Source organism: Ixodes scapularis, unplaced genomic scaffold (assembly GCF_016920785.2).
Source record: "Ixodes scapularis isolate PalLabHiFi unplaced genomic scaffold, ASM1692078v2 PGA_scaffold10__122_contigs__length_95168666, whole genome shotgun sequence".
Lineage (NCBI taxonomy): Eukaryota > Metazoa > Arthropoda > Arachnida > Ixodida > Ixodidae > Ixodes > Ixodes scapularis.
Genome location: NW_024609836.1, coordinates 47,893,645 through 48,037,823, shown reverse-complemented (window position 1 = coordinate 48,037,823; position 144,179 = coordinate 47,893,645). Strand labels below are relative to the sequence as shown.

At 46.4% G+C, this 144,179-nt stretch overlaps 1 protein-coding gene and 1 non-coding gene across 2 annotated transcripts; both read right to left on the bottom strand.

Moving 5' to 3' along the window:
- Positions 1-7,056: 7,056 nt before the first annotated feature.
- Trnas-aga lies at positions 7,057-7,138 on the bottom strand. Its single transcript has one exon. It is a non-coding gene; the product is annotated as a tRNA-Ser (tRNA).
- A 64,613-nt stretch (positions 7,139-71,751) lies between these two features.
- On the bottom strand, positions 71,752-136,195 carry LOC120843111 (carboxypeptidase M-like). The gene is made up of 9 exons (XM_040214344.1): positions 135,973-136,195; positions 131,130-131,227; positions 114,731-114,903; positions 111,400-111,587; positions 100,024-100,182; positions 99,810-99,962; positions 81,491-81,633; positions 72,040-72,208; positions 71,752-71,849 (listed from the first exon to the last, which is right to left on the bottom strand). The coding sequence occupies exons 1-9, from the start codon at positions 136,187-136,189 to the stop codon at positions 71,752-71,754; spliced, it is 1,398 nt and encodes a 465-aa protein (XP_040070278.1). The 5' UTR covers positions 136,190-136,195.
- Between the last annotated feature and the right edge of the window lie 7,984 nt (positions 136,196-144,179).

The window sequence follows — 144,179 nt, the reverse complement described above, 5'->3', positions numbered from 1 at the left end:
AAGATTTGCTCTATAGTTAATATCTCGCATTCCTGAAATGAATGACGTGTGTGCTTGTATTTCCGGATGTGTCCAAGGAATCGAACTGCTTCTTGACAGGATAAATAACTTTTTTTTTATTACTTAGAGTAGTAGTTCCCCATACCAATATACAATACCGAAGACGAGAGTAAATAATTTAATAAATATTTGTAACTTTAACCGCATTGATAATCATTTTCTGGGATTATTTATTAAGCTTTCCGCTCTTTATAAGTAGCATTTAAAAAATTGGGTTTGTGTATGTTTATACAGCCTAGAACTTGTTAATCAGTCAGAGTTTGGAAAGTAAGGAAATCAAAGGAAGTGTTTCTGAGCCGTAGGCTCAATATGTCACCTTTAACTAGAACTTGGTCTGCCTCAACGGGCGACGAGTCTCCCAGCTGTAGTTGAGAAATTTAGCCGGCGCAGTACGACCGCTTGCCTGGGGTTTCTAACGTGCACCACGCAGTAGTCATACACGACCTCAAGCCGGTACGATGCCCATCCAGATCGAAACAGGTAGGGGTGGGGTGAAACCCAGGATCCCTGGGTTGTGCAGCGCGAGCTTTCGCTCCACGTGCTCCGAGCTGGTGTGCACCAGCCCACTCGGCCACCGATCCCTTTTTGGTCTTTAGAACAGATTTATACACCAACGGCATGTTCAGGCAATGTATACATTTTCTTAGCAAATATCGATTAAGTACGTTTGGAGTTTCCAGATAGGTCTTCACGTTTCTTTAACTACGGAGGCAGGTCATCTTGATCCGTGTTAGTACAGCGTATTTCTGTTACAAATTCCACGAAGTATGATTCAACTGGCCGTGGATTAAGGTCTGCGTTTCTAAATGCCATCCTTGAGCACCAAATACTGTATAAACCAACTAGCATTATGAGGTCGTACGGCCCAAGATCATAAGAAGTAATTGCAAGAAAACGAATCGACTGTGACAATATTTCTAGGTTCCTTTTTAGTGTCCTCTGTGACACGTCGTCCCAAAACAAAAGGGCGCTCCAACAAAACAAATACATGCACTATGATCTCAGGTTTTTGTCACATTAGGCAGTTGGTGGTCCAAGGAAAAAAAATGCCTTTCTCGTATAGCCATGCTTTCACTGGGAGGGTCGAGGTGGCAAGTTTAGAGAAGAAACTTTTTGCACGCGGTTTGATCGTCATTTTCTTAACACGACAAAGAACATCCTTGACAGGGCGTTGTATGTGCACTGCGCGATACAAGGGCTCTTGGAAAGGAGTGTCATACAGAAAATTGGACAGGACAGGCCCTTCTTATTTACAGTCTCTGGAAAAGCGAATTGACAAAAACTTTTACTTATAGATAACCTCCTGAGAAAATTTCCTATTTTGGATGGTTGCTTCCCGCAGCTAGAGACCAGAAAAGTAGGCAAGTGCCACGCCAATTTTGCTGGAATGACTGTGTGCATAAATGATTGTTCAATGTTATGCAGAAAAAGGATTCGTGACACGAGTTTTCGTACAAACAGGTGTGCCATGCCCAGTCCCCCCAGAGGGATGCGATGGAAAAGGTTATCTCTTCTCATCGGTTCCCAGCTTGATTTCCAGATAAACATAGCACAAATTAAAAAAAAAAAACATTTTGCATACTACTTTGAGTACATTGCAATACTTGAAGTTCATACATGAGCTTGGCGACAAGGAAGAGGCCGTTGCCCTCGCAAGAATTGATAAGTCGCGGTTCGGCCAGCCTGATACTTTCCGCTTCAGGTCGGCTGTTGCTTCGGACCAGTAAACACCAGGAGTGTGCATATGATGAAGTAGTATACCAAGGTATTTTGTGGGCGTCAAGCCCCATTTGATTCTTTCAAACTCCAATGGCTTTGTAACCCGTAAGCCGTAACAAAATCCATAGCATTTTTAGAGATTTACAGCCGTACCACTATCGTCACAAAAGTGTTTAACCAATGCGATAGCGTTGGTCACACTTTTATCGGTGCAGAAAAGTGCAACATCATCGGCTTGCGCCAGTACCTTGACTTTGAGCGCGTTGAACAGAAAACCATGAATATTCGGATTATTCGCAACACTCAAACATAGAGGTTCCAAATAAACGGGGGCAACCCTGTCGCACTGCGGACAGTACAATAACTCTCTCAGTTACGTTGCGGTTTACTGTCAGTCGTGTGGAACAGTTCTGATATGCCATTCGCACTCCGCCATATAAAACGTGTCCAATGTTAACATGTCGCAAAATGGCCCAGAGGAAGTTATGGCGCACACGGTCGAATGCCTTCTCGAGGTCAATTTGTAGCATGGCAATCTGATCTTTATATCAGTACAACAGTCTAGAATGCTTCTGATTACGTGAATACTTGCTTGTATTGTTCTACCCTTTATGCCACATGTTTGATGATCGTCTAACAATTGGCATATTACATGCCGCAGCCTACTATTGAGAATTTTTGCAAATATTTTATAATCTATATTGCAGAGACTTAGGGACATATATAGACCTCTACACGACGCAACTCCGCGATATCCTCGTATTTTGGAATTAAAACCGTGTGAGTTTTCATGAAAGACAGCGGCGATATTTTTTTCTTGTAAGATTCTGCGATGACAGCGAGCATAATGGGACAGAGCCGACTTTTGATTTTTTTGTAAAAAGTTGAACAAAGTCCGTCAGGACCTAGTGTTTTACCCCCTGGCAGGTCGCTTATTATTCTTTCTACTTCTTCGATGCTGTACGGTTTCTCCAGCCACTCCCGCGTGTTGTCGTCTAGCCTCGGCATAAGAGACAGAAGGTCTTTCATTTCACCATCCTGCCGTCCCGAAGTGAGTGAAAATATTCCTCGGTAATTTCCTACAGACGCTTCCTTGATATTTGTGCTACCCGCGGTGAGGGTGCCTTTCCTCTCGATTTCGGTTATTTCTTCGGAAATTGCATATCATTTTTCAACTATAAAAGCTTGCTTGGTAGGTTGTTCGCCACAAAGAAGCCTTTGCGTTCTTGTGCGGACCACAGCAACTTCATATCGCGCTTTCTGAATGTGTTCGAGTTGTGCTTTGATATTTTCTGTCTTTTACTCATTGGCCAGAGTTAGCACATTCTAATTTACACAAGCTGTGTAAATTCTGCTGCAGTTTTCGCACTTCTGCCCGGGCGTAAAACTTGAACGTGCTGAATCTTTCAATTGCTTATCATTTTATCTTCCTCTTTAAACCACTCCCACCGTTCTAAAGGGCACATCCCGCTTCGCTCAACCATTCTATAACGGAGATCATCCACTGCAGCTTCAAATGTCTTGTCTTTAATTAGGCCTGTGTTCAACTTCCACAATGTATAGTTAAACTTTAAACTAGGGGCTTGGTTTTTTTTCAATTGTAACATTTCCGAGAAAGTGGTCACTAAAGAACACTGGTTTTACGTGATAAAATCCAATGTTATTTACAATTTCAAAAATATAAATGCGGTCAAGGCGTGCGTGAGGAGATTTCTGAAAATGGGGTGTGAACTGAATATTTTTTTTTGTACTTTTTGAAATGTAAATAACATCTTCCAAATTATTCTCAGCGATTATTTCACTCAGCAGATTTGCACTAGAGTCACTTACGCGCGTGAATGTAGTTCTCTCGCTTGCTTCACAAATGAAATTAAAGTCGCCTAGAAGTATAATGATCCGATCAGAATTGATATAATGCGAAAACCCTCGGAAGAATGCCTCCCGTTCACTAACTTTACACGGGGCATAGATAGAAATCATTCTCCACTGCTCTTCCATCAAATTAAAGTCACAAAATATAACGCCCATGGTCATCGGAAATGACACTCAGGTCTGAAAGAGGAACAGACATTTTCAGGAACAAAAAACAACCACCTGCAGTGCCAAATACATGCGTTACGCAGACCTCGTACAAAGTAAGAAAAGACTGTAACGCCCTCGTCACCTGCTCTTCCTTCGCCATTTTGTTTCTTGTTTGGCCAAAAAGTATAATTGCTCCTCGTGAAGCAAACGTAACAGATGGTACTGCTTTCCACTAGAGTTTAGACCTCTAATGTTGAGGGTTCCAAATGCTAAGCCTTTAGTGAAAGGGACAGTTTTATTAGTCGGAAGCATTGTTGGGATTGTTGGAGGAGCCATGCATTGGAAAACGACGTATAAACGACCTCACATGAAAGTTACATAATGCAGAACTTTGCAACTGGTACTAGTAAAGAGAAAGTAGAGCTAAAAAAATCTAAAAATGACATGACCTAAAGCATTCGCAGTTTGAATGTAACCAGAAAGTAACCACCTTCTACGAGGTTCGCTCTCGTTTATTGCCTAGGGGAGGGCGGGGATTGCACCGTTTCTTCCTCCCGTGAGCTGGGTCCAGTCGGGCCCCCCTCTACGAGGTCCAAAGGCCTCTTTGAGGGGTCAGCGCCGTCATCCATTTCCAGGTCGTCTTCGGACGTGGTGTCCGAATGGTGATCGCTCATGCAAGTTGGCTTCGTTAACTGGCCCTTCGAAGGGCCCGAGGCAGCACCGTTGACGTCCGGACTGATGCTCCCAGCCGCAGGGTTGTCAGCTCCCAGGCAACTTGGCAAGATGGTGTCGCTCTCCCGTGCTAGGTCTCCCTTTCGACCGGCCAGAGGACTAGATGAGATGGTGTCGTTCTTCTGGGATAGGTCTCTTTCACAACCGGCTTGGCAATTAGACGCCAAAGTGTCGTCCTCTCGTGCAGGGTGTCTCTCAGGACTAGTTGGACAACTTGAGAAGGTGGTGTCATTCTTCCGCTCTAGGTGTTCCTGTCGTCCATCTGAACCTTTAGGTCAGCGGTAGTGACAGGATGTCGAATGTCGTCTTCGCCTTTCTCAGCTTCTTCTTCATCGATGAAGAACTCCCGAGTTGTCTTCCCCGGGAGCAGGCAGCATCACGGTGGCATAAGTTCGAATGCAGTCCTCTTGCACGTGGCCATAACGATTGCAGAACAGACTAACATGTACCAAAAGCGGAAGGGATATTATAAAAAAAACTAGGACTAACAGCTAAACATGGATCAATGCGAGAAAGAGACGCTACAAAATTATGTGTCCTCCAATTGGCGTCACACCGTAAACATTTTTTTTATTTCTTTTTTTATTACGCAGGTATATTGCATTTTTTCGGAGCAAGATGACGCGTTTTCTCTCACTTGTTCCTAGATCAACAGTATAAAAAAATACAAGCTGCAAATTCTTTTAGCGTTAAAATTGTTGCGCTGTTTCCTTAAGGTATATATTAATCTTCAGCGCGAATTTCACATTTTGCATTAGTTAAACTAAAGTTTACTGCCTATTCTTTTATCTAAATCGTAGGTGAGTCTTCATATAACAAAAAAGAATAAAGGATATTTTTGTGGTGGGTCCCTAATTAAAAGCAACATTGTGCTGACTGCCGCACATTGTATGAGAGGGTAAGTCCAGTTGCTTGTAATTCGAGCAATATGTTTGGTAATAGGGAACATTTCACGTTTCAGATTCGAGAGAGGGTACGTTGCAGCTGGATATTTGGATCAAAAAAAGCGGGGATGTCACTACCAGCGAAGGAATGTAAGAATGATCATTGCTCTACTAAGTTTCGATCTCGAGATAAGATCGCGAGGCGTTGCTTGTGCGGCGAGCAAATTCGTCTGCTTTTTACGCAGCGGATACCATGCCGTCAGAGATTCAAGCTCTAATTGGCAAGATATTGACTAGACACAAACGAATGACAGTTGCCTTTGCCTCTATCGATAGATAGAGGCAAAGGTACGAACATACGGACGAGACAGATACGAACATACGGACGAGCAAAACCTCGCAACGCAATTGGCGGATCGGTCTCCGTTGCGGTTAAACCGCTCTTCAAATCTTAGAAGTCAAGTCAAGGTCGTTATAGACCGTCATTGTACTGAAAGCGATCCTCGCTAACATGAATACCTTTGGCACTGTGTATGCTATCGAGTAATCAAAAATTCGTCTTTCCACGGATCTCTTCTAATTATAGTGTTATTATTGCGCATTTCAAGAGAGGGAAATTATTTCTCAATGCCGCCAAGCACCGACACCGCATGGGGCCGCAGTTGGAAAGATGTGACCTTCTTTCGCCGATGTGTGGATAACAAAGCATGGGTATACGAGTAATGTCTTTATAAAGCAACCAGTCACCGGGAGTGTGGATTGGCTCACCAAGAACGGAGAGGTGAAGAAGAAACCGCTCATTCCATGAACCAAAAAAATCATGAGTCATTCCACTCTGTGAACGTGGATGGCCAGCTAAGCAATTTAGCACACGACATAGACGTGACACAGATCTCTGAACAAAGGTACGAACTATATCCACCCCGAGTAGCCGAAGGAAAGTAGACACGCGCCATGGGACCGCCACCCGGCGGAAAGGCTGCACGATCGACGGGACTGCCACCCGGAAGAGCGGAAGGGAGGGAAAGTAGGCACGCAGGCGCTTGGAACGACGCCAAAGGGCTCTGCGAGCATAGACATGGCCGACGCGGGTCGCACGTTCAGCGGCAAACCTTTGAGAAACCTTTATTATCTACCTGAGACAATAGTGATCTTAAGAATGGTGTCTATTGGAAACTATTCTACTGAAAACGCATATCCGAGTGACGAGACGTATACGTTTTTGCATAGAATGAAGCTATTTTGCATCAAATTCGAGACCCGTGTTTTTGTTGACGGACAGGAAAAATCTACGTAACCCTAGCCATAAACAGCTTAGCTGTAAAAGGGCACCCGCGTGTAAGGGAGCATGGCGCTGCTTTTCCGGGGCTTTCCATTCCAATCAGAGCGAACAATATATGTGTAGCCCGCTCCTCCCGCAGAAGGAGCGGTGTGGCGTTGGCGTCTATAGCATTAGGCCGCCATAGATCGCCGGTGTCGTCTGGAACTTCGAGCAACCGGCTGTCGTGCCTCTTTAACGGCTTTCGTTAAGTCCACCATATTTTAGGGGCGAAGCTCCTAAGGGTCTAGCCTTGTCCGTCCGTCCGTCCGGCCGGCCGGCCGGCGTCCGTGCTCACATAAAAATTAAAAAAAATGTTTGCGCAGTCGACAGGATTCGAACCTGTGCGGGGAGACCCCAATGGATTTCTAGTCCATCGCCTTAACCACTCGGCCACGACTGCGGAACGAGAAGGGGGCTCTGAGATGTGGTAGTAACTCAAGAGCTGGGGATGTCATGGATGACACGTTGCATGTAGCCGCTCAACGTATTTACAGGAGAGGGTGCGGCGGTCAATTGCGTTAAACTTTGCATGCATTGGCTCAACGTTTATAGACGAGAGGGCGCTGTGTTCAGATGTTCAAAGGCGTATATAACCACGTTCCATACCAGACATTCTCTTTCTGACATGGACCGTTGACTTAAGCGGCGGAGATGCGTTCCCACGGCTTCTAGCGGATCCAAGCTGATCCGCTACAAGAACCACTGGCTCTGCATTTCATCGACCATAAAGCAGTAATAATGTTGTCAAAGGGCAACCCGGAACTCAGCACTACCTATGCGCAATAAAAAAAAATCAGCACCATCAGCACTACCTACGAACAATAAAATCAGTATCATCAGCACCACCAGAGCTAGGGTGCCTTCGTGTCGGCTTTGCCGGCTTTGCTTAGTGCGATAACGTTTAACAATTTTGTTTCAAACGCGCTTTTTTTAATCCGATGCGCTTGATTATAGCCTTCTATATACTCGCAAAGCCTGGCAGTTCGACGACGGAGCCATAGAGTGCCCGGTCGTAGATTTGGAGCGCAAGGATCTGGTAGGAGGGATCACTTCTCGGGGAAGCTAGGGGAAGCTGCGGCGAAGACCCGAAACATAATTTTCAAACCCGACGATAATAGAAGTGAGCGCGAGAAATATATGCGGACATTCCATCGCTCGGGAGACTTGTGTTTCGGCGTCCCAAAGCAGCGAGGCGCCCGTTACTTGTGATTCTCCTCTCAACTGTTCTGCTTTCAACCGTTGTCTGCCGCTGTACCCCCCCATTCACACTGGAAGCGGATCCGCGTTCGCGAAGCGGTTGCGAACGCGGTTGTATAAAGATCCAGTGCAATTGCACGCGCACTGGATGTCATCAAATGCGCGTGCAATTGTACTGAATTCTTATACAACCGCGTTCGCAACCGCTTTGCGAACGCGGATCCGCTTCCAGTGTGAATGAGCCCTACCTTTTCACTTTCGGCGGCCGCGTCTCGTGGCGATCTGGCAGGCTTTGTCAGTATTGAGGAAGCAACGGCTTGAAAGAGCCTGTCCCTGCACGCGCGCGTGGCGCTGACCCTGCTACAACGGCCTTTTGTTCTCTACGATTTCTGTGTATTTTATTTCTGAGCGCGGGTGCTGCCGGCATCGGTTAATAAAAAAACAACCGCACCTCCACGTGGTGCATGATGTTGAATGGGGCGAAGCTCTGGTGGGTGCTTGTCTGCGTAGACGCTGAGCCGTAGCTTGCCGAGCCTTTCGTTGGTTTTCATCCATGTCACGCCGCGGTCAAATGCTCAAATGCGTATATAACCACGTTCCATACTGCACATTCTCTTTCTGACATGGATGAAAACGAACGAAAGGCTCGGCATGCTGCGGCTCACCGTCTACGCAGACACGCACCACTAAAGCTTCGCCCCAATCAACATCGTTCACCACGTGGAGATGCGGTTGTTTTTTTTTTTCTTCGCCCTACATGAGCACGAGAGCAGGTGCTCACGTGCTCGTGAGCACCTGAGCGCGTGAGCTCACCAGCAGGAGCACGTGCACCCGACGGCGGACGGACATACGGACATGGCTAGCCCCTAAGCAGCCTCGCCCCTAAAATAATGGCATCACACTAAACAAAAGGACATTGACGCACCCTACGCGATCCTTGACACAATAGCACACAAGGGTTCACGCCAAGCATAGTTTCCAGAAAATAACAATCAATCATTAAGGGCATTCATTTTCGTCACCAATAATATCCACAGAATGATGTAGGGTTTGGTTTTTAGGTTGTTAATTTTCGTATCCAGCATATTTTTTGTTTTAATGAGAAAGCATTAACTATCCTATGGAGCAAGTCGACGTCATCAGCCGTGCCAAACGGCAGATAAATTCGGGAAGCCGCGATCTGAGGCATCCCAGCTTTAAAGCCGCGCAAAAAGCCGCGCAAAGCGGCAAGTAAATGAAGCCGAAGGAGGCCGCCACGCATCAGTTTCAATTAGCGCCATCCTATGGCGCTGCGTGTCCGCGCCGCCAGCGCGCCGGCAACAAGAATCGTTTGGAGCGATGCAGGCGCCCGGGCGCGCCAGGCAATTTCTGCAGCCGATTCCGTGCAGGCGACTGAGCGACGGCACGACCGATGTCGGCGAGGCGCCGCAACTTCACGAGGACGCGCGCAAGAGCGTCCTTCATGCTTTCGTGGTGTTTAGCCAACACCTCCAGAATAATCGAAACCTCTGAACCGCCCCCTTCACATCAATGCGGAGCGCAAGTTTGTCTGCTTCTTGCACAGGGGTTGCCATGATGTCAGAACGCCGAGCTCTGAGTGGGTAGACCTCAACGCTGGATGCATTAAGGTCTACCCACTATCTCCTCAATCAAAGCCAATCAGAGCTCGGCGTCGTTCTGACGTCACCGCAATTCTTGCTCAAGAAGCAGACGACTTGCTCTCCGCATGCACGGTTTACTAGCAAGACCGCGTTTGCATTCACAGAAGGTTTGGGCGCTGCTGGCACGCAGAAGCAGGCCACCGGTATAACGACGCTTCTGCGCATGCGCTGTGCCGACAGCAGCGCCACCGCAGTGGCAATGACGTCAGACAGTTGAGTTGCCAAGGTAACGTCATCACACTCGGATAGTTTCAAATCCAACAATTGTACCCGAGCCCGACACGGGGCTCCGGGCCGAACGCTGGCACAGCACTCGCGTCCAATCAGTTCTACAGGGAAATCTCGAAAAAGAGAACCGTGTCTTTCAGCTCGGGTAAATTAACTATGCACCGCTGAATGCTCCAACATCGTGAGAATTTGATGCATGGCTGCTGGGATAGAACCGAAAAGTTTTGGGAACATTCCGTTACTTGGATCAAAAGATAATTGTGAGAAACCATATTTTTCTATGAGCCGAGTATCACCTCAGCCTAGTATAGTAAAAACAAGAAATGAAAAAGTCAAATTTGGGGGTTTTACGTACCAGACCTACGACGGGCATCTGGCACGCCCCAGCGGAGAACTGAGGATTAATTTGGACCACCTGGGGATCTTTTGACGTGCAATTGAAAGCTCAGTTACACGACACCTTCTCCGCAATAAGCCTCGCAGATTGCGGGCACCTCGACCGTGATTCTAATCTGCCACATGGAGATCCGTGGCCAGCGCTCTCGCCTCGGAGCCACCGAGGTGGCTAACAAGAAATGGCACTGTGTGGCGACCGTAGCGTCTATTTCAGTAAAAAAAAAAAAAAAAAAATAACAACAAAACCTTGTCAGCAACAAAGAAAGAGGATATTGTTTGTTTTGTTTGTTCTTATTTTTTGCTGACAATTTTTTGTTTTGTTTATTAAAATAGAGGTTCCTGGGCGCCCACGATCTCATTTCTTTTGTTTCGACGATATATATTCGATGTCGGCTCATAAAGAAATTTCGCTTTTTTTCTCAAACTTCCGCGTTTTAGCCCAACCACTACAGCTTCACATTCCCAAGAAGATTGAGCTTTCTTCGATGCATAGTTGATTTACACGGGCATAAAAACACAGCTCTTTTTTCTCGCGAACTCCCATACTCGTATTCATCTCAAGAGCCTAGAGGTCGTCCCTGAGGTCGTCCTAGACATCCTTCTCGACGCCGTCCTCTAGGACATCCTAAACACAGTCTTTGACGTCGTTCATGGCCTCCGTAACAAAAGGAGGTGAAAATAAGGAATGCTATCGGACATTCATAAAGAAACAACAATAGTAGCTTCTTCAGCCAATTTTTTGTGCACTGGGTGGTGTAGGTGTTGCCCCCATATGTCCCCATATACTAAACCTGACGACACCTTTTGAATGCTGAGCCTCAGACGAAACTTGAAACCTAAAAAAATACGCCACAAAAAGAGCATTTTCGCTTGCAATTTGTATCATTTGTTCAGATGTGTCTATTCGTGTGTTTAACCAATTTTGAGGCTATTTTAAGGAACTGTTTGAGTGGGGCTTTGTTTAACATATTCTTCTCATCTGCAGATTGAAACGTTTGTGTGTCGGGAGGACGGTTGCGGAAGCCGTCGCGACATCGCTCTCATCAAGTTGGCGTCCCCCTTCGATATTACGAAAAGCAAAGGACGCATTGGGACCGTGTGCCTTCCCCAGAAGAACCGCAGACTCGGGAGGGAAGTTACAATCACAGGATGGGGACTCACTTCTCCGAGTAAGAGAGGCTACATAACTTGCAGTTTTGGTAATCTGAAAGAATGTTCTTTTAAATATTATGAACCCTATAAAACCTCTGGTCCTAGAAAAAAGAAAAAACAGAAACCAAATTCGGCATTGGCATTTAGCAGCGTAAGGTCGGTCCGTCTTTGAGGTGCGACGGCAATGCAGGTTTTTGTTGTGTATGACAGACTTAGGCAGTGCAGCACCACTGCTAGCCTGGGGCCATTAACGTGCATCACGCAGATGCACGACCGCACGTTGCGATGCGATGATCGCCCAGATCGAAACTGGCAAGTGTGTGCATTGAACCCAGAATTCCTCAATTCTGCAGCGCCAGTTTTCGCTCCGCGTGCTCCAAGCTGCTGTGCGCTAACATACCCAGTCCCCCCCCCTACTTATCCAAGTGCTCCTATTCGAAGAGTCACCCATAGCCTCCGAGATTTTTCGCGCGCCCTGCTTTGGCTTATCCAAACGCTCGGCTACCCAGCAGTAAAAGCGAGCCGAACCAGTTGTCTAGAACTCCGCATGCGGCGCTTATATCCAAACCTGAAGCGGAAACAAAACCGCCTCAAAGCACGCTTTCAAGTGTGAACCTGTGGTATGAAGCTTGCATTTTCAGTGCTCACTTCGTCAGAATAGAGACAGGTGAGTCGATCTCTGTTGATTCAAACCTTTAAATTTCGATAAACTTCTTCCTTGCCGAAAGGTCTCTGTTGAGGCGAGAGGCGGGGAGCACACTTCACGCTGCTCCTAAGTTCCGTACACCCACGTTATTGGTGATGATGATTAATCGCAGCAATTTCTTTCTGTTCTTTAGTTTAAAGCCCCTTCATGTTTCAAAAGTAGCGCAAGGCTCCACTATGCACGAGGCACGTGCAACGGGCAGCGCTTGGGACGATCATGGCGGCATAGCCCAGCACTGAGCTAGACTTCAGACGCCAAGGGGGATCGGTGGCCGAGTGGTCGGTGGCCGCTAACCTGGGGTCATTAACGTGCACCACGCAGTAGTGATACACGATGCTCATCCTGATCGAAACGGGCAGGGGTAGGGCTCGAACCCAGGATCCCTGGGTTCTGCAGCGCGAGCTTTCGCTCCACGTGCTCCGAGCTGGTGTGCGCTGTGCGCTAGCCCATTTAAAGGGATACTGAACCAAAGAATTTAGTGTCCATAATGAGTGGCGCACGTTCCTTCCACGAGTGAGCAGCCGCCGGTGTGCGCGAGCACACGCAACGAAAATGACGTCAAAGACCTCAATTCGCGCTTAAGAGAACAGTGAAATGCATGAGTTTCGGGCAACTTTACTAAACCACTCAGTTGGTAAACTGCCATAGAGACTGCTCTGAACAAGTGTCCCTGATCTTTCCTCGAGCACCGAGGTAATGACGAACACAACGCCGCCATTTCTCCCGCAGCGGCCACTCGAGGAACCGCACGTTATTTCTATTTTGGCTTTGACCGGTCACTTTGATGCCGAAACAGATACAATGGAAAAGGTTACAGGGGGGGGGGGGGGGGGGGGAAGGGGAGGGGGGGGGGGGGGCCGCGCCCGTCTCCCCAGCGGACGCGCCGCGTCATACTACGGAAGTTAATATGCACCTAGGTGGGGACGCGCCACCTGAAAACACCGCTGAGGCATAGTTATATAAAAACAATATTAATTGTGCCGCAAAACCTTGAAAACTAAAGATTTTAAAAACATCACGCGCCCTTAATTTTGTACTGAACTCCAATAAATTTCACACAAAAAGAGTATTTTCCGCTAATTTTTACGGAAAAGCATGCTTTTTAAAAGCTCAAGGTGACCACAGTACAGACAAATGATAAAGAGTGGCGCTGTTGTCGTATCTAGCTCGGTCTCGGTGGACGCCTGCGGCCCAGGTTTCGACGGCGAGTTTCCCAACTTAGTGTTTTAGTAACGTTGGCTTCGGTCCAAAGGAGAATAAAGACAGGCTTTTCATCTCTACAAGTGAAAGCTACGTGCTTGTTAGACCAATTAATCGCTTACCTTCTACACCAGACACCACTGTGTAGATGAAAAACTCGCCTTTATTGTCCCTCGGCCCGAAGCCCATGCATTTCACTGTCATCTTAACCGCTAATGGAGGCCTTTGACGTCATTTTCGTTGCGTGTGCTCGCGCACACCAGCGGCTGCTGGCTCGTGGAAAGAATGTGCGCCACTTATTATGGACACTAAATTCCTTGGTTCAGTATCTCGGCTTTAAGCCCACTCGGCCACCGGTCCCCCCTACCGGCAAATGAAATCGCCTCAGGAGATCAGCTGCCGCGCGAAAAAATCTCGGAGGTCAGTGACCACCACAAGAGATATAATTACTTTGGTTGTTTCTAACTAAAATTTACCATCTCCCAACCCGAACGAAATGACCGTCCACCCGAGGTTGTAAGAACGGTGGAATAATATACATTGCTAAATTAATCTTTCTCGCTTGATTAAAAAGAGTCGGATAGTCTTTTAGTCGTGTTTAGGTTTAGTAATTGCCCTGTGTCATAAAAACGTGGTAACCACAACGTCCAAAAGTTGTGAGATAATTTTATTATGGAACTTTCGCCATCGTTTATATGAATTGTTTCTTCGGCAACTTAATCAAAAGTTAATATGTACTGGAGTTATAACGAAAGTATAAAAAGTAAGTTTAGATATTAACTATGGTCGGTGACAAGTTAAAAACCCAAAAGAAGCTTCGCCTCCATCACGCGTTTGTTGCCCTCCGCCGGGCCTTTGCTGCGGGTGCGACGAAACGACTCAAAGGCAGAAAGCCCTTCACGTCGTTTTGTCGCCGTAGCGCCCACGTCTAATGATATGCCTTCTTGCATGTATGAAGGACTTACAAGCTTTAGCAACCGCTTGTTGGCTATCACCGTTCCTGTGAGAGATTACAATTTCTGCAAGGGATTCTATCCGAGGTTCAACCCCAAAATAATGTTCTGTGCTGGGATACACGGAAGGAGGACGGGAAAGGTACGTCTAGTTTTCGCGGTATAATACACAATTAAGGGCACCGTTTTAAATGTCTTATCATTTATTGCCCTGGTGCGTGCAGCCGTCTTTTTTTTTTTTTTAGGAAGGTCCTGGTTTGGTTTTTGACTTGTTTGGACTGGACTGGACTCGATTGGACTGGTTTCCTGGAGCCGCCGTGCTCTTTCGCTCCCTTCGTTTGCTCGTTTTGTCCCCTTTCCCTCTTACGAGAGGGATTCTTGTCACACGCTTCCAATGGCGCGTCGCGGGAGCGGGAGAGGAGGGGATTGAGCGGCCGTGGCGGTGGTACAACGTTCACGACATCGTAAAATCGAGGCGCAGCGACGCCACAGTTTGCGTGAAACCACCGAACACGCGAGGAGGGATTGGCTCTTCGTAGACAACGGTATGGGGATCGTATTCAGTGATCGACGAAAGCTATGGTGACCGCATTCAAATCCGTCGACGCCCGGGAGAAGACTGACTCTCCAAACACAACAATATCCGGACTGTCGCGAGGCTAGAGTTATCATCCTTTGCTGAGTCGGAACCCCTTCCATAATTGCTGACGCATATCGTCAAGAATCAGCGTGGCGACAGAAGCAATTTTTGACATTGTTTTTAATTGATCATTACTAAAATAATAAAAAACATATGAATCTCTTTAACCATAACCTAATAATCGCAAAGAAACTTGGTAGTTTTGGGCGTGAACCTTAGGCCCATTTCTGGATTATGGCGTGAGTGAGCCTTGGGCGTTTGGGACCATTTTTGGAGTATAATACATACATACCCTTTCAGATTCGCGTGCCATTCGTCAGAAGTTGTTCCAACCTCGTTTCGTAGCCTCAAACATTGCGACCCGCGTTTGAGGCTACGGGCAGAGCGCTGCTACTGTCTAAAGTGATGCCGCATTACTGGTGTGCCTCGCTGTGCAACCAACAAGGATATGGAGAGTCCCTGAGCAGTTTATGGGAAGTGTTTGATTTGCTGGGCTTCGATTAAAATTTTTAACCCAATTAATCGCCACCCTTTAATCGATTAATTCGTAGCGTTGTTTTTTATGAATAATATATTAAAAGCAATGCAACAACTCGTCTTGCCTTTGAAGACTTATTTTACTCTCTGTTACACTGCGGAAAGGACATTTATAATTGAGGATACATATAGTTCAACGATTCAAGGACTCGCATATTTTTGCTCCAGCTCCGAAGACAAAGAAGTGTGTACACATTCTCCGACAGGAAGACAAGAAGTCGAAGTTTGGGCGATGCTTTCTTCTTTTTTCACAGAAAGGAACCTCAATGAGAAGGCGTTGATTGTTGTCTGCGTTTTGGCGGATGGTTTTTGGATTGGATTGGATTAGATTTGGGGCTAACCCCTTTGTATCGGGGGATCTCAGCAGCGCTGGATCTAGCCTGGCTAGTAGCTACACTAGCCAAAAAAGTAGTTGTGTTCTTTTGCTCTCCTCCACCAACACTCCAGTCTCCTCTTTGTCACCTCCACTGGCTGCGAGCTATCGGCGTCGTACTAGCCATGCGTGCGTCCAGTCCTTGCTGCAGCTACATGGGTGATTCGCTCGTATTCGATACTGAAGTGAACTTACGCTTGCACTGTACGAAAACGGCTTTTTGCACATGATGCAGTGGACTTCCTTCGAGTTAAAAACTTTACCACTGGAGTTTACTTTAAACCCAAACTTTCCAGAGAGATTGCCTTTCATACTCGTGAACTCGTCCATTTTTACGGGCCTAATACTGGAACAAATAACCATGTCGTTGTTAGCTTCCCAGCTTGTTTTTTCTGCTTGTTTTTCTTGCCTCCAGGCAGGATGTGTAATAGATCCTCAACACGTAAAGTTTTGCGGTCGCGCGGAGATAAATTGCGGGCCCGGCTTGTTCGTCTGTCTTCGGAAGAACTGCAATGTATATCCTCGCACACGTGACGCATCGCGAGCGCGAGAATTGAACCTTGCTCAGAACGACCGGGTACACGCCACGCAGTGTTTTCCTTAAGGCAGGGGGGGGGGGGGGGGGAGGGGGGGGGGGGGGAGGGGGGGGGGTGTCACCTCTAGTCACCCCTAGTTCGGTCAGGTCGTCCAGGATACAGCCATGCGTGCGTCCAGTTGACTTTTTTTTGAGTACCGATTAAAAACCGATTAACCGGTTAAAAGATTGGATCGCGATTAAAGCCTTAATCGATTAATCGGAAGGTTAATCAATCAATTTCCCAGCCCTTATTGATTTGTTTACTCTTTTTCTCCGTAAGGTAAATAGACAAACATTTTCAAACGGTTCAAATTATCAAGGTTACCATTGCCGGGATTCACTTATGACAGTTCAAGAAAGGTTAGGGCGTCGCCCATTCTGTTAACATTTCTCACTTCGTGATCGGTTCGTTGGCGTTCTTGTCGGCATATGCCTCCATCTGATTGGCCGGGGACAGCTTTACTGCGTTTCAGCTAGAGTCCACACGCAGCCGACACTACGAGCTGATGGCACCAATGCGGAGAGCTAGTCGGCTGCTTCTTGCGCAGGAGTTGCGGTGACGTCAGAGCAACGCCGAGTTCTGATTGGCTCTGATTGAAAGGATAGTGGGTAGACCTCGAAGCAAGCTGCCTTGAGGTCTACCCACCAAAACTCGTGCAAAAAAGCAGACGAACTTGCACTCCGCATCGCTGAACCAATCACAAACAAAAAAGCCCCAGTGACTTGCAGTTTTGACGCTGCTCAATTGGTCCCATTACTAGCGAATTGTAATATGTCTTATTACATGAATTTTAGGGTGATTCTGGCGGTCCTGGCGTGGAGAGGATTGGACGCAAGTCAGTGCAAGTCGGGATCGAGTCTTTCGGAGACCGAAAGGCAGTACGTGTTCCCGGGTTTCAAACCAAAGTGAGCGCTTACTTAGATTGGATCAATGATACACTGAAAATGCTTGAGTAAACGTTTGTGTTTTTTAACACAAAATGACCCATAAATGTGGGTGTGTGTCTACGTTTTGTTATGTGGTTAGAAGGACGTTACCAGACGAATAGGCAGTGTCAAGTTAAGAGTTACGGAGACCCGCTTCAAGGAAATGAAAAGAGGGGTGGGGGGGGGGGGGGGGGCTTCTATTTTGTAACTTTTAAATTTTTTGCTCTAATTTCAACAAAATATGCCAATAGCTCCGTCGTATCGAATTTCCACATATATTCCAGCTTTCATAATCTGGTGTCAACATAGACATTTTTGCAAGACTTATCTACTTTTCCTATGCCAATCTACCGTAATAATTATACCGATTTGTTACTTCTCGCATTGAACACCAGATATAACAGTTTTCTGATCGCTGATATGAGGAGAAAATAGGCTTTATATTAAAGTCGCCGGAACATAAATCTGACTTTTTTCAGCGTTTTCTTTAGAGAAAATAAACGTATTTACATTTGTCGCTAAATGTTGTTCTTGTTACAACTAGTCTGGTACCGGTAATCTTTTTTTCTTTTTTTTAATATCTAAGCGTGAAAATCGGCACAAGCGTTTTACTAACTTTGTTAGTAAAAATAAAAACTTTCAGACGTTTCATTTTTGTTTGACTCCGTGTATAGCAAGCAAATGCTTTGGCTTCTCAGGGGAATCAGAAAATTAGGCGACGCAGGCTACTCTAAATGTTTCAAAGCGTCCAATTAAACATCCTACATACGATTCTGCAAGGAGCCATTAGTCTCTGAATACAACTATTTCCAACAAAAATTTGGACCCTACAAACAAACTTCACCTTTTTATGTCTAGTTTTTCTCGAACTGCCTGAAAGACGTTCTGGAGCAATTCAACCTCATCGTAGGCCATGGCCCTAGAGAATATAAAGGCATACTCAATATTTTATTGCTACGCCACTCCGAGGTACAAAATAAAACTTAGTAGTTTATCGATTAGTATTTCAAAATGTTTATCAAAATCTGGTTGATGATAAAACCGTGTGTTTATAAAACAACATGGTGCGTAATAATGTTTGATTCAAAACGTCTATTATTGCATGGAAAATTAAAGGAAAAAATAATCACATCCGCTTATTTGAGGCCGAAACGAATGGACGTGTGAAATATAACGTGAAGCGCCGATGCAACTCACAAAACATGTCTTCTTTCCTGTATAGGTTGTGATAAATAAATGCGGGACTCTAGGTTCTCCAGCTCTTAATAGTAATCCGTGGTGTACAGACATCTAACGTCATTTCAGTTCTTACATAGCGGACCGAGCTAACAATAGTCGATAACAGGATAAGAATTTAGGGGAAGCTCAGCCTCCAGCACGCGCTTATTGCCTTTCACCGGGCTTCGGCTGCGCGTGAGACTAAATTTTACCAAAGGTAGAAAGCTCGAGATGGAGGGGGAAGGGGAGCCCGCTCTTACTTTTTAGCCCGTCACCGACTATAGCCTGCGTCTAACGGCCATGTAAAACCGCTTGATCAAATAGTTGCCTAAGATCTGAAATTCAATATTTACCGCGACGACCAACAAAAAGGAAAAAGCGCCTATTTATCATAGGTGTTTGGGGCTACACAGATTGAACAGCCCACCAGCAGAGATTCCGCTTAAGCCCTCCACTAGCCCCGTCCGTCCGTTTCAGCGGTCGTCCGTGTCGACGGCTCCCAGAGGAAGCGCAGTGCACCAGAAGAGCAGATCTCACGTCTCGCTTATTCTCTCTCACTCCAGCGACTGCTTTGTCGCTGGCCTGCCACCCCTTGGGTGTGGCGTTGGCGTAGTTATGGGCGCCACGTAGCGGATCCACCCACACCGCCCCTCCCTTCAGTGGGAAGCTGGACTACGGGGAAAATGACCAACATCACCGGTACCAGCTAGGGGTACGTGCTCTTGGCTGACTGTATTACACTTGGTGGTTGGCCACCTCGTGAACTGTTGTCTTCTCACATACCCCACAGTGCGTATGCGTCACCACTTGCGTACGTACGTACCTGACCACTTGCTTTGTTTGCGAAGCATCCAGGATCACGACTATCGAGGCTATTTTTCAATTCGGAGAAATCATTTTCAAGGTAACGCTGAAGTCCCTCTTTCGCGGATGTGACGTCATATCACAGTTTTCGGAATCTCCGCTCTCGCGCCTCTTTAGCGCCCATCAAAGCTATGCACGTGCACTCCTGCTATTTTCAAAAAGTAAAAAGGTCACAAAGAAACGTCACGACTGGTGTCAGTGCGGGCGCTGCCCACACGAGCTACACGCACTTGGCGGCCGAAATATATGGGTATGACGTAACGATTGGTCGGAATCGGAAACTCTTCATGTTCTCTCGCGCTTGGGGGAAAACGAGCGTGCTATTCAAATTGACAAGAAAACAATACGCCAGAAATTACCTCTAACTCTTTTTTTAATACTTTCTTTGGCTTCTTTTTAAAGATCTCTGTACAACCTCGGTTTTCTGCAGGGAAGATAATCCTCTTAGCGCTCCCCTCTCCTTAGCTGCGACGATCCAAGTTGGGCAAAGTAAAAAGTGGAGAGGATAAAAAAATGACGAGGCGGGCAAAAGCAGAAAGCGCGAAGTGTACGTCTGCCTTTAAGAGGTTCCGTTATCTCGAAACAACGCGGAATGGAATCTATGAAACTGATGGGCTCACATTTTTCCTGTTATAAAAACACAATCACTCCTTTAAGAAGCGCAAATAGTATGGTCCAAACTGGAAACCAATAGAGGGGCTGTTGTCGTGACCCAGAGGTGCAATGACCCGTTGTTCCGCACAAACTTTGACGGAATACCCCCCTTCGCCTATTGCATGAGATGAGAAACTGGAGTATACCGTGCCCTGATAAAGCTTAGTCCTTTTTGTTTTGTATGCCATCGCAACCATAAATTTATTTTTCGGTTAAATTCGTAGTGACAAAAACTTTGCCGCCTAGTGTTTTTCGGATTTCTTCGCATTTATCCGAAAACGCAGAATCATATGGCATAGATGTCACCATTTCCTTTTATATCTAAATTCTGCCCATGTTTGGCATTTTGAAAAATGTCCGGGTTTACACCCGAAATATTTGGTCGCATGCATTCAGCTTCACTACCTGTGTGCAACTTTGGAGCCCAAACTAACCGCTAATGGCGAGGACAATTACCGGGTGCATAATTAACTTGTTAGAATCTAATTGCAGACAAACACCTCTAAATAACGTAATCAATAAAGTGATACCTTAACCCACAATAAGGAATGAACGCGTCGAGCCTAAACAAGAGTATAATAAATGATTTTTAAAAATTGTGCACCGTGACGATAATCCCTATCACTCCAGTCTGTTGCACCGTAAGAAGGAAAGCACCTCCGACGAATCCCTTTTTTGATCACTTTAATAGAGTGAACACTGGATAGGCGGCCGAGTTCTTCCTTGCCTACTCTCCTGAATTTGCTTTTCTAAAGTGGAGAGCGAACGACCTTGCGTTAGCTTGGCTTTCTAAACCTGCAACCAACTATAATGAACACTAATAAAGGCGTTTTATGTTGCGTATTGCTGCGTGACTTTGACTCCAATTACTGCAAAACAATTTTTACAAGTTTTAAAATATAATTATATATCAGGGGTGACCAAGCTGACCCGGCCTGAGAGCCGCAAACAAGACCATGAAACTTCTAAAATCCGCGGGGGGGGGGGGGGGGGGGGCACACTTTTGTCCAGAGCAATAAACGAATCTCGAACTACTTTCCATCTGTCCTAGTCAAAAGCAGTCCAACTGTACGTAAGCTAGCCGTAGCACACGACTACCTAACCGTAACCTGTCTTTCGATTGTGGTGCCTGGAACGCGTCTCCGACTGGTGTGTTTACCGCCTCCAAAAAAGTGGTCCCTCGATTTCCGCCTGATGACGTCATAAAAGTGTCATGCTGTCGCCGATCGCGATACTGGCGGCGTCTCAATAGTTGTGGTGTATATGGCAGACGCCTCTTCTGCTGTAGGTCGCTCTCCACTGTGACAGTCCACGGAAGTTAAAGCATCCGGAAGTTGGGACGCCTGGGACGTCGTGACGACAGCGACACTCGCGTTCGCTCGTGCTTTTCGCCAGCATTTCTACGGCCAACCGCCAGGATCGCGACAGGAAACAGCATGACACTCCGGCTTCTGTGACGTCATTTGTTGCCACATTGGGACCACTTTTGATGTACGGGCGGGATAGGACGCTAAACCCACCAGTCGAAGACGCGCTCCAGGCACCATACTTTCGATTTAAAACGCGTTCCATTTCTCTTTTTGGGGAAGTGCTCGTGTGATCGGGAGTGAGGCGGGGGAGAGCCGCACTTTACACGCGAAGAGCCGCATGCGGCTCGCGGGCCGCAGCTTGGCCACCCGTGTTATATATTATACTTATAAAAAGCAATACTGTCCATTCCCTGTTATCCCTCATGAAGAAGGGACCGCATGCTGGAAGTGTCCATCACTGGAGCGAAAATCTCGTATCATCTGCCCTTGTAGCACAAAAAGGCAAATATATTGGTAAAATCGCAACGGATTTTAAATCAGATTATAACTTAAGATATGCACGGCTCGCATGCCGCGAAATTTTCCCCCTCTCAAAGCCCTGGTCATCTTAAATGTTTGCCAATTTTCCAGCCCCTTAATAAAAAAAGCTAGTTTTGTGTTGTTCGGACTGCAGTGTGAAAGAAAGCCAAAATTACCAATATATGCTGTCTATGAAGGCTTTATCATTTTTATTTGAAAGTATTGTATCCAACTGAGCTATAGGAAGCTGCTGATATAACACCCTTTTGTCATACTGTAAAGTTTGTTATAGTTAGGTTTTGATTTGATTATTTTCCTGTTCGAACTGCCAATCACTGGGCCCCTTTGCCACCAGACTTTAATGTGCACGAATTGTCATTTTCATCAAGTTTTGTGGTCAACTACAAGCTAGGATACTTCGTAAACATTGAAAAATAACAATGGGCGTCATTCCTCGTACCACATCCACAGTCCACAAATTCTGGTGAAGAGAGCTAAGAGGCACAACTCCGACCCTCTGGCTAGTGCATAATAAAACAAAAAAAAGCAGTTGCATAAATGGTATAGACAGTGATAGTTCAAAAGGAGAAGGTGTCATTTAACAACACAATTACAAAGTTGCCAGTGCTGAGGAGTAAGAGGGGGCTATTGTCACTATCGCAGCAGAAACCACAACTGCTGCAATGTTTACGTTCACTCGGCAGTCAATTTTCTAGCAACGAAACTGCTTTAGTGAGATCACAGGATGGCAAGATAGATACTTTAAAAGGATCTGCCGTGCCAGTCGCGCATTTATTACAGGTGAGATCTGCAACGGCTGAAAAAAAATATAACACTGGAAGCATGAACTGTCAATTTTTATTTCCGAGAAAGAGCGAGGCTGAAGTCTGATTACATATTTGTCATCTGCAGATATAGCTCAAGACAAACGAAATAAAGGTAAAAAACACAACAAATCTATGCTTAGAAATTATTACAAAATGCAAAAATAAACAGATTGACCGACCATTAAAAGAACTCGGTAATCCCAGCAGACTCATGGCTGAATATGTACACAAATATATGCTAAAATAAAATAAGAATCGTGCTGAATATATATTCCTTGAGACTTAGCAGCTCTGGCCCATCTTATTCTGTCAAAATCACCGAAAAATCCTTAATATTAGGACAGCATAGAAATCACCGATTATCCATCATAATACAAAACAACGTGCAAAAAGACATAGCCGGATGTAGAATGACATTCATATCTTAAAATTCAGATGCAGAGGGCCAGGCAACCCAGAAATATACCATGTATAACACCTTTCGTCAGTGCAGCTTCTAAAGGAATTTCACATCATTAAAAGCGGTGAAGCGTAATTCAAAGCAAAATCTTCAAAGATGAGAATTCAACTAAGAATGGCCGAATCTTGTGCACAAAAAGCTGTTGATGCATAAACTCATTTCAGGAACAGATCTCCCGCCAAAGCAACTACTGAAAGGGGATCATAGCATTGTACACAACGTCGAAATGAGAACCTCAGAAAACATTACTCCACACATACCTCAGTACCAGGAATTGTAACAACTGGAAGAAACAAGTGTGGGAGTTAAAACTGCCAGCCCTTTTCCTTTTTATTGAAACACGGTGAAATCAAATTCAGTCGTATATGTATTTTCCGGAAGTTTGCACCTACACAAAGCGGAGTAAATAAAAACATAATAATGAAGTCATTTTTTTTTACAAATATATTACGCCATACCTGAAAGGAATACCTAGAGAACGTGCGAAGAAACATGAAGCAAGAAAAAAATTATATGGCTTTGCGTACACTTAATGGGTTTTTGCCTGTGTGTGTTTGATTATTGGCTGTCAGATTAAAAGATTCTGCAAAGCCTTGGGAACGCAGCTTGCCTTTAAATGGTTATAGGTTTTGACCATTGTGTTCGATTATGGTGGATACGGAAATTATAAGCAAAGGCTTGGGGGAACTGCTTGCGCTTGTAAGCTTTTTGACCACTGTGTTCGATTCTGGTGCATCATACTGCATTATCTCAGCAAAGGCTTATAGACAAAGCTTGCACTTGTCTAGATTTTCTCTTGTTAGTTCGACTGTGGAGGAATAGACTGCGATTGTAAGCGAACGTTCGTGGGCACTGTTTACACTTAAAAGGTTTTTCACCACTGTGTTCGATTATGGCAGATCAGATGGGTACTGTAAACAAAAACTGAGGGGCAAAGTTTGGGCTTCAATGGCCTTTCACCTGTGTGTGTTAGATTGTGGAGAATCAGATTGCCATTTTGAACAAAGGCTCGGCATATACTGCTCGCATTTATAAGGTTTTCACCATTGGGCGTTCGATTATCGCGGGTCAGATTGATACTGTGAGCAAAGGCTCGGGGGCAAAGCGTGCACTTGAACGGCTTTATCTTGTGCATGCTCGATTATGCAGGATCACACCTTTATTATAAGCCTTGGGGTACTGCTTGCGCTAGGAAGGCTTTTCACCTGTGTGTATTCGTTTATGGCCGGTCAAAGTGGACTTCTGGGCAAAGGCTTGGGAACTCAGATTGTGCTTGTATGGCTTTTCACTTGTGTGGGATTTATTGAAGTCAATTAGATTGATATTCTGAGCAAAGGCTTAAGGATACAAGATCACTTCAACAACGTAACACCTGTGTGCTAAGCGTTTCTGTGCACATTGAATCTAGAACCAGAGGACACTTGAACTGATCGCCACCATGGGTAACCAGGCGGCTCATGATTCCACGTTCATCTCTAGTGACATGTGCAGAAACAGTATCCGAACCAGATGCCCTTGGTGACTTAAAGTAGGCAGCAGGACTCCACCAACAGTCCTAATATATCACCTAAAGATGACCTTGTCCGCAATAGGACTCACACGGAAAGCACAACCGAGATGATGACTTTGTTCAGAAATGAGTAGTTACTGCTGGAATGGAGCTTTAGCAGTGCGGGTTAATATCTTATTACCTTTTTTTCGGTTAATGGAAGCGCTCAAATACAATTGAATCCATTAAACGTTTTATTACCATGAATCTGTTTAAGTGTCTTTGTTTCCTCAAATGCTGTAGATGCAGTGGTGGAAGCAGCATTAGACCTTTCGTATCAGGTTTTGTGGCAGCCAAATTATTGGTTTGCAGCAAACGCTGAAGCTTTCGGAGCAGCCACTAACATCTGTTAGCACATCGCTTCGTATAACAATCTGATTGCCTCGCTAATTGAGTTGATGTCTGATTTTTGAGGGGTCTGCTTTGGTATCGAGGCATATTATTTATTACTTTTGTAGTAAGCAGATAGGACACAAAAAGAACACAGGCTTTACTTTTAGAAAGAGAAGCAACGCGACGTTCCACTAGCGCTAATTAGATTGTATTCACAATTTCGCTCCCTGTTTTTGGCAATAAATGATCAGATACCATTTATTTATCAGAGATCATCGTTTAAGGATTTCATATGGAGTCCATTAAGCAACTATCCTGGGGCCACTCCTTTTTTTCTATTATATATAATGATATAGTAAACATTAATTCAAATAGCAAATATATAATATATGCAGATGACTCGCCTATATCATTTTCATACGGATCCGAAGACCTTATGAATAAAGTCAATGTATTTCGTTTAAGATTTAAAGGTAGGGCTCAAGTAAAATGTGTTAAAATTAATGTATCAAAAACAAAAGAAAGAATGGTCAGCCCCATGGTTCGCGTCATAGGCTGTACAGTCCCTCGAAATTTGGATCATTCAACATTGAATATGTGAAAAAACATTAAAACGATTGGAGTTATTTTAACTTGCGATACCCTATTTATAAATAGCGCTTCAGTCCTGATTGCTATGAAACCCTCTTGGCCCTTCAAAACCTTTCAGCCCTTCATAACCCCTCAGCCTTTCAAACCCGTTTAGGCCCTTCAGCCGTTTAGATGCTGTCAGCGTTTCAGATCCCCTCAGCCTTTGAACTTTTTAACGCGAAAATGACTTTGAACCAGGCCCAAAAGGCTGTTTAAAGCGCGATTGGAAGTTTTTACGCTGAGTTTTACATGAATATTGATACTCAAAAAGGCGACAAAAACCAAGGTGTAGTCAGACCCGAGCGCAAGCAGCTCTAGACGAAAGTAATCATACCAAATTGCGGCAATCAAGTTCTTTATTGCCAAAAATAACTTTCGATGTACTCGCATAACGCTGGGTAAGTTCCTGAGATGTACGGTAGTTGAGCTCTCGAAAGCCAATAAGTGCACCACACACACACGCACACACACACACGCACACTGTCAGTTACACGTTTAGCGAAAACCAGAATCGCGAAACCAACATGGGCCTCCGTTGACGAAATCCTGAGCACGGGTCATGGTGTCGTTCGTGGTGTCGTCGCGGTGGCGTCTCCGCGTTGGTTTTCACTACGTAGACGATCTTCTGAAGCCAGATGAACCAAAAAGTGGAAGAAACATGGCCCTGAGACCTTCCTTGTCCGCATACTGAGCTGCATGCTTTACAATATATGTCCCACGTGTTGGACCGGAAGCAGACACTGGGTGACCGCCTTTTGCAAACAACGTTACAAAATGGCCCGGCGGCTTCCCCGACGCATATCTCCTGAAAGGTTCGTGATTTTCCCCACAGACCCGTTTAAACGGTTTTTATGGGTCACTTTTTTTCAGGGAAGATCGCGACAGACTTCACAGACATCTCAAGACACCATACCGGACCTCTCACAGCCTTCGATATCTCTGGAAAGGTATGTCGCTCCCTAGAAAGCACCGAAGGAAATGTCAGACCCCTCAGATATTTTTGATAAGTACGTCAAGTTCTTGCAGAAATCCTGTTAAACCCCACAAATGGTTTTTCAGTGGGGGTTTGTGCGTGCTCTTTCATCGGCTAAACCAACCAAGAGCAGCGAATGCGCCTAAACTTGTGCTTATAGCATGTGTTTTTGTTGTAGTATGTGCCTCCGACTGTGCTCTGACCTAAGATTACAGTGTGAGATATGACTCAGGACACACAGCACGTCGAACGCTACGACGCGATAGACAATACAATTCCTATTTGCGCACGCCCGAGTAGCCTCAGCCGAGAGCGTCTCCACCGCACAAACAGTGCAGCTAAGAAAAAAAGAAAAACCGAAACAAGAAAGTGGGTCGTTCCCATGGCACGCAGGCACGCCATCCTTCCGCTTGAGCGTCTGCTCCGAACTTGAGGGATTTTGCCTTGAACACCGTGCCAGATATCCCTCCGCGACCACACTAGTGGTACGGGAGCTTGGCGCTCACCGCTTGCCGGACTCCGGCTGCCGCACATGGATTTATACACACACTTCCGACATATTCACGAAGAGGCTGACCCCCCCCCCCCCCCCCATTTACGCCCCTAACAACCCCAAACATCCCCCAAACCCCCTCGCTTACATTAAGAACGACTCCTGCCTCTCCCCTTTTAGAGCGCAGCTCTTAGGGGCCCGTTCCCGGCTTGAGCGGCGTCGCCGTCGCCGTCGCCGTCGGCGTAACCGCGCGGTGCATTATGGGTAAATTTCCCCGCTAAATCTAGCGGAAAAAATTTCCCCGCTAAATCTAGCGGAAAAAATGTCCCCGCTAAATCTAGCGGAAAAAATTTCCCCGCTAAATCTAGCGGAAAATTTTGGTCACGTGACCCGGGGGGTCACGTGACCTGGGGAGTCACGTGACCCCCTCCGGAGGTCACGTGACCTCTGAGGGGGCACGTGTTTGCCCCCACGTGACCCCACCAAGGTCACGTGCCCTCGGGGGGGGGGTCACGTGACCCCCCCCCCCCCCCGAGAACACGTGGCCCTCAGTACCCTCCCCTCCTCCTCCTCAAGAGCTGCGCTCCAATTCGGCGTTACAGGGAGTGGTAAACGACTTTCACTTTTTCTCCCCTTAAATTTGTTTTCTTCATCGGTGAAAATAATTTTCTTTTCTTTTTACTCCAGGTGGGTAATGTCTTCATACTTTCTAATAATGAGTCCACCACCTTTGGGCATCTCAGTAATAAATCATAGCGGGGCAAGTTGAGAAGCCAATTAATGTAGTATCTAGTCACTTCGAAGGACCAAGGAAACATAATGAGAAAAAAAGCCACGATCTGAAATTGAGTCTAGTGAGAGGTCAGAGCTTTGTGGAGCTTTTGAAAACTCGCAGCGTTTCTGGCGGTCGGACGCGCGGCAAAACGTTCTCTGTACCGATTAACCTCTGAGTTACGATTTCCATAGGCATCTTCGGTACGGCATCACGTATCCACCGAATGCACTGCTTGCAGGTCTGTTAAATACGTACCTCGCTACTCGAGTCCTGCCTCTGTAGGCTCAGTTAAAAAGAAAAGAATATGTTATTACTGGTGAAGTATAATCAATATTTTGTTAGTGCAAGCCCGAAAGGTGCCTAGTTTGCCAGAATGTTTGCTCTATATAACATCAAGTCGAACCTCACAGACACCTGGTGCACGGGCTTCACGCCTTTCTGTGACGACTGCCCTCACGAGCGCAAATAAATGCTACGGCTACTGCTACAAAAAAATGAGCCATGGCTTCCCACTTCACGCCCCTCACTGCCAAAAGAAAATACACAGAAAAATATCGCCCTCCCTCCTGCACAAAAACCCGGAAACTCTTCATCAAATCAACATTTATCTCCCAACCAAATGTTATACTCATCGGAAATAAAGTATTACCAAACCCTGTGACCAGCTGCGACGAAGCGGGTCCCGCCCTGCTCCTCGGTAACCCTCTTAGGCAAGCTTTACGGACGATGGGAGGCTGTCTCTAAACGGCAGCCCAGTTAAGAGTGTTGACAAAATACAACAAGCCTGAAAAACCATATTAGGAATAATCTTTCAGTGCGTGATTACTTCTGAAAAAAAAAAAAAAAAAAATGTGTTGCGAGTTTTTGAACACACGATTGGGGATCGCATCACAAGGAATGTATTTCAACGTGCTTCAACCTAATAGACCATATAAAAAATTTCAGACTTTCCGCTCTGGTGAATAGCGGAAAGGCTGAAAGCTCTTTTCACCATATTGCTCGCGCGGCGCCCGCCAGCACGTGGTCACGCGCTCGCGAGTGGATGAGTTCTCGCTGCTCACTGATGGCTCTAAAGGGAGAACTTTACCGGAACCCCGCGCCTACTTCATCAACGTCACTGTGCACGTGACCCGGAAGACGACGTACGAGTTGAGAGGCCGCAAAAACCTGGATCTTTAATTTTTTAAATAAAAACTAGGGTATCCATTCAACATCTGTTTTCTGTAGTTCACTTCAGAAGTGTCAGGCATCAACTTCCACAACTATTTAAGCAAAGCCCTGAAATTGCTGCACATCCCCTTTAAGTTAATAGCTGCCTCGCGGCGGTTGCGGAACCATTCGCGCTGCCTGCTGCCCACATAGCCTCCTCGTTCCTGTCCAGATCTTGTTCCTCCGAATAGAGTTCTCTATAGGCTCCTGATAGGAGCCAGAGTTGCGCGTCTGTGTTCCGCGCGCCGCCGCGCCGCTATTCGCCGAAATCCGATCATGTGAAGAGCCGGATCAAGGGCCGTGCAGGAAAGTAGACGATGCGCGTTCCCCGGCGTACGTTCCCCTGCTTTTGAGCGCGCCGTGCGCTTCGAACGCACACGGACCGCAGGCCCCGCACTGCACTGATTCTATTGCCGGATCGAACCGCTGCCGATATGGAGTCTGCGCATCGCTCCTGCTCGGGCCTCAAACAGGAGACGTATGCCTAGACTGTTATCATAGTAGGTCTCCGGTCCAATTGTGTCGTTGTGAGCGCGCGCTATAGATTTGGAGTGAGGCTTTCTTGATTGCATCCTTATCCCAGTAGGTCGTCTCTGCCACTTTGACCCGGCGACTCACCTCACTTGCCCACTTACTCGCAGTTGCCTTCATGACTGGCTGTGTGAAGAATCCATACTTTTTACGGAGCTGGTTGACCCGTTTCGTCCACTGCGATTGCACGCCGTTGATACTGATATAGTCGAACACACGCCTTGCCCACCGATGCCTGTCCATATGTAGAAGTCGTCCCTGGTAGGTTAGTTTGCTTGATGCCTCTTGTGCCTCAAACGTCGACCACCCGATGTCTCGTTGTATGACATCCCTCTGTTTGCGTTCTATCTAGACTCGTGTGTCAACCGAGGCACAGACGATTTCATTGGCAAACGTGAGCCCAGGCACATGAACAGCTTTCCACAACTCCTTGGTCACGAAATATCTGTTATAGCTTCACATAATCCACCGACGGAAGATATTTTGCGCTCGCTGAGCTGCCTATCGAAGGTGTATTTGGTATTCGTCATAGTAGTCGCGGGCCTATTAGTGTGACTCCCAGGTACCTATACTTCGCAGACATCGTAACGTCTTCTTTCTGCAGATGTAACTTATTATTTACAATGCCGTTCCCAGAGAACTGCACCACTGCCGATTTCTGAGCATTAAATTTCAGACCCAACACGGACGATGCTTCCTCGAAAATATCTGCTAGCCCCTGCAACGTGCTCATGTCTTCAGCCATGAGGACGAGATCATCCGCGTATGCAAGACCCGGTAATGTCCAGTGTGCCACGCATCCATCTTCTGTGCGGCGGAGTGAAAACTCTAAACCGGATGCTATTAATTTGGGCTCCATCTCCGCCGTGTACAACATGTACAGTAGAGGTGAGAGGGGGCATCCCTGCTTTAGTCCCCTATTTACATTGACACACGTAGAATATACGCCTCCAAACGCAGCTGTTACAGTACCTCCGTCGTATAGTCGCTGTGTCAATTCCGTCCACTGGTAATGCATATCTAGCCTCTTGAGGCAGTGGAACAGGGACCCATGTGGCACGCTAACATATGCCTTAGCGACATCCAGGAAGCAGCATATGAAGTCTCTGTCTTCTTTTTTGGCTATCTTTATGATCTGTGTTAAAACAAACAGGTTATTCTCTAGTCGACGGTCTTTTCGGAAGCCGTTCTGAAGCTCAGTCAGCTTTCCCTTCTCCTCTGCCCAGGCACACATCCATTCTTTTATCAAGTGCGCGAACACTCTGTAGATGATGCTTGTTACGGTCAGAGGGTGGTAGTCCTGCAAACCTCCGAAGAAGGGATGCCGCCATCTATGAGCGACGGCGGTAACCAATTGTCTGGTTGCCGCCGTGGTTCATAGATGGTGGTAGCTGTCCAGAGTTTGGTGTAGGGAGGCTCTAGTGAGGGTGGGCGCAACTAGAGCACTATATAACTCCTTCCGAGAAGAGTAGCGCAGAGCTCCGGAGATGACGATAATGATGATGATGGTGATGATGCGGCTTTTCCCTTCATACCGGGAGAGCTCGAAGAGTCTTCGTGCCCTAGCCAAAAAAACTATAAGCTATCTGGTCTAAATTTTCTTCCACCAGTGTTCCAGACGCGCTTTCGTCCTTCGCACGCACTGCATGGTAGAAATGTCATGCCTGTCTTGTGGAGGGTCGTCTGCTCCGCCCGTGTATGGGTTGTCTGAGTCAGGCGTCGTTTTAAAACCCAGTGCATATGCTAGCATCGCCTCTGAGTGAAGCCGACGATCTATCAGTGGGGTTGGCCGCAGGCACTCACAGTAGAGCACTAGGTGTTCAACTGTCTCAGGTTCTTCTCTGTACGCGCGGCACATCGTGGAAACCACCTTGGGGTCAAACCGCTCCCGGTATACCAGAGTTCGTAGAGCGCCCGCTCGCGCCTCGAACAGAAGGCTGCTGCCCAAGCTGTTGTCATAGAGCAGGGTTTCAGCCGCGATCAGTTGCTTGTTCTTACTGTACACCAGCAGCGTTGGCTTCACTTGAGCGGCTTCAAACCACTGGAAAACCTCCCTCTCACGTACTCTGCTTCTCACTTTGGACTCCAACCTCTCGCCCGTCACTACCTCTAAGGGTTCTGCAAAAAAGCCATACTTTTTTGGAGTTGATAAAGGCCCTTCTTCCACCTTGTTCTTGTCCCAGTCATGTGAGTGTGTACAAAATGTTATTTGGCCCATCGGTTTTGATCCATGTGGCGGAGTCGTGTATCATAGCTTATCTCGCTGGTGGCTTCCCTGGCTTCGAAGCTAGGCCGTCGTGGGTCGCCCTGGACGGCTTCGTTAGCCACATTTCCGTGGCAGCCCAGAGCCTGTCGTCCCACTGCTCGTTGTCGTCGCTCCAGAAATTCTCGTAATTCACCAGGGACGCACACTAGAGCATTCGCGAAAGTCAAGTCCGAAACCATTACTGCCTTCCACATTTCCCGTGTAACTAGCCCACTGAACGCAAAGATGGCTACAAGACGGCTAAAAGACGTCTTGGCAAGATGTACAATACGTCTTGTAGACATCCTGACAAGACGTTATATAGCCCAAGACGTCTTGAAACGTCTTGTAGCCGTCTTCTAGTCGGGCTAACGTTGGGCTACAAGACGTCATGCAAGATGTTTTGAAGAACTCTTGAAGGCGACTACAGGACCTTTAGATAAGTCTATTTAACATCTTAAAAAGAGATATAAGATGTCTTTTAGCCATCTTTTTCTTAGATCATGCACCATTATTTTGGCTTACAAAACAAAATGTCTTAAAATTTGTCTTGGCAAGGTCTACGAGACGTTTTGTAGACATCCTGGCAAGACGTTATATAGCCCAAGACGTCTTGTAGCCGTCTTCTAGTCGGGATAATGCCCAGTCTTTCTTGGGCTACAAGACGTCTTGCAAGATGTCTTGAAGAACTCTTGAAGACGACTACAGCACCTCTAGATAGGTGTATTTAACATCTTAAAAAGGCATATAAGATGTCTTTCAGCCATCCTTTTCCCAGCTCATGCACCATCATTCTGGCCTACACAAAAAAGTCTTAAAATTTGTCTTGGCAAGGCCTGCAAGACGTTTTGTGGACATCTTGGCAAGATATTATATAGCCCGGACGTCTTGAAACGTCCTGTAGCCGTCTTCTAGCCGGCATAACGCCCAATCCTTGGGCTGCAAGATGTCTTGCAAGATCTACCATAGACGACTTGAAAACTATTACAGGACACGTAGTTACGGCATGGATATTTTAATCCCAAAAAGCCATAAGGCTTTGAATAGCTAAACTCCTTATATAGTGGTAAGGACGAGTACTGAAGCCGATTCGTACTGTAGCGACTGACTATGTGAGGGGGCTAACGTCAAGATACAACCATGACTTACCATGGCAATCAAGAATTGCAACACTAATTAGTTGCCTTAATTAGCGGCTTGCAGTCTCTTGAGTCAAGTCTTTGCAATATAGTCGAGCGCTGTTGCAAAAATAGGCCTTTGCACCAAGCTGGTGTGAATAAAATGACATGGTTAACATAGCAAAGCATAGCTATTGCATGTCTGTAAGTACACCACATATTGAACACCTGTCAATCGCAAGCTCTCAAGTGACACAGCCATAGCTGCGCACCAGTAAGCAAATGATTTTTCTCCTGTTCAAGAGCTGTAAAAACTTGTTTATTAGTAAAATAGGTACGTAAATATAATTGAAGCTTCCAATGCATTGCTTATTAGTTTTAGAACAATAAGAAATGAAATAATGGCTTGCAATCCAGATGACTTGTGGAAGTTTCCAGCTGACTCATGGAAGTTTCTTAACTCTCAGACTCGTGGAAGCTTCCTGCAATGAAACGAAAAGTAAATTTTTATGAGTTTAATATTCCCTATTGTTCCCAGTTTTATAAAGGTATCAAGTGTCTAAGCATGCATTATATAATGTACCCATAATGTGCCCATTGTAAATACCCCATGTTTTGCTGCCTATCAGGAATTTTCAAGATTTTTCGGATATAAAGCTAATTTCAGAAACAAATTTTGTATGACACTGCTAGAAGTTTCCTGCGAAATTTCAAAGCAGCCCAAAAATGACTGAAGTTTGCTATAGAAGAGAAGTCCAGAAAACCACTTTTTAAGATTTGAGAATGATTCTGCTAGCCAAAGTACACCATGCCAAAGTACACCACAAGACCAACATGAACTAGTACTTTGTTTTTTGCAAAACAAGGTAAAAAAACAAGGAGCAATCTACAAAGCAATTATTTGCAATAGTATGCCAACAAAGTGACTCTATGATGTTTAAATGCAAATGCCGACCAATTTTCCAGACTCGAAGGCAACCGGAAAAAGCAGTCTAAAAAAGCTATTTTAAAGGCCGACAACCAGACTCGAGATTCTGCAAGGCAGAAGACCCTCCTCTCCACACCTTCGGGCGAGGAAAGCGAAGGATGGAAAGAAGGGACCAAGAGGGGCGGGCATGGGTGGAAAGGGTAGGAGGGAGAGGAGGAAGCGGGCGAAAAGTGGAAAGCGCGAACTGGTCGTCGGTCTTTTAACTTAAATGAAAAAAATTCCATGCAACCTCTGCATGGTATTGCCCACTTTCCACTTGTTTGATGCCAATATTAAGTTCTCATGCAACTTCCACTTCATACTAGTCGCTTTCCACATGTTTGGATGATCGCAGTGTCAAGCGTTGCTGAGGCCATTGCTGGCGCATACAGTAAAGAGAAAGCTGGTATGATTTGGAGGCTACATTCAGCTGACCAAGCTCGCTTTACTGCAGCACCTATCTGCCAAATATACTCGCTCGAAGAACACGGGAAGAATGGTGGACAGTAGTTTTTCTCTTGGTCGCGGTAGGGAAATGCAAACACGAGAAGATACAGAAGTATGGCCCCCAGATGGCGGCTCTGTTGGATATAGTGGAACTGGAATATCTGACCGTGGCCCAATCTAGCTTTTTCATGCGTAAGACGGGGATTCGAGGCTACGAGACCAAACAACCAAAATGCTTGCAATGAAGCATACGGCGACTGTTTGTAAGTATAAATGGAAAAAAAAAACTTCCGAAAATTTGAGCAACGAGGTGTACGGTATCCGAAATTTCAGTCAGTGCTATACATTAAGTTTCATAGTCATAATTATACAAGGCTTATATTATTAAGTTACTTTTAAGTATGTTTTCAATTTGCCACTTCTCAGTCAGCAGGAAAAGGGAAAATGTTTAGATGAACTAATGCTTAAGTACCATACCTTTTTGTGGCGCTGTTTACGCATGCTCGGCAGTTCTTCAGCCAACCCTTGGCTCCTGCTTCAATTTCTTCAAGCGTTGCACCACTCAGGCCTTTTATCAGTCTGACTGCTTCTGTAAATGGGGAAAATATGAAAATCATAACCAAGTCCGTTACCCTGGTGCAATGATCACGGGAGATATGAAAGCCTACCACCACTACAAATAGACATGGGTGAATATATGAGTGTTCTGACCAGATTAAATGATATGTCACCCTTTTGTTAATGACTACCGACATAGGCTGTGCCGATTCATTTTGCCCGGCCTGCCCCATGCACACTGCATGACACTGCTAGTGCGAACACCAAATTAGCACTTTTTCATTGCATTTTGCTCATACAGAATATTGATGCGCCCCAAATAGTACTTTAAGCTGGAGCTCAAAATTAGCACTTTCCCCCACACTAGCAATTCTGATGGCACGTATCAGTTACATAATTGAAACCAAGAAAAAGACAGCCCATTGCTTGTCTGTGCTAACTGTGACGTGCAGTGCACAACATCAGAATTTGCTTGAATGTGCCTACCGAATTACTTGTTTCAAATTCCCTGACCGGTGTTGCTCTCGAAGGAGTGCTTCTACGACCGAAGACCTCTGACCTGCTATTGGTCCTATGCTCGCCATAGTTGCTAAAGTATGGAGCCCAAGTGGCTCATCCCTTTTAATGGATGGTTGCTTGATCTGCCTAGTGACATTTCTGGCAACATTACTCAGTGCAGACACGCTGCTGCACGACAGTTGGGTTTCGTTGCACACCGCCCTACCACTTCCATGTGCCATTTTCCCTGATTTAGCTCTTTACTAAAATTTCCTTGACTTTTCCATATGGTTGAAAATTCCCTGACAATCCCAGGTTTTCCAGATTAGTTGACACCCTGTATAGTACATGAAGACGATTTACAATTTAATACAATTTATTAAAATTTCTTGTCATGTTGCTGTTGGCATGTTTTACAGTGAGGGTTGTTTTAATTATTTGGAGCGGCACATTTCCAGAAATAATAATAATAATACTTTATTTTGTGCTAGTGTCCAAAAACAGCTGCAAAGACCTTGTTATTGTTACACTATAAACAAAAAATTAGCTTCACACTAAAAGACAAACAAACAGAAAACACAGCAACATGAACAAAAGTAATCGTCACCTTAAAAACGCAGCTAAGTGAGCAAACAAAATACAGGAACATCAGAGGTCTGTAGAATGAGTATATGGCATGCTAAAGGCGAAACAAAGCCCAGCACTAAAAAACAAACAAAGTATATATAGAGGTTACAATCTTTTTAGCGTTGATAAGAAATTATGCTTGTGCATATATGTTCAGATCCACATCATGAGGTTTATTAAACAAGTGCGTAATTCTAGACATGGGTGAGGAATCATATGGGGTATTAGAGTAAAATGGTAAAATCACTCTACTACTTCGCGTCGGTACGTGAAAGTTCACGGATGATAAGAGTGATTGCTATCAGTCCGGCCAGAAGTTACTTTATGTAAAAACGCACATCACGAATGGTACGATTTAAGCCGAAATAGTTTACAAGTGATTCATAATTATATTAACAATGTTGAAAGTATCTGTCATAAGCTGTTCGCACCAGGCGCTTCTGAACTCGCTCGATTTCGTTGCTCTGACTAGAAGACATTCAAGTCATTAACGAACCAAAGAACAAAATAAATGAATTAAACATGTAAAGCTAAAAAAGTATGCGTCATTCGTGAAATTAGCCCCAGTGTACGTAGGGAAGTACCCACTATCGAAATGACTTGTTCTTTAAAAGTGAGCCGGCTATCAACAACAACGCCAAGGTAACGCACAGTAGAAACACTCTGTATGACCGTTACACACGGTAGTGTGTATTGAAAACCAACCTGATCGCGCTTTGTGTACAATTAAATAATTTTCGTCTTTTGTGGATTAAAAAACAAATTATTAGATGAGCACCACCTTGACACGCTATTTATACCTTGTTGCAATAATGAACAGTCCCCCAATGTCACGAACTGATGAATATTGCTTGATGTCATCAGAAAACAATAAAATCTTAGCATATTTAACTCTTCAGTATCATCTAGAACAAGCACACATCAAGTATCACGACGTAATACCGCTTAAAAGTTTATGAGATTGGCGAAAAAGTGCATCCAAACGCTGAGTCGAACGTCATCGCGCAGAATAATTGTTTCGTTTGTTTTGTACTAGGTGGCGCCAGTACCAAAACAGGATCCGGACCGCGCATGTGCCTTTGTGCGCCCGCACTCTCCTCGTGTCTTCATCTGAGCTCAGCGACGGTGGAGGTCGGATTTGCGTGGAGCAGACTACACTTGTAACCCGTCGTGCGGGCTGGCGCAGATGTTTGGACCACATGGCCACGTGGTACGAACAGTCGATGACGACACGGAACCAGTATAGGCAGCCGCAATTAAAGTTTCGGTTTCACTTTCGGGTTTACGCTTAATAAGGATTGAGATAAAAATAGTGAACTTTCTGGGGAACAAATGACGTAGAACCGTGTTTTAGTGTTTCCCAAAGTATAATCATTAATTATCCCGATATTTTCAAAACTAACCGGAGTTGTCCTTTAAGGGGGCATTGAAGTCATCTTTGACACAGTCTTTTTACAATGATAACTCAATCTGTCATCTTTGACACCGTCTTTTTACGATGATAACTCAATCTGTGCGTTCCAAGCATTCTAACAAACCCAAAGTTACAATCCTGCACGGCCTGTTTCCCAGGAGATCTTTCTTGTGGTCGACTAAGAGTGCTTGTCGTCTAATTGCAGGCGATGGCTTCCCCTGAAGCCATATAACGGAGTATCCTCAGAATGTGTGCTTATGCTCTTTTCAAAACGAGTTATAATAACTTTGTTTAGAACCTGCATGGATTTTAGGAACTTCCTTGGTCTAGAGAATGCAGTACACCAGAGAGATGTGTGCTTTTGTATTGCCCTGAGATGAGTAGGCGGTTTTGTATTTTAGAACTTGAAATATGTAATAACTAATATCTTTTGAAGAATAAGATATAAAAAAATGACCTTCAGATATGACTTCAAGGCCCCTTTAAGGTGCAACAGAGTAACACATGCGTTTTCTAGAAACTTGATTTCATCTTACCAGTTGCAGGCAGAACTCCTGGCTTGCTTTCAGCTTTTCCTCAATTTCATCAACATCTGCATCTGTTTTCAATGGTGGTGAAATACAGGCTTCTTCAGCTGGCTCGCAAGGTTCTTCTCTTTCCAACAGCTTTTTGGTTATTGTTTTCAGTTGCTTCTTTACAAAGCGAAGCTCTCTTGGTATAAGACGTGAGAAATCTGAAAGCACAACAAAAGCAAAAAGCGCAAACATGTTAGACAACAGATAGAATGGAATGTAGTGTCGTTTCTGTTATCCAAAGGAGGGCACAGAGAGAAGCACGAGCTCGCTCACATAAAGATATAGAAGCTACTGCATGCGCTATTAGCGGCGAGATGTTTTGGTGGCGCCCTCCTATGGTTCCCCCTTGTGACGTCATTACCTTGCGAACAACAAGTTCGATGGTGTTTGTAAATAGCATGGTGGAAGCTTGAAATCATTGCGCTCTCAAAGGAACACTGCCAACACCGTCAAAATTAAAGTTCTTTCATTCCTCTTATTTCCGTCGACGATAAATCCCCTTTCCTACGTAATAGTCAGCGTTCGGCCAATCGTGGAAGGCCAACCACAGCAACGCGTTCGGTCGCGCACGGGGCTAATAGCAGTGGTCTCAAACTCATTCGAGCGTGGGGGCCAGACAGCGCACACCGGAAAGGTCGCGGGCCAACGTAAGACCGGGGGGGGGGGGGGGGGGGGGGGGTTAAAAGTTTTAAAGGGAAGAGACCTCGCTCTCATTACTTTTTGTAAAATCACAGTTTTGCCGGTGACGTCTTTCGATTTCATTTGTTTTGTGACCACTTTGGGCCCTGCCCTGATGTGACAACAAGAATTAAAATTACAGCGTCCCGCCAGCGTGCTGGCATTTTTAATGGAACAAGAGAAGTGCACCGTCGTTCCCGTTGCTCAATTTGCGCAGGAATTAACCAAGCTCAACATGTCTCTAAAAAATTGTCAGCTAATTTGAAAATTGTTGCTTTTCCGACAATTTTTTTTTTTTTTTTTTGAAGGCGAGAATCCTGAGCTTGTAGCTCTATGTTTGGCAGCTGCTTCTGCTGATCGAGAGTTCGCGCAGCCGAGATCCATCCTTCAATGAATGGCTTGCGCTTGAAGCCTAGTAGCGGAATCGTTGTACGTTAAAAAAAGCTGGGAGGTAAAAAATAAAGTGAAGCAAAGGGCAAATGAACACAGATAAGTAAAAAATATGTGAACATCTTAAAAGAGCAGAGCTACTTTTCAAGCGAAAATGAATCGACGAGATGAGATCACTATGGTCAAATACGATATTCTCTATGGCATATTCATAGCGCACGAGACATGGGAATCGGGACTCGTAGCCGGTTGCCTGCGGGCCGCGTCCCAGCGAGTCGCGGGCCGCATGCGGCCTGCGTGTTTGAGACCCCTGCGCTATAGCATCCACTAGCGCTGCTACTTAAATAGCAATACATCAGTTGCACTGACGTAATTTGGTCCTTTTTTTTGGGTGGCCGAACTTCCTCGATCATAGCCTATACTGTACCTATTCTACAAGCAGGTCGTGAGTGAGCAGAAAGGAGTCAGTGCAGCTTGCACCGCATTAACGACACGCTTCTGCCACCAGCGAGGAAGGACATGACGCCACGTACAGTCCACGGATATAAACAGTACATTCAACATTAGGTTAAATATGATCATTAATAACTGCCACTGATAAGAAACAACACATCTGTATTGTGGACGAACCACTACTGTAAATTACTACTTTGGCGGGTGCGACAGCTTGCAAATTTCACAAAGTGCCAGCTTTGGCACTACGTTGCAGGCACCGACATTCCCAATTAGGATCGGTATGATATATATTCGTATCCATGAGGTGACATCTTCGTGCAAGTCATTTTTTGTAATTTTTTTTCTCGAATTACGAGGTTCGACAAAAATAGGCACCTGTGAAAATTAAGTTTACAGTATATTTCTCTTTGTAACTGCCACCTAAGCGGCTACCGAAGTGGACAAGATCGGAACATTTGCAATGCGACCTGCTGCTACATGCGCAGTATACACAACAAATGCAGTTGTGAGCACTGTTAGTACCATTGAGTCACAGCTTTGTGAGCCTGATTGTCTGAAGACGAGCATTCCTGCTCTGAGACAGACACTCTGTGCATGTATGTGTTAATTGTCTGAAGACGAGCATTCCTACTCTGAGACGGCTCTGTACATGCATATGTGTTAACATTGTGCAACTCCTAAACTTAGCAGTGCTTCCGTGTTATGTGCTGTGCTGGAGGGCTCTCCCAGTTCGAACAAATTCAAATGTGAACAATGCCTTACAACAGGCATTGGCAACGTTTATTGTTTGCGGATTGTGTGATGGTGTAACACACAGGCTGCAGTCCGATGCTGGCAGAGAGAGGGGACCGTTAAGTGCGGGTTTTACTATGGGTTTTTTTAGAAAAGGCTTCGGCATGCTGTCCTCGTCCCTTACTGGGCTGTGAAATGCTCAGCATGCAGAAAAGCTCTCCTCTGCGAAATACTGTACGCTGTGCATACTTTCATTTTCCAGAGACTCAGTTTCTGTGTTTGAGTGATAAGCGTTGAAAAGGTGTATACTTTAAAATGAAAAAGCTTACCTGGAGGGCTTGATGAGGATGGGATTATGAAGTTGCCTGCAGCTTCGTAATCACCTCTCTCACTGGAATGTGAAGCGAAAAGAAAACACTAAAGAGTGTTATCAGGGTATTTTGACTGCTCGCTTCGCTCGCGGTGGCGCACTGAGCCCGAGCACAACAAAGGGTTCAGTACACCACCGTGAGGTACCATGGGAGCAAAATTTGTACCTATATTGTCAGAGAGTTTCCAAATAAAGCCACAGAGAGCACTTGCAATCTAATGGTAGCACCAAAGGAACAGTACATGTAATAAAAAAAGGAAAGGAAAAGGATTTAGTGTTTCGACACCTCCTTGCAATGTGGCGACTAGTGCAATCGATATGGCCTAAAAGAGAGGCATCTGCCCCCCCCCCCCCCCCCCCCCCATGTGCATCAATTCCAAACATAGAGCAGGATCAATGTCCAGGATGAAACATTTTTGCTCTTTTCTGTGTTAAAATTAAATACTTATTCTATCGGAACAAAAATAATAAAAAGTTAGAAGTGTTAGTTTATACCATGCATAAAATATTCAAGCAACTGCATGGGCGTTGATAATCTGAGTTTCACATGCACAGAAAAAACACCCACAGACCCCTGCTTTCTGCGAAAGTTAGCGATGCGATGGTACATGACACCAATTGAGCAGTTGAAAACGCCCTGACAATTGGAAGCACCTTCCAGCATCTACAGCCAAAAATGTCATTGATCATACGTTTCAAGCTGTCATCGATACTCTGTACTGTTCAGATTAAGCACAGAGCGTACAATTGCCTTATCCAACTGTTGTTCTCCTTTAGCCCCACGCCCCTTTGTAATGCCAGTGGCAATGAATGTATTTGAAATAAATGAAGAAATAAAAAAATACATAGGCCCTATTGAAATTTGTTTCATGTTCAACGCCACCTAGTTACTTTAAAGATAACTAAAATAACAAAGAAAAATAAATAGTATCAATTTGCAAATAGAAATGCTGATTTTGATTTTAATGATGAACTGAGATGTTGAAAACATCTGTTTTGCTTTCTTGGCAAGCAAAGAATGCGAAGCGTCAATTCGTGCTTGATTGCGAGGGAAACAGATTTGAAAACGGTCTCCCACATCGTTGCAACTCGAACTGGTTACCAGCAACAACTTCGCGAAGCAAGCGGAGGTCCTTGTCAACCTGAAATCGTTTCCGAGGCCTACACTGCGACGCCTCTGCAAAAGATGTAGTTGGAAGTGACTGGCGGTAGACATCCTGGATTGAATGACAAACGTAAGCGGTGCCACCCTCCCTCTGCTTAGTAAACATGGCAGCAGAACGGAGCCTGCGCTCCGATTGCCCGTTGCTGGCTAGGCGTTGTGGGCATTCGCAGTTGCCTCCTGGCTCGGGTGGAGTCGGCCATAACAACAAAATCGCTACAAAATATGTTTACTAACTAAGTCTTTACTAGAAATTCCCTATGTCTCAGAACCTTGTTATCCTCGGGGACGGCTTTCCTTCGCAATGCAGTCAAAGCTACGAGTGACTGTGACCTTACACAACCAGGGCACTGATCGAAGCTACATACGTGCTCTCTTCACTTCCGGTATGCAAAGAAAAGTTGTCCCCAAGTATAGTATCTTGTTCACGGGCATTGGGTATGGTCGAGGTGAACACTAAAGTGAACAAGTTAATCATATCCGCAAGTCCTGCACTATCAGTAAGAGGTTCTTTTTAAAATCAGGGGTTTGGAAAATTGTCTCGCAGAACCAATGCTCAATTTCATAAAATATGGACATGTCATACCTGTCCTTAAATTGTGTGAGTTAAGTCTGCATTTGATTACATTCATAGAATGCTTTATATGTACAAAATTAACAGGCATTGCTCTTTACTTCGCTTCTCCATTACAAAATATACAACATTCTCTTACCTTTGATGCCAGAAAGGTGGTGATGAGGCTCCTCCGATTCCTTCCTCATGGTCAGACTCATCCAATGCATCTGCATCTTACAAAAAGGAGTCAGTGTTTTATATGGCAGTGAAAGCCATAACCTTCAGATTTCACATTAATATTTATCATAACCGAAAACACTTTCTTTGTCTTTGGTGTGTCTGTGGGTATTATTTATTTGAATTTTAAGTTCAGATAACTGGCAATATTGCATAAATCAAACTCCAATAAATTTGAAACGTTATATCACTGAAACTTTACTGCCAGAAAACTGTGATAAGTGCCGAATTTGCAATAAAAAATAAGCTCAGAAAACATGGAGTCCTAGGCAAAACATATCAATGTATAATGTTGCCAAAGTTCTAACAGTTCACATAAAAATTGAGCACCTTGGTCGCTTGATGTTGCCACATCATCAGTATCCTCCGCTTTCCTTAGTTTCGATCTTGCTTTCTGGAAAGTATCTAAAAAGTTAAGCAGACAATGAAATAGCATATTTCACAACCGAAGACTGTCAAAATTCAAAGTAGAGATGGCATATTTATTGAGGGTTGCTCAAAGATCAAATGAAGCATTCATCTAAGAAAAAGATTTGCTTACTAGAATGAAGCATTCGCCTAAGAAAAAGATTAGCTTGTTTAATTCCCTCCTACAAGAAAGGTGTAGGCAGTTAAAGGTGTTCCATAGCACATTGATTACCTCATATTAGAAACAATCAGGTACATGTGGGCTCGACTCTACTTTGAGACGGCAAGACCGCTCAAAAAAAGTGAGAGCAGCACAGACGCCTAGAACTATCGAAATTACATTAGCTCCCAAGGGGTCTTATTTTATGTAATGGGCTTCAGTTTATGTTAGGAGTACCCACTGATATCTTTGTGGTTGTGGATTGATAATAGTAGTCACTAGAAATGTAACATCAGATTTATGACCATGGTAGTTAGCCTAATTCCCCTACATTTTCGGACTTCGGTAGACACTCGGCTAAAAAAGCATAAAAAAGACAGAAAACATGTTGGCTTGCCTACCTTCCTTGCTCAGGATGACAATGCTGTGCCTTGTGTATGTCAAATCTGGGGACTCTTTGAGTTTCACGGCTTTGATAGCTCTTGATGCCCTAAACTTCGACGGCCAGAGGCACTCATTTCCATTGAGCCAATTCGACGGGACCACGTCAACACTGTTATCGCTCAAAAAACGAACAACTGCAAACATATTGTCTGAAATGATGGAACAACAAGGTCATACAGTCGCAAATTGAAAAAGGAAACCAAATGTTAAAGTTTCATCAGTTTCTAAAAAACTACTGTGCCATCTACAAACACGCCCTCCTGGGTGCATTTGCCACAGCCAAAGTAGCCCGAGTGCGACTTGATACCCAACAAGAACGCTTTTGCTGGAGCATCACATACAAATCCCCTAATGTACACCGTGAAGAGCTGCCCAGAAAAAGGGAGCCCATTTGTAAGAAGATTTATCAAGGTCATCAAAAAATACCGAAAGGTACTCATCGACTGAGGTTGGCTTCGAGTGGCCATGGTAGCAACCAACCAGGAACACTCCACTACCAATTACGTCCGGTGTTTTCCCAAGTATTGGCCAAAACTGACTGTGCGTGCTCTTTGTTAGTGGAAGGCCGTCAACATAGAACATGATGCCGAGCCGAGCGGGTATACAGACGACATATCAACCACGTGTGAAAGTAGAGCCCTCAAGCTATCTGCAATGCCAAAATGGCAGTAGGATCCTGGAGGCACGCTCGTGATATTAGCTCTGCGAGGCGTGGCCAACAAAGTTCTAGCGTCGCCTGGTGTGCCCGAGTAGCACGGGTGCTCCTTCAGCTCTTTCGCCAGCGAGGAAAGGGCCCTCCGAGTAATCTTATGCTCTCCGGCCCATTGCGCCAAGAAACGTCTCAGGCGACGCTCTGGATCATCGGTATCTGCCGGCTGCTTATCGGAGACGCTCTCGGGAAGAGAGAGTTGTTCGGATAGAGCCTCGACCTCCTCACAACTTGAATCTGTCTCACTTTCGGTTATGTTTGAAGACTCACCAGTGGACGACTCTAGTTCACTTTCGGAATCAGAACTGGAGGATCCATTTCCGAACTCTAGACTGTTGTCATCGAGGGTATCGCGGGCGCTAACTTGGGAGTCGTTTTCACTCCCGGAAGCATGCTCTGAATTAACATTAGCAGTGCCAGCTGTAGTAGTCTCGAAACTGCTCAAGGCGGTAGCACGGGACAGCTCTTCGTTAAGGCGGCGCCTCTTCTGCCACCACGACAGATGTTCAAACGGTTTCCTTTTCTTTGGATGCGGCATATTTTGATTACCTGATCTGTAGTGGCGGCTGATGGTGCGTTCGACTCAGTGTGGGCACACGGGTTGCTTGCCTGAATGCGCGGGTAGCGAAGCAGCTAGAGGCTGGAGGAGATGACGCCAGGGAGATCGTCTCGAGGAGCGCGCCAAAGAAAAAAGCGAATTGACCTTTTCGCAAGCAGGTAGACCCAGACCGACCAAAAAAAAAAAAGGAAACGAATCCAAGAAATACGAAATCGGATGTCTTTTTATTAACAACTAAAATGTTCATATTAAAAATAAAAATATATAGAACACTTTTGTACACATACGGATCTTGCTCGTTGATATGGGCCCTATTTATTAGTGTCGTGACGTCACAATGTAATGCGGTCCGGTCCACTGATGCGGTCCTAGCGTCTATTTTGTCTTATTCTGACTGGTGTGTTGCCCGCGTCTTCTTTTGGGTCCCTCGGTTTCCGGCTCATTACGCACCACCGAGTCATTGATGTGCTCGTCGCGACAGTGGCGGTGGTCCGGTACACACTCACCTCACCACCCCACCACTCACCTCACTATATATGGTGCTTCGAGCTCGGTCGGTTCCGTCCGAGCACCGTGGTGTGTGCTACTTTTGTTGAGTGTTTCGGTAGATTGTGTGTTGTCATTGTGCTTGTTTTAGCACCATGTGCTTGGCTGATGAGTGAGCGTCCTTGGTGAGCGTTCGATAATCGTGGATTGTCGACGGGCGCGCGCGCCCGACCGCGTTGCGAAACGTCGGCGAAGCTTTCGCCGAGATAGACCCTGCTCGAATCTCGGCGTCGGCTGGCTGGCGACGGACGTTGCACAGAAGCCTGCAGAAGCCTTCACGCCAGCTCCCGTATTTGCCGTGGTCCCCTCGTCCCGTCGTTGCCCCAGTCGGATCGCTCGGGATGTGTTGTGTGTTCGTCTGCCTGCCGTTGGGGCGTGTGTCATGTAGTGTATCCGCTGGTCAGTTGGTTGAATGTGGTTGTGTTGGTGCACATTTTGCCAATGTCGTTCTGTTTATTCTGTTCGCTCGATTGAGTGAGTGGGCGCGTCGATGTGGACCTGTATCGGAGCCGAGAAAGTGCGTAGGCCTAACGATACGGCCGCGCTTGGTCTAGTTTGACGGAACGGACGTCGGCTTCCCGTTTTGTGTCATATCCGTGAGTTCCGACGCAAAAGTCTAGTGATTAGGTTTGTGCACAGGACATATTAGCAGCGGGTCGCTGCGGCCTGCGGCACCATCTGCTTCTTTTTCGTTGATGTTACTTTCGTCACGAAATAAATGTTTTTCTACGCAAGTAATCTTCGCTATTTGCTCGACTTTGAACGTACCACAGCGCTGAGATACAAACTGACGCGGACAGACCATTCCTTTCGCAACGTAGCGCGGCCTGGCGAAGTGAAACGAACACCGTCCGTTTCACGTCGTCGGACGTTACGTTTGTACTTACCTGTACTGTTTTCTGTGCACGATTATGCTGTAAACGTGAGTGACGTCGCACAGAGGCTCATGAGGGGTGGAGAAATTTGTAATAATTAACGCGAAGTAATAAAAGAAATTTGTAATAATAAAAACGCGAGGTCAAACCACGAACAATTATCAAGACCCGAAATGACCGAACCGCAGACAAAGCAGCCGTCAGCCTGACCAACTCGGGAAAACCGGACACCTTTAAAATGAAAGTCCCTGAACACCGCCGGCACCGTCGGCGGAAAGAAAGGCGAAAGAAATGCTTGAAGGGTGCGAAAACCAACTCCTCCACTTTGTTAATTTTGCACTGGCGAAAAGTGCACCGACCCCCCGAGCCGACAGATACCCTTGCAACTCTCGGCGAGGCAAGGTTGCCAGGCCCTCCGAGGGTTCGTTGAATAACGCAGTGCTAATCCACCTCATGTCCTTCGGGTCTCCAAAGCGCAATTAAGCTTGAAAAAAAATATATTAAACCGAGGGACCAAGAAGACCTAGACGCAAATCAGCATAAACGCAAAAGAACCAAAATTGGCAGAATTTCACATGCGTACTAACTCAGCTTTCTGCGGCATATCCGTAGAGAGGAGGAAAGCGCGACTAGCCTCAATCACTGCTCAAAATGAGAGGGCAAACACGCCCGTACCTTTGACTGCATTGCCACAGAAAGTTGTCCCCGACTCAAGATAGCTGGACCAAAAACACACGTCGTACCTTTCAAAGTTTTATTTGAGAGCGCAGCTCTTAGGAGCCCGTTTCCGGCTTGAGCAGCGTAGGCGTCGCCGTAACCGCGCGGTGCATTATGTGTAAATTTCCCCGCTAAATTTAGCGGTAAAATTTCCCCGCGAAATTTAGCGGGAAAATTTCCCCGCGAAATTTAGCGGAAAATTTCCCCGCGAAATTTAGCTGAAAAAATTCCCCGCTAAATTTAGCGGAAAAATGTCCCCGCTAAGTAGAGAGAAAATTGATTTGCAAAATTTAGCGAAGAATTTTTTGAGCAAAACTTAGCGGAGAATTTCTTCTGCTAAATCTAGCGGGAAAATTTTCCCCGCAAAATTTAGCGGAAAATATTCCCCGCTTAATTTAGCGGAAACATTTCCCCACCAAATTTAGCGGAAAACTTTTCCCGTCGAATTTAGCGGGAAACACTTTCCCGCCAAATTTAGCTGAAACATTTACCCGCTAAACTTAGCGGGAAAAATTCCCCGCTATATTTAGTGGAAAATATACCCCGCTAAACTTACCGGAAAAATTTCCCGGTATATTTAACGAAAAATTTCCCCACTGAATTTAGCGGAAAAAATTCTCCGCTAACTTTAGCAAAACATTTCCCCGTTACATTTAGCGGGAAAATCTCCCCGCAAATTTCGCGGAAAATTTTCCCCTAAATGGGAGGCGAGGAGGAGAGGAGGGCCCCTACTGAAAAAAACCATTTGAAATTCAAACGGGTGGCAAACTGGTAAATCAAACGGGTGCAAACTTGTCGACCCGTTTGAATCAAACGTGATTATGGGATACGGGTCGCCGTTTGAAACGGTACCCGCTCGAAACGGTACCCATTTGATACAGGTGCCCGTTTGATACGGGTGCCCGTTTGATACAGGTGCCCGTTCGACCTTGCACGTGACCACACGTTTGAACGTGCCATTCGAATCGGGAAATTATGCGCTAGCCCTAAACGGGGATCGTCTGGTAGGTTACTTATCTTAAACTTATTTAAGACGTTCCGAAACTCATAAACCTATTTATAACATGGAGGAAACACGTAGAACAAATGTGCTCACGTAGGTGCTTGCAAATGGACAGGAAAACAGACACAAAAGATTGTTTTTAATTCTCCTCAAAGTTTATTGCTTCTTCTGTAGAAAAGTACAAACGTGCAAGCGAGCTGTGAAATGTGAGAGGCACTGTAAGCTTTTATACAACTGAGAAGATACCAAACCAAGCAAGAACCGAGGTAATTATAGACTATGAAGGTAGACTTTCGGGAAATTTTTCGCCCGGCTGCTGCGAGAATAGTGGCTGCATAATTATATAGATAATCTGGAAGAGTACGAGCAGAAGAACAGTCAATCGTTGCCAAGAAGTAGGTTGCAGTGCACTTACCATAAAAATAGCGGACTTGAAAGATGTAATCCGTGATATTTGTCGACATGGTCAAAGCAGGACAACTACACAAACACAAATGAGAGGGAACGGCTTCTTGGAAGTTTCAACACGATGTGGCGCACAAGCTGTCAGTTGCCGAACCCAACCAAACCGCAAGAATTCCTGACTTCTTTGAAGAATCGCTTGTTGCCGATATAGACGTAGGACTTTTCGAACACTGATAGCTTTGGTGCACATCCAATACGTTGTCGAGAGACATCCTAATAAGACCGCATGGTTAGGCGACAGATCGAAGCAGGTGGACGCGCGAAGTTCGAGCTAAAACTGACAACAAGCAGACAAAAAAAAAAAAAAAAAAAAAAAAGCGGCTGCTATATTTTGCGACAACTTTTCTTGGCAATGCAGCGTAAGGTACAGGCCCACGTCCCCTCTCCCATTTTGAGTGTACGAAGGCTCTCCTCCTTCCCCATTTCTGGGGAGAGGAGGAGAGCCCGCGCACACTCAAAATGGGAGAGGGGACGCGGCCTGTACCTTCCACTGCATTGCCAAGAAAAGTTGTCGCGGAGTATAGACCGTTTTATCGTGGGTAGCGCCATGTTGAGAGCGAGAGAGAAAAGGGGAAAGGGCTACCGGCGCTTTCCTCCTTTCTGATTGTGTCGAAAGAGTGGAAGTCCCGGATGAGAGGTTTGGCCGGTGTTGGATGTCTGCATCGCCCCAACTTCGTTCGCGCTTTCTTCTACGTTTCAAACTCCCAAACTTATTAAGAGCCATGGTTTTAAATGGCGACAGTCCCCCCGGTCATCGGGACACCATTGCTGGGTCATAGGGTGCACGAATAACGACAGAAAGCGTCGAATACTGTCCGAGGACCTATATGTAGCTTGTATGGAATCCGGCAAGGCGAGTGCGGCTGTAATGTTTTTTTAAGCTCCATCGCTTTCCGCATGACTGGAAATGGTGAACCATTTATCAATTTTTCCTTGCAATGAGCCTATTTCAACGTAGCCATTTTTAGTAATCAACAAGCGATACAAGAAACGGGAACCTCAAATAACTTTCGTAAACACCCGGAGCTGCTACTGATCGTTTTGCTGCGCTCGTTTTATCTAAGTGTCCGTGTTCTTATATTTCCTTGTGGATGAACGACGAGGACGTTCTAGATGTACTTATATGAAACCGCAGTAAGTCTCAAAGCAGCCACGAATAATTTTACTATTTGATGCAATAGTTTGAGTACTCACCTCCAATTTCTATCGCTGGCACGTTCGCTGCCGCTGTTCCCCCCGTCGCCGCACTGACGGATGCCATGACTCGAACAAAGAAACTTGCACACTGGGCTCGAAAACGCAGATCGCAACACACGAGACGTACCCTGCAGCAACTGTCCGGCGTTTCAAATCGCCCAATCAAAGGAAACAACAAACCAGCGCCACTCCAAGGAGCTCTTTTGTCGGCTCTCTGGTATCACGCAGGAGATCGCGATTCAGGAAAACCGGTAGAACTACCATTTCAAAAATTTCCAGCCTCACCCGGCGGCGGAAACGAGCCTTCAACTAAGTGTTGTAGATGATAAAATGGAGTCAGTCACCACTGAAAATTATCAATATTAAGATAGATTCAGTTACAAAATTTCACAAGCTCAAACAGCAGTTATCACGAGAGAACTCGCACGCACCTTGCGAGCGTACCCCATGTTCATCAGCGGTACAGCGTTCGGTGCGCGCTCCATTCACAAAATGTTCCGAGCACAGTCGAGAGGTTGGCGTTGAGGAAACGCCTTTTCGGTTTACGGACGCAATCCACTGCCGCCTGAAACCGGGGTCATATGGAAAGCGATGGAGCTTTCTACATGATCCCGACATTGCATTGCAAGACATTGCAGCCGCTCTCGCCTTGCTGGATTCCTCACAAGCTTCATAAGTCCTCGGACAGTATTCGACGCTTTCTGTTTTTATTCGTGCACCCTATGACCGAGCAATGCTGTCCCGATGACCGGGGGACTGTTGCCATCGAAGCCCGTAGCTATAATTAAGTTTGCGAGTTTAAAACAGAAAAGAAAGTGCGAACGAAGTTGGGGTACTGCGGGCACCCAACACCGCCCAAGCCTCTCATCCGGGACTTTCACTCTTTCTACACAATCAGAAAGGGGGAAAGCGCCGGTAGCCCTTTCCCCTTTTCTCTCTCGCCCTCTTTCAGTAAAACGGTCTATAGACGCACCCTTCCGGATCTCGATGCTTATCAGCGTGTAGCTCCCGCGCGGCTGCAGGTCACGTGACGGGTGACAAGAGAGGAGGAAAGGGCGAGGACCACAGGTACAAACGTCTCCCTCTCCCCAGGCATTTCAGTGAGATGTGTTTTTGTAACCTCAAACAAAAAAAAAAAAACGCGCGCGCGTGCATTTTGGCACGTTTGAACCTTGGAAATGGCGGCGGGGCGGTCAGAAGCTCGATCGGCTTACGCCCGAGCGAAGAAAGTACTCAGCGCGAGCTCGTAGTTTCACTACTGCAACGGCGGGCGTGCTCTGGCAATGCTCGATGTTCTTGCAGCCGCGTGTACGCGTGCTACCTTCGCTGCGTCTTGAATTAAAGTGAAACGGAGTCTAGACGTACATTCTTTCTCGCGGTCGCGTCTTCTGCGAAAGATATACGAGCTGAATAAGTACATTGAGACAACAAAGATGAACAAAGTTTTAAAGTTCGGTCAAAAATATCGGCTCACCAACGTCGCGGGTTTACGTAAAACAACAACAAAAAAAAAGGTGTTAGTTTTAGTTGCAGTATAAGCGAACATCAGCGCAAATGAAATATAAATATAATTACTTGCATTACGCAGACGATCTGAAATCGATGAACCGGCGCTCCCAGCCTCCGGAAACATTGGCTGCCACGGCTGAAACGCTAGGCGTGCCCACGCCGCCGATCTGTACGTTCAGTATCAAACGGCCTCCGGAGAGCCGTTCGATTAAACCGGTACAGTTTGCAACATGGTCACCGGTTTGAGCAAACGTGCGACAACTTAGCCCAAACGAGTCGCCCATTTGCCCAGACGAGCGACCCATTTGCCAAAGGAGTAACCTGTTTGTCCAAATAGGTGACCGTTATGGCTCATACGGGGGACCCCTTTGAGCCATACGGGCGACCCCTTTGACAAACTGGTGACCGGTATGGTTAAACTGTTACCGGTATGGACCCGTTTATTTTCATATAGGCGCCAAATGGTCTTTTTCAGTAGGGGGGGGCATATCCACCTGTTCATACCTTCTCCTCCTTCTCCTCAAAGCTGCGCTCGAATTCGGCGTTACAGGTAATTGTAAACGTCTTTTTTTTTCTTTTTGCACTCAGGCTTGTATCTCTACATGCGACTATTGCGAGAATAATATTTTGTGCAGTACCACAACAAAGGAACCACGACAGAGAGGCACTTGAAGGTGGGGGAACATTTGGTGTAGAGGACTGCGATACAGGGATTTCCCCACAAATTACAATTAGAGGGGTGTCTAAATTTTAGGAGGCGGGGGTGGGGGGGGGGGGGGGGTTGGGTTAGGGGGGGGGGCATTGAGAATAGAGGATTCGTTGCAAATCAAAAGGGTGCCTTCAGAAAAACAAGGGGGTGGGGAGCGGGGTACACCTTCCCTAGGGGGTTTGTAGGGGAATTACTGCTACATTATGTGGCGATCACGGACAAGCTATGTGAAAACGGTATATAAAAGGTAGTTTTTATTTTAAATATTCTGTTACAATCTCCTAGACGTTCTGGCCTCGGCTGTAGAGAAGATAATTATATGTTTTTATTTTCACCAATGCTTCTTTACTTTTTCGCTATGCCAAAAATATTGATATGAGGCTTGATTTGCGGTCCGCCAAGTATAACGCGGCTCTCCCCGAGTTTTTTTAGGACCTTTACTGTGTTCATAGCTACAGCTACAGTATACATATATCTACAGCGTGGGAGAAATGAATTGAACGCACTTTAAAAGGACCGCGTAAATCAGCTTACCGCGCTGGGATTTACTGCAGAGGGGCTCGAAGCTGGTTGCTTTCATTAATTAAAATTCTTTATTGATCCCTGAATCAGAGAAAGGAGGCAGAAAAAAAAAAGCAACTGACACGCTGCTTGACTAGCCTCTGCCCCCTATTGTAGCCCAGGGAAGAACAAACATAAACGTAAAGACACTAGCATTTGACATATTCATTATAGCATGGGGTAGACATCATATATATTGCTAAAAAGAAGAATGTAAACAAAATGAAGAGAAAAAAGAAACTAAAAAGTACGTCAGAAATGACAACACGCGCAAAACGCATACAATCGTGTTATACAAAACTTTTTTTCTTTTTTTCTTTTGCATGGGAGTAACTATTAGACAAAAAGTGAACATATTTGTTTGGAGGACATACTGAAGATATCCATATCGAGTTCATTGTGAGTATGAACCAGACTTGTACGTAATCCGTTACAAGTAACGAAATTACTTGCAATCTCTTACATTTATCAGTAATTTAGTAACGGAATAATTACATATTTCCTATAGTAATTTTAAAGCAATTCCATTCCATATTTTACGTAACGGATTCCTTGGAATCCGTTACATTTTTTTTCCAGGACCAACCCCCCCCCCCCCCCCTCAAAAGAAATGGTTGTTTTTATTTTGGTAAAGTTGAGCACCGTGACACTGTCACGCAAATTAACCAGCGCAAAGGGAAACTTGGCACTCTTCAGTTCCGCGAAGCCTTTTTTTGCGACGCCAAGTCCCTGAATATATTTTTTTAGACACTAACAACGTCAAAAAATCTAAATAGGCATTTATACAAAAAAAAAAGTATTAAAAAAAGGGGATGGGGGACAAATTATATTCGTTTGTTTTTAGTTTCTTTGTTTTTCTGTGCTATCCAAGGCGGGGAGAGGAGGACACCAAGGGATTGTGTGCCTTTTCGAGAAGCTCGAGGCGGTAAGTGCACAGAGAAGAATTAACAATGTCCTTCTCTGTTATAGTGACTACGATCCTTTTCATAATGTCACGACACGAGACAACGCTCCCTCTACCCTAAAATTCACTAAAAGAGATGTGATAATATGTGAACGTGTTCTTGCCGCAAGCGTCCTCGTTCGTTGCTGCACATTTATCATCTTCTCTTAGAAAGCCGGATGTATTTTTTTTTGTTTCTTTCACCTTATTTGACCCTGTTTTAAAATCTACTTACTTTTTGTAATCCAACTTCTAGGGTTGGCCCACTTTATTTGTGAATCCCAGCCAGGTTATCTACATCTCAGTCACCCTTTTTGTGACTCAGCTTTTTGTGAGCACTTCGAAAATGGTAATAGTCTTCCCTCATTCTTCTTCCTGTTTTTACCCTAGCAGGACGCATCCTATCTCAAGCAGATATTTTAGAAAATAAAATATGATGGTGGCTGACGTAGGCTTCATATTCTGAACTTGAGGAGAGAGCAAAACTCTTGAGTGAGGCCATATCGCGGCTTACTTAGTACTCTGCCCTTCGCTGCCCGTGGCATCAACGGACGTCTATCTGGAGAACACCGGAGTAAACTGCAGTCGGTTCGTGCTTCGTGCGTTTTTGAACGGCACCAAAAGAGGTGCACACGACAAACGTGCGTTTACATTTCCTTGTTTTAACCAGCGTTCTAATTGTTGTTATAAATGTCCTTTTTTTATTACTTATATTTATAAACTAGAAACTTTTCTTTTATTCACCAACGTCTCAACCGAGGCTCGACCTGCTCAGAACCAAAGGAGAAAGAATATCGAGCCAAACCTTATTTATTATTTAATTATCACCTTACTGGGTCAAGTATGTTTTGCTATTGTCTGGCAATATGTGCCGGTATAGTAAGATGGACATAAGTCAATTCTTATTCAAGTTTTGGCTAGATGTATGATGACTTCTACAGCTTCGCGATTTCGTCAACGAAGAATTTTTGTAGATCGTTCCTGTGACTCCGATAACGATACCCGATACTCCGCCGCCCCCTTTGCGCATGCACAGTATCGTTATCGGAGATATCAAAACGATTTAGTAAAACCCTCGAATATCAGGCAACGGCTGCAACGACGAAGCTTTGCTCTATCTTCGAGGTAAATAGTTGTTCCATTGCTTCGCTGAAAAAGGTAAATGCAGAGCATAAAACATTCATGAGGCACAATATGCCACTCCCATCCAGTGCCTCAGTTCAAAAAGTGTTCAGCGTAGCAGTCGACGTATTAAGTAAGAAATAACGCAAAATGTCTGACGAGACTTTCGAGAGTCAGCTGTAGCTCAAAATACTCAAATTACTCAGCTGTTGCTCAAAATACTCGACGATCGGCATCCACGTACCCGAAGGAGCCCGGCCTCGTTTCTTTAAACTGCGTCCGCTGTTCGCCCTGAAGGTCGGGTCACCCAGGGGCTGCTGCGGCTTCAGCGTGAGGGTATCCTTGTGCCTGTCAGGACTGCAGAATGGGCCGCACCAATTGTCGCAGTCCTCAAGTGAGACGGCAGTGTCAGGATCTGCGGGGACTTCAAGGTCACCATCAACCCCGTCGCTACCGTTGAGAAGTACCCGCTGCCTCGGATAGAAGGTCTCTGGTCGAATTTGTCCGAGGAACAGAAGTTCTCCAAGCTGGATCTTCGAGACGCCTACCAGCAGCTGGTGCTCCAGGATGCCGCCCGAAAGTATGTCACCGAATCGACTACCATGGTACTCTTCCAGTACATGCGCCTACCAATCGGCGTGGCCTCAGCCCCAGCCATCTTCCAGAGGGAGATGGAGAACCCCTTCAGGGGCATGAGGCGCGTGGCGGTATACTTGGACGACACCCTGGTTACCGATACCGACGACGGGCACCACCTGTAGAACCTGCACAAAGTCCTGACACGATTGCAGGAAGCCGGTCTCAAGCTGAAGCTGGACAGGTACGAGTCCCTGACTCCCAGTACACAATATTTGCGGCACGTTATCACCCAGGCCGGCCTGGCCCCGGCCCCCCGCAAGACTGAGGCCGTGCTCAAGGCACCGAAGCCCGAAAACAAGAAAAAGCTTTAGAGCTACCTCGGCCTCATCAACTTCTACAGCCCTACTGAAAAAAAACATTTGAAATTCAAACGGGTGGCAAACTGGTAAATCAAACGGGTGCAAACTTGTCTACCCGTTTGGATCAAACGTGATTATGGGATACGGGTAGCCGTTTGAAACGGTACCCGTTCGAAACGGTACCCATTTGATACAGGTGCCCGTTCGACCTTGCACGTGACCACACGTTTGAACGTGCCATTCGAATCGGGAAATTATGCGCTAGCCCTAAACGGGGATCGTCTGGTAGGTTGTTTATCTTAAACTTATTTAAGACGTTCCAAAACTCATGAACCTATTCATAACATGAAGAAAACACGTAGAACAAATATGCTCACGTAGGTGCTTGCAAATGGACAGGAAAACAGACACAAAAGATTGTTTTTAATTCTCCTCAAAGTTTATTACGTCTTCTGTAGACAAGTACAAACGTGCAAACGACTTGTGAAATGTGAGAGGCACTGTAAGCTTTTATACAACTGAGAAGATAGCAAACCAAACAAGAACCGAGGTAATTCTAGACTATGAAGGTAGACTTTCGGGAAATTATTCGCCCGGCTGCCGCGAGAATAGTGGCTGCATACTTATATAGATAATCTGGAAGAGTACGAGCAGAAGAACGGTAAATCTTTGCCAAGAAGTAGGTTGCAGTGCAATTACCATAAAAATAGCGGACTTGAAAGATGTAATCCGTGGTATTTGTCGACATGGTCAAAGCAGGACAACCACACAAACACAAATGAGAGGGAACGGCTTCTTGGAACTTTCAACACGATGTGGCGCACAAGCTGTCAGTTGCCGAGCCCAACCAAACCGCAAGAATTCCTGACTTCTTTGAAGAATCGCTTGTTGCCGATTAGACGTAGGACTTTTCGAACACTGATAGCTTTGGTGCACATCCAATACGTTGTCGAGAGACATCCTAATAAGACCGCTGGGTTAGGCGACAGATCAAAGCAGGTGGACGCGCGAAGTTCGGGCTGGAACTGACAACAAGCAGACAAAAAAAAAAAAAAAAGAAAAGCGGCTGCTATACTCTGCGACAACTTTTCTTGGCAATGCAGTGGAAGGTACAGGCCCACGTCCCCTCTCCCATTTTGAGTGTACGAAGGCTCTCCTCCTCCCCCATTTCTGGGGAGAGGAGGAGAGCTTGCGTACACTCAAAATGGGAGAGGGGACGCGGCCTGTACCTTCCACTGCATTGCCAAGAAAAGTTGTCGAGGAGTATAGACGCACCCTTCCGGATCTCGATGCTTATCAGCGTGTAGCTCGCGCGCGGCTGCAGGTCACGTGACGGGTGACAAGAGAGGGAGGGGGCGAGGACCACAGGTACAGCCCCTCTCCCTCTCCCCAGGCATTCCAGTGAAATGTGTTTTTGTAACCGCAAAAAAAAAAAAAAAAGGCGCGCGCGTGCATTTTGGCACGTTCGAACCTTGGAAATGGCGGCGGGGCGGCCAGAAGCTCGGCTTGCGCCCGAGCGAAGAAAGTACTCAGCGCGAGCTTGTAGTTTGACTACTGCAACGGCGGGTGTGCTTTCGCAATGCTCGATGTTCTTGCAGTCGCGTGTACGCGTGCTACCTTCGCTGCGTCTTGAATTAAAGTGAAACGGAGTCTAGACGTACATTCTTTCACGCGGTCGCGTCTTCTGCGAGAGAGATACGAGCTGAATAAGTACATTGAGGCAACAAAGATGAACAAAGTTTTAAAGTTCGGTCAAAAATATCGGCTCACCAACGTCGCGGGTTTGCGTAAAACAACAACAAAAAAGGGGTTAGTTTTAGTTGCAGTATAAGCGAACATCAGCGCAATTGAAATATAAATATAATTACTTGCATTACGCGGACGATCTGAAATCGATGAACCGGCGCTCCCAGCCTTCCGGAAACATTGGCTGCCACGGCTGAAACGCTAGGCGTGCCCACGCTGCCGATCTGTACGTCCAGTATCAAACGGGCTCCGGAGAGCCGTTTGATTAAACCGGTACAGTTTGCAACATGGTCACCGGTTTGAGCAAACATGCGACAACTTTGCCCAAACGAGTCGCCCATTTGCCCAGACGAGCGACCCGTTTGCCAAAGGAGCGACCTGTTTGTCCAAATAGGTGACCGTTGTGGCTCATACGGGGGACCCCTTCGAGCCATACGGGTGACCCCTTTGACAAACTGGTGACCGGTATGGTTAAACTGTTACCGGTATGGACCAGTTTATTTTCATATAGGCGCCAAATGTTTTTTTTTTCAGTGGGGAGGAGGTTCCTGCCAGACCTGTTGACATATCTACAGCCGCAGCATCGTCTGTTTCGTGATGGTCAGCAGTGGCCCTGGAAGAAGGAGCAGGACTTGGCCTTCCAGGGAGTTAGTCATCAAGGCTCCAGTGCTGGTAAACTTCAATCCGGCCAAGCTTGTTGTCCTCACCATAGATACGTCACCGATGAGGTAGGAGCCATCCTGTCTCACCGGGGTCAGGATGGTCAGGAACGCCCTGTGGCGTTTGCTTCTTGTCGGCTTCATACGGCCGTGCAACGTTACAGCCAGCTGGACAAGGAAGGCATGGCGCTCGTGTTCGGGATCGAGCGCTTCAGCAGTACCTGTGGGGTCGGAAATTCGAGGCAGTCACGGACCAGAAGCCGCTGCTGGGGTGCTGGGGCCTGAAAAGGCAGTTTCAGTTTAGGCCTCGCCTCGTGTGGTACGATGGGCCTTGACACTGGCGGCGTACGCCTATAAGCAGGTCTATCGCCCTGGGGAGGACCTGGGACCTGCCGACACCCTGAGCCTCGATCCTGCCCCTGTTGGAGGTGCCTGCTGCCGTTACAGAGCCAGATGAAGTTTTCCTGCTGGAGCGGGCCTACCCGGGGGTACTCACCAGGACTGCGGTGGCGCAGGCGACTAGCCGGGACCCGGTCCTGTCTCAGGTGGTCAAAGTGGTGTCCCGAGCGGAGGAGCTGCGTCACGAGACCTAAAGCCACAAGGCCGCTGAGCTGAGCTTGGAGCAGGGCTGCTTGCTGTGGGGTTCCAGGGTGGTGATTCCACAAAGTCTCTGGGCCAAGGTCCTGCAGTTGCTGCATGCGGGGCACCCTGGCGTGGAAAAGACCAAGATGGTATCACTGTCGCATGTTTGGTGGCCTGGCCTGGACCAGGACATGGCTCACATGACGCAAACCTGCCAGGTCTGCCAGGAGCATTTGCGAGCTTCGCGTCACGTGGAGATCATACCCTGGCCGTTCGCACAGAGGCCCTGGTCCCGCTTGCACGTAAATTTTGCGGGACCCTTCAAGGCCCACTACTTCCTGGTGGTAGTGGGCGCCTTCTCAAAGTGGGTGGAGGCACTGCCTGTCACCACACAATCAGCAAGCGCGACCATTGCGGCGCTGCGGCAAGTATTCGCGGCGCAGGGATTGCCGGACATTATTATGTCCGACAATGGTCCCGCTTTCGCCAGCGCCGAGTACCTGAACGGGCTGCAGAAGAATGGAATCCGTCGGATGCTGGTTCCGCCGTACCACCCCGCTTCCAATGATGCAGCCGAGCGGGTGGTACAGACAATCAATTGGAACAAGTTTAAGAAGAGCCACCCGGAAACTTCCGGACGCAGGTGGCCCAGGTACTGTTACAGTACCGGACCACACCCCATGAGGTCACCGGCCGTGCTCCTGCGAGTTTCTGCTGTGCCCGATGGTCAATACACCCTTGGACGTCTTGCATCTGGACCTCCGGTACACGGCGCTCCTGAAGCAGCTGATGCAGAAGCTGGCTGCTGACCGAGGGTGCCGTCCCGGGCCCTTGCCGGAGTCGGGAGCGTCGATCTACGTCAGAAACTTCCGTCCTGGCCCACCCTGGTCTGCCGGACATGGGGTTTCTCCAGCGAGCGCCTCGTCACTACTCGTCCGCATGCCCGACGGGAGCACCTGGCACCGGCGCGCCGGCCATGTCATGCCTCGCTTCGGGACTGGGCTTGTACCCTTGGCGTCGCTTCTGAAGGCCAGCCCGCAGGGGAACCAACGACAGCACCAGTCTCGGCCAGTGGAGCGCCAACCACCACGGAGGCGACAAGCATCGCCAGTCCTGTGGCACCATTGGACCGGTGCTACTCTCCAATCTGGTCCCTGCGTCTCCACTGAATTGAGCGCGAGCGGTTCACGCAGCGCCCCGCGTTGCCACACCTGGCCCGTCAACACCAGTGACCAGGCAAAGTACGCGGCAGCGAAGGCCACCTGACCGTTACTCGCCCAAGGAACCATCACCGTCGACTGGCCAGGACTTGGCACGACCAGACGAAAAATCGGTGTCGGCCGTGTGCCTAGCTTATTCATTTCTTTTGTTTTTAGAAAAACAAAAGTCTACCCGTCGATAACCGCCAGGCTCGGCGGGCAACATTGATCACCGCAGGAATAAACGCCGAGGAGCGCACGCTGCCCCGGTCAGCCATCGTTCACCCTCACTACCAGGCTGCGAGTCGTTCACTTCTCGGCGGGTGCTTCGACCCCCTTCATCCACGATCCCCAGGAATCGTGACAGCTTCATTCAACTTTATTCCGCGCTACCGTCGGTCAACTCAAGTTACGTCAAAGGCATTCGTACAATGTCCACTACAATTTCTTATAAACACACGCGAGGAAGTTCTCGTGTGAATCGGTGAGTGTTGTCCAAAATTGTAAACGTCACGAGTTAATTTTTTTTTACCAACCGAGAAAGCCCATAACACGATCTGTCTAAACTATACTGTACAGTGCAGTATAAGCGTACACTTTGAATATAATGATAAATGGCAAGCACAGCCTCCAGCATTATGAAACTCCAATTCGACGAGGAAGTTTTAGGCCGCTGTTTTGGATTGGCTTTGGCTAGGTTCACGTTGCTTGGGGAGGAGCTGCCTAGGCGAATGAGTCTTTCATATTCTGAGGAAACTGTACTTGTCGACCTTATTTTTTTTTTTTTTTTGCGGGTTTAAGAATGTTATGCGTTATCCACGCGTGGGTAATGTTTGGAAGCCACAAGAAGAATACTACATCTTGATTGCTACACACACTCGTTTTCTTACGCTTACCTAGTGTACAATATTATTGCGTGGTACATAAATACGGTGCGTCTTGTGCTTTACCGTAGCCCATACGTGTTTGAGACTATTCGAACATATTACGTTATGTGCGAACGTGTAAACGCGATGCTGCTTCGTGGATTTCTTTGTTTCCAGTCCTCAGCACGCATAAGGTGTTTTTTCTTGGGCAACTCGGGTCTAGCGTGTTCTTCTTTTAGCACAACTGTAAGATGCCCGAGAAAATCCTCTTTCACTGACGACGATCGTGCAGGGTTCTCCACCAAATCTTCAATATTTATTGAGGCTGCCCGACAGCAGCGGGAGAATCAACCCAGATTTCCCCGAATATTCCCGAAGCCGGACTTGATAGATTTCCCCACAGAGGGCGTTTGCTGCAACGATGATGGTCCAAAGTATGAGCTCAAATCAGAAGCCGAAATATTCCCCTGGTCCGAGAAAATCTGGTAAAGAGGAAAGTTGATTGAAGTTACTTAGGCGTTAGATTAGGGCTGGTTGACATTTAGCTACGTGCAATGTTTGTCTTTGAGAATTCTGTATTAATTTTTTTTTTATTTCTCAGATTTTGTTTTAGGATTAGGCAAGTTGCCAGTTCCCTTGTCTCAATTTCTGACAAATGTTTTGCACAATTGCGGTGATATGTCACATCATTAATAAAAATCCTTACAATTTTCTTGAGTCAAATCTAAACCAGATATTTTTTCATCCTTTTTACCCATGGACTTTCAAAAAAAAATTCTCGTTGATTTAACGTTTTAGCGTATGTTTCGTGAAGTTTTGGCCACGCATGAAGCAATATAATTATATTCGAGCTTGCCTGCAAATTGACAACTCCGGAATAGACCGTGTGTTGCACTAGCCAAGAGAAATAACGGGCCATTTTTTTATAATTAACAAATACAAAAAATAAGAAACACGGTTTTCGTAACCAAGAATAGTTAGGACAGAACCCGGACGTAAAAACACACGCATTTATTTATTTATTTATTTATTTATTTATTTATTTACCCTCAAGGTACATTTTAGAGGGGAGTGAGCAAACAATAAATAAACGTAATTAATCAACCAAGGGTGCTGTTAATAAGTGATTGCTTAAAGAGTGAAATATCATTAATATCTGCATAGAAGCGGGAAGGTGGTTCCAGTCGATGTGCGAGGTATGAACGAGGTGCTGAATTTGAAGGTGTTAAAATTAGGTATGCCTACCTTGTGAATATGGTCGAGACGGGATGAACGGTAAGAGGGCTCGAGCATTAGTTTCAACGGAGAGATGGGATGTGATGATAAATTTTGTGAAACAGGCATAAACGAGCTGTTTTGCGCCGAGACGACAAACTGGGAAGTGACTAAGTTAATTTCATTGATGTTACACTGGCTGTACGATGATAGTTGGATAAGATGAAACGAACGGCTCGGTTTTGTGTAGCTTCTAATCTTCTGATAAGACCTTGGTGACCAGGGTCCCATATGGATGACGCATATTCTAATTTAGGACGGACTAAGGACTTGTATAAGCTTAGTTTAAGAGAAGAAGGGGCTTGAAAAAAGTTTCGTTTTATGTAACCCAACGTGCGGTTAGCATTACTTACAACATATTCGACGTGTGTATTCCAGGTAAGGTCAGAGGTTATATGGACTCCAAGGTATTTATAACATGTAACAGACTCAAGGGATTTATTGTTAATGCTATAAGTAGGACATAAACTGTTAGAGCGGGATACTCTCATTGACTTACATTTATTAGTGTTAAGTTCCATTTGCCAAGAGTTGCACCAGAGAGCTATGACGTCAAGACCAGATTGCAAATGAATTATATCAGAGTGGTCAGTTATATTCCGGAAAAGGACACAGTCGTCAGCGAACAAGCAGATCGGCGAGGAAATATTAGTTACAAGATCATTAATATAAATGAGAAACAACAGGGGACCAATTACAGAACCTTGCGGTACACCGGAATCGACAGGCACCAAATGAGAATTATTATTATTTACGTTGACGAACTGGACCCGATGAGATAGAAAGGCGATAATCCAATCAAGCACATAAGGATCAATGTTTAGAGTGCGAAGCTTATGGATTAGTAGCTTATGGGATACTTTATCGAAGGCTTTTGAAAAATCTAAGAAAACACAGTCAGTGCTAGAGCCGTTATCAAGGAAGGAGTGGAGCTCATGAGTGAAAGACATTGGCAGCGACCGTGCGTGATATAATTTCAGACTGCATACAATTTCTGATACTGCATACAAACGTACATACTAAACGTTTTTCGTGCGGTCTAAGTTATAATGTTTCAGTAGACAATATAATGCGCATTAATAAAATACAAGGCAGTTACGAAGAAAAGCTAACAATGCCTTTTCGTTTGCTTTTCTTCGGACCGCGTACACGCATAAAGTGAATTTTGCTGGGAGTGCAGAATTCATAAAACAGTAACGCGCTCTTAGGTAATACGGTAATACTTTAGTAAATTATATGTTACCCATTCGAAATTTACAAAATATTTTGGGGAACATTACATTAGAAAACGGCGTCCTTCATTTGACGCAGACACTATTTCTCTCCATGTATCTTATCACACAGATTGAATTTTATTTTTGTGGAGTCGGAAAATTCCTTTAAGATTTCGACATAAAATGTATTTTGTTCTAAGGTATCATTACAAGTTACAAAATCCCAAGCGTTGCATTTGTGCAGATTTTGAACTCTATAGTTTAATTACGTAGTGTGAAAGAACAAATTTCGCTTTTGTTTGTGTGTATATGTGTATGTGTCTATGTGCGTGTGTGAGTGTAATTCATAAAGTTCGATAAAGCAGGGAGAAAACGTACATAATACAAACACCAATTTAATGAAAGGGACACAAGCTACATCGGTAAGGCGCGCGTCATGTTTGAAGTAGCATTTGCTATTTCCAAAACAAGTCCAAATGGATCGTGAACGCCATACGCTTCAGGTATCAGATGTTCTGCTTTGTTCAACCTTTGGCGCACTCCTTAATTTTAAGGCTTGTGCCCTCTCTAGCGAGCCATCTGCTTGGAAAATTAACGCTGCTAGTACTCGAAATAAATAACAAGCTGAGGTACAGCCTCACGATATCATTAGTTCTATTTAAACGAGCTGTAATGGCTTATATACTTACAAGTTGAGATAGCGTCAAAAGTATCTCTATTGAATTGGTGCCACTGGTTCCATCCTTGCGAGTCTCTATAAGAAAAGAGAAGAGATATTAGAATGGAAAAGGGTTATGAGTCTCGTACCCTTTGGACTCGGGTTAGAAAGTTCTCAGAATGTCCAGGCGTGCTTTGAACACGCGACGTTTCCTATAATGGGGTGCGAATCAAAACTGACGCTACAACGCTAGCTCGATTTGTATTGTATTCAAATATACACGAGAGCACTCCCGACATTCAAATGGAGATTTTTGTGCAGACATAATGTCCTTAGCATCAGCTATAACGGGATCTACTTATCATTTTCAATTCACAAAATGCAGGCTAAGACCTCAATGTACCTTTTCCACATACCGACGACACCAGGCGGTGGCTGCACGAACTAAAAACCGAGGAGGTAACCTACCTGCGCTACCAATTGATGATGGGAGCTACGCTACCAGTTTCTTCGCTCTCTGAGCTGCGGCGCGTGCTTAACGCGACGTTAAAAAGGGACATCCGTGGTGCCCACCCAAACGTCGTGTTTTCCTTTTCGTCCACTTTCTTTTTTGTGTAACAAAATTATATATATGCTGCAATTGCGTGTTCTGCTCGCTGATCCACAGCCTCCTTCCGAATTTCCTCGATTTTTCGTGCCGAATTTCGCCGCTTGGCATCAGGCACTCGCGCGTGCGCAGAACGCTTCTTGGGAAAGGTCCATTTGCGAAAGCCATAGTAAAGGCGACAGCTATTGCTACGATTAGCAGACGACGTCAGCGTTCGGTGCCCAAAAGCCAGATCATGGCTGTGTTGCTAATCTTACCCAAATGGATCCGCGTTACTCCAGGGGGTCGTGTCACGTGAAAACACAGATAGAACGATACTGGAATCGAGTAAGTTTTCGAACGCCAAGGTATACAACCCTTACTTTGGAGCAGACTTGTGGACGTTACTTGAAAAATGTAATGGACTACAATTACACATTAACGAGCCTCAAATGTAATGGAATACTGTTACAAATCACTTTCGCTGAAAAGTAACGGATTACCTTACTCGTTACGTTACAAACTACTTTCACGCTACTCTTTCAGTACACTTACCCAGAAAACAATAAAAACAATTTTGATATTTTTCAAAAATGTTCTGGAACGCTGCTTTTCATTTTTCATACACCCGTATTACGGTAGTTCTTGTAAAAATAAAATATTGTATAAAAGAGAAAGAGTGTAAGTGCACTTCGTTCACCTGCCAACTGACAAGGCACCGAAAGCTGCAACCACCCAACCGCCATCCCGCTAGCTTATGGCCTCCGGAAATGATCCCTGGAATTGTGCAGACAAAGCTAGCGGTGCGCATGCTCATTAGCAGCGTCTACCTCCGCTACGAGATTCGGAGCTAAAGAAGCGATCCACGAAACCTCCCTTTTGACTTCAGTGTTTCGTCTGTTATTCACAAGAAAAGAAAAAAAATTGGTTTTAACGTTACATTGTGTAGCCGATGCAGAATGCAGGTGTTGCACCTTACCTAGATGTGTTTCCGTAGATTAGAGTTTATTGTTCTTGCTGATGACAATGTGTGTTTTTGGCAAGCAAATTATGCAATGAAACTCTAGGTCTTCCTTCTCCTTAATGCCCTGAATTTTGAACGTCTCATTAAGAGATGGCCATGGAGACGACGGACACTCCATGACCGAAAACTCGACCAAAGTTCAACGGTTCTCACTTTAATACCAATATTTGTGGAGGCCAGGGGAGGAAACGGCATAGAGAGCGAGACAAGCGGTGGAGATCGGGCTCACAAAACAACACAGGATCACACCACTTTTACGCGATCTCTCTCTCTCTCTCTGTCTCTTTCTGTCAGCAATAAACAAACAAACTCCTTAGATGGCCTAACCCCCCCCCCCCCCCTTTATGTTGACAGTTGACCGTAAAGAGGCGGGGTTACTCGACCACTATGGCCAGACAAGTAGACCAAAAGACGTATCGTCCGTACCCTTGAAGGCGATGCTCTTAGCTTCGCGTCGGGCGCTTTTCAGCCGTGCCTCAAGAACGTGCTAGAACAAAGTAGCGCATATCAACGACAAAGAGAAATCGACCCCCTCGCGTGAGGCTACATCGTCTGTTACGCGAGTTTGAACCCGCGAATCGAGGTCGGTACGGACCCGCGTTTGATGTTTGTGCGGGTGGCGGGAGGCGTCGAAGAAGTTGGAAAGTGTGACATGGTGTAAAAAACAAAAGCAAATACACTCGAAGAGCTTTCTCCTGTTTGGGAGAAGAAAAACCCGGCGGAAGGTGGCGGAGAGCGTACTCGGTGTTGTCTTACTTGATCTTTGTCTCTCGTATATTTCTACATGACTTGCCCGTTTTTCTAGTGGTTCTAGTCCACGGTCATACAAAAAATTGTGTTTTCTTTTCGGCGACTCTCCCCTTCCTGATGTTTTCCATTTTGTTGAACTTGACGTCTTTATGCTGCTGCGCGTTTTGCTCGTATTGCTCTAGTTACTGTATTATGCTCATATTTATAAAAACTACCGAGTAATTAAAGTAATCCGCTACAAATATTTTGTAACGACATAACATTACAAATTACTTCAGAAAAAAAGTGACGTGGAATTTACAAATTACTTGAAAAAGTAATGAATTACAATTAATCCGTTACTTGTAACGGATTACTTCTTAAGTCTGCCCTGGAGTAAGACCGAGAAAAGTTTCGAATACAGCCCCTGACCTCCCTCTGCCCGAGTAGCTCACGATGGCCTTGCTGACTCTGTTTGGGAGGAGTCAGTGTGTAGATAGAATGGCGGCTAGCTTTTGTGAGAGGTGTGTGATTTATCACGTGCACAGGAAAGACCAGAACGCGCAGAATAGGGCGTGCAGACATCAGGCAGATTGTTGTCAAGAGCTTGAAAGGACCACTCCAGGTGAAATTTGATATTTCGTCGAGTACCTGGAGGTCAAAACTATTTTCAGTAACATAGCGCAGCTCTTAGGCTCCCGTTTCCGGCTTGAGCGGAGTCGCCGTCACCGTCGGCGTAACCACGCGTAACCCTCGTAACCCTCAAGAGGTTGACGAGGGTTAGTTACCCTCAAAAGGGTTACCCTCAGGGTCACGAGGGTTATGAGAGTTACCCTAGCGAGGGTCACGAGGGTTACCCAGGGTTACTAGGGTTACCCTCACGTGGGTTACCTTCACGAGGGTCACGAGGGTTACCCAGGGTTACTAGGGTTACCCTCACGTGGGTTACCCTCACGAGGGTTACGAGGGTAAACCTCACGAGGGTCACGAGTGTTACCCTCACGAGGGTCATGAGTGTTACCACCAGAGGTCACGTGACCCCCCTGATGTCACGTGACGCCCTCCCCCTAAGGTCACGTGACCCCTCATCCCCTGAGGTCACGTGACCTCAGGGAGGCACATAACCCTCAATATCCTTCCATCCAATACTTGAGTACCCTTCCATCCTCCTCAATCATGAGCTGCGCTCTATTCCGGCCTTACAGGGAGTAGTAAACGGTTTTCATCTTTTTAAACTGTTTTTTATGTCTACTTTAATAAAAAACGAAAGGGAAGGGCACTGGGGGGGGGGGGGGGGGTTAAACTAACCAGGGGGGGGTCACGTTACCTTGGGGGTCACGTGACCCCCAATGCCGATGATGTCACCACTGACGTCACTGATGACGTCATCAGTGACGATGACGATGCGGGTACCGATGACGTCATTAGTGACGTCACTGATGACTTCACCAGTGATGATGACGATGACGATGCGAATGTAGGTGACGTCATCAGTGACGTCGCTGATGACGTCATCAGTGATGATGACGATGACGATGCGGATGCCGGTGACGACATCAGTGACGTCACTGATGACGTCATCAGTGATGATGACGATGACAATGCGGATTCCGGTGACGTCATCAGTGATGATGACGATGACGATGTGGATGCCGGTGACGTCATCAGTGATGATGACGATGACGATATGGATGCCGGTGACGTCATCAGTGATGATGACGATGTGGATGCCGGTGACGTCATCAGTGATGATGACGATGACGATACGGATGCCGGTGACGTCATCAGTGATGATGACGATGACGATGTGGATGCCGGTGACGTCATCAGTGATGATGACGATGACGATGTGGATGCCGGTGACGTCATCAGTGATGATGACGATGACGATGCGGATGCCGGTGACGTCATCAGTTATGACGATGACGATGTGGATGCCGGTGACGTCATCAGTGATGATGACGATGACGATGTGGATGCCGGTGACGTCATCAGTGATGATGACGATGACGATGTGGATGCCGGTGACGTCATCAGTGACGATGACGTCATCGGGGGGTCACGCGACATCGGCGGGGGTCACGTGACCTTGAGGAGGGGGCCACGTGACTTCGGGGGGTCACGTGACCCCCCACGAGGTCACGTGACCTTGGTGGGGGGCTCGCGCGGTGCATTATGGGACATTTCCCATGATGCACCGCGCGGTTACGCCGACGCCGACGGCGACGGCGACGTTGACGCCGACGGCGACGCCGCTCAAGCCGGAAACGGGCCCCTAAGAGCTGCGCTCTAAAACGATGAAAGTTTTTTTTTTTAGCGCGCCTTCTGTTTGTTTTCGGGAACCGCCTCTGACGCGTATAAACAAATGCGCGGTTTACAAACAAGTCCCCCGTTTGGTCACACCAGGTGTGGCCACTGAGCGTGTGCAGAGCCAGAATCACGTGAGGTGAAGCGCCCGCGCATGCGCCGACAGTAGCACCACCACAGCGGCGGGACGTCAGGGCCTCGTGTTGGTGTATAATAAGCGTGCGAAGATGCATACATTGCCAGTGGTCAAATGAACGTTCCCAGATCAGTGTCCTCGAAATTGTAAATTACATTCCTAAAACCACGAGAGTGCTTTCATGGTGCCGCGAAAGCAAACCAATGTTTTGCTCTACAGCTAGTTTTTAGCTAGAGTGACCATTTAGCTTTCAGTGCACGTGCAACATGACCAACATGAAAACAGTAGAGATGCAAAGAACATCACACACATGCACACAACCCTCTGCCAGGAAATATACACATATCAGGCGAATGTTCCCACATCAGCAACAAAGTAGAAAGAGATGCGTCTTGAGAAATAGGAAGAAAGAAGAGCCCACCTTCACCGTCAGCACCCAGGAGATATCTTGGTCGCCAACTACGTCACGTCCGTTTCAAACAAGTGACCACCAGAAGTTGATGGCGTCACAAAGAAAGGTTAGTAGCGTGCGACAAGCAGAACTGCAGTTTAACCCAAGAATCGACACTCCGGTTTAGTAGACACGAGTCCTACCGTCTGGAGGTAATGATGGCTTTTGGAAATATCCTTTTTTGTAATAATCCGATGTCCAGACACCAGTGGAACTGCGCAACCATCGACTCAATTTCAGCGCAATGAACGCATGATCGGTGTTTCACCATTTTTGGTTTTATCGGTGGAGTCAGTCAGGAAGCCTAAACGTATGAGTGTCGAGGGCAGTGTCGGTGCTTTTTCTAAAGTCAGAGCGTCGTGATCAAACGCAGGCACACACAAATACATGCGCGACGTTAGGTGGTCTACCCCCACCACCAGGGACAGTTTCCGCCAGGTGTGAGTGAGAAGAAGAGAGACACCATCGGCAGTGGACGAATCGTGCGTAGTTTAATGTCCCCATTGATGCGGATGAAAGGGGTTAGCAGACAGCACACCAAAAAGAAAGACACATAATCGGTGACATGAGCCGTTTCTTCTGGACAGTGGTCATGATGCCATGCAAGGCGCTGCGGTCAAAACAGGAGCAATTTGAGGACTTTAGGGTGAACTTACTCGTTTCCCAGCTTTAAACGAAGAGGTTGATTGGGTGTTTATTATTTAACATTAGTTTAGTTTTGTGCGATATATTTATGGTATAAGTCCTGCCAATCATTTCTTGATTCTCCCGCCATGTTGAAGATAAAACAGCTCTATGATCCCAGTCTTACGGCGCCGCAGCGAATGGAGCTGTCCATGTAGTGTTTTGATCTGAATGATTGCATGCTCAGCACACCACACCACACCACACCACTGTCGCGCCGCCAGTGCATTGAACAAAACACAGAGCGCAGACGCTGCCCGAGTCACCCCGAGGCCTGTTTCTGCCCTGTACGACGGTCTTGTTACATAAGTCCTACAAGGCCGTCTGCAAATGGTTCGGGTCGTTATTTCTGCAGTGAACACCGTATCTTTGTATGATGTACGAGCAGTGGGACGGCGACTTAAAGGGGCGGTGCAGCGATATTCAATTGGAATGTTTTTCACTTTACACGAGCTTACTGGCACTAGTGGGACTCAAGGATATTCGCACGCATTGCCACTGACCAAGAAACTCCTTTGTTGTGCTGTAATTTTTTCATTCAAGTTTTTTCATTCAATCTCTCCTTCGCAAAACCTGATGACGTAGCTGGGCGGTAGCAGTACCGCCCAGTGACGATATTAGAATTTGGCTCATTGATTGGACCCGAGCATAGCGTGGACACTCGACTTCGGCTCGTGATAATCGATAGCTCGAGAAGCATTCGGGTAGTGGCCTGTGTCCAATCGCTGCAATGACGACAACAGCCGAATCATAACAATGTCTGGAACTCAGCGCGTGTCCTGTGTCTTGCCAACCCCAGCGCATGGCAATGATCAACATTGCGCCATATAATCGGCTCCAGATCACGTGGCCGCTTGTTCTGGCTGCTAGTTGAGGGGTGAACTCTGCTCGTTTTTCTTTATTTTTTTTCTGCGACTTCGATTGCGTGTGGTGAAAAAGCAACGGGTATTTCACAGGTCATTAACGTCAGGGATCCGTTCTAGGCGGTATTTGCGCAAAATACAAATCGTTGCATCGCCCCTTTAAGGATGTTCAGAAAAAGCGATGACAACAAAGTAGTGAAGCATACCTTCTACGAATGTTCACGCAAAATAGGAATAAAAAACCTTTGGCTATAAGTGGTAGTTTTTCATGCGTTGCCTGAACACACACACACACACACACACACAATTAACAAACGAGTGCGACTGCCAAAAACGGCTAAAAAAGAGATACGTGTAAATGATATCAGTGCATTCAACTTTTGAGCAAACATTTTCAATCACTGACAATAAGAAATTAAAAAAAAAAAAGAAGTATTTACGTAAACTGCACGCAAGCGTCCCACCGCCTGCTTTCATTTCCTGAGATTATTAGTTTCATGCTGGTCGGGATTACCAGGCATGAAAATTGCATGAAAAAACGCTTCTGACAACATGAGGCTCAGTAGAAACGTAATTCCAATGTGCGTGGTTTCTTTACGGTTTTTACATTTTTGTTTATATCAACAAGTTTTAGAAGTAGTGTTTCAATCACTCATTGCTGAAGAGTGCGTGAACTTTGATCTGCAGTATTCAAGTCCTGAGGTACTACAACCCAAATCTATACTACTGAAAGATGGGAAACAATAGAACCAATATGAATAAGACTTCACCGTTCAAATCGCCATTTAGACTTAGAAAAGTCAGCTTCTACTAGGACGTCATTGTTGTACATAACAGCGCAGGTGCTCGCAATCAGTTCTTTGGGAATATGCAATATTCTGGGCAATGGGTTTACGGCGTCTTGCTTATCTATAAGTTTGCATGACATGTTTCACAGCGACCTTACTCTCCCGATTTAAAAAACGAAACAAACAAACAGATAGTGTTTAGGCGATTCGCGCTGCATTCATCGGGAATTCAGGCCGTGTCTTTTGAAGATACATTGCTCTTCGCGTGACATGTGACATAGCATTACGATGCATGCCACGCGAGAATAATATCCCGTAAAATTTCCTAATTGCTTGCGTGATTGAATTACCACTTCTCCATATATAGATAACACCATTGGAATCAAGGAATTATGGTCTAATACCTAGCTTTCAAAGAGACTTTCCGAAAATCCATAAATTAATATTTCACGCCATTGACTAGCTGGTGCCTCCGTTCCTCATCCAGAACAGCGAAGCTGCGACTACCATTAACTCCACGAGACTCGGTCGTTTCCTGGTGGTGCCAGACCTAACTCCTATAACAAAGACGTTCGCGTGATGCTCCCATCCATACAGAGGCCGAGCACGGCGTCCTGCGACGCCGCCCTCTTCGCGAAATGCTTGCCTCTGGTAATTTCCAGAAACGTCAACGGCTACGCCACCGGTTACATCGTGAGACACTTCGTCGACGTTATCGTCGTCGTCTTAGTTGTAATCTGGCGGTACCTCGGCGGCGAGCGGGATGACCGTAGGAGAAGGGTGGGTTACCGTGATGGGGGGGAACTCTGGGCGGAGACACCGGCTGTTGCGGCTTGAGCGTCACGTTCAGGATAGAGATCTGCTCGTCCGAGACGATGAAGTCCTGCTTCGAAGTGTGAAAGCCAGGAGCCGTCACCTGCGGTGGCCCCAAGAAGCATTCAGTAACAACACCGTCGACGGGACCGCGGCGCTGTTTTTGGCCATTGTTGTTCATCAATTAACAAGCACAATGCAAAACGCCAAAACAGGGAGTACACGGAGACATGGGATGGGCGTCATTTGAGAGCAGGGAAGCTGTGAGCAAGATAGAAATTGAGGATCGGTTGAGGCAAAGGGATGGGGATCAATGAGCACGAAAGGTTTTCAGCTATTTATACATCAGAAGTATAGACAGAAAGTGGAGACAGCGTACTAGGAAATTAAGAGCAAAGCTTTTAGGCTATAGTGGAGTTACAGAAGAGCAGGTCTCAGTTAAGAACAAAGTTAAGGCCACAGAAAAAGATCGGGGGCTAGCGGGAATGCAAACAAAGACGGCCATGGAAAGCTATAGATTAAACAAAACAGTTATTGCCAAAGGAAGCATTTATGACAGTGCTAGGGGAAGCTCACTGTTGTTTGAGGCGACGACGGGTGTTCTGCGAACCAGAACATACTGTGCGAAGTACCAGGAAATGCATACAGTGTGCACTGCTTGTGGCGAGGAGGACGAGACGGCTCAGCACTTGATACTCTACTGTAAAGGGCTTCATCCTATGCCTACCGAAGACAACATAGATTTAATAAAGTCATTGGGTTTTTGAAGACATCGGAGGAAGAGTGGATTTCAAAACAGTAGAGATTACCAAGCAAAGATTGAGTGAATGGTGGCAGAAAGCAAGAGAAAACTAGGTATTTTCGTATTAACTGATGGAAAGGGGGTTTTATAGCCTCACTTTTTTTTTTTCAGCGCGGAGGGAATATAGTTTTTACATTTAAATATTCTAAGTTTAAAAGGTAATACAAAATGGTTAGGTGGCGTAAGCTACCGCCATATCCACAGGGCTCAGCCGGATTCATCCATCCTTCATACATCCGAGGATCGAGGGGGTGGACGGGGGAGGAAGAGGGGGTGTGTGGGGAGTAGCGGGTGCTTTTCTCGGCGCCGAAGTACATTGCGGCGCCTCAATAATCGCACCATAAAACTTGAAGGAGCGCTCAGCGACGTTCAATTCGACATTCATGCTTTCGTATTCACAACTCGTAAGAAGTGCTTAGGTGTCCCGGAATTTTTTGTATGTTTCTTTCGTTGTCTTTTTTTGTTTTGTTTTGTATTCGAAATCTACGGCTGACTGTCTATGCTTGTTGTTCCTTCATAAAGGAAGCAGCTCCATTAAATAGGAAAGCGTTATTTTCTAACATGAAGAACACTCTGCCATCGTGCGCAACTGGAACCTTGAAAAGTTAGTCACTTCTATATTCCTTGTGTCCTCCGCTTCATCTGTCACAGGGCACGACACCGACCGTGGCATGATGATCTCAAGCTTCTTACTTGTACAGATCGTCCTACTCACTGCCGGTCGCAACATCGAGGCTTTCGGCGCGATTACCACGAGTAGGACGGAATCAACAACTGACCGCAACATCTTATTTGCGCCGGCGAGCCTGCCTGCTCCGATGATTCAGCCGATGACGCCAGCACCCCTTCTCGTTCGTGGCCCGTACTGCAGCTGCTGGCAATCCAAGCAGCACGGATTTTGGCGAAGCAATGGCCAATGTCTGGCGATGATCTTTTGGCCAGTGGCCAGAGAGTGGCCATTAACTGGCCAATGCTTGGCCGATGGCTGGTTGACAGTGGCTATTGGCCAATGGCCAGATAAAGGCGAGTCACCGGCCAGCTCTGGCCACTGTCTGGCCACTTGGCCAAGAGCCATTGCCAGCCTTTGGCCGATGACTGGCCAACTCTGTGTGGCTTGGGAACAAGCATCGGTGACATCAAGCTCGATGGAATATAAGCGCCAGGGACTTTCCGGTGAACCGGGGCACGACACCGACCGTGGCACGATGATCTCAAGCTTCTTATTTGTACATATGATCCCACTCGCTGCCGATCGCAACATCGAGGCTTTCGGCGCGATTACCACGAGTAGGACGGAATCAACAACTGACCGCAACATCTTATCTTCGCCGGCGAGCCTGCATACTCCGATGATTCAGCCGATGACGCCAGCACCCTTTCTCGTTCGTGGCCCGTACTCCAGCTGGCAACAAGCATCGGTGACTTCAAGCTCGATGAAATATAAGCGCCAGGCACCCTCCGGCGAACCAAGGTACGACACCGACCGTGGCACGATGATCTCAAGCTTCTTACTTGTACAAGTTAGTTACCTAAATCACTCTAAGTTTATCAAAAGTAGTAATCGCTGTTTGATATTGGTGTCGTGCCCAAACGACTTCTGTGACTCGCAAAAATGGTTGTCAGAGTACTTTCTGGCGTGTACTAATATTGTTTTGTCGAACTTGCTATTGGTATTGTCTGGAGACGTAGAGCAAAATCCCAGCCCTCTCACAGAGGCAAAGGCAGATTTGCTCACTCAAATTCACGACATTGTGTTACAGCTACAGCATGGTCAAACTGAGTTAGTAAGACAAATTGGGGTCCTTACCGAAAAACAAAACAACACGAAACAATCGGGGCGAATACTGAGTGCGCGGGTAAGCAAACTAGAGGAAGATTTGCTAAGTACCGGATTAAACCAAGAGACCATGCAAAATCCGAATCCGAGTTGCAGGCAGCGCCGACCGAGCTAGAACAACTAAAAAACAAAAAAAAAAAATGAAAGCCGCTTACAACTCCCTGTAACGCCGAATTAGAGCGCAGCTCTTGAGGAGGAGGAGGGAAGGGCACTGGGGGGGGGGGGTTAAACTAACCAGGGGGGGGTCACGTTACCTTGGGGGTCACGTGACCCCCAATGACGATGATGTCATCACTGACGTCACTGATGACGTCATCAGTGACGATGACGATGCGGGTACCGATGACGTCATTAGTGACGTCACTGATGACTTCACCAGTGATGATGACGATGACGATGCGAATGTCGGTGACGTCATCAGTGACGTCGCTGATGACGTCATCAGTGATGATGACGATGACGATGCGGATGCCGGTGACGACATCAGTGACGTCACTGATGACGTCATCAGTGATGATGACGATGACAATGCGGATGCCGGTGACGTCATCAGTGATGATGACGATGACGATGCGGATGCCGGTGACGTCATCAGTGATGATGACGATGACGATGTGGATGCCGGTGACGTCATCAGTGATGATGACGATGACGATGTGGATGCCGGTGACGTCATCAGTGATGATGACGATGACGATGCGGATGCCGGTGACGTCATCAGTGATGACGATGACGATGTGGATGCCGGTGACGTCATCAGTGATGATGACGATGACGATGCGGATGCCGGTGACGTCATCAGTGATGATGACGATGACGATGTGGATGCCGGTGACGTCATCAGTGACGATGACGTCATCGGGGGGTCACGGGACATCGGCGGGGGTCACGTGACCTCGAGGAGGGGGCCACGTGACCTCAGGGGAGTCACGTGACTTCGGGGGGTCACGTGACCCCCCACGAGGTCACGTGACCTTGGTGGGGGGCTCGCGTCGGCGCCAGCACCCTTTCTCGTTCGTGGCCGCCGTCGGCGTCGTTCGTCGCCGTCGGCGTCGCCGTCGGCGACGCCGCTCAAGCCGGAAACGGGCCCCTAAGAGCTGCGCTCTAAAACAAACGCTGTATCGCACAAGAAAGCCAGTCACGCAGGTCAAATTTAATATTCTTTGGGGTTCAAAATAAGGAAAACGAAACCTGGTCTGAATCCGAATCACACGTCATCGAGCTGTGTGCCACTAAACTTCAACTACACATAAGCCCTGATAACATAGACAGAGCACACGTATCGGTTCGTTTCGGGCAGGTAGGAATAGGCCAATTATTGCCAAATTTTGTTTTTATAAACACAAAGAAGCGATTTTAGGTTTGAGCTCGAAACTTAAGAACAGTGGCTTGGCAATTAGTGAGGATTATCCTCGCCCTGAGCAGGTGGTCCGACGGAGACGATTGGAATTCGCCTAAACGCGACATACTCGTTACAAACTTCGTGTAGACAAATTGTACATTAACGAAAAGTGCCTTTTCTTTAACGATAATTTAGACAGTGGTTGAAATTAAAAAAATAGCAACCCAGAAACCTTGTTTCCCGGCCACGACGTGTACAACCGGTGGATATCAGTGCGGGCTCCCATTTAAATTACTCTACTGCCCCGCTTTTCCCAAACACTTCGCACTCGGTTATTTTTACAAATATTACAAGTGTACATTCAAAACGAGAAGAACTGCATTCATTGATTGAATCGGCAAATGCTGACATAGTGTTTCTAACGGTATCTTGGTTACGTCCAGTAATAAAAGATATAGAAGTGTTCCAAAAAAACAACAACATGCATTTCGCATTGTTTAGGTGTGATAGAGACGAAAGACGTTCTTATCGCCGCCAAAAACGCAGTATCTTGTAATCGGGTAGCAGTGCCGTCATCGTTGGAAATGGTTTGTGTGGTTGCATCATCACGATCTCATCAGGCCTTACTTGGAGTTGGCTATAGACCGCCAGATTATTCGCATGATTTTGTTACGGAACTTCATGACGCACTTTTTGTTTCTCTCCAAAAAGTTTCTGAGAGCTAGTATGACACTTGTGTGTGATTTCAGTTATCCGCATATTGACTGGCTTTCTTTGTCGTCACGATGTGCTACGTCACGTGAATTCATTGACACATGTTTAACCTTCAACTTAGTTCAAATGATAAACCAACCAACTAGGATTCTAGGTTCTTCTTGCAACACCCTTGATCTATGCTTATCGTCTCATCCCAGCGACATCAACAGCATCTCCTATCTTCCGGGGCTGAGTGATCACTTAGTAATACATTTTTCGCTGGAACTTCCTACATCCCGAAAGTCTGCATACCATAGATACCATCATGGATTCTAACAAAGCAAACCATCACTGCAGGCAATAAACGAGGGCTTAGAATCGTTTTACTGTTCATTTATGTCCACCTTTGACCAGCATTCAATTAATGAGAACTGGGGCCTCTTTAAAAGTATGATGTTTTTACTTTTCAAGTCCTATGTACCACGAGTAAAAATACGATCAGAACGAGAACGTCAATCTATGGTTCACGAAAACAATTAGTCGTATGAACAACAACAACAACAACAACAAAAACGACTATTTAAAAACTCAAAATCATCGCCTTCGAATAACAGCCTTTGGGATAAATATAGAAGCAATGCAAAGGTATATGAAAATGCCGTCGCACAAGCAAATTTAAAGTTTTTCGAACATGCCTTGAAAAATATCTTTACAAACAACCCCCGAAAAATTTGGAAAATTATAAACCCGACACGTGCGAACGCATTGGCGTTCATTGATGACGAAGGTGTGAAATTTGAGAATGAAAAAAAGAGCACAAAAGCCTAACGCATTTTTAATTCAGTATTCACACATCAGGATCGTGACACCATACCTAACCTGAACACGTTAGACCATGCGCCAATCAATCCAATCGATATTTCATATCCCGGCATCGTGAAAGCAATTGAAAATCAAAAATTGCTTCTAGCACTGGCGATGATTTGATAAACTCAAAAATTTTGAAAAATACAAAGCAAACAGTGGATGATTACTTGTGTACAATATTTAGCGAATCATTAAATTCGGGGAGGCAACCGGATGACTGGAAAGTAGGAAACATACTGCCGATTCAGAAAACGGAGGACCGCAAACAAATAGCCAATTATCGCCCCATATCAATCACCAGTGTTCCTTGCAAGCTTCCCGAGCACATCATATAGTCGAACGTAATTAACCACATGGAATCTAATAACTTGCTATGTTCGAACCAGCATGTGTTTCGCAAAACGTTTTTCTGTGAAACCCAGCTGTTACACTTTGCACATGACCTCTTTTCTAACCTAGATAACAAACTCCAAACTGACGCCATATTAATCGATTTCTCAAAAGCATCTGATAGGGTACCTCATCAAGGCCTCATCAAAAAGGTTTCTTACCTTAAACTTTTTGCTAACATAACAGACTGGACCAGAGAGTTCCCAGTCATCAGTCATCAATAACAAAATGTCACGCAGGTCCTCTGCCACCTCAGGCGTCCCACAGGGAACCGTACTAGGCCCATTATTATCCTTAGCATACATCAATGACATAAGAAAGCTTCTATCATCCCCCGCCCGTCTCTTCGCAGACGACAGCGTCATTTAAAGAGCCATCAAAACACCAGATGATCATAGAATACTTCACAATGACCTCAAAATAATTGAACAGTGGTGTAACGATTGGCAGGTGAGCCTAAACATGGAAAAGTGAAAGTAACTAACATTCACTCGTCGAACCACCTCGCCTAACTTTTCATACCAACTAGGTATCAATAACATTGGTCACTGCCTAGGATTTCACCTCACCAGCGGTCTCGCATGGGACAACCACGATAACGAAGTTGTCCTAAATGCTAACCGCACACTTGGATACTTAAAACGGAACCTCAGACTCCGTTCGCCCGAAATTAAAAGGCTAGCCTACACAACACTGGTTCGTTCCCAAATGGAATACGCACCATCGATTTGGTCACCATTTCAAAATTATCTCTCTAACGAACTAGAAAAAATCCCAAACAGAGCACTAAGGTACATTCATTCCGCCTACTCCTACACAAGTATCACTTCACTTCGTAATCGGTCTGATCTCAAAGCACTTTCTCTTCATCGAAGGCCTCTCCCGGCTTGCCCTTCTTCATAAAATATATTACAACAATTCGCAGATGAAAATGGCCCTTCTCAGCGCCCCAGATCGAATTTCCGCTAGGGTAGACAATGTGTGTAAAATCAAATTCATCCGCACTTTATCCTCGTTTTTCGAAAATTCCATGCTACCGAATGCTATTGATGATTAGAATTTATTACTCAACGACATTGTACTAGAAATTAACATATCTAAGTTTTGTGAAATTGTCAGTGTTTTTTTTTTTTTTTAAGAAATGAACGAGTTATAAGTTTGTATAGTGATTAGTTAATTTGTTATTGTCATTTAACATTTGTACCATGCTTTTTGTGATTTTTACTTTAGTATTCAAACAAGTGTCTTTTAACTTACCTACCAATGTGTAATGCCCGGACACGGGTCCTCAAGGTAAATAAGTGAAATGAAATGAAAATCTGTCAAAGACAAGAAACGAATTTGCGTGCCCTCTGGGAGTGCACGTGGTCCTACGCCTGCTTTGGTTGCCGCTGATCCTAAACTGGGTACAATTCAACAAGATGGTTGCCCACATACGACAATAAACCTAACGGCCTGAATAAAGCTATATGTTCATAAAAAAAACAAAAAAAAACTCGATGGTTAGCCAAATAAGTGCAATGAGCCCGACATATGACTCCGGGATTTCCGCGTATGTGTCTTGCGTGTGCACGCGCATGTGGTGCCGTTGTGGTGTACCGTAATTTCCGTAAATGTGGTGAATCTAATTTGGACTGGGTAAACTGCAAATAGTTTAAGTACTCTTCTTTCTTTTTTTTTTTGGAGAGAGAGAGAGAAAGGGGGGGGGGGGGGGTCTCAGTGCAAAGCGTCGGTTCCGTTCATCTTTTGTTATCCCACAATCTCGGTAACCCAAGTCACGTTGCAACGTTCTGAACGGGAAAGTGCAATATAGTAAAACCCCTCAATATAGCAGAAGCGATCGGTTGTTCAGTAATAGTAAAAAATGGAAAGTGGACATTTTTTTAAGCTTTTCTAGAAAACAGACTTCGGCAATTACAGCATGTGTGTACGCAGCAGCTTCTATGCGCTCGCACGAGCCTTGACTTCTTGCAAACGCTTTTCTGTACATTGATGTATAAGAGAAAAAAAAACCTTAGCTCTATATTTTTCATACAATGTCGATCGGAGCGAAATTATTATGGCTATTCTACTCGACCTTAATTATAAGTTTAATGGCAGATAGCGTTTGGTACGAGTAATCTTCACAGTTGCGATTCGCTATTGCCTTCTCTACAAGCGAATCAAGGAGCACCAATCACATTTATACCGAGATACCAGCTCGAAATTCTGATCACACATCGGTGGTCGTCTATAAATCAGGGCTGTGTAGACATGTATAAAACTTCGAGCCTGCGTTTTGTAACCCATCGTGCTACCAAATTACGCGAGCGATCGACAAATTAGAGACAGGATAGTTGTTAACCGCCTCAAGGCATTTGGATAAGCCATAGTGAGAACGTCAGCGTGATCCTTTCAATATACCCGCATTGCCTGAAGCAAACTCAGTGTCAGAAATCCTGCGAAGAAACGAATTCCTTTCTCTCCCTCCCGAGGCCGCAGATGGCTGGATTGTATGAATGCACAGAGCCGTGTATAGAGATAGTTTGGTCAATGGGAGGCGCAAGCAGAGCCAGGACCTGCACCAGACGCAGAAAGAGGGCTTGACATGCTCTCTTGGCCAACCAGAAGCCGGAAAGAATCCCCTAGCGGTGGTAGCGAGAAGCAGTCTTAATCATTTTAGTAAGCGCGTAAGAGTTAAATGTAGAAACCCTTCGTGGTTGAAAACAGGGTGCACGTGATGTTTCGATCATGATCGCGCAGAAAGATGTAAGAAACGAAAGTGTCGTTCAACTCTGTTTTGCTTGGACAGTGTGTGACCGATCGGACGGAAGATTCCCGGCCCTCGGCGCTTGGCGTACGGATTCTGTCGATCGTTACACTAGTCACGTTCTTGCACCATGATTTTGGATGACCGTGATTGAAACATCACATGCACCCTATTTTCAGTCAGAGTTACTCCGACGCACTTATTAAGTTTGTTTCTCGCGACCACCACCAGGGTATTATCTCCGGCTTCTGGTTGGCCACATTCGAATGTGTGAAGAGGCCCTGGAACACGCGCAGCCCGTTTTCAGCCAATGGGACCTTCTCATTTGTCTCCTATACATCCCAACGAATGGCGAAACTTTCTACGCATACGACTCTGGATGAATGGATACGGCTGAACCCTTTTAATTTAGTGGCGGCTTGCGCCACCTAGAAACTGTGCGCCAAAACTGTACTATTTGGAGCTTTGGAGAGGCTCCGGCGAAGCGTTAGCCAGACGCTGTATGTATTGAAAACTATTGTATTCATGGAGTTACTGTAACAGCCGTCTCTATAGTCACGGTGGTGCTTCGAACGACGGGAGGACGGGGCGTCGGGAGTGGTGGTGGGAGGATTGGGGGAGTGTGCAGAAGCGTAGAAGCACCGTCTGTGGACAGTTCCGCAACTGAGGTCATTTAGTAACATTGCTCGAAGCTGAACGTACCTCGAGGGTGTAGTGACCCGGTCTGAGGATCCTCCAATACTCTCCCCTGGACGTTGTTCTGAAGCCGATGCTACGGTTGGAGATCTTTAGGGACGCATTGGCCACGGCGTTGTTCTCTTCGTCCGTCACAATGCCACGGACGCCTAGAAAATTGCGGACAGTTGTCTAAGGCGCGAGACGTATCTGCACAACGCGTAGCACGGCCCGCCAGAGGTTACAACATGGGCTGTAGACACAAAATTATAAAAGCACGATAAAGCGTTGGGCAATTTTACTCTGAGAGCATTTTAACAGGATCCTAACTTTAAAGTGAGACTCATCATTGCACAATAACACAGTTAACATTCAGAAACATGAATACTCTCACCCAATGTTGAACCTTCGTGTGATTTGCACGCGTTGGTTTCTTGCTTGTTACTATACCGTTTTAAAAGTATTAGCGCATTACCCATGCGCCCTCAAAAAAAAAAAAAAAAAGTTAGATATTTTGCGCTAAAGAGGGAGTATTTTCTGGACGCCATATTTGAGTACGCTGTTCACTGCGTATGCCTAGAACAAGCGTACACTTGAAGGCTACCCAGACTGATAATCATAATGATGTAAAATCCAAGTTGCAAAAAAAATAACAGAAAAATAATAAACCGTGGCCGCTCACCGGCAGCAGCCATGTACTCAGCTATGACCGCTAGGATAGTGAACACCCCCAAAGGAGTCATGCTGCCCATCTTTACGGCTATAATGACTTTGTATTGCCGCGCGCGCAGCTGATCAAGTAGGCAGCGGATTCTGCTTCTGCGCTCGCACGAGACAATTGCAGGGTGACTAGCTCTGATGGAGCGGCGATAGCGGCCCTTGCCGGCCGTGGTTCCTTGTCTTTTGCTGATACTTCTTCGTAAGACTACAAGATTGTTCTGCCTACTGTTACTATTGGACAAACATGTTGGTACTGCTTGACTGTGACCTCAAGGGGCGTCCGTCTTGGACAGGAGACTTTCGCCAGGAACTAAAGCGGATCGCAGTGTTGTCTGCTATTGCCTCGTTAGGCGCATATCAGATGAACCATGTTTGGATTTCCACGCTTCGAACGCCCGACGCCAAGGAACGACTGTTGAAAGCGAAGGAACTGAGAGTGAAAGGTCTGCGGTGCGTCGTAATAGACCCGTGTTCCACTGAAGTGCGCCTTCGGGTGCACTGGGTCCCCTCCCGCATCCCTGACGACGCGGTGAGTAAATGTTTCGAGCGTTATGACAAAGTTCTCGAAGTCTCCCTCGAGAAGTGGTGCGTCGAGGGATTAGAGACCATTGAATCGACCACGCGCATCGTCCGTATGACGCTGAGGAACGGCGTCACGCCCGACAGTTTACCGCACCAGTGGAGGCTCCACGGAGGCAATGTCCTCGTTGTCATCCCAAGGCGCGCGCCGGTCCGTCTGCGTTGTAACCGGGTTAGGCACACCAGACGCAACTGCCATGTACCGAAGTGCTCGGAGTGCAACCGCTTTGGACACGACAAGGAAGAGTGCGTCAAGACGTACGCCCCTGTCACCGGCGAAACTGAGGACGAGTTCTCGCCGCTGACCATGGAGGTTGACCCTCCGAGGACTGCAGCGCGACGTCCAACCGAAACAGGGGCTTCCTGGCGGAGACGACGCCTCATCGCAGGTCACCGCGGCAGACGTCGAAAAGTCTATACTTGCTGTCTCTGTGCAACACCCTGGTACCTCGACTCCTGAAATGACGCCGACCGGGGCCGTTGCCGTCCTATCCTGTCCCCCGCCGGCTGTCCCCCGCCGGCTGAGAAGGCTCTCGAAGGCGGCCTCGTCATGGACGAGGCTAAAGACCTCGGCAAGCAAGGCCTGTAGGACACGGCCTTAGCACCCGGCACGACGCCCGACCCCAACCCTTGGATGGGGATAGAAAAGTACAGGAGGGGGGACGCGTTAAGCCGGTGCCCTATGAGCTCCCGGACGGAAGGCCGAGACGTGACAGTCAGTAAGGCGGCAACGCCTGGTTACGGGAACTTCAAAGGATTGTGAAGGCAAGTTCTGCGTAGTGACTCTACTATTTGTACGCTCGCTACAGCCATCAAAGTAGCAACGCTAAATGTTTGCGGTTTTAGCTCACGCAAGAAACAGTACCAAGTACAACCTTTGCTATTTAAGGAGAGACCCGATATTTTTAGCTGAGCAAAGAAACCAGGATGGCTGATGAGGAGCAGGTAGCCAACGCACTGAAACCCTTTTTTATTTACGTACGAGATTTGCGTTACCCATGCCGTCGGTTTTTCGGGAGGTTGTTTTTTGTTCTTGAGGAAGTCCTTGGCCCTTGTCAGAGCTGTACGTCACGACTGACGAGGAAGCGCGTTTCATTTTCGGCGATTTTTATTTTGCAACACATCACTGGCGGCTTATTCGTATATATGTCCTCAGCACGGTGAAAGACCGGGTTTCTTTTTTCTTTGGCTTACGGCGTTTTGTGGAATGCCATAGGAACGTTGTGCTTGTAGGCGATTTTAACGGCGACGTGAGAGAATTGAATAGGGCGCTGTACCAGCGGCAAGCAGATAGAAGTGTTCCCGTTTTGAGCGAACTCCTCGAGGATTTTGATTTGGTATATGCCGGAACCATGAGGAACGAAACGCCAGAGATTCGTTTCACACATTTCCAAGCAACCACGCACCCGCGCTTAGATTGAGTGTACGTGTCAGCTTCAGTAGAAACCATGTTGCGGAAGTACCGCGTCACGCCTTTTTTTTTTTTTTTTTTCTTTCAGACAAGTTGTTTGGTATCAACAACGTTAGGTGACAGGGCGCCACCGAAGCTGTTCTACTGAAAGCTCTGAATACTTAACTTGATGCTGCTCAGTGATGAAACATTCTTCGAAGCAGTAGACAGCAGTTTCAAAATTTCTCGTGAACAAACGGGGGATGACATTTTTGAGACGTGGGAACATCGCACACAATAGTTTAAAATGACAGCTGTGGAAAGGTCGTCAATTTTAGCGTTTGAGGCTCGACGCTATGAAATCAGCTTAAACGGCGACTTGGCAGTGCTGTCGAGAGCCGAGTGTGAGAACCCTGACGTTGGTCTTAAAGATTTGGAAGGAGCCAAGGAACGCTTAGACGAGCTGCACCGTGAACGTTACCTGGGTGCCATAGTGCGAGCTAGCTCGGAAAAGTATTTGTTAGGACAGCAACCGCCGAGGCCCGTTTCGGCTGACAAAAAGCGTACGCGCTACGTAACGAGATTGGGTAAAACGAGTACCAGGGAGTCAGCAGCGCGAGCCCAAGCATAATCGAAAAAGCTTCACGGAGCACTATCAGCAGCTCTTCGATAGCCAAGTGAGAGGAAGGAAGGACCCCGCGTGCGTGAGACTACTTGAGTCTCTTCCTCGGCTCGACCAAGAGGAGCGAGAAAGGCTCGAGGAGGCTATCACCACACAGGAGATAGAAAGGGCCATTGACGATCTGCCCAACTCAAAGACGCCGGGCCCAGATGATACAGGGGCGGAATTTTTTTTAATGTTCAAAAGCACCGTAGCCACCTTTTTGTCGTGTCTGTTTTTCTGAAGCGTATACACGTAAAATGCTACCACCTTCGTTCACGCGACCGTACACAGTTTTAATCCCCAAAAGTGATGACGTCAATAATCTGCGGTAAGTCACAGGTTACCGACATATAACCAGACTTGTACCGTACGCATTACAAGTAATCAAATTACTTGTAATCGATTACTTTTTGGAGTAATTTTGTAATCAGTTGATTACTTTTATTAGGCAGTAATCACAAGAGTAATCTGATTACTTTGTGAAGTAATAAAATTACTTGTAACCGTTACAATTTGTCCACGGACCCCCCCCCCCCTCCCCCCCCGGCCCGGCACACGCCTCTTTTTTATGAACTGACAATAATAAAATTTGCTTTTTTTTTTCCGAACGGGAAAAAGAAAGATTTTGCATAGCTGTAGGAAACGAGGTCAATCTCTTTCTATGTACAGTTTCTGTAAAATGTCCGGTTTTTTTTTTTTTTTTTCGGGCGGGGACTGGGAGTGGAAACCCTAGGGAAGCCACAGTGCGTGACAAAGGCCGAAGTTTGAGGAAGCAGAATGTAGCTTTGTGAGTCCTTTGTTCAAACTAGCCCCCTCACGCACACACACACAGAAAAAAAAAATCCTGCTTAGGGTACCTACTCGCAGCCCGTAGGAGAACCAGAACCGAAGAATGCCTAAAGCGGATACAAAATATAACAAAGGCAGTTCAAATATTTCCCCATTCCCCCTACGTGGTCTTTGTGACAAGCAATGTTTCGAGTTGAGAAGTGGTCGTGGCGATCTCTTCCGCTAATGGATACTGCACATGATCCGTTTCAAATCCTGGAGCTGCTGCTCTTTTGTATGACATGCGAGCTCATCCACATGTGAATAATAAAATGAGCGACGCAAACTTTGAGCGACAACCCTTGCTCAAGCTTAACAAGATCTAGAACCCCCTCCGCTCCCCCGCCCCCCTTCCCACAAACACACACACGCACACGGGCGAACGTCCAAATCATTAAACGTCTTCAAACGAATTCTATGCTTGTGTCCGCATTGTCAAGGTGCAAGGACCATGAAGAGAAAGCCAGTTTTTCTTCAATACTTGTGCAAATGTGAAATATAGGTTGGAAGTAGTTCATCGTTATGAGCGCTAAGGATGTGTCTTCACACAATAAAGTAATCGGAAAAGTAACGATTACTTCTTTAAGTAATGTCCAATTACTTTTGCGGTCGAGTAATCAAGTAATCTAATCGAATACTTTTTAGCGAAGAGTAATAGTAATTGTAATCGATTACTTTTTTTTAGTAACGTGTACAAGACTGCATATAACGCTGTGTAACGTGGACTACAAAATCTTCGCTAAAATCCTAGGACGACGTTTCCAGGTCTTTGCCCGTCAACTTATAGGTGAATACCAGACCTGTGGCATACAGGGTCGCTCCATAACGGCAAACATTCATGTGGCACGTACTGATGTAAAAGCATGTGATGACGGCGTGGACCAAGTTGATATACTTCAGATTGATCTCAACAAATTTTTTGATCGCGTTGAACACGACGTTCTTTTTGACGTTCTGGAGCGAATCAATATTCGTTCAGTTATCTTGGCGGGTGCCAAAATGGCTTACAAGGACTGTACGACGAGACTTATCGTTAACAAGGAGTTATCGTTAACAAGGAATTAAAAGCCTCTTCGGAACATGGGTTCCGAAGAGGCTTTTCGACATTGACACAACTGTTTCATACGGTCCACAATATTGGTTCAGTGATTGATAACAATGGTCAAGTCGACACTGTCTTCTTAGATTTTGCAAAGTCGTTCGACAGGGTTTCGCATCGCAAGTTACTGCCCAAATTGAAGCAAGTGTTGGGCAACGATCGCCTATTGAAGTGGATAGACTCGTATCTTACAAATCGTAAACAGTTTGTGTGCGTAGGCAATGCTGAATCAATAGAGTTACCTGTTCTTTCTGGAGTGCCCCAGGCCTCGGTACTCGGACCATTGCTCTTTTTGGTTTTTATCATTGACCTGCGAGTTGATAAGCCCTCGGTACAGTGCCGTTTTTTTGCCGATGATTGTGTATTGTTTTCAAATATATCTTGTGTATCTAATCAAAAATGCTTAGAGGAGAGTATTCAAATGATTTCATTAAGGTGTCAAAAATGGCAAATGAATTTGAATGTCAAGAAATGAGTGTAGATGTCAATTACACTGAAGAAGGTGCCTATTTTTTTTCCTATTCTATTCATTCAAATGCCTTAGAAGTAGTTAATAAATACAAGTATCTAGGTGTTACTATCACGTCCAACTTAAACTGGGCTAGTCATATTGAGCACACTGTCGCAAAAGAGTCAAGTAAATTGTGGTCGCTATGTACGAAAATGTGTCACTGTACTCCTGACAAAGCTGACGGCCTATAAATCGCTGATTCGTCCATTGCTGGAATATGCTGACGTTGTATGGGACCCGCACTCGCAATCGCTTATTGACCAATTGGAAGGCCTTCAAAAAAATTCGCTTAGGTTTCTTTACAACTCATACGGCAAAGATTCACACGTGTCACGATTGTATACCGCCTCCGGAGTGTCTAGATTATCATGTCGAAGGAAAGTAAAGCGTTTGCCATTTTTGCATAACATAATTCATAATAACGCTGGTTTAAATTTTGATGATTATTTGCAGTATAACGCGAGTAGCGCTACAAGGCAGAAGCACGAGAATTTTCTCCTTAAGTTCCGCTGCAGAAAAGATGTTTTTAAAAACTCATTTTTTCCTCGTTCTGTAAGTGAGTGGAATGAGTTGCCACCAAGCGTGACGGCGATTGCTTCTACCGCTCTATTTGCGAGTGCAGTTGATGATCTGTTTTTTTTTTTTCACCAATGACCAAGCTACTTGTTTATTGTTGTTTGTTCATTCGACTCATTGATGGTTCCTGATGTTTGTCTATCATGCCTTGGCCCTCAAAAGTTGGCCCCGGCAGCATTCTCAAATAAAATAAATAAATAAACTGAAGCCATAAGTGTTCGCTCCTCCGTCAGGCAGGGATGCCCTTTATCGACTTTATATTTCAATGTATACTTGGAGCTTTTCTGTTTGAGCGTGCTCAGCAGCGAACAGTGTCGTTTTTTTTTTTTTTTAGTTTGGGCGGTGTTCAAGGGAAAGTTAGGAGTTACGCAGACGACGTTGCGTATTTGTTTTTTAAGGATAAGCAGAACGTCAGTGCCGCAATTAGTTTAGTTAATTATTTTGTGAGGCTGCAGGCGCGGTCGACAACTGGTATAAGTGCCGTGGTTTTTGGCATGGGGCATGGGCCACAACACCTTCAACTATGAGGGCGTTACCTGGAATTGCGAACCGTGCAAATACCTTGGCGTCCCACTCAATTGTTATCGCAAAAACAAGCGCTACTGGTCGGGTGTCGCCACACTCTAAGAAAAAAAAGGAGGAGAAAGGTAGCAACAGCGACTGTTCCTCCTTGTTGCGGACAAGTTGCCCAGAGAAGGGAGGAACGGAAGTTCAGATGAAAGGAGAAGGGCGTGTTCCTCCTTGTTCAGTTGGCGCAGGGGTAAAACATCGCGCTACTGACCAAGTGGTCGAAGATTCGATCCTTGGAGGAACGGGTTTTTTTATGTTTTTTTTGTAAAGTTTTTTATTTTTATTTTTTTAACAAAACACACATAAACAAACCCAGACCGATGAAAGGAAAATTAAAGTCCTTATTATTCACCGAGACGTTTTCCTCCTTCTCCAGGCAGACGGGAGAAAGCTTTCGCCCTCCCGACTCATCTTCTTTCGGTTTCGTTTTTCGAGCACATCGCGCACGTTGTTTAATAAATTAATGTTGAGTTGATTGAGCTTCAGCGGCAGCAAAGGCCGCCTGTAATTCCGTCTTGTAGTCCAAATGTGCAGAACATTTCGGTTGCATTGACGTTTTTACCACTAATTTTATCAAACGATCTAACGAAGCCGCTAGAAACAGCGAAGTTCCGGAGCAGTGCCAGCAGCGCTACACACACTGGGTAAGACGGCCGTCTCCGATTTGCGGGACACACGCGGAACTACAGCAGCGAAACCACGAGGAATTGTGTCGACGTTTTCGACGTTATGGAAATCGCTGGAACTGCCGGCTGCCTGGGTGCCTTCCATGCTGAGTTCGGTTTTGTTGTCCCGTGCCGAGTGCCAACCGGCGTTCAACGTGATTCTGTATTTCTGCGTGTCAGCAACATCGTCAATGTGGTTCTGTATTTCTGCGTGTCAGCGACATCGTGATAGCAGTGTTGTGGGTTGTGAACAGAAGACTGGAATGGTCGCCGATGTGACCGTGTGTTCGCGTATCAGTGGTGTAACAACAAGATGAGATGACGTAAACTGTCGGGCATTGATGCCGGTGGTCGGGCCGTGTACGGAGGGGGCGGGGTGTCGCAGGATGACATTCCGCTTTACATTAAAGAGTTTAAAACCACTTGAGGGATTAGGTGCAGTCGATCGACGTGTGGATAGTCATGTTGAACGCTGGTCTGAACGGTAAGCTCCTATGTACAGCGGCCAATGTGACTGTCGGTCCCCGAGAGCGATTGCGCTCTGAAGAAAAGACTGAACAGTACGAAAGTATGACGGAAAGTACGTATATTTCCAACGGAAGTTTAGCATAAAAAAAAAACAGGTAAAATCGAAAAAAAACAACAAAAAACGCTATCCTTTATTAAACTGCCCTCCAAGTGGCGCGCTGGGATGAGCGCTAGAAGTGTTCGAGCTCGCAACGGCGTAGCTCCGTACACTTTAACAGTTGCCGCAAGTCGCGGCTTTGACTGCATTCAAGTTGATCGAAAAGCGATTTCTCTGCCCGTGAAGCATCACTTCCAGCTGAGTGAATATCCGCTCTACAAAGATTAATTCAAGACGGCATTTGTGGCCTTGCGCGAACACCACAAATAGAACAAAAAAACACTACAATATAAATACTGGCTACGAAGGGCCGTGCGGGAAAACAAACTCGTGGCTTGGAACCACATTGGAGCGGCACGATTTATTGGCTTTCAAATAATTACGGCATGATCGAGCGTTTTCTTTTTAATAAGAGATTCATCCCCTGAGCCATTAAAAATAGTCTCAGATGTATGACATTGCTGGAAAAAAATGAACATGTTCGGAATAGTTTTTATTGCTTAGGGAGTCACCGAAAAATTCCGTACGTTCAAAACCACCAGTATAAAAGGCGGAAACGCAGGGCTCGGGAGTAGTGATCGGGTTAGTGTGCTGTTGTGGCTCTTGTATTGACGTTTGTATATGCGATTCCTGTGTATGCGCTCGACATATGTTCACCTGATGCTTGTAGTGTGCGGAGCTTGTCTACATGTGTTAGAGATTCCCGAAGAAAAGGAAACGCAATTGTAGCGTAAGAAAATAAAAATATTTTTTTTTTGTAAAACATGAATTGGGCGGTACCTAGCGCCACCTAGCCTAGCTACTTGCGATTACTCTGTTTGACCCTGCCATCTTGTGGCAAGCGATTTAACATCATTTTACGCTACGCGGCCGCGCCATTATTTCGTGTTACCGTGCTGAGTTAAGCCAAGAGGTTGCTTCGGATTTGCTTTTTTTTTGAGAGCGGCTTTTGGTTTTGCGGGCGAATGATCTTTACTCCTCCGTGATGTGCGGTTGACGCAACGGTTGACGAAGGAATTGTGGCTCGAGGAATAGCAAAGGTAAGACATAAAGTGCGCGAACTGGGTGCCGGTTGTCTCCGTTGAACATCGCAGTGCTGACGATGAGAAGACTGAGTGACTGCATGCTTTCGAAACGTAAGTTTCTTTACCTGCAGGGGTAAAGAAACTTCGGAAATAAATACAGTCCGCGGAAAACTCGTGTTACGTTTTTATTTGCTGCTCCTCTCGCTTCGTACAATAGACTTAGTGTTCTCGTTAAGCCTTATCGAGCTCGATTTGCTCGATTCGTGGCCGCCATAATGAGATGCAGTCGACGGAGGAACTTTTGCTCCCCTGCTTGAGGGACGAACGTTTCTCCCTTTCTGAAGGAACATATGTGTCAAGAGCTTTCCTCCCTTTAGGGAGGACTATACTGACCCTTTTTTCTAAGAGTGCACCGACTTCGACAGGCGCGCTTCTCGCCGGAAGAGGCGTGACCTATCTATTTTCACGCGAGCGACTGTCTGTAATGTTTTTATTATTGCCAAATTATGGTGTAGGAATGCAAGTCATTTATTTTGCTCTTATGAATGGCCATAGGTTTTATCGCGTATTCGCTACTTTTGTCTGGAGAGACGTGATAATCTGTTTCATCGTGTGAGTAACGAGGGACTACGGTTATCTCAATTGTTTGTGCGACAGTTGGTGTCACTGTCCTTTTTTCTACGCGATCACGAGCACCACTTCATACCCGTGTTCACCCAAACAAAATTGTCACCTCATTTGCCATCGTTCCTTGTGTCATCCTGGGGCGGTGAGCCATCACGGCTTTACGGGTTCCAGAAAGAGGTCGTCGATGGCCTGCATTTTTTGACTTCGCGCTTTTCGTTGGACTGCCTGTCGGTGGTATCCAAGAAAACACTAAAACGTGACTTGTTGTTAAGCATATTTCCAGTGCCTTTGTACAGAAATGTTGCTTGCAGCGAGGGCCGTGATGTACTGAAATGGGTGAAACGTATGTGCATTCCCCTTTCAGTAAATACTTTTTTCTTTAAATTGCACTGCAATATTTTGCATACGAAAGCTTAGCTTAAGGAAAAAGGTGTAGATGTGATATGGCCAGTGGAGTGTCGGTTGAGTAAACGACCTGAAACCATCGAAAACGTTTTCATATTTTGTTGGGACGCAGTTTTTCGGGGGACGGCTCCTAACGTACCTTGAAGAAGGAGTTCTGCATTACCCCATCTGGCATACGTTGCCTGAAAGTGACAAATGATGATTGTGTGCCATGTGACATGTTTTTTTCTTTTTGGGGCTTTGTAGCATTTGGCGGCCCACCATGGCAGTTTGGCATGCAAACCCCAGTGCCAAAGATGTACGCTTCTGTTTTTTTCACTCCTAAACCAGGTTGAAAATGTTTTTGCCACACGCGAGCCTAAGCCATGGGGTGGCTGGGCTTGTGTAAACTACTGCTCGAAATGCGGGCTTTTTTATATGCACTGCAAAAGCAATGTAGTGCATTTTTAACTGGTATTGACGTGAACTGTTGCTTGGTATTGTAATGAAGCAGAAAATATAAGTAGGCAGCGGGCTCGTGGCCTAACGGTTATCGCCCTTGCCTTCCGCGCAAAAAAGCCAGGGTTCGATGCCTGGACGCGGTTACACATGTTTTGTTGACTCTGCAATGTGATGTTTTGTGAATTCGAGAACCGTGTTGCTTGTTCTATGTCAGAATGTTTTTCGCTCCGAATCTTCTCGGCCGATCGTTTTAAAAGCGCCCACGCGTCTACAAAAGGGGCTCCGCGCGGCGAGCCTCAGTCAGTCTCGCTTCAACGTACGATCCTGCTGTTACGCCGCCTCGACGCCGGCGACGCTCTATTGTTACCTTCTGTTTCCGTCTTGTTTTGGGCACAAGTTCGCCCCATTAAACGTTTAGTTTCTCCAGTTATCATCGCCTCATCAATTGTCATTCGTGGCATTTTGGTGGAGATGCGGGGTAGAGCTTTTGGCGCTCGTGAAGCGTACCCCTCCAAAGACGTCCCGACCAAGTAAGGTGATCAGCCGCGGAAAGCTACCCATCGCAGAAGACGCCGACACCATGCAAATCGCCGTACTAAAGGCCAATCCCCGGAATTTGGACCCCTTCCGAAGAAACCGAAGAAGACCGCAAGGATGACCACTTCACCCGTCGTTGTTCTACTCGTCACCCCCAATCGCCGACGCCTTTCTACGGCGAAATGTAAGAAGACGTCGAGAACAAGGATCCTTCACTACGAGCGCGTGGCTCGCCACAACGGATGGAACGCTGAACAACGCCTCCATAACCCCTACTTATCGCTGGAAGGCATCGCGAGGCACTGGTTCGAAAACCACGAGGCTTCGCTCACTCCGTGGGACATCTGCGCCATCGAGTGAAGCGGACCTTCTTGAACCAACATTGGTGACAGAGGGCGGAGGACCTGTTCCAGACGCGAACTCAATCCCCCAACGAAAGCGTGACCAGCTTCGCTAAAGACGTGCTAGGACTGTGTACACGCGCCAACCCGCAAGCCAACGAGAAGTTTCGCTTCCTGATGAGGGGCGTCAAGAGCGAAATCTTCGGAGGCGTTGTCCGCAGCCCCCCGACGACGGTTGACGGCTTCGTGGCCGAGGCGACCAACATCGAGCGAGCACTGTCGACCAGAGCTGTCCACTATCACCAACTCGCAGGTGTTTCAACGGTTTCGGCTGTTTTACCCCCTTGCTCCGATGTCGATGGTGTCGGCATTGAACCCGTGCGGCAGATCATCTGCGACGTCGTCCGGAACAAGCTCAAGAAGCCATTGCCGGCTCCCAACCGCCCGGCTTCTCTCTAGATTGCCGAGGTGCTTCGAGAGCAAGTACAGCGAGCTTTCCAGCCGGAGACTCCCATCATCGTTCCAGGTCTCGAAGAACCGGTGCTGATTTATGCCGCAATGGCCCGACGACCATCGCCCGTTGCGCCGTAGCCGCGACGTGAACCTTCAGCACCGAGGCAACCACCGTACGTCCACCCAGAGCAACCTGCGCCGATGAAGACGGACGTCTGGAGGACGGCCGACCGAAACCCGCTATGTTACCACTGGGGGGTAGCTGACCATGTGTACCGCCGATGCTCCTACCGGCAGTTCGGGCTTCGCGGGTTCACGCCGGACACCAAACGCCCAAGGAGCGGAGAACGACCGCGAGACATCGAAGAATATCTGCATCGTGCACCATCCCCAGCGCCCGCTCCTTTCCGAGGATACCGGTCGCCATCACCACGACGCCCCGCTTCACCGATCCGCATGTCCTCTTATGAAAGCCTGTGCATCGGAGCGAGGTGCGCATGCTTTCACCTCACCCCTCGTCGGGGAAGCTAAACGCGGCAACCCCTGGAGGTGGTGTTGCCGAAGATAACCGACGCAAACATGCTCCACAAACGTCGCAGGGACCCCACTCTAACGACGCCGCACGTAAAAACGACGCTCATGAAGCGGTACCGAATCACCTCGGCGTCGTTATCGACGGCCACAACGCGTCTGCTCTAGTCGACACAGGAGCGGATTACTCCATTTTGAGTGGGAGGCTCTTTCGCCGCCTTCGGAAAGTAATGACGCTGTGGGATAATCCACAGATACGAACAGCCGGTGGGCACCTTATCATACCAGTCGGGAGGTGCGCCGCGCGCGTCGAAATTCACGGAGAGACATGCCCGGTGAAGTTCGTTGTTCTACGAGACTGTGCAAGAGACGTCATACTTGGCATGAATTTTCTTTGCGAATACGGCGCCGTCATCTACCTGGAGCCCAACTAGCTGACACTGCGGAAACCTGTCATGACGTCTGAGGATCAAGAAACAACGTCGGCCGCCTCAGCCACAGCGCGTGTACTGTTCAAGCACGCGAACTCACCACCGTGCTCGAGTGTGCTGATGTCCGTCGGGCCCGAAACAGCAATCTGCGGAGACGCCCTGCCGGAAGGTAATGTTATATTGCTCCTGAGCAGAGAGATCGGTGTCGCAAGAGGCGTAACGAAGCTCCAAGACGGACGCACCGTTGTCCTTGTAACGAACTTTCGACAAGAGGCTCACCGCTTTACAAAAGGCACCACCGTGGACACATCGAGGAACTCCAGGACACAGCCGAAATCGATGGAATATCTGAAGACTCTTCTTCGTCGCAACGCGAGACAGCGTCATCCTCAGAGCTCGACATCGATCCAACCCCCCCCCTTCCCCACCGACAACAGCCGACTGACTTACTTGCCGAGTTCAATGAGTGCTTCGCCACGTCATTAAAGGTACACCACACGACGGTTGTGAAGCATCGAATAGTTACTGATAACGACGCACTTCCTGTGCATCGGCCACCATATCGAGTTTCCGTGAAAGAAAGAGAAATCATCCAGAAGCAAGTTCAGGAAATGCTTGATGATGACATCGTCCAGCCCGCACACAGTCCGTGGGCTTCCCCAGTAGTCATGGTGAAGAAGAAAGACTGAACAGTAAGGTTCTGCGTGGACTATCCCCGGCTGAACGCAGTAACAAAAAAGGACGTCTATCCGCTGCCCCGCATCGACAATACCCTGGACCGGCTGCGCCCCGCCAGATACTCTTCTTCGATGGACTTGAAGAACGGGTACTGGCAGATTCAGGTCGACGAACGGGATCGTGAGAAGACGGCCTTGTCACGCCGGATAGACTGTATAAATTTAAAGTAATGCCGTTCGGGTGGTTCACAGCATTGGCAACCTTCCAGCGCGTAATGGACACCGTCCTTTCAGGCTTGAAATGGCACATCTGTCTCGTCTACCTCCACGACGTCGTGGTGTACGCAAGCGAATTCGACGAGCACCTGAGACGACTGCGAGCCGTGCTGCGGGATATCAAGACTGCTGGGCTAACACTCAAGCCTTCCAAGTGTCGGTTCGCCTATGGTGAGCTGAAATTCTTGGGCCACGTCGTTAGTGCTCAGGGTGTAGGCCCTGATCCTGCAAAGACGTCCGCTGTCGCCGACTTCCCGAGGCCATCAAAAAAGAAGGCCGTCCGAAGATTCCTTGGGCTGTGCGCCTACTACAGACGTTTCGTTTGTGACTTTTCCCAGATTTCTGCACCACTGATGCATCTGATGAAGGACGACGTACGGTTACAGTGGGGTGAGGACCAAGAACAAGCGTTCGACGAACTCAAGTGAAGGCTCCAGTCGCCCCTATCCTCGGGCATTTTGATCAGTCGGGGGAGACAGAAATGCACATGGACGCCAGCAATACAGGTCTCGGTACGGTACTCGTTCCTCGGCAAGAAAGAGCAGAACGGGTGATCGCTTACGTAAACCGGGCACAGTCCAAGGCGGAGCAAAATTACTCAACGACCTAGAAGGAATATCTCGCTGTCGTCCCTACTGAAAATTTTCATTCGTATGAGAAATTTCTTGTGTCCAATAAACACATATGAATCATACAAGATATATAAGAACATATAAGGGCATATAAGAACCGTATAAGAACCATATAAGAACTATAAAAGAACTATATGAGATATATGAGAACATACAAGCACCATATAAGAAACTAGTGCGAACTTTCTTATAAGTTTCTTATGGGGTTCTTATATATCTTATATAATTCTTATATAGTTCTCATATAATTCTTATATGGTTCTTATATGTTCTTGTATATTCTTATATGTCTTGTATTATTCATATGTGTTTATTGGACACAAGAAATTTCTCATACATATGATTTTTTTTACTAGGGGTCTCGGTGTTAACCAAGTTCCGCCCGTACTTTTACGGGATCCCGTTCCGCGTTGTCACGGACCACCACGCTCTTTGATGGCTCACCAACCTCAAGGACCCGTCAGGACACCTTGTTCGCCGGAGTCTTCGACTACAAAAATTCGAAGTAATCAATGTGGATAAGTCTGGCCGCAAGCATAATGGCGCCGACTGTTTGTCTAGGGCCCAAGTCGAATCTCCTCCCGACAGCACCGACGACGACGACGACACCCGTTTTCGCGGCGCAGTTACAGATACCGACATGAGAGCACTTCAACAAGACGACCCGAAACTCTGCACCGTGACCAACCACCTCGAAGGTCAAGGACGTTCAGTTCCACGAGCCTTAGCCCGAGACTTGTCAAGCTTCGTTTTGCGGCAAGGCGTGTTCTTAAAAAAGAACTGCGGAACCAGCAACCCTGCCTGGCCGCTTGTTGCTCCCGCCAGCCTGCGAGAAGAAATCTTCCAAGCATGCCACGACGACCCGATAGCTGGACACCTTGGCTACAGCAGGACGCTCGCCCAGGTTCGTGACAAGTACTACTCTCCGAGACTCCTGAAAACCGTCCATCTGTATACACGGTCGTGCCTTGAGTGCCAGAGACGTAACAAACCTCCGACGAAGCCAACAGGACTCCTGCAGCCAACATGTGCCCCGACTACGCCCTTCCAGCATGTCGGAGTAGATTTACTTGGGCCGTTCCGTACATCGACGCGTGGGAACCGATAGATTTTTGTCGCGACCGATTATCTTACACGACACGCCGAGACGAAAGCCCTTTCTCCGGGAGCAGCGGTGGACCTCTCCAAGTTGTTTGTCGAGTCCATTCTCCTTCGACACGGCGCACCTGTAGTGCATGGTCACAGATCGAGGGTCATCTTTCATGGCTCAGCTGACCTAAAAGATACTTCGGCTCAGTCAAACCAGCCACCGACGACCAACCGCTTATCATCCGCAGACTAACGGGCTAACAGAGCGGCTCACCAAGACGATCGCCGACATGATCTCCACGTACGTCGACGTGGAGCACAAGACGTGGGATGAGGTGTTGCCGTACGTTACGTCTGCGTACAACACAGCGGTTCAAGAAACCACGGGAATGACGCCGTTTCAACGGGTACACGGCTGTGCGATTACCACGATGCTCGAGGCCATGCTGCATCACGTGCCAACCGACGATGGCAACGAAGACGCTTATCTGATATCTCAACGTGCGGAGGAAGTTTGTAAACTGGCAAGAATCAAGATTCGAGACCTACAGCCAGTCGACGCACCCCAGTATAACCTTCGTCGCCAGGACGTCCACTTTTAGTTTGCACACCGAGTATGGGTGTGGACACCGATAGGGCGCCGCGGTCTCAGCGGGAAACTTTTTAAACGCTATTTCGAACCCTACAAAATCATCCGACGCCTCGGCGAGCTGAATTACGAAGTTCTTCGCGACGGAACGCGCCGATCTGCGAGACGCCAGCCACGACCCGAGGTGGTGCACGTCGTCCGGTCCATGCCCTATTACGAACGATAGAACTCTGGACTCTCGTCAAAGAGTGTACGATTCTGCTGTTCTTTTATTGTGGATTTGCGTTTTCCTTTCGTGCTGCATCAGGACCATGAGCTTTCTTTAAGGGGGGAATCATGCCGCGCGCGCAGCTGAGCAATCAGGCTGCGCGCTCGTGGCCTAACGTTATCGCCCTTGCTTTCCACTCTAAAAAGCCAGGGTTCGATGCCCGGTCATGGTTACACATTTTTGTTGACTCTGTAATGTGATGTTCTGGTAAATTCGAGAACCGTGTTGTTCATTCTATAGGTCAGAATGTTCATCGCGCGGAATCTTCTAGGTCGATTGTTCCAGAAGCCAACGCGTGTACAAAGGGGCTCCGCGTGGCGAGCCGGGATCAACCTCGCTCCAGCGTACGATACTCCTGTTACAAATATAAATATAATGCAATTAAATGCAAAGGTGCAAGCGAGCTGGACAAGAATGACGAAAGTAATCCCTGGAGAAGGGGAACAAGAGGGACAAAGGACAAACATAAATCTCCAAACACAGTTAGGTGACTGGTGAACGACCGAAAAAATCCGCCTGGTCCGGGTATCGAACCCGGGACCTCTCCATTACAAGTGGAGCGCTCTACCAACTGAGCTAACCAGGGGTTAGAGGTCAGTAGAGCAAACGGGTTTTATCAGCTGCCACCAGTCGAACACCAACAAGGGTGAAGCTTGCAATTTAAGGTTATAAATATAATGCAAATAAATGCAAAGGTGCAAGCGAGCTGGACAGGAATGACGAAAGTAATCCCTGGAGAAGGGGAACAAGAGGGACAAAGGACAAACATAAATCTCCAAACACAGCTAGGTGACTGGTGACGTTTGCTCTACTGACGTCTAACTCCTGGTTAGCTCAGTTGGTAGAGCGCTCCACTTGTAATTGAGAGGTCCCGGGTTCGATATCCGGACCAAGCGGATTTTTTGGTCGCTCACCAGTCACCTAGCTGTGTTTGGAGATTTATGTTTGTCCTTTGTCCCTCTTGTTCCCCTTCTCCAGGGATTACTTTTGTCATTCTTGTCCAGCTCGCTTGCACCTTTGCATTTAATTGCATTATATTTATAACGTTAAATTGCAAGCTTCAACCTTGTTGGTGTTCGACTGGTGGCAGCTGATAAAACCCGTTTGCTCTACTGACCTCTAACCCCTGGTTAGCTCAGTTGGTAGAGCGCTCCACTTGTAATGGAGAGGTACCGTGTTCGATACCCGGACCAGGTGGATTTTTTCGGTCGCTCACCAGTCACCTAGCTGTGTTTGGAGATTTATGTTTGTCCTTTGTCCCTCTTGTTCCCCTTCTCCAGGGATTACTTTCGTCACTCCTGTTACGCCGCCATCAACGCCCGCGACGCACTATCGTTATCTTCTGTTTGCTTTTTGTTTTGGGCACAAGGTCGCCCCATTAAACGTTTAGTTTCTCCTTTTATCATCGCCTTATCAATTGTCATTCGTGTCAGTATAGGGTTCCATAAAACCGCAGTCTTACTGCTTATACTATTACAAAAGACACGGTGTTCCGCTGCAGACACGATAAGAAATTCATCCGCAGACTCGCCTGACGCGTGTTCCAAGCATGTTTTCTTCTTACACGCTTCAAAGATATGTCCGCAGAAAGTATGACAAAACTAGCAGGACCGGCACACAAGGAGAAGACACGCCTCAGACAGTGTGTATACAGACCGTATATTTTGTACAACGCATTCGCAGCGCCACGAATGCAGCCTGCCAGGACGTATGTGAACGCATCTCCCTCGTGCAAACAAAAAGATTCGGATTTACGCCCTAAAGTGCGCGATGACGCAGTCGGCAAGCAGAAGGTACCTTTGTGGACTTCGCCCAAGTAGGCAAGCAAGGCCTGCTTGTTGTCCTTCCAGAAGCGGGGAAGCTCTTGTCTCGGAGGGTACTTGCAGCAGGAGATTTCCAACGTCACCTCCATGCAGCCTTCCCAAACGTAATTGTAGTCCTGCATGCCGCCTGCGAGAAGAGCATGGTGTAAGGAACGTGGTCCAGGCGACAGAACCCGCACAACGCCCACCTGCGAGCGCGTACCACTCTGCTCCGTTGGTGGTGCCGTTGGGGAAGCTGCCGCAGGCCGTCCCCAGGTACATGTTGGCATGGTTGAAAGAGTACACGCTGGCGATGTGCTTGAACACGTCGTCATCGGGCGTCAGCGACGGCGTGAAATGTTTGGTCACTGCGGCTTGTGCGGAAAGAGGGGAAAAAGAAACGCGAGCGTGCGAACACGCGGAATATGAACCTCGATTCTTCCTGACTGCAGTGATTAAGGCCTCTCGAGTCAACGTCGCATTAGGGCGAAGGGTGGCTTCACACAACAGTAGTCATTGTTACGGTCAAGCCATGCCAGCTAGCCTCTGTCGCTTCATAAATACAGGATATATGCACAATGAACATTCCACGTAATACAGTTAGTGGACGCTGGCCCGCTATTTGCTCACACACGTTTCAGAGAACGATTGCTACAACTCCTCGGTTTTTTTAACGTTCTTCTATGCCTCTTTCAAAATTGTATAAAACATATTAATATTGTTGTTGGCAGGGGATGTAGGTATAGTCAATGACAGCACTCAGGCTGAGGCGCATCATGGTTACGCTTCTTGTTTCCTGGTTGGATTTTGGGTGTTCTTATCTGCTGATGCCGCAACCTGATCGGCTACGGAGCGGTAATGAGATGCTCGAGACTGGCCAGGCCCGAGTTCCCTAATTTGTTAGTGACCATGAAACCTGCTATATGTCGTCCACGGATATTTTTGTATCTACATGTGTGTGTGGTTGCGTGTGGGTGAGCTTTGAAATTAGTTTTGTTAAATTTCTGGGGTTTGTTATTAGTTTTGTAAGATTTGTGAGGTTTGAAGTTAGTTTTTTTTGGGGGGGGGGGGGAGATTTGACATTAGTTTTGTGATAGTTGTGAGGTTCCGAAATAAGCATTTTGTGAGATTAGAAAATAATTTTGTGAGATTTGTGATGTTTGAAATTAGTTCTGTGATATTCGTGAGGTTTGAAATGAGCTTTTTGCAAGATTTGAAAACAGTTTTGTCAGATTTGTGATGTTTGAAATTAGTTCTGTGATAGTTGTGAGGTTTGAAATGAGCTTTTTGCGAGATTTGAAAGGAGTTTTTTGTGAGATTTTTGAGGTTTGAAATTAGTTCTGTGATAGTTGGGAGGTTTGAAATTAGCTTTTTGTGACATTTGGAAAGAGCTTTTTGTGACATCCGAAAATCGTTTTGCGAGATTTTTGAGGTTTGAAATTAGTTCTGTGATAGTTGGGAGGTTTGAAATTAGCTTTATGTGAGATTTGAATAGAGCTTTTTGAGAGATTTGTAATGTTTGAAATTATTTTTGTGATAGTTGTGAGGTTTGAAATTAGTTTTTTGTAGTACTTGAAGTGAGCTTCTTTGTGAGATTTGAAAATAGTTTTGTGAGATTTGAGAGGCTTTAAATTAGTTTTGTGATAGTTGTGAGGTTTGAAATGAGTTTGGTAAGATTTGTGAGCTTTGAAATTAGTTTTGTAAGATTTGTGAGGTTTGAAATTAGTTTTGTAAGATTTGTGAGGTTTGAAGTTATCTTTTTTTGAGATGTGGAATTAGTCTTGTGGTAGTTGTGAGGTTTGAGATGAGCTTCTTGTCAGATTTGAAATGAGTTTTTTGCGAGATTTGAAAATAGTTCCTGAGATTTTTTTATGTTTGAAATTAGTTCTGTTATAGTTGTGAGGTTTTAAATGAGCTTTTTCTGAGATTTGAATTGACTTTTTGTGAGATTTGAAATGAGTTCTTGTGAGATTTGAAAATTGTTTTGTGAGATTTGTGATGTTTGATATTAGTTTTGTGATAGTTGTGAGGTTTTAAATGAGCTTTTTGTGAGATTTGAAATGATCATTTTGTGAGATTTGCGAGGTTTGAAATTGGTTATGTGATAGTTGTAAGGTTTGAAATTAGCTTTTTGTGAGATTTGCAAGGTTTGAAGTTTGTTCTATGATAGTTGTGAGGTTTGAAATTAGCTTTTTGTGAGATTTGAAATGAGATTTTTGTAAGATTTGAAAATAGTTTTTGAGAAGTGTGAGGTTTAAATTAGTTTTGTGATAGTTGTGAGGTTTCAAATGAGCTTTTCGTGAGATTTGAAAATAGTTTTGTGAGATTTGTGAGGTTTGAAATTAGTTTTGTAAGATTTGTGAGGTTTGACATTAGTTTTATGATAGTTTTGAGGTTTGAAATTAGTTTTTTGGGCGATTTTAAATTCAACGTGAAACTAGGCATCACTCAATAATTGAGAAAAAACAAACTTTTTAGTGCTTTGTTTAATTTAAATATTAAAACAAAACTAAACATTTTTGAAAATTTTAACATTTTTGTTATTTTATTAAAAATATCTAATTGCTCCCGGGGACTTAATAGAACTTTTTACCGGCTGCCCTGCACGTATATAATCTATAAAAATGTTTTAAACCGTCCAATTATATATCTCGCAGTAAACGAAAATCCTGAAGTTGCAAAAAAGTGCGTTTTAACGTATACACAGTAGTTTATTTCACCCTGAGGTGGTCCAAGTAAAAATACAAAATATTGTGGGTTTGGAAGAACAATCGATAATATCTTGATTCTGAAAGTTTAATCAAAGCTATTTTTGTTTAAAGCGAAAAACAATTTTTGAATTCGAACTCTCGCACCACAACCCGGTTTCGCTTTTTAACGCCTCTTCGCTGCACAGCACGCCACCTACGACGATAGCTAACACGATTAGGTCCGAAGAAAGAACGGAGTTTCCTGCCGCTTCCCCTTCTCCGTCTTTCCGGCTACAAGGGAAGAAATGGCAGGTATCGTATAATAATCGGAGGTGCCGCCAGCACGTAGCAATAGCAGGCTCGTTGTGCCCTTTGTACCCGAAGGCTGCTCAAAACGCGATGCATAAACGACAGGCGGAATTAGGTGACCAGGACTTCACCATGCCATGCCAAAGGTACCACGGCCACCTCCGATTCCTAAAATAAAATTGATGGCTCTTCATCATAACGTTTGTGGTGCCACTCTAAAATATTTTTTGACGAAAAATAAATTTCATCGGGTGATGGCGGTTTGAACTATTAAAAGAACTAGAGAGTCATTTTATAATTGATAAAAGATAAAAAAATTTTACGAAACACTGGACTATTTTTGCCTAAAAACCATACGGTATTTGATTGCTAAGTAATAAGAAATTTGGTGAGCTCGAAACAGTTAAAACAAATAAGGTATTATGAGCATTTTAGCATATTTTAGTTTTATTACAAACTATGCTTTTGCTACATGCGACTCTAAATACTCTTCTTGACACCCCTGCAAGTATGCTGTACACAAAAATGTTTCAGGCCGTTCAACTAAATATCTAAAAAAATATTGTGCATGATTGCGTTTCGTCGTTTAAAGAGCCGTCAAATCTTCCTTGAGGTGGCCCAAAGAAAAAAAATATGTAACATGGTGACTTCTACAAAAAAGTTTATTTTCTTTTGTTCTTAAAAGTTTAAATAAAATAATTTTGTTCTAAAAAGGAAAAAAACATTTAAAAATTGAGCTTTCGCGGCGCAACCTGGCGTCGTCCTTGCGCCACTTCTCTGCACAGCACGCCACCGTCGATCCCAGCAAAGTGTGCGACGGTGTCACGGTGTGCGCACGCAGGTAGACAGCAGGACATCGAGTTGTCGGGGACATCTTGGTGGGAAAAGGCTTTTTTATACTATTGTTGCTTTATGGCTTTTCCTATTTAGATCGTTTTGCGCGGCTGTGTCCTCCTGTGGTCTTCCACTGTCTTGATATCAGCAAATGCTTAGCGCTGCCAGGTAAGAGCATCGGCTAGTGAGCTAGCTGATTCTTACGCACACATCGCAATCACTTTCTCTTCTCGACATCAGGACAGATGTAAACAGCAAAACAAAAGCCCCGAAAACGGGCAATCTCATACGACGAGGTGATATGGTGTTAATGAATGGGCGCTATTGGAGGCTCACGCCTCGTTTGTGTTTAAATCGGCTTTGAAATGGCAAATTCATGCGTCGCTGAATAGTTCGGCTTTTTCACCGCAGTATGCGTGACAGCTAGATTTCGCGACGTTATTATCGCGTTTCCCTTTTTCGAGAAGTCCACGTCAGCTGCTGCCGCCCGTATAGCCGCCCTCGGGTACCAAGGGCACAACGGGCCTGCTATTGCTACGCACCGGCGGCACCTCCGATTCTTACACGGTACCCGCCGTTTCTTCCCTTGTAACCGGAAAGACGGACAAGGGGAAGCGGAAGAAAGCTCCGCTTTTTCTTTGAACCTAATCGTGTCAGCTCACTTTAAACAAAAATTACTATGATTAAACGTCTCACTTTAAACAAAAATTACTATGATTAAACTTTCACAATCAAACGATTATTAATTGTTCGTCCAAACGCACCATATTTCGTGTTTTTTGCTCGGACCACCCCAGGGTGAAATAAACGACTGTTTTTTTGTCGAAACACACTTTTTTGCAACTTCAGGTTTTTTGTTTACTGCGAGATATTTAATTGAGCGGTTTTATACATTTTTTATAGATTATATACCTGCAGGGCAGCCGGTGAAAAGTTCTATTAAGTCCCGGGAGCAATTAAATATTGCCGCGCGCAGACTTGCAGAGGGTTCTCGTTTGTTCTTGCTGCGAACATAACTTCTATCGTTTTTGTTGTTCTAGAAAGTGCGTGTTCATTCTCGCCCCAAGCGCGCTACGCTCGAACGTTCCCCGCCGAATCTTCGAGATAGTGACTCATTCTAGATAAGAGGCCGCCCGCGACCTTGTCGAGTCAGTCTCGCCTCTGCGCTCGATCCTGCGGTTTCGCCGACATCGACGCCCGCGACGCACTGCTGTTTTATTTTGTACCCTTTTATTTTTTGGCACAAGTTCGCCACATTAAACGTTTATTTCTTCTTGTTCATTTTCTGTTTTCTTTTGGTCACCACCCGTGACATTTTTGGTGGAGGTGCGGGGTACCGCATGCCCGTGCAGCGTTCCCCTCCAAGGGACCGCAGTGCAAGTCCGATTCCCGGCTCGGTGAGAAGACCACTCACCGCAGAACCTGAAATTCGGACCAGCCGCCGCACCAAGGGAGAGGATCCTGAGTACGGTTTGCTCCTGGACAAGCCCAAGCCGCAGAAGACGACGATGGCCAACCAGTCGCAAGCCCCTGCCGCTTCTCCCGTCGTCTACATGCCCGTCGCACCGCGGACGGCTGCCCCCTTCCACGGTGAACTCTACCAAGACGTCGAAGACTGGATTGACCAGTATGAACGCGTTGCCCGCCACAATGGCTGGACCGACGAGCAACGCCTGCACAATGTCTACTTCTCGCTTGAGGGAACCGCCAAGCACTGGTACGAGAACCATGAGTCCTCTTTGACGTCGTGGGACATCTTCAAGACCAACCTGAAGGCTACGTTCGTCAATCACCACCGCCGAGAGAGAGCCGAGGACCTACTGCGAACCAGGACCCAGGGCCCCAATGAAAGCGTCACGAGCTTTGTGGAAGACGTGCTCCGCCTGAGCTCCCGCGCCGATCCTCAGGCCACCGAGGGAAAGAAGCTGCGCATTTTGATGCGGGGCGTGAAGGACGACATCTTCGGAGGCCTCGTCCGCAACCCGCCGGCAACCGTCGACGCCTTCGTCAGCGAGGCGACAAACATCGAGCGCGCCCTCCAAGCGCGCGCTTCCCACTACCAGCGGCAGCCAAGCGTCACTGCAACCGCGCTCCTTAGCGGTGAAAACGTGCCTGGTACGGACATCCGCGAAATTATCCGGGAGGTTGTCCGGGAGGAACTGCGGAGGTTGCTGCCAACCACCAGCCGTCCGCCAACCATTTCCATCGCCGAGGCTGTCCGAGAGGAAGTGCATCGCGCGCTCCAACCAGAGGTTCCCGTCACCAGGGTGGCACCGGAGGAACCGACGTTGAGCTACGCCGCCATGGCCCGACGACCGCCGCAAGCTTCCCGCCAAGCCACGGCACCACCCCGAAGAGACGCCCCAACGCCGCAGTACCCCCGACGGCAGGAAGATCAGGCGCACGTTCCCCCAGAGCGACCTGCGCCGAGGAAGACAGACGTCTAGAGGACGGCCGACCGACGCCCGCTGTGTTACCACTGCGGGGAAGCTGACCATGTGTACCGCCGATGCCCATACCGACGACTCGGGCTGCGCGGATTCCACCCAAGCGACCCGCGCCCCCGGTATGGTGAACGCCCTCGGGAGATCGACGAGTACCTGCGACGACCCCAGTCCCCCGAGCCTGCGTCACGCCGAGAGTTCCGGTCGCCGTCACCGCGACGTCCAGCTTCGCCGATGCACCGACCCCGACGTGAAAGCCTGTCACCCCTCGCTCCTCGCCGGGGAAACTAGGCGCGGCAACCCCTGGAGGTGGAGTTGCCGAAGACGACCGACGCCAAGATCCTCCACGAACGTCGGAGGGCCCCCACTCGAACGCTACCAGAGACCGAAACGACACCCCTGCAGCGGTGTCCAATAACCTGAATGTCGTCATTGACGGCTACGACGCATCAGCACTCGTGGACACCGGAGCAGACTACTCGGTCTTGAGTGGAAGGCTCTCCCGCCGCCTTCGCAAAGTCATGACGCCGTGGGATGGACCCCAAATACGAACCGCAGGAGGACATCTCATCACGCCCGTCGGAAGGTGCACTGCTCGAGTCGAGATTCACGGCGAGACGTGTCCGGTAAAGTTCGTCGTTCTGCAAGACTGTTCGAGGGACGTTATTCTCGGAATGGACTTTCTCTGCGAGTATGGCGCCGTCATCGACCTCGGAACAAACCGGCTGACGCTACGAAAACCTGCTCCACCAGCGGAGGAACCCCAAGCGACGTCACCCACGGTCCGAGTCCTCGCAAACCACGTAAACCTACCACCGCGGTCGAGTGTTTTCGTACTTGTCGGGATCGATGAAGCTTCCGGTGGCGAAGTTCTTCTCGAGGGAAGCCTCCAATTGCTCCTGGGAAGAGGCATAGGCGTCGCAAGGGGAGTAGCTGAACTTCAGGATGGGCGGACTGTGGCCCTCGTGACGAACTTCCGAAACGAAACGCAACACCTCACGAAAGGTGCAGCCGTGGGCCACGTCGAGAAACTCCGAGACCCCGCCGAAATCACCGCGATTACTGACGAATCCTCGCCGCCCCAGCAAGACAGTACGTCGCCAACACAGCTCGACATTGACCCTAGGCTTCCGGACCCTAAACGGCGTCAGCTGGTTAACCTCCTCGCCGAATACCGCGACTGCTTTGCGACGTCGTCGAAGGTGCGCCAGACCGCGGTTGCCAGGCACCGCATTGTTACCGAGGACGACGCGCGCCCTGTGCATCGATCGCCGTACAGAGTCTCCGCTAAGGAAAGGGAGGTGATCCATCAGCAAGTCCAAGAGATGCTGAATGACGACATAATCCAACCTTCAAGCAGTCCATGGGCCTCCCCAGTCGTACTGGTTAAGAAGAAGGACGGAACGCTTAGGTTCTGCGTGGACTACCGGCAGCTGAACGCGGTGACGAAGAAAGACGTCTATCCACTCCCCCGCATCGACGACACGTTAGACCGGCTGCGCCACTCCCGATACTTTTCATCGATGGACCTGAAGAGCGGCTACTGGCAGATCGAAGTCGACGAGCGGGACCGAGAGAAGACAGCTTTCGTGACACCGGATGGGCTCTACGAGTTCAAGGTGATGCCCTTCGGACTGTGCACGGCGCCAGCAACTTTCCAGCGTGTCATGGACACCGTACTGGCAGGACTGAAGTGGCAGAGCTGTCTCGTCTACCTCGACGACGTCGTTGTGTTTTCCAGCGACTTCGACGAGCACCTGCGACGACTGCGAGCTGTTCTCCAAGCCATACGGACCGCCGGACTCACCCTGAAGCCATCAAAGTGTCGGTTCGCCTATGACGAGCTGAAGTTCTTAGGTCACGTGGTCAGTAACGAAGGCGTTCGCCCCGACCCAGAGAAGACTCGCGCCGTCGCAGCATTTCCAGCGCCGGCAGACAAGAAGGCCGTGCGAAGGTTCCTTGGGCTATGTGCTTACTATCGGCGCTTCGTTCGAGATTTCGCGAGGATTTCCGCACCGCTCACAAGCCTCACGAAGGACGCCGAGAAGTTCGAATGGGCCGAGGAGCAGCAGCAGGCATTCGACGAGCTGAAGCGACGACTGCAGGCGCCTCCCGTTCTTGGACATTTCGACCAGGATGCGGAAACCGAGATTCACACGGACGCAAGTAACGCAGGACTTGGCGCGGTACTGGTTCAAGTACAAGAAGGCACCGAGCGAGTCATCGCCTACGCAAGTCGGACATTGTCCAAGGCGGAGCGAAATTACTCCACGACTGAAAAAGAATGCCTTGCGGTCGTCTGGGCGATCACGAAGTTTCGTCCGTACTTATACGGAAGCCCGTTCCGCATAGTCACGGACCACCATTCGCTCTGCTGGCTTGCGAACATCAAGGACCCGTCAGGACGCCTTGCGCGATGGAGTCTCCGACTACAAGAGTTTGACATGACCGTAGTCTACAAGTCAGGCCGCAAGCACAGCGACGCCGACTGCCTGTCCAGAGCTCCCGTCGAAACACCTTCCGACAGCAGCGACGACGATGACGACGAGTGTTTCCTGGGCGCAGTGAACAGCGACGACATGGCCCGACGTCAGCGAGACGATCCTGAGCTGCGCGCACTAATAGAGCACCTGGAAGGGCGTGGGAGTGCCATACCACGTGTTTTTTCACGAGCCATGCCGACCTTCGCCATTAGACAAGGTGTACTCTACAAAGAGAACTTCGGGAACAACAACTCGACGTGGCTGCTGGTAATCCCGATCGACCTTCGGGAGGAGATCTTCCATGCCTGCCACGACGACCCGACGTCCGGACACCTTGGTTACAGCCGGACACTGGCCCGTATTCGTGAAAAGTATTACTGGCCAAAGCTCCCCAAAACCGTCCACCTATACACACGATCATGCCATGAATGCCAGCGACGAAAGAAGCCTCCAACGAAGCCGGCCGGACTCTTGCAGTCCATTCCTCCGCCAACGGCACCCTTCCAACAGATCGGAATGGATCTACTTGGCCCTTTTCCGCCGTCGACGTCGGGAAATCGCTGGATCATCGTCGCCACAGATTATCTTACGCGGTACGCCGAAACGAAAGCCCTTCCTTCCGGAACTGCTGTGGAAGTTGCCAAGTTTTTCATCGAATCCATCGTCCTCCGGCACGGCGCTCCTGAAGTCCTGATCTCAGACCGTGGATCATCGTTCATGGCCCAGTTGACACAAGAAGTCCTTCGTCTCAGCCACACCAGCCATCGTCGCACTACGGCGTACCACCCTCAGACCAACGGGCTGACGGAAAGACTCAATAAGACCATCGCCGACATGATTTCCATGTACGTCGACGTGGAGCACAAGACATGGGACGAGGTGTTGCCGTATGTCACCTTTGCCTACAATACGGCCGTGCAAGAAACCACCGGGGTTACACCCTTTCAACTGGTTCATGGTCGCAAAGTGACGACAATGCTGGACGCAATGTTACCCCACGAACCGGCTGTCGACGGAAGCGACGACGCCCAGGTGGTTGCCCAACGGGCAGAAGAAGTCCGTCAGCTCGCCAGACTCCGGATTCAAGCCCAACAGCGTATCGACACTGGCCGCTACAACCTTCGTCGCCGGGACGTCCACTTCCAGCCGGGAGACAGGGTGTGGGTCTGGACACCGATCCGCCGCCGTGGTCTCAGCGAGAAACTCCTGAAGCGCTACTTTGGACCCTACAAAGTGCTTCGTCGACTCGGGGATCTGAACTACGAGGTGATGCCCGATGGAACACGGACTTCATCACGCCGCCCTCCAAGACCAGAAGTCGTCCACGTCGTGCGCATGAAGCCGTACTACGCTCGATAGGACTGTGGACCTTATGTGTTCCAAATGACTCTTTAGTTTACCGTTATTTCTGTTTGCTTTGTTTTCGGTTTGTGCTGCATCGGGACGATGCGCTTTTAAAGGGGGGGATAATGCCGCGCGCAGACTTGCAGAGGGTTCTCGTTTGTTCTTGCTGCGAACATAACTTCTATCGTTTTTGTTGTTCTAGAAAGTGCGTGTTCATTCTCGCCCCAAGCGCGCTACGCTCGAACGTTCCCCGCCGAATCTTCGAGATAGTGACTCATTCTAGATAAGAGGCCGCCCGCGACCTTGTCGAGTCAGTCTCGCCTCTGCGCTCGATCCTGCGGTTTCGCCGACATCGACGCCCGCGACGCACTGCTGTTTTATTTTGTACCCTTTTATTTTTTGGCACAAGTTCGCCACATTAAACGTTTATTTCTTCTTGTTCATTTTCTGTTTTCTTTTGGTCACCACCCGTGACAATATTTTTGATAAAAAAATAGTTTTCTTTATAAATTTTCAATTTTTTAAATAGTTAAATTAAACAAAACATTACAAGCCCATCCACATTATAAGTTGAAAGCCGTGCAAATTAAAAAAATATATATTGTTGGGTGTTTCACTAAAAAGCTGATATTTCATCAATTATTGAGTGATGCCTAGTTTCACGCTATTTTTAAAAATTAAACCGCGCTCATGTCATCAAAAAATTGTTTTGCCAAAACTATTTTAGGACATGGCTACGGACATTGCGGCAGAAGGCCACACATTTTTTTTAGAAATCGGAATTGGTCGAGCCCCACGCCTGGGAGGTTTGGCATGGAGTGACCCTTTTGTGAGATTTGAAAATAATTTCGTGGGATTTGTGAGGTTTGAAACTGGTTTTGTGAGATTTGTGAGGTTTGAATTTAGTTTTGTGGTAGTTATGAGGTTTGAAATTAGCTTTTTGTGAGATTTGAAAATAGTTTCGTAAGATTTGTGAGGTTTGCAATTAGTTTTGTGAGATTTGGGAGGTTTTAAATTAGTTTTGTGATAGTTGTGAGGTTTGAAATCAGTTTTTGTGAGATTTGAAACTAGATTTGTGAGATTTATGAGGTTTGATATTAGTCTGATGATAGTTGCTAGGTTTGAAGTTACATTTTTGTGAGCACTGAAATTAGGTTTATGAAATTTGTGAAGTTTAACATTAGTTTTATGATAGTTGGAAGGCTTGAAGTGAGCTTTTTTGGGCGATTTTAAATTAGTTTTATACAATTTGTGAGATTTGAAACTAGTTTTGTGAGATTTTTGAGGTTTGAAATTAATCTTGTGAGAGTTGTGAGTTTTGAAATCAGCTTTTTAGTGAGATTCGCGAAATATTAAATTAGTTTTGTTACGTTTAAAATCAGTTTTGTGATTTGAAATCAAATTTTCTTTTTGTGATTCGAGATCGGCCACTCTGATTACCGGACCGGCTGACTAATGAGGGTTTTTTACCCCTGCCTCACCGGCGTTTGGCAAGTTGTCGAAGGGGTAGGAGACGACCTCGGCCCCGCCGTGGAGGTTTGCCGAGAGCACGAAAGATATCTCGTGGATCCAGCGACGCACTGCCGTGGTTTCCGGCTGCTCGATCGCCGTCTGAGTCTCGAAGTAGTCCGGAAAGTTGCGGTTCAAATCCTCTCCGCGGGCGTTGGCCCTGCGTAAGTAGTGCACGTATGTGTTATTTCTATTACAGCGGAGCTGTTGAGAACTAATTTCCCCAGGATCGTGTCCCCCAGCAAATAAATTGTTGCACCGAACTCTGGACACCTACCGCCATCTATGAGCGATGGCGGCAACCAGACAACCGGCTGGTTGCCGCCGTCGCTCATAGATGGCGGTAGCTGTGCAGAGTTCGGTGTCATCGTCTCTGAGCGACGGCATTGTGCGCAACAGCGCGAATGGTTCCGCAACCACCGCCGCAAGGCCGTTATCGCCTCAAGTTCCACTTCCTCGAGCAGTTCAGATTCCCTTGCGAAAGACGAGCAGATCGCTCGCCTGAAAAGCCACCGCCGAGAACAGAAGCTAGAGCTCCGCAGCTGTTCCGTCTTCACCAGAGTGGAAAGGCTGAAACTTTTTTTATTGGGTACACTTTTACAGAGCCCATTGATCATTACTGACGGCGGTGAACACTAATGATAACCATTTGTTTTCATTTGTCGCACAGAACTTTTTTTTTTTTGTTTTAGACGGTTTTAGGCGAAATAGTACAATAAAGCTCCGCGCCTTTCCACACTATTTGCACACTATACCCTTGAAAGTTTTGCGCTTTAATAAGACGCCTTTAAGTGAAGAATACGCGCACAACTTATGCTACTGGTTTTACTGTCGCTACTGTATAAAACATTAAACCAATGGGTCGTCTGCGTGTCTTAAATATAATCAATGACATCTTGTACATGAATTTGTACATCTAGCAATCTAACTAACGTTCAGCATGAGCATTTAACCTAAACATCTGGTCAGTTAAATACGCGCCCTTGATTTACGACTCAATCTTCCGAATGCACTCTAAAAAAAGCCTATGCGTCTACTTTTTCGCACAACACTGGGAGAGTCAGTTACCGCAACTTACGGAGGCAGCTCAGCGAATGATAATGCCGAAACTATATGAAAAAAAAGTTGTGACATTAAGCAATGCAAGCGTGACGTTTTCCATTGCTTAATATCGCAACTCACACTGTGCTTTTCGGTGTAAACATACGTTTCGGCATCATCATTCACTGAGCTGCCTCCGTAAGTTGCGGTGACTGTCTCTCCCAGTGTTGTGCGAAAAAGTAGATGATTGGGTAATTTTAAAAGTATAGCCTAGGCACACCATGAGGCAGCACACCTGCGCTATACACACAGGAAAATGCTATAAAACAACAAAAAGTAAACAGGTAAAACAGTCTATCGTTTACTACAAACCCTACAAGATAATGGACTTTCTGCTGTGGCTTTGAGAGTGCTTATTGTGCTCTTTCTTTTTGGTGATGGTGAATTAGTAACACCGAGTAAAGTATGTGTTCGCCTTCGAACCTATCGACGTGCAAGATCTATGCTCTCTGGCATATTTTGTTGAATCTAATCCAAAGTATTAATGAACATGCATGATTAAAATAGAAATGACTCGACACGATAAGCCATCATGCAATATTGTGTTATATAAATGTCTAAACAATTTCAGTAGGAAACCTTGGACGTTCGCAGTGTTAGACAACGCAACTAGATAGAAGTAATCTTAGACCCCCAACCGAGCCTAGCGTGAACTGAGTTCTAAACTAATACTCAGTTAGTGGACACCCAAAGAATTTAAAAAAAAAAGTTGTCATAATGGCAGACAAAATAAAGTAACTATTGACTTATCCTCGGCAAGCTATAGATATACGCTTCGTTTGTACTACTCCGTCGAACAAAGACTCGAGTAAACATGCCTTCTGCTTACCCAACTTCTGCTGCCAACAAAGAACGAACAACGCAATTAACGTCTGAGGACACAGAAAGTAGTAGCAAGCACTAGAAGAAAATACAGAAACACTTTCCGAGCAAATCGAGATAGCGCAACGTGTTTGCGTTCAAGGTACACGACTTTCTGCTTGTCTTGCACATAACTGGTCTCGGCACCACACGTTGTGGATGACAATGCATGCAAGATGCCGCATCTTACGAGGTAATAGAGCGTCATTGTTGCACCACTAAACTATCGAAAGTTTGTGCAATGTGCGTTTTCTTTTTCCTTTTTTAAATAACAAGTGTTTTTTTTGTTTTTGTTTTCCCTTGCCGTCTTCTGTGGTCGACCGTACGTCCAATAACGCTTTGCAGCTTGAATTTCGCTTGTTCTCACGTCGCAGTTTTCCCACCCTTGACTACTGGAAACGAGACAAATTTAGACGACCTAACTTCCCATCGATTCGATAAATTCGTCTCGAAAGATTTTTAGAACAGAAGGACAGTCACAGGGGCCTTCACCCCGCTGTGAGCATATGGAGCCCGCCTTTCTTCTGCAAACACACGTTTGTTAAACTTTGAAAAAATATTTTCTGATTCTGCCTCTAGGATGCACTTTCACGAGATCCCAGGATATCGCCATTGAGTGGTAGCAGATCTTCCTTTTGGGACACGAACTGGAGACCTAATGGCAGTTTCACGCCATTCCGTTTTGAGTGGGATTGACTGCGCGTCACAACCGCTTACGACGAGATGAGACACTGGCGTCATATGTCGGGCAACCCTGGAACACTTTTGATCTGCGCATATTTTACGCAACATTCTTTCACCGTGGGCGGGAAGCCAACTCTGAAAATGTGATGATTGACCATTTCTTAGTACGTAGCTTGGATCTCGCAAAGGCTGCGAAACTTTCGGTCTATTGTCCTACACAAATTTGAAGTGCCAACAGATGGCGCCAGCATACCAGTGTGTTCTCTAGGGAGCTTATGAATCCTTACGGAGAGTTTCCAACCGCTGGGTTGTGTACTTTATGGGGCGCGCTTGCAATTCGAGCTGCGAGTTAGCGGTGGAAAGCGTCCATCGTCAGCAAGCGCTTCCACCTCTCCACCTGTTTTCATCCTCGTCACGCAACAACGCATGCGCACTTGCGACCAATCTCCGCAGGAGGCGCCCGCCAATAAAAGCCAAACGCTTCCCGCGGTTTGAGTTGCACGCTCTCTTCAATCTAAGCTCTCCGGTGTTCTCTCGTCGCGAGCGATCACTATAGTGGTCCAACGATGCAATCAATGATCCCCCTCAAACCACACTGGGTGAACTATAGCCTTTACATTGCAAGCAGCCGCGAAGATGCCACGGCTGAATACGCACCGTCCGTGCCCGCTCTTACAGTCGCCCTCCTCGGAGATCTCGTAGCCGTCCGGGTTCATGCTGGGCATGATGTGGATTCGCGTGTTGTCCAGCAGGTTGCGCACGTATGCGTCCGTACTGTACCCGGTGAGCAGGTGCGTGATCAGATACACCATCAGCTGGCGGCCCACGACCTGCGAAAAGCGCACTGGCCACGTAGTACGTCATCGAATGGAAAACCTAAACTGGATCACGTCTTAAAGGGACACTGACACCCCCCCAAAATTTTTTTTTATATTTTGCCAGGCGCTTCATTATGGTGTCGGAGGACTACCCAATTAATATTTTGCAACAGAGTAGCGTATTTTTTTAATAAAGCCAAAAGACGCAACTGCTCGAAACCGAAACCGAAACCCGACGGAGATCGGAGAAGTGGAGAGAAGAGAGTGAGTGGCGGAAGTCACGTGGCTACACCCGACCGTGCGATGTTTTTTTTTGTTTTTTTTTTTTGTTTCTCCTCTCCGTAGCAGACGACACGACATGCGGCGTGCGATGCGACGTGCGGGAACTGCTCGCTGTGCTATTCTTTTGCAGTTATGTTTGTTCCGTTCGTTGTTCTGTACTCCAAGATGAGTTATTTTGTACATTGAGGAGTTGGAGATGAGTAGTGAGTGCCCGTGGTGAATTTCCATGATCGGCTTCGAAAAAAATAAACCCAAGATGTTGCGTGAAGAGCTGGCTCACATGTCCTGCATCCGAAAAAAAGTGGCATTGTGCGACAGAGTTTCCGAAGGATCAACGGGATCGGGACCAATGGCTGGCTGCAATTCCTGTAGAACATATACGGGCACCTCGGAAAGCGGACGCTACCTGATTTATATGCTCCTTGCATTTTGTGGAAAGGGATTACATTGAGTTCGCAGGTGTCAAAACGGAAATCCCATACCATTTAATTCAGCGAAGTATCGTCCACAACATTTGTTTGTTATTTTTTTGTTTGTTTCTTCAGTGATGATTCCAAAAAAAAAAAAAAAAGATATGTAAACATCGGAAAATGTTTGAAAAAAAAAAAAAAGATTTACGGGGGATCGAACCCGGTCCTACTGCGTGAGAACCGGACGTCTTTCCCACTGAGCTACTGGGGCATCTCTATTCTAATTATCTCTTTCCTTAGTAATAATTCAGCCGGTAAACTGTAAGTTGGAAAGTTTGCTGTCGATTTTTCTCTAGCAAAAGCACTCCCGGGTCGAAGTCGGAAAGCACCACGCTTTCGGGACATTCGCACCTAGTAAAGAAATCGTACGCGTGCATATTCAACTCGAAGTAGACACGTCGTGCTTGACGTTTGCGCGAGCGATGTCTTCAGCCACGAGAAGGGAGCGACGGCTCGGCGACGTCTTCGTGCAAATCGGCTTGGTGGCCGGGCGTGTCGTACGGTATGAGTACCAATTCTTTTGATCAGTCCCAAATTTCTCTTTTAACGGTCGACAGAATTCGCCGGTACCGGGAACGACAGTTCTGAAATAGAGGTCCCACGCCCGTCGTTCGCTACCATCGCCGTCCCCGCGAGTCCCACGATACGCGAAACGACGAACGCACAGAATGCTTCCGGTTGGTTGTCTGTGGAAGTTTTTTTTTCAAACAACGTACTTACAGCTTTTTAGAAGCCACAAAAAATGGGTTTCATATTTTTTTCTATTTTTAATATTCAGTGTATGCCTTCAGTGACCCACGACTTTGATTAAATTTGGTGGTCGCATCGATACCTTAGAAAATGGCCCGTGACCGCGAAAAAGAGAGTGAGCGAGATTCGAACCGGCCAGTTCTTGATCGGCGGTTTTCGGGCGGAAAGAAACCGAATTTCGAGCCGCAAATTCTGTTCTGGGTGGTTGAGCTCTCATATGTCACGTACAACTAAAAACCTCGGCGAGCATAGATACCCTGTCAGTGTCCCTTTAAGGGTTTCGCTAGTTTTCAATGAATTCCCGGTCAAACTGCTCGCACATTATACGCAAGACACGTTTGCAAAATATTCTGCGGACCCGCCTGAAGCATTCTCAAAGCTTGTTTGCTTCAAACATGCTTCGAAGATGTCTGCAGGCAGGAGTGTCATAGAAGGAAGAAACCCGCATCAGACAGTGTATCCAGACAGCCTCTGAATGATGTACGAGCAGTGTGACCCCGGCTTCAGACACTGCTTATACATCATGCAAAAGGCAGTCTGCAAACCTATTCGAACGCCAGTCACCAGGAGATCCGTGCTTCGAATGCCGCATGGCAACGTGTTCAAGGAGCAACTTGAGCACGCGGCATTCGAACCAAGGATATTGCGGTGACCCGTGTTTGCAGACTGACTCTTGTAGGATATATGCGCTAGGGTGCCTTCATGTGTGCTTTGCTTAGGATGGAGACATCTGGCCCTTTTGTCCCGCACTTTCGTTTTTCTTTTTTGTTCAGAAGCGCGTGAAAGAGCGTGTCCCTGCACGTGTTTCTGGCGCTGACTGTGCTTTGGAGACATTTTGTTTTCGTCGATTTATTTGTATTTTACCCGTGAGCGCGTGCTGCCGGCATCGGGTACTAGAAAGGGTGGCATCACCCTAAAGAGAAGGATATTGAGGCACCCTAGTATGAGCAGTGTAACCCAGAGGTTCTAGGGTTTTCAATTGTGCGTCGGCAGCTCAGAGGCTAAGTGTCGGGTGCAGTGTATTCCCCCATACTTTTGTGACACATTATCATCTACTGCTCGCTCCACGTACAACAAAAATTGGTTTGGGCTACCCTTTACGTCTTTCCATCGCATCTATCTCTTCCTAGAACCCTCTATATCTCTTACACTTAGCTAATGCAAGCATTACAAAAAGAAAAGCTTTAGAAAGTGGACAAAGTTCCTTTATAACATCGTGCATTGAGAAATGCTATAAAAAAAACAACGCCCATGTTCCCAAATTATGAAAAACCAAAAATTAAATTTCTTAGTTTCTGCGTTACTAAACATATTAGTATTAAGGTAGCGAATTAAGTTGTTGGTAAACGTAATATATGACGAAAACAGCTCAAACGACGAAAACGTAGGCATGAAACGCACGACAGGACGAAGCTGTACTTGCAACTAAAGTTTTATTAGCGAAGAAAACATAAACCAACAACCTAGACAGCGGCGCGTCGACGGCATGACGTAGTTCTCGTCCCGCGCTCCTGAGCTGACGAACCGACACTGCCGGCTCAGTCGCACGTGGAGTTTCAAAGCAGAAGGTAAGTTGCACATTTTCTTTTTTTACCGCTGCACTTTGTTAATATGCACCAAATGTAGTAAGTTTTAATTTGTATTAATAAATTTGCTTACCAAAAAGCGAATCCGACTGCTGTAAATATGACGCCGTCAGTGCCGGCGCCGCATGACGTACTGTATTTGTTTCTTGCTCGCAGAACAAGAGAAAAAGAAATAATGGGAGATAGATTGACATGTGGTAACCACAAGCGGTCTAAGTTGTTAAAGCTAAAGTGCCTTTATGTGCACGCTAGTTAGAACTGCCGCGACCGGCCGCTCGTGCTGGAGCAGCCGGCGGACAGTACGCTAACAGCGACGGCACCGCATCGTTCTTCAAAGGCGCGTGTTTTGTGGAGAAACCCGCAGCAGTGAGCCGCCACAGATCCCGTGTGTAGGTGTCTGGCGTAAAGTGCTGGGAGCGGAGCTTCGCGATGGAGCTCGGAGTCAACGGTCTTCCGAAGTCTATCCGGCGAACGGCACCGACCCACACCCTGTGCCTCTTCCAGTCTTTTGTGAACTGGTGGAACCGCAGCTCCGGGGTTGCGCATTGGATTGTTGGTGCAACCCACAGCACTACTGTCAGAAAAAAGCTAGTAGAAAGCTAGTAACTGCAGCAGTTACTACCCCTTTCTGATCGTTACTACCTTTCACTAACCATTTACTGCCTCAAACGAGTGATAAGTAGTAAAAGGTTAGCAGATGCAGCCATTGCTACCTTTTTGTGACCGTTACTACCTTTTTACTAGCTATCTACTACCGCAAAGGCGAGAAGATGGCGGCGCTTGCTTCATACCCGATTGCCAGCGTTAGCGACGTACTTGCTGTTTCCAATCGCAGGGGAGGTATCTACGCGCAATCGTAGCGTGAAATATTGTATGAGGGGGTATGTTTAAGGGTTACAGCTGACTTCATAACGATCGCAGCCTCCGTACCAGCACGACGTGGAAGCCAGCGCTACAGTGCCTAGAAATATACTGGCTAGTGTTCCGAGCGCTCCCGCTGGGGTGGCACGGAGAGCTATGAATGTCATCGGCGGCCGCGCAGGGGCGCTGCTGTAAGGGTGGGTGCTGCCGGTCCGCTCGCTTGTCAGGTTTCCTATCGCGCGTCGTGAGCAAGGCGACGCTGGGCCGTATTTTTAAGTGTTAGTGTCAGGTTGCGAGGAATGTTTTTCTCAGGCGTAGTTAGCAGTTCTTGCCGGCACCGCTCAGCTGGTAGCGTTATCCGGGTAGTTTTGTTTTTGCATTTACTGCAGGTACTTGAGCGGTGTTGTGGCATCAGGTTGCGCTTGGTTTTTTTTTTTCTTTCGTGCTTTTTTCTTTTCTTTTGGAACTGGCTGGTGATGTGCCCATGCCGGTGGCAGTTGTTAGCCTGTCCATTCCAGTTTTCTGTGGTAGAACATTAAATAATAATCGCGAAGAGAAAAATAACGGGACTCGAAATAGTTTCACGTTTTACTTTATTAGGCATGTAAGACATTTATTGGAATCAACAAAATAGGAACAAAATACAAATTATGAAAGCCTGCATTCAAAATTTCTAACATCAATTTGAGCAAGGAAAAGCTATTGGCAGTGGCGCAACTTAAGATATTTCAGTCGCTGCCTTTGGCCTTCGCGGTCTCTGTTCAAACCTTTCAAGAAAAATCTAAACCTTAAAAGAATATAGAACTTCACTACAGTTGCCAAGGTTTTCTTTCCATGCTCGGGGCACCCTATCTGAGGCAATTTCGAGGACTGCAGGCTCCGTGCAAACTCTTGCATGCTCTTTTCATGCACACTGTTCTTGCTGAAGAAGCTAGTGAATGCATCCTCCATGGCTGCTACTGTCTTTGCCAGGTTATCAGTGGGATAAATAAGCCCACCGTTATCAAAATGAGCCGTGAAATAAGAGTTAACATCATTCATCGCTTCTTTTTGAGACACGCACAACTCGGCTGCGCAACTCGTGCATGCATTCTTAGCTACCGTTTTTCTAGACACATAGCCAGCAACGTAGTACACCAAAGCCGCGTTGCTTTTTTTGTTAGAATACCCTTCATGGTCATTTTCTGGGTGAATGGACTGAAGAACGTCTTCTGCTTCATCAATGTTTCCATTGTCCAGAAAATGGTCCAGTTGGTCCGACAGACACTTCGCTGTGACAGTGGGCACATCTGCAGTACTCAAGAGCGATTTAACGACTGCAGGAGGGCAATTGCCTCCCTTTGGTGGCCTCGCAAGGTTGTAAAAGGACAAGACGTTGACAGTTACTAAGAACTGTGACACGGTTGGGTGGTCGTTACAGCCTGCGGATTGCCTGATTATCCCAAAGAGATTTTCTAGTTTGTCCTGGCTCAAACGAGCAGTTAAAAGGTATGTAAATCCTGCAACAGAGTTCAGGTAAGATAGCAGGTCAAGCGTGCTTTTAATTGTGACCCTGAGCCCAGAAGCTGTACTTCCTGTCAAAAAACCTCCTCCAGCTGGCTTCGCGTGGGCCTCCCACTCATTCAGATATACTAAAAATTTCTGTAAAAACGTTGCGTTTGGACTGCCAGGCTTCAATGCTCTGGCGCTCATCCTTGCTGTCATAATACGAATGAGTTTGTTCATCTGCCGAATAAAATCCTCTGTTGGCTCCATTGTTCTGTACCGTGATAAAATGTGTTTCCTGTGTTCAAAGAGCCCCTTAATAGCTTCATCCCCGAAAAGCTGGAAAGCGAGATTTACTTTCATCTTTTCAAAGCAGTTAGGCTTGATATGTGCAAGCGTAATGCTAGGCATGGCCTTCAATGTTACATTGTCACGGTCCACGTCCCAGGGTGACTGTACTACGCCACTGTGGACATGACCAGATGGTGTCAAATAGCCCTTTGCGACAAATCCATTCCGAACATTCTTAATTAAATGAGGAAAATCTGAAATGAAGAAGAGCTGCCTCGTTGGGTCAACAGGATGCCGTGTGCTGTTTTTGATGCGGCCATCTGCAGAGACTAAAACAAAAGAAGTGATAACAATTTGACGGAGGACATGGGTTTGAAACTTTTGAAATGCTAGAAATAGGTTGTTGAAATTTGCACCAGTTTTCTACTTCGTTACTAGATCAGGCGGTGCAAAGTTTGGGGCATATCCGACCGCCAGTTTGCAAGTTACAACATTTTTAATATTTCGCCGCGCAGTGTAAAAGGCGTCCTTTCGAACGTGCCCAAGAAGGCGAAAATCCGCCATGCCATTCGCGATTTAAAATTCTCCAAAGCTGCGCCTTTTCATCACGTTTTAAGGGCTCATTTACTACTTTATCGCTAACATGGCATTACTCAACCCAGCAATGCAGAGGAACTTTACTGGGTGATATATTGCACCATATAGAGTAGAAAAAACAGTTCCAGAAAATCAATATTTTTTTCAGGTTTTTTTCGATTTTGGAACCCGCGTCTTCCCTTTACACCCTGCAAGTTTGCATGACCCCCTTACCTTGTACACCAAAGTGTCGCCACATGCTTCTATTCCAGCTGGCACCATCACATGTTACGGTGTTAACAACCAAGCCAGCTTGTTCTGCAAGGATGGTGGTTTCTATGATGATCTTAGCAAGAGTTGGTGCCTTCACATTGCCTCTCGCAGCAAAAACACCAAGTATCTGTGTCCAGTTCCCTAAAACAGGCACAATCAGAAATAACATGGATGTAGTGTTGGCAACAGTCCCTAAATCGTAGCCCTAAGGAACGTAGATTTGATGCGGCTTACCGGTGAATGGCTGGAAAAGTACAACCATGCCGTGGTCTGCCAGAATGCCTTTCTGGTCACTTGGTGATTGCTCGCCAAGATCAACGAAGTCCTCAATGCCACCTGAATTGCAAAAATAAAATAAAGAATACAATATATTTAGTCCCTAACTTTTTCTTACACATCTTCATTTGTGAATTTTTGCCTAGGCATCAATTGAGGCCAAGGCGAGCTGGCCTTCAGAAAACGGAATGCACAGCTTAGACCAAGCATACTCATGAGCTTTTAGAACTGGACATCCTCAAATTAAACCAATGTGACTAATGCAACAATACGCTATTATTTCAGTAGGGTTCTGGACTCAACAGTGAAACTCACCATTAGATTTCACATCAAGGTGCTCTGATAACTTCAACTCGTCGATTACGAGACCACCATGGCAGCTGAAGTCATCCATGTCCTTCGTTTTTTCAGCCAGAGCAGCATACACCTTTGGGTTTAAACCAAAACCGCCTTCAAAGCGCTGCAGATATTTCTTAAGGCAGGTTCGGCCTGGGAGGATCATGACTTTTTCTTTACGTAAGTGCTCATAAAGTTTCGGACTTCGCATCCGCATCATTATGCACTCAACAATCCATTCGTCATCGTAAGTCATTCCTCTGAGCGACTTCCGTTGAGCAGCAGTGAAGCAGTTCTTGACAGCAAGCTTCTGTTTCTGAGGGAGTGCCCGGATCCTCGCTTCTAGAGCCTCTTCGGTTATTGTTTTATTTTCCTCTTTCATTTGAGCCACTTGTGCCTGCACGCGAGCCAATTTCTTTTTTGTTCTTGTGAGAGTGCGGGATGTGTTGTGGTGTTTTCTTTTCTCACATGTGGACCCCTTCTGCTTTCTCAACCTGCCCATCTTGTTCTGAGCAAGCACTCGTTGATATTTGCACTGGGCGCAAGAACCTCCTTCGGTTTCAGTTGTTAACAGGCACCTAGCAGCAAAGAACATTTTTCTGTACATGGAGTACTTGTTTGACACTGGCTTCATGCCACAGCCACAGCAAAGGATCATCATGGAAATCTTCTTCACCAACAATTCTGCCTCACTCGGGTTGCAAGCACCTGTTTGCTATGCTCCCTTCCTCTTAGATACACGGTGGCTAAAATGGACCCCCGCTCAGGCAAGGCCTTGCCAAAAATTACCATTCTTTCAATGAAGAGGTTTCCGAAATTATTTTCCTCGGCTTCGCAGGATGCGTAGGACAAACAGTCATTAGATACACTTGGAACTTCCATCCATGTTGCAGGAATCGAGATACCACTAAATGGGTGGCCACTCTCGGTTGATGACTGTAGTACAGGCTGGTTGTCGCTTTGAGACTGTGATGCCGGCTCTCCCTGCGAATCCAACCTTTCGGTGCGTTTGGCACACGCGGCCGAATCGTCAGAACAAACGGAACTTTCAATTTCATCCGTTGCAATGTTGCCGATCACACCGCCGTCCAGCGGATGGGATTTTTCTCTGCGTCTTTGTGGAGGCGGCTCCTGTAAGCAAAGGTTCCTCACCTTTCTCTTTGGTGCTTTCTTGGGCACTAGATGCTTCGGATATTGCTCAAACAATGTTGGCACAGCATCAGGCTTTAGACGTGGTTTGTCTCGAGCGATCTCATTCACCACGCCGTTTACCGTCACCTTGAACGCGCGCTCAATGCAGCTCTCCTCGAAATGTTTTTCACACACGACAGATGCTAATGTCAACCTCCTGTCTTCTCTTTTTATCGCCCTTTCCCACTCCGCCAGCCGCGTAGCGTCGGCAGGTGCCGTGAACAGAGACACTTGCGGCTTGTTCGAACGGTAGCCACTCGTGCACAGCGAGACAAAACATGTTCTCTCTTTGCACTGCCTCTTGGGCTTGGACATTTTATGGTGACAATGCCTGCAGAAGTGGCATCAAGAACAGCCGCTGTAGCTCGGTGAACAAAAAAGGGCGCGCACCAGAAGAACAATCACATATACGCAGAAGAGCAACCGCTTGTACACTTCCAAAGCGAGAAAGCCGCGTTGTCTGCTGCGGCAGCACCCACCCGACAGCCAGCGCCCTCTGCTGCCTTCGGTGGGCATTCATAACAAGAGTTGCCACCCTCTCCCTTAGGGGAGCGCTGGCGCTCGTCACACTAGCCAGTATATTCTAGGCACTCTACCAGCGCTGCAGCGAGCGCAGCAGCCATTGTTGATGCTATGTCCATGCGGCTTACTTACTTTCCTTCTCGTTTGCATTCGTTTGTGAGCGTTTATATTTTCATTTTGGTTTTAACTGGGGTGAAAATAGCCCCGTAGCACCTACTAAAACGTTTCCAAAACAAAAGACAAAAGTTAATTCCGCTTTTTTTATTATTTTTTTTTTGTATTTTTTTTAAGCTAATGTTTTTCTTTCACAAGCAACGCTTGGCAACATTGTACGACAAGCAAGTTGGGGACGGTCGGAGTTCGCAAGACGCTCATTTCTCCGATGTGAACCTGCCGTTTATTGCCTTGTGTCGGGTGCAGTTCTCGTGTTCCCGTGTTGGAGTGCAAAGTTAACGTTCGTGCGCTCGACGGGGCGGGTGTGTGCCTGGACCTGGACTGCTCCGAGGGTAGTTCTAAAGAGCCGGTGCCGCTGTCACTGGATTGGGTTTGTCGTCCAAGAAGCTTTTCTCTGCCTACACTACTGGAGGGCTATGTTGCGCTTTTTGCACTCCCAGGAGACTAGGGAGAGGGAAGTGACGTCAACGACAAGGCAAATGCAGATTGGATGTTGACAGAAGAAAACGAAATCAACACCCAATGTGCGTTTGCTGTGTCGTTGACGTCACTTCCCTCTCCCTAGTCTCCTGGGAGTGCAAAAAGCGCAACATAGCACCCCTAGACACTGAGAACTTCTTCACGGTTTGTGTGCGCTCGGTGGTTGAATGATCCTGATTGAGCTGTCTTCAGTCGTGACAGCGCACTGTCACAGCCGTTGATGTGCGTCGTAAACAGTGTATGTAGATTTGGGACTAATGAAAAAAAAAACTGTTTTGGCATTCTACGAATTTTTCTGACTTTGCTCAAATCTTTCTCGAAAACGCGAGCATTTGTCAGTGTACTACAAAAATTAAGATGCGAGCTCCACGCGGTATTAATTTTGGATGCAATTCTGTAGCGCAGCACGCCAAAGGAGTGCAGCTGCCGTCGTACTCCCCGTCAATTACAGCCTTCGTCCCCCACGGGAGACGGCAAGAAAGCACTCTCTTGCCGACGGTGACCGCATTCGTTTTAAACGCTGAACCGCATGTAATCGGTTTAGCGAGCGACGAGCGACGGCGATTTGTCATGGTCACCCGTCGCGGCGTTCGGTTTTTTTAATTTCTAGGAAACGTCGCTCACCGCCTTGGCCGCTTGTTCCCGTCGCTTTCATGCGGTTTGCCTCGTCGCGCAACTGACCTAGCGACTGCGCGTGCTGATACACGATGCAAGTTTGCGCACTCAAATGGTCAGTATAAAAGACGTAAGTGGCCGAGTGGGCTAAAGCGTCTCCGCTCGTAAGCCTGCGCTGGGTGCCTCCTGGGTTCGATCCCCACTGCCCCTGCGCGTAAGTTAGCTATTAGAGTGATTAAGTAAGCGTGTGTTTGTGTTGCATGCATTGTGTCGATTGTGTGAAAATGTGGGTTTATATGTATCTACTTGGCAACTTGCAAACGTGTAAGAATTGAAATAAACTATGGACAATCGGGCTTTCCTTTTTTTTGTGTACGTTCAATTGGACGGTGACTAGCGCCACCTGGATTACTCATTTTCAGTTTCAATCTTTGTTGTGCCTGCCATCTGGTGGTAAGTGGCATAACCACACACTTTTTTTTTCCACCGAAAATCACATCACTAGTTGCGTTTCCGTCGAGAGGGAGCGCTAGCTACTAGCTAAAGTTAGTAAAATGCATGGATTCTACTTTGAGGCTAGTAACAGTTACTAGCTTCTTGACCTAGTAACCCCATTACTAGCTAATTTACTAGGTGCCTAGTAACATATGTGACAAGCGGTTACTAGCTCTTACCTAGTAAATACTACTAGCTTTTTTTAAGAGTGTACAAGTCGTGCTCGACATTGCCCAACGCGAGTCCAGCCAGTCTCTCCGGCTCCACGACACGCGCGTGAGCGAGCAGCATCGCTTCGCTCTTTTCCGAAAGGTTGCGGAAGCTATGCTGGAGTTAACTGAAGTGCCAGGATGCAAATAAAAATAGGAGAACACCGGGTAACATGGTAAGCACCTCTTGCCGTCAGCAGATTCGCAGAATGCCACGGGAAAAGAAGAGTACGCGGCGTTTGTACGAGACCACAAAACGAAACCTACGTCATTGCCCAGTGTTGCTTCACTAGCTCACCTGGTGCCAGCGTTCTTCACCCGCTGTCGGGTGCTAACCAAGCCGGAAGAACACTTTTCATGTTGGTTTTAATCGGGAATGCAGCGTCGGTTTGACGTGATATTTTGGGTATGACACTATTTTGACCCCACAAGCGATATCAGCCATTTCTATAGGGTCGACTTTTTGAGTGTAGTTGCCATTTAAGGTGCCGTTTAACGCGCCTCGCTCTATGGGACAGTTAATGCTTTCGCATTAATAAAACTTTAGGTGTGAGTGCAGCTTCGTCCTGTCGCGTATGTTCCTTCCGTTTGAATTCGTCGTTTGAGCTGTTTTCATCATGTATTAATAAACATACTAGTAACTAACACTGCCTTGGTGTCACCATAAAATAGTAGAAAAAAGGGGTGCGGACTACACGCATTTGTAGGTACTAAAATTGGCTATAAGTAGCAGTTGTTTCACTAATATAGGGTCACTTTGAAAGGTACCCTCGTGACCAGTGAATATCATTTGTTGCTTGTTTAATCATTTTTGTTCCTTAAATAATGACGCTGTTTTCTTTTATTTTTACCCCTGCTACCAAAAGGCAACCAAGTTACTTTAGTGTCTATATTCTAATTAGTAGTTCGTATGCCAATCCTGTGGTAACGATGTTTTTATGGAGATACCTGTAAGCTATATTGTAGTATTCACAGAAATGTGAAATATTTAGAATCTTGCTCCTTTGTATATACTTTGCAGTTTGTACATGCTTTAAATTGCGGGGGTAGAGGCCCACTCAGGCAGAGGTACCCTTTGCTACTTCATTCCCGCATGGATTAGCCAATAGGAACCCAATTAAAGAGCAAGCTCTCTCTGAACTTTTTGCGGTCCACATTTGCAAGTTCCTAAGGAATGAAGATCGCGAGCTTAGTAATTTCATGACGTTCATTTATTATTCCAGGACGATCGCTTTTAAATATACCGTTGCTTGGTTTTGTTTTTTTAAAGCCTAGTATGCACTGGTGGTCTCGTGAGCGCAATGACCCTAACATAAGGACTTGTAGCAGAATTCTTTGAAACATGGTCAGTATGTTGTAATAATAATTATTATTTATGTGACATCGGGTACATGATGAAAGCAGACCGAGAAAAAAAGCAATTCAGCGATATATATTTATTTAAAAACGGAAACAATTATAAAATGTATATATACTCAATTTAACAATTCGAAACTCACTTTGCCATGCAGTAAAAAAAGCAGCTCCGACAACAATTCATAGACGGACTGAGCATGAAGCTGCAATTCCATATAATATTCAAAAACTAAAATGGGCACACTTCTTAAATTCATGTAACAATTTCAAACTACCAAAAAATAAAATAATAATAAAGTACTAGGTATGACGCTGAGTAAAATATTTACATGTGTTCACTCTTAAAAAAAGTCTCGAGTATCTTTCGTTTTTGATGTTAGAGGTTGGATGCTTTGAGCGTTTACATAATTAAGTAGGTTAGGAAGAATGTGCGATAGCCTCCGCTCCCCACAATTCTACAACTGGATACTCTCCACTTGTCTATGCTACGAGTAGGCTATGTTGGCAATTTCGTCGTTGAGAAAACAAGTTCAACAAGATTACGAACAGGTTTTTTTCCTTTTGACCTGTGACTTATACATAAACCAAATTCGTGCAAATTATATACTGGTATCCCATTCAGGCTTGTAGAAACAGCACTGCCGAGGTGACGGTTCATTAATTCGTTCATTCATTCATTTGCTTTATTTTCCGAGCCACACAAACAATTACGCGCATTTTTAGTGGTGTCCTACGTCACAATACTAAGAGTTCACATCTCAAGAACAAATTTTGACTCGTCAGAATGAAATTAAGGCGTCAACGAACTTTCTAAATGTTTGATCGCATTCAAAAATAGCAATATCAAACTAATCTAAGATGGATTCGAATTTGTTAAAAATCCGTTTGCGGACGGCTAATGGAACCAGTGTTGTGCAAAACAGAAGGATAAAACAATGAGCGTATACGACTAGACCTTTGAGGAACACGTAAATATACACAAGTTAGTCGCGCTGTGCAATCACCAACATCGTTGACAACCTTATGCAAAAACATGAAATCGCGTATCAACCGTCAACTATGCAAACAGTCTATTACATGCTATATGTATCTGTTACCCAAAAATCTATTGCACGTTTTAACAACCGTCTATTGCACATATGTAATCGGTCGTGGGAGGGATTACATATAATACGGAACATTTTGTTTGTAGCGTGTTCTCAGGTAAGGTCGGTCATAGTGGTGTCACGCCTATTTATTGTTTTCAATTAAAGTTTTTATGAGGTCGAGAAATGTGTCCATACAACAGTAAAAAGATTACTTTTGCAATAAACTTTTGTATTTGTGAAAATAAAAAATCGCGCCTAAGTGAGGTTGAAGACAGGACTTTCCCAATTGCGCGTTGACGCAACTTTGAACGCACCTGGAACAAAGAATACAATTGTCTACGTGAAGAATTTTAATAAAGAAAACAAAGAAAAAACCTAAAAAAAAATAAAAACATTTCTTCACCTTATTACAATTTATTGATTTCTGTGCCCTCCGTCATATTACTGTTAACCCTAAAACTTTCGGTACGTGACAAGCCGGACACTCGCACAAAGATGATTTCTTAATGTATACTCTAGTGATTCAAAACTCTCGAAATATTTACCATCAATACGATCAATAGTTTTTTTTCTTAGAACAATCGACAGTGTCGAAAACTATAGATAGTGGATTATCGATGTTACATCGATAGTATTATTGATAGTGACTAGCGATAGTTCCATCGATAGTTAATTTGGATAGTGTACTGTCGATAGTACTATCAATACATATCGACAGTTGACTCTCGGTTTACTATCAATGCAATCGACAGAGAACTATCGTGTTACGATTATGAAAGGCACTGCCCAAAAATGGTGTCACGACGGATACATACGGGCAGACAACGCGTGGTTCTGGGGAAAATATGAAATTGAAAAGAAACAAAACTTAAAGTTGCATATTCTTGAAATTAATTTAGAGATAAAACAGAAATGCCATTTAGACTGGCTGAAAGAAATATAAACTCTAACCAAGTTTGAATAAAAACAAAATACCCTACGTTTCGGGACCAGCTCGGTCCCTTGGTCACGGGCACCGTGGAAGAAATACATCTAAGGTGATGACTCTCTGTCCGATGCGGCGACCACATTATGTTCGGCGCACCGAGCGCGCTTCACTCGCACAGAGATAGATGGCGCCAAAGTATAGAGGGGCTTGTGAAGGCTGGTATAGGGGGCTTGTAAAGGAAATTATGCCTTCTTTAATCGGTCCCTGTGTACTGCGTGGTTAAATAATGGACTTAAGTTGGCGTATTGGCACTGATTGCCTTTTCCCCCGTGCGGTTGCTGTTTTTTTTAAACGAGAACATTCCGATGATGACTCAAGGTGACCAAAACACTCGTATAAACACAAAACTTCCCGACACAATCTACTGGGCTTTCAATAATTCCGTTAAACAGCTGGGTCGTGCTCGCATGTTTTGTCCAATAGCATGTTTGGTAACAGTTACGTAAATTGTATACACATATTCCGTGGCTTTATAGGGTTGGGAGATTTTTCCATCCTGCTCCTTCCTTCTTATTTAAATTATTTTTAATAATATTACATAGTGGGGCCTAAATAATTCTTTACATGCGCAGAAAGGTATTTGCATTACAAATGGTTTATACAAACAATGTCAACTGGTACTGTGGTACATACAAACCATGTGAGCAGAAAACATTTTTATTTAAGATGACATAATGACTTATATGATGACCCAGTATGATGACATACTGGCTGAAATGATGACACAGCGACTAAAAGTCAAACAGTACTAGCGGGTATAGGACATAAATCACTTTTCGTCTATACACTCACAATATGGTGTCACCCCGTCTTACTTCGGTACTTCGGGCAGCCAGAGAAAATGCTCGGAGCAGCCTCTACAGATATCACGGGCTTCTTTGCAGCATGGGGGAGAACGCTCCCACGGAATTCCGAATGATACCATTTCGATATCAGTTCGTCGGGGAAATGATTGGCACAAACATGATCACTAGGTAGTACCTTGCGATCGGCCCTCGGGATCGCACGACGCCACTGCTCCAGGCGAGCGTCATTCGATGGAGCTTTAAACAAGGACACTCGCTCTGCAGAGTTCCGGTACCCCGGATTGCGGTACCCCGGAAGCACATCTTTCCCATCCTTATAGCGTAACTTCTTTTTCTCCGAGTTAAGGCTCACCTTCGTGCACGACAGTGGCACCCGTGATCGACACAGCACCAAAGCAAAACACGATGCCAGCCACCGGCCGCACATCACCACCACACCGCGAAAAAGGCGAGCGCGCTACGACGCCAGCACCGTGACCGCCGAGGAGGGACCTCATACCCACGGTGCTCATAGCTCAGCGCTGCCCGCGGCGGCGCGGAACTAACTACTCCTGGTTCGAGGCTAACTCCGAACACGATCGGGTCGCTCGCTCCCCGCGGGAAGAGCGGCCAGAGTCATCACCTAAATGTATATCTTCCACCGTGGTCACGGGTGACTATGGGTTGGGCAAATCTTCTTCGTCGTCTTCATCCATATCATCTTAATAATGTTAAACTTCATCTTCATCAAGAATATCCAGCGGTGGAACCCGGTTCAGAAGGTTGCGCCCGTTTTTCCGTAAGTCGACGAAGCCCTGAGACGTATACGCTTGGAAGAGTGCCCGATGATCTGTTGACGTTTTCTTTTGTTGTTTGAATATACCAGGATTCCAGGTGCAGACGTCTACGCCAGTGTTTTTCGTGGCCAGAATCTCGCTCTTGTCGAACGGCGAGATTCTGACCACTGGGACTGCCCGCAATAAAACGTCACGTAGGCAGCACCGGCGTTTCCTTAAAATATTAAGAGGCTATAGATATATAGGACATTGTTTTTCCATTAGCAACCAACGTATACGTTAACCCGTAGTTCGCTAAGTGATTGGGAAATAATACGACGCGCTCCGCTTGGTACGTCGGTAGCGTTCTTACCTCATTGCCGTGCATGTTGGCCACGTATTTGACGTTGGGCTTAAGCAGCGGCTCTTCGTGCGGCTCTTTGGTGATGAGGAGAACCCAGAGGTCCCGGTCTGGAAAGACGGACGCGAGTCGAACAAAGGCGCAGATAACTTGAGCGAATGGTGCGACCAGGGTTGGAAGGGTACTTCAAATTATTTCGAATAATATTCTAATAATATTGATCATGGTGTGTACACAAGAAACACTAAGCCTGGATATGGTACATTGTCGTAGGATTTAACAATACGTACAAAGCAGCAAACATTATTGACAATCAACGTTGCATTTATGCAGACACTATAGTCGGTAACAAGTTAAGAATAAAGTGGAAGCTCCTCCGGTCTCTTTTCACTTTGGCAAAGTGAACGCTGGAAAGGAGGCGACCACCTAGCCAGCGTTCACTTTTCTTAGGTAAAAATAGGTGAGAGGAGCTTCTTAGCCTGTCACCTAATGTATTGTGTTTATTGCTCGTCCAAAAGTGGTAATGTCATAAAATAGTGTGTATTGCATATTGGTCTAGCCTTTCTTTTTACTATCAAATTGCGTTTTCGTAATGTGCGATGTATTCTAGAAAGCCAACAGATAAAAAAGACTTTAAGAGCGACTTTACCCGGGAGAAACCATGAAAGTAAACAGTGCCTAAAAGCAGCGGCCAATGAACCGCAGCGTTGACAACCTTACGATAAATCATCTTAAAGATGTCAACTAAACAGTGTCTTTCATCATGAGAGGTAGAACGACCTTATACCCACTAACATCTTAGAGCAGGTCGAACAAGCTCCTGCAGAAAGAAGCAAGCTGCCGCAGTCAAAGACTCAAACTCGGAAATCATTTCTATTAATGGGGCACTAAAGTGCTTTTTGAGATCCTCGTTTTATTGCCAAAATTCAATCTACAAGCTCTAAGCACTCTAAAAAAAAAAAAAAAAAAAAAAAAAACGGCTAGTAACTCACGCCAGGCCGATTTGCGTATTAAGAAAGTGATACGTGTCGGGAACTTTGATCACTTTCAAATATCCAAATCGGTCGCGCATGAATGTAATCGCGTTTCTATTTATTAGGGTTCTTAGAGCTCGTAGATTAAGTTATAACCATAAAAAGAGGATCTCAGACAGCACTTTAGTGCCTCTTTTTGGTCAAGCAGGACCTGGTGATTTGCAGCCGAACCTTTGATATTGAAAGATAGCCAAAAGCACTCTCGGCAATAGATCCTCTTCCAAAGTTCATCGAGGAACCTTGGCGGCGGTCGCCATTTCTTGGGCACGAAGCGCACGATTGGCTTCAGTTCCTCGCCGAACGCTGGCGCAGCCCTCCCGTCTAATGCATGCCCAGAGTACGCACCCAAGCAATGGCGGACCAGGATAATTTGTGCAGCCACTACAAGATGGCGCGCACTTTTAAAGAGCGGATATTGGTCAACTGCCCGAGTGAAAACAGCCTATAGTCGCTGACAGCTTAAGAAACGACGGGGGTGGTGGGTCCCGGGCATCTGATTACCGCTCCTCAGCCAATCAGAGTACAGCACTTGCCGATAAGACTGCCAGACAATCACAAAGCAAGAAGGGTAGACATAAAAAGCTATGCCCCACGTGTGTTTAGCTGACGGCGACTGTAAATTGAAAGGCGTGGTGTACTGATTTTTTAAAGTCATCTACTGGCGGTCAGCGCGGGTCACAGATTGGGGACGAATGATGCGGCAGCGTTGGGCCGGACCTCGCTTCCAGTCAGTTGGAACTACGAGACGCCGTCTGAGTTGTGACATTAAGCAATGCAAGCGTGACGTTTTGGATTGCTTAATGTCACAACTCCGACTGCGTTTTTTGTTAGAAAACATGATTGCGCTTTGAAGACGGGGACATAGGAAGGACAGACACCACAGAGCCCTACTTTCAACTGATATAATTCCAGAACCTCAGCGTAGAAACACACTGCGTCACCGCATCACATCTCAACCAATCCGTGGCCCCGCCATGGACCGCAAGTACGCCAACTCCTTATCCGCCAAGTCAATTGACACCACACTGACACAACACGTGCCGGAACTATTTATAGCGTCAGCCTCCATAATTTCTCTAACAGTCCTATCTATGTGCCACTGTTAGAGAGACTACGGAGGCTGACAGCTATAAATAGTTCCGGCACGTGTTGTGTCACTGTGGCGTCAATTGACTTGGCGGATAAGGAGTTGGCGTACTTGCGGTCCGTGGCAGGGCCACGGGTTGGTTGAGATGTGGTGCGGTGACGCAGTGTGTTTCTACGCTGAGGTTCTGGAATTAAATCAGTTGAAAGTAGTGCTCTGTGGTGTCTGTCCTTCCTATGTCCCCGTCTTCAAAGCGCAATCATGTTTTCTAACGTACCATACCAACTTGCCCAACAATCATCACTTGCGTTTTTTGGTCTAAACATACGTCTCGGCACCGCCATTCGCTGAGCTGCCTCCGTAAGTTGCGGTGATTGGCTCTCCGAGTGTTGTGCGGGAAAGCAGACGCACGGGCATTTTTTAGAGTGTACTTCGTTTCACTAAGTCCAGACGCACCTGATGCTATGAGCTGATGGGACCAATCGAACAGTGTGAAAAGCGCAAGTCACTGAATCTTTCCTGTACGTGATTGATTCGGCGATGATAGACCACGATACGACACTTGACGAACACCATGACGTTGCACTTTTTGCGCTGTTTGATTGGTCTCATCGGCTCGCAGCGTCGGCTGCGTCTTGACTTAAAGGCTGACGAACAGCCAGAAAGATGGAAACTCTCTCAATTGCCATTCGAGAAACATAGAGCCCCTCCTCCTTTTTGCTGGGGGTAGCTCAGGGACTCGCTCCCGTGAAGAGAGGAGAGAGGAGTGCGAGAGGGAATGGAGAGAAGGAAACGGGGATCCCGTTTTCCGCCCAGGAGAAGACGATTCTGCAGGTTGGCCTTTAAAGGGTAACTGCAAAGAAAAAATAGTTTTTTTTTAAACAGCCTAATTGGGACAAGCATGTCACAAAACAAATGTTCCGCGAAAAAAAAATTTTTTTTATCAATATTTACGCCACAGGACGTAATTTAGTAGAGTCAGAATTTCTCCACATTTGAAACTCCCGCTCTTTCGACCCCCGCGGAAGAGGAGTACGCCCCGCCCCTCACTCTCCTTGCGTTGCGGAGTTGAACGACGCAGCGTCTCGACTTCCGGCAAGATCTGGCAACCACGCCAGGCCGTGGTATTTTTTTGGTTTGACGCGGTTTGCGAGCACATGTTGGCACATGTAGCGAAGACGTGACCGGAGAAGTGCCCCTGTGATGTTCCCGGAAGATGGAAAGTATCGTTCGTAATCGTCGTGCGCGCTTTCAAAGCGAAGGGAGTCACGTAATCCACAAGTGCGCAACCACGAGCCAAGGTTCACGACAGCGCTGCGTTGGTTTCGGCGATCTCGTTCCGTTTGGTGCAACACGGCGATGAGACAGAGCTGAAACGTTTGTGGTGTGTGTAATGCGGTGCTAACACGGAGCGCAAATTGGTTGTTGTGGGGTTGACGTTCAACCAGTTAAGTCCCGTCGTCGTCAGCTGATCCAGTCAAACTGGTCCGGGAGGACGCTGGGAGCGTTCTTAAAAGTAAATCTGCCTCGTTCTGTTTCAAAATGTGGAAGTTTCCCGACGCATTCCGTGAGTAAAAAGCTGCGGGCGTTTTCAACAAAATTACTACGTTTTAATTGAACAATGGACTCCGCATTGTTGTCCTAAATCTGCCGTTTTTATGCTTCGTGTTGGACTGCGTTTGCACAGCGACGTGTTGCATCGTGCGGTGTGAATAAATTGGCACGATTTCGTACCTGCCTACAGATGCATGAACTGAGACCATTTTTATGTAGTGGACATAGTGCTTTTTTTATTTTCTGTCTAGTCGCGGACGTTAGGTGCACACGGGGCGAATCTCGACGGCCTCCAGAGCGATATGACGAGTACGTAACTGGACACGTTTGTCGCTAAGCGAACGCCCGATTGCCTCCACCCAAATAGCATTCCTTTCGGGGCGACATGGCTGCTGGAAGGCTCACTGTCGGGATCACGCATCTAACATCTCCGAAAAGTCAGCATTTGCACGCACAAACAAGCAAAAAAAAAAAAAAAAAAAAAAAGCACGCTAAGCAGGCAAGGAGGAAAACGAAAGAACCGTGCTATGAAAGCCAAAACCCCGCGTCGCTTCCTATCACTAACACCTGCGACAGCTGCGAAACACACACTACTTCACTTCAAGAAGTCTCACTCAAGCACCTGGGTCAGCACGAAACGACGAAACACTGATCACTTCGGCGAAACGATTAGTCGAGGTAGGCGAGACAGGCGGGAGCAGACTTCGGCGGCCATGAAAGATGGCGAAGCTTTTGTTTGTATGAATCCAAACGGAAGTGCCCGTCTTGTAAACCTTTTGTAAAGAATAATAACTCTCATCACATGGGTTATTCTTTAAACGTAAAAATATGCCGCTCAAAAGGAAATTGCAACGAATAACAAAGGTTTAACAACCAAGATCTAAGCTGTCAATCAAACTCTTAGCCAATGAGAACCTTTTGGGATTGACGTCACATAATCACAACTTCGTGGCGCGCGATTTAAAACGGGCGAAATAGCCGCAAACTAAAATCAGTCTCACGCAATAAATATTGCTGTAAAAAATGTTTTTTCTCGCGGAAAAATTGTTTTTTGACATGCTTGTCCCAATTAGGCTATTTAAAAAAAAAATCTTTTTTTTCTTTGCAGTTACCCTTTAAGGTGAAAAGAAGTATAGTAATGGAGTAAATTTGTCTTTCTCTGGTAGATCGACGCGTGGCTTACTTTCGACGGACTTTCCAACGCTGTAGAGCTTGGTGAAGTCCGGGTAGTTGGTGCTCACATTGCGCAGAAAGGCCGTCATTTCCTCGTAGTTGTAGTAGGAGTAATCGTTACGCTTCTTGCCTCCCGTGCTTTTCCCGCGCACGTGCTTCACGGCGCTTAGGTACAGAAGGACGCACATGAGAGCCAGCCCCGACGCGCACCAGTTGGAAGGCCGCATACTGACGGAACCTGCGAAAGTAGAGGACATGCATTCCGGAGTCAGGCAGATCAAAACACGCACACTTATAAACGTGTTTTCATCATTAATACATAATAATGGCAATCTGGGCTAGTTGGTTCATGATAACTTTCAGGGCGCCGAAAATACACAAGGACAAGAAACAAGAAAGGAGACGAAAACAAGGCGCACTCGCAACTGGCGTTTTTGAAAAAAACCAATATCTTATATGCTCATGGGAAAAAACACAGTCATACTACACAGTCATACTACATCCGGTGTAGCCCCCTTCGTAAAAAAGTGTGCTCTTTTGCCGATAGTGACACAGAGGTGTCACTAATGCAGTCCTTGCCTTTCTCTTTTATTTAGAAGGCCTCATGCAGCTCCCTCGAAATCCGATCGGCGTATCTGGCCAAAAACCTTGTGTCACTGAATGACGGTGTGCACGAGCAACAGCTGCAGTGCGTGGCGAAGTGTCCCGACGGGGTAGCCCATGTAGCCGCAGCATGTTCGCGGGCGCGATCATTAAAACATCTGCCCGTTTGGCCAAACGGGCAGATGTCTTAAAGGGATACTGAAGCGAAACTTGGAATACACTTATTATGGTCAGAAATAGGTTTAATATGATCAATGATATCCGTAAATCATACTTGCGCTTTTGTAGTTTGAATGGATGGCTATATTTTTCACCCTGAAGGGCCCGATTGGGTGCGCGCTCAAAAATCAGCCATCGGAGAGCGCGATGCGTCTTGGGATATTGGGCGCATTCGTGACGTCACTTGTGCCAGACGGGAAAGGCTACGGCGTGGATGTTGTGGTTACGAGCGTTGCCACTTGGCGACGCGTCGACGATTTACGACCTGTGACAACGAGGCCGTTTGAGGTGCGCAAGGGCTGCACGCACGCTGCACCACGCGGCAAGTCGGCAACCACGGCACCACCGACAAAACCAGCTCTAAGGCCGGATTCTCACAGCGAACTTACGACGAAAAAAGTGCGTACGACAAATTTGAGAGAAAACCCGTATTCTCGAAACGAAATTGTCATAACTTTTGACTAGGTTACGACAGAATCCTACGACAGCTCCGCAGCTGTCTTACGCACTTTTTACGATCAAATCAACAAAACCGACAGCGTCGCTCAGTTACTCGGTAGCGACGACCAACGCACATTAATTTTTCTACTGGCTCTTCTCGTGCGCCCCGACTTCAACCAGCAAGGAAACAGGAAGGCGTACTTGAAACAGACCACGACGATCAAGAACGCAGGATCCACAAATACCCGAGAAGAGCTACAACGTCCACGATTCTACCGACCAAGTGAGCTCGGCAGAATATAGTAGGCCTAGCAGCAATCACCGACTCGGCGCACCGTTGCACCGGCGGTCCTTGGCCAAGACCTTCTGCCCATGACCGGCTGGCCTGCTGAATGGAATATGCCCGCGTGACCCTTGTGGACCCTTCCCGGATGAATAGTTTGATCCCTGAACTAAATTTCAGAGGTCAATCTTTTCCCCTTATCATCTCGATCTCCTTGTTTTCCAAGACAGCGGTTGCGAACGCTGACGTCGAGAAGGGACTCTCTTTGATTCTATCTCCTCAAATAAACGCCATACGGATTACCTTCGCAACACGGTATGCATGTATGGCATACTAATAACAAAGTGTACACTTTGTTATTAGTATGACATTTTTATTCTGACGCGACGCTACGTCACTGTCGAGCTATAGCAGTTCGTGGGAGCTACGCGATGTCTGTCCAACCTTTCTTTGCCGAGTGTCATGTCAGTATCGAGTTGCAATCGTGAATGATGTGAATTTGAAATCGTTTAATTAGGTTTAAAATTAGTTCTCATGTGTTTTACAGTGCGATATTGATGTTTCCGAGTAGGTGCCTGTCCCTAGCCCATATTTATGCAGAAAGATCGGCGCTAAAGCTTCGTTTCCGCACCCCTTTAATGATCGCGCCCGCGAACATGCTGCGGCTACACGGGCTACCCCGTCGGGAAACTTCGCCACGCACTGCAGCCGTTGCTCCTGCACACCGTCATTCAGTGACACAAGGTTTTTGGCCAGATACGCCGATCGGATATCGAGGGAGCTGCATGAGACCTTCGAAATAAAAGAAAAAGGCAAGGACTGCATTAGTGACACGTCTGTGTCACTATCGGCAAAAGAGCACACTTTCTTACGAAGGGGGCTACACCGGATGTAGTATGACTGTGTAGTATGACTGTGTTGTTTGCCATGAGCATATAAGAGAGTGTTTTTTTTCATAAACGCCAGTTGCGAGTGCGCCTTGTTTTCGTCTCCTTTCTTGTTTCTTGTCCTTGTGTATTTTCGGCGCCCTGAAAGTTTTCATCATTAAGGTGCAACCCCACCGTGCATGACATTTTGGTGCTTTTTTGACGGTTTATATATTTTTTTCTATGTATCCTAGAATTATAGAGTTAATGTCAAATGAAAGAGCTGCTTTTTAACGTTACTTTTATGTCTCGATATTATAGGTATCTTTAGTTGTTAGTTTAATATCCAGCTCTTAATAGACCACAGCCTCTAATAATGAAAAAAATTATTTCTCAAGTTATAACATCCCATCATCCACAATATTTTACGCGGGCGTCCGGTTGAATATCATGAATTAAAAAGTAACCAATGAACTTTACAGATAATGTATAATTTAAAATAAAAAATAAAGTTTAAAATTATATTATTTTATGGTGCTATAAAAACGGAATAACGTCAACTAATCAAAATTACGAGACATTCAATTATGAAGCATCCTTTGATATTACATTTTCTAGAACTTCTATATTGATATATTAAACGTTAAGAATCTTATTAGGCCTCATACTTTTCCCATTAAGTTATGGCAAATTGCAGTTTCTAAATATAAAATACAGATAGTGAAACCTGTTCAAGAATTGCTTGATGTACATTTTTTGTCGTGTGCCGCTGGAAACGCCACGTGAAAGACAAAAAAAGCACCAGGTGTCAGGGTGTCAGATGCCTGGATTCCCGCAGTGAGCGAGGGGGGATCGGTGGCTGAGGGGGCTAGCGCACACCAGCTCGGAGCACGTGGTGCGAAAGCTCGCGCTGCAGACCCCAGAGATCCTGGGTTCAATGCCCCCTCCTGCCCGTTTCGATCTAAATGAGCATCATACCGGCGTGCGGTCGTGTATCACTACTGCGTTGTGCACGTTAAAGACCACAGGCTAGCAGTTGAATAGTACTGGCTAAATACTACTCATCTGCAGCTGAGACACCAGACGCCCACTGAGGCAGACTAACTTCCGGCTGTATAAACATACACTCAACAGTTTGCGTTTTCTTTGCAGTGAGCGAGCCAGAGATGTCAGAACAATAAGCGTGAGGCTACGGGTGCGCCACAGCTGCTTTTGCGCGCGTTCTACTGTGCGTCGGTACAGATGCCTGACGGGGTCCAAATGAAATGTGTGCGAAAACACATTTCATTTAGGATTCCGCCACGTATGCGAAAACATATGGATGTTTTTATCACTTGCGAAAACCATTTTCGCAATCAAACTATGCTTGTTGGAATGGTTACTATATTTTGTCTAAAAAACCGCTGCGGTGGCTCTTAAATTGCAATGATATTAAAACAAAACACAAAACATTAAAGCGTTTCAGTGTCTCTGAGCCAACACGCTGGCCCATGAATTAATATTTGTCGGGTTTCAATGCCGGCCGAGCTACCCGCAATCTGAAGGAGGCCAATCTGAGATTTCGGTTGCACGTCAAAGGATCGCCACGTGACGCGGCCGCCGAAAGTGAAAAGGTTGAGTGGCAGACAAGAGTCATGTAACGGGCGCCCCGCTGTGGCGAGACGCTGAGACAGACTTGTTCCGAGCGATGGAATGTCCGCTCGTGCTTTTGGGGTTCCTCGGGCTACCGCTGCATTTCTCGTCGGGTTTGAAAACCATGTTTCGGGTTCTCGCGACTGCAAAAGCTGTGCGCTGAATACCGGACACCCCGAATAATGCTCTGTGCTACCAGATCCTCGCGCTCCAAATCTGCCACCGGGTACTTTATGGCTCCGTCATCGAACTGTAGGGCTTTGTGAGTATTGAGGAGACTATGGGGGTACATGCATTAGACAGCAAGGTAACCCAAAAACATTCTATTTTGCAGATTGTAAAAAAATAAAAGAAAACAACCTATGCTACTTGTTACGTGTGGCACAATATATACAAAATATTCTAAACTTTATACGTGGTCGGTTGCGCGAGTAAACAATGTTGTTTGTCAAGAACATTTGCGATTGTATGAAATCACGTGGGAAAAACTCGTTCTATGAACGCGACCGTTGGCACGCAGTGAAAACTCATAATCGGCGTCGAGATGATTGGAAGCTGTCAGCAGGTAGAGTTTTTCTATCAACCCAGAATTAGAATGTTTGCTTCTTTCTGTTGTAAGCAATCAGGAGACAACTTACAGCAAATCTGAGGGTAATAAAGTACTATGAACATTCAAAGAGAACGGCCTGAGCAGCATATGAGAACAACCTTTAGCTTTCGATGTACCCTTAACTTTCGATACGCTCAACCCTAGTTTAAATTGTAGCGCTGTTTCAGTCTTAATCAGCGCTCCATATGCGTGCTTGCACTATATTTTATAAAACGTCAAACTCTACCAGTTTGCATCTTTTTCATTTTTGCACGCCCCTACTCTCGCGCCTAAATCACCAAATTAAGGCTAGTATATTGCTTAAATCCTGTGCAAAAGTTATCCACAGACCCTGAATCTTTGCCTGGTCAGTCATTACATTAATCACTAAAATCGTATTAAAATTAATTTTTATCATGTATTCCTGCGAGTTAACTTTTTAACCTTGGTATTTTTTCATTATGACTCCCGCACCATTCCTGCTTTTTCGTTGACGAAACTCAATATCTAAACATCAGTGTCATTTTTTGTGTTTTGCAGTCTTGTGGTTTTGGTAAAAATAAACACCCAGCCACCTAAATGAGAGTAGAGACCTGGCCGCTCAAAAAATAGTTCATTTGTTTTGATTTCGGAGGTATTTAATTCCTCAAGCTAGCATTTTGGAAACCCAAGTCTATCACGTCATCACGTTTTCCTGCAAATCCACAATGAGCCAAACACGTGCACGACAAAAGGGCGGACCCGTGGTATAAATTTAATCACATTGAAATATGTGTAATTGGCCACCGAAATCCCCGCGGGGTGCAAACGGCGCACAGGCAATTTTTTTTTTTTTCAACACATCGGTTGTTTTGTTGTGCATGGGTCTCGCTATTTGGTTCAGGACGATTTTCGCGCTTTGTTCTAACCACATTTGCTGGAGACGTGAGCTCGGAGCGTAGGCAACTGGCCCCCTTTCACGAGAACTGGCGCAGTTCTGCGTGTTCCAAAGAAAGCTCGTGCAGAGAAAAACAACCGAAGTACCAAAGATGTCACATTCAGGGTATAGAAAAATACCCCATTGAATGGAAGCGCCACCACACACGATTTGTCGCATCGATGTACAGGCCTGGATGGATGGATGGATGAATCCGGCTGAGCCCATTGGATCGGGCGGTAGCTTACGCCACCTAGCCATTTTTTTTTACCATTTAACCTTAGAATATTTAAATAGGAAAACTATATTCACTTCGCTCTGAAAATAAAGTGAGGCTATAAAATCCCCTTGCCATCAATTAATAAAAAAAATACCAAGATTTCTTTCGCTTTCTGCCACCATTCACTTAATGCTTACTTGGTAATCTCTACTGTCTTGAAATCCACTCTTCCTTCGCTGTCTCTAAAACCCAATGACTTTAATAAATATATGTTGTCTTCGGTAGGCATAGGGTAAAGAAGTTTACAGTAGAGTATCAAATGCTCAGCCGTCTCGTCCTCCGCTCCACAAGCAGTGCACACTGTATCCATTTTCTGGTACTTCTCTCTATATGTTCTGGTTCGCAAAATACCCTGGCCTGGAAAGCGACCCCACCGCCATCTGTTGGTTCAGAATCACACTAACCAAGGGTGGGGTTGCACCTGAAAGCATGAAATGCTTTTATAGCGGAACACCTCCCTCCCCTCCCTTCCCGAATCTAACATTTTCTCCGTCCTTCCATAGATTTCCCGTTAAATTTAACGGGGAACTTGACGGCACGTGCCTTGTAGGCAATTAGGTTCAGCGGTTAAATCTAGCGTGAAAATTGAAGTCACGTAACCTTATGTCGCGACACCTAAACACCAATTCAGTTTTTCCGCTAAAATTAGCGGAAAAATTGCGATCACGTGACAAAGCAATTAAATTTCCCCAGTGAATTTGGCGGGGAAATTAATGTCACGTTACCCGACATCACTAAACCTTTACATCAAATGTTTAGGGCGTAGCTCCTAGGTGCCCGTTTCCGGGTCGAGCGGCGTCACCGTGGGCGTCGGCGTAACCGCGCGCTTCGCATCATAAAAAAATGTACATTTAGCGGAAAATGTTTTCCGTTAAATTTATTGATAAAATCGTCCCGCTGAATTTAGCGGAAAAATATGCCTGCTAAGTTTAACGGGGAAATCGACGTCACGTGATCTATATACCAATTTATTGTCCCCGATAAATTTAGCGTGAAAAGTTTCGCCTAATCTGCCGGTAAATTTAGCGGCAACACTTCTCCGCTTAATTTAACGGAGAAATTTTCGCTAATTTTCGCGGGAAATTGAGCGAAAATTTGCCGCTAAATGGGAGGGCTGCAGGCGACCAGGTGGGGAGTGTACGGAGTGGGAGGAGGTGAATAGCATCCCCTCTGTACCCGCCCCTCCTCCTCTTCAAGGGCTGCGCTCGAATTCGGTAATACAGGGAATGCAAACGCATTTAAGTTTTCTCCGAATATCTAGAAGGAATACTGATGTTACGCGACCTGACGTCAGGTATTTAGTTTCCCGCTATATTTAGCGGGAAAATTTACGTGACGTGGCTTTTGTAATATGTCAGTTTCCCTGTTAAATTTAGGGGATAAATTGATACCAATATAGGTTGGGAGCACTCCCAAAGACGGCTGTTTAATGTCTTCTAAGAACATTTGAACCATCGCTCCTCGAATACTGTATTTAATGCATAAGAAGACTTTGGACATAAAGGCCACTTTCAATATTTTTTTCTTCGCATACTGCACACGGAGAGAAACAAATATCAGTTAAGGTAAAGTTGGAATGCAGTTATTTTTTCGTTAATTTTTTTAGCTTTGTACATTTGTCTAAGATCGCTTAAGTTGAAAGTATCAGCAAAATTACTCTAATTCTTCCCTGCATACAGTGAGCGAAGGTTTGCGCCCGTGCATTGCTTGCTCGCGCAAGTTCCATAAAGCGAACACGTAAGCATTTTAGGTGTAAACGAATTTGAAGCTGTCTTCATCACAATTCGATCGCTAATGTGCAATGACGCACTTTCACGGCAATGTTTGGTTGAAGTGTTGTTTAATACAAGAATAATTCCTTGGTGAACAAAGCAAGAAAATTTGCGATTCAATATTGTTTCACCTTTGTTTTGTTCCCTGTAGTTGTGATTTGTAGTTCTGACCGCTCAGCAGCATTTTGTTTTTGTCAAGAAGATAATTTATATCCTAGACTGTTCACTACTCGGGACAAAAGCTTAAAAAATCCTGAATCTTTTTTTTTTATTTTACAAACTCTGTATTTTAAGCATGGTGGATCTAAGGAGAATGACTTTTTGTTTACGCCTTACCACTTCGATGAGCTGTGTTTACGCGGAGAATCGCAGCTGCAGACCTTCGTTGTTGGGGAAGCAGATACCACTGGCTAAATATGAATATCCGGACGAAGAAATGGCTGGGAGTCTTACAATGAACAAAGTATAAAGGAGGATGTTGTATAATCTAGGGGTGTCACGAACTTTCTCGGACCCAAAAGTTCGACTAGTTCGCTGAACCTCCGAACTTCTAACAAAATTTCAGTCCAGAGGTTTTTTTTTTTTTTTTCATAAATTGTAACGTAGTTTAATTTAT

Coding starts and splice junctions, on each gene's coding strand:
- LOC120843111 (XM_040214344.1), bottom strand. CDS start 136,189: ATGCGGCCTTCCAACTGGTGCGCGTCGGGGCTGGCTCTCATGTGCGTC. Junction 100,183..111,399: donor CGACAACTTGCCAAACGCCG/GTGAGGCAGGGG, acceptor CACAAGCCGCAG/TGACCAAACATTTCACGCCG. Junction 72,209..81,490: donor CGGGTCACTACACCCTCGAG/GTACGTTCAGCT, acceptor GGGCCACCGCAG/GTGACGGCTCCTGGCTTTCA.